A 144,179-nucleotide genomic window follows, 5' to 3' on the forward strand; every position below is an offset into this window, starting at 1 on the left:
AAAGCATACCCCAATGGACTGAAAAGAATGGAAATTACACAATGTCTGCTCTCATACCAGAGTGGAATTAAACTAGACATCAGTAACAGAAAGATAACTGGAAAATCCCAAAATACTTGTAGATTAAACAACACACTTCCAAACTCAACACCACCCCCAAAATGGGTCAAAGAAGAAATATCAAGAGAAATTTTGAAATATTTTGAACTACAGGAAAATGAAAGCACAACTTATCAAACTTTGAAAGATGCAGCAAAAGTTCTCTTTAGAAGGAAATTAAGAGCATTGAAGGCATATATTGAAAAAGTAGAAAACTCTGAGATAAATAATCTAAGCTTCCACTATAGGAAACTAGAAAAAGAAGAGCAAAGTAAGCAAAAGAAAAGAAATAATTCAAAAAGAACAGAAATCAATAAATTGAAAATAAGACATCAATAGAGAAAATCAGCAAAATCAAAAGCTTCGTTCTTAGAAAAGATCAATAACATCTATAAGCCTCTAGCCAAGCTAGTTAAGAAAAAAAGAAAGGACACAATTACCAATACCAGAAGTGAAAGAGGAGGTATCACTATAGATCCCATGCACATTAAAAGGATAATAAAGGAAAACTATAGATAACTCTATGCCCCCAAATTTGATAACCTACCATTATCAAATGGTCCCATTCCTTGAAAGACACAATCTGCCAAAATTCACACAAGAAGAAATAGGTGATCTGAATAGGCCTATAATCTTTTAAAGAAATTGAGTCAATAATCAATAATTTTCTACAAAAAAAGCACCAGGCCCAGAGAGGTTTGCTGGTGAAGTCCACCAAACACTTAAAGAAGAAATTATACCAATTTTCAATTTTCTACAACCTCTTCCAGAAGATAGAAGCAGAGGGCTTCCTAACTCATCTGAGGCCAGCATCATCCTAATACCAAAACATAATACATTATAAGAAAATAGAAAAACGGATGAATATCTCTCATGAAAACAGATATAAAAATCCTCCAAAAACATTAGCAAACTGAATCCAACACGGTATAAAGCTAAGGCAAACCCTGAAGGGACTGCCAACCGAGAGCTCTCAGCTATCTGACATACCCCTTGCAGGTAACCATCAAGTTCTCTCTTGACAGGAAAGCTGAGCAGCACACCTCTGTGTCTACCGCAAAGGATTCAGAAAAGATTGGGTGTAGCTTCATCTCAAAGCCATCTGGGATCCAGTGATCACTGGTGAAAAGCCACCAAATGGTTTGTCAAAGGGACAGGGGTGGGATCCATGTCTGACAGGAGGAACACATCCTCCAAGGGCTGCCTTCAAGGTGCTGGAGACTCGACTGACAGAAGGCAGCTTCTTCCTTCCCTCTCCGTCTTGGCCTCCTGCTTCTGTCACCCACGTCAGCCTTAACACTAAAGCCAGAAGGATCTGCTCATGTTACACGCTTACTTAAAACCTGCCAAAAACTCCCCATTGTCCAAGGGGTAAGACTCAGTCCCCCACTGTCTTAGTCTGTTCTGGCTGCTGTAAGAGAACACCAGAGATGGGAGTGGCTAATAAACAGCAGAAATTCGTTGCTTACCATTCTGGAGGCTAAAAATCTGAGAGCAAGTCATTTGCAGATTCGGTGTTTGATGAAAACCCACTTCCTGATTCGTAGATGGCTGCTTTCTTCTTGTGTCCTCACCTGGTGGAGGCGACAAGCTTAGTCTCTGGAGTCTCTTTAAAGGAAGCTACTCCCATCCATGAGAGCTCTACCCTCACGACCTAATCACCTTCCAAAGGCTCCACGTCCAAACACCATCACATGGGGGATTCAGTCTCAACCCATGAATTCTGGGGGGCATACAAACATTCAATCTATATCCCTGCTGTGGCTTTACACTGTTTTCTCTGCTTTGTTTCTCGTTACTCTCCACGAGATCACTTTTGCCAAAATCAACCACATGACATCAAACAGGCCATGGACCCTCTCACCACCGTGCTTTTCACACATGCTGTTCCTTCGCACTGGGAAGCCCTTCCCTCCATCTCTGTCTGGAGAAGCCCTGCCTGGTCTTCAGGGATCTGAACCAGCCCCTATCTGTCCACCCTCCATGCTCCCTTAGCCTTTTGTCAGCTCATCTGTCAACCAGGTACTTGCTGCATGATGCATGAAATTGGGGGGGTACTTGGAGGCTCGTGCATTGGTGATGAATTGTTTGAACATAGTTACTTTGATTATTTCTCCATGGCACAAAATCGGGGTTTGGTAAATACTTGGTAAGTGTTTCATTGGGACAACAGAGAGGAAAGATGAAGACAGGACCAGCGAAGTAACATAACTCAGCAGTCCAATAACCATTCACTGACATTTGTTGAAACATGTTTCCGGTTCACAAAGACTGGCTCCTGTGCCTTTTGCCCAGCTCTGGACACCAGAGCCTGAACTGCGAGGAGAACCCAAGACGTTCTCAGGGAGGGCCACCCCCAAGAAAGGTCTGGGAAACTGGGATGGGGGGGGCAATACTGGAATGAGAACCCTGGGGATGGTTGAGGACGTAGTTCATGGGGGTCTTCAAGGAAGATGGTGGCCTTATTACCAAGACCAGCAGCCCACACTTATTTATGAGGCTCTAAAGGAGAACACGCGCTTACCCCACAGATCACAACTCGAACACATGACTTGAACTTGACAAGGGAAGAACGACCACCTTCTCTGTGACTGCCGGTGGCAGGCAATGGTCAGGACCCTCTGGCCATGGATAGCTTTATGAAACTGTCTTTCTTCTACCTAATTGCGGCTCCTGCCCCAGACTTCCCCTCCAGGACCCTGTTTGAAGGAGCTTCTATAACCTAAGCTTTGGGTGCCTCTGTATAGCAGCACGCAAACTCAGCGAATGGTGTCTGCCGGTCCTACCTACAGCCGTGCAAACAGAGCAAGAGCAAACAACCAGTCAGCGTCCATCCATAGGTCCGAGGATGGTCTGGAGGCCTCCTGACACCTCTGGGCTCCAGGAGGGCCCCACCCGCCATACCCACTCGGAGCATGAAGATGCACACCAGCATTGGGCTCCAGGAAGAAGGCGGCCGGTTGGATTTGCTCGCCGTTTCATCACCATGCTTACAGGACACCTGCATTTAGGATAAATGATCAATACATTTTTGAAGTGAACATCCATCTGTCATTTCAAGACTGAATTCATAGATCACTGGATTTATTTACATGGCTATTGAGTTACAACATCTTTAAGTCATTTCCCTCTTGTGCTCAACTAACTACAAAAGCACAGGCCCAGGAGTGAGTGGCTCTGCCCCCCGTGGGAAATGTCTGTTTACAGGAAGACAGAAACTGCCACCAGCTGGGAGTGCTTGCGCGGTTTGCCACCAGGAAGCCATCAGGGCTCCCGATCGATCAGAGGAGTGCCCTTCTTTGGCAGGAGCCCACCGCCCTTGGCCTGCACCGAGATTGCTTTGTTTCCATCAGGAGGGACGGCTGACTGCTTCTCTGACACAAGGAATCAGCCATCACCTCACCCCGGCTGTGCGGGGACAGAGGCAGTGGTGCCCTGCTCCAGGGTGGCAGGGACGACCGTGGAGAAGCCTGCGGTAGGAAGACACGCGAGCAGCCACCACAGCGGACGGCCAGGAACAATTGGGCCGCCTGATGAATGAAGTGCAGGTGTTGGGGGTGAGGGCCCCTGGTGGCTCCCACATAGAAAAAGCAGAGTGATGGGGAGGGGGGTTGGGGGATGGGTAGGAGATGTTTATTTAAGACAAAATCACTGCAGGATTACAAAGTACACCCTGAATACTTGGCTGATGTATTTGCATGTGTGTGAACACCAAGGGGATAAGAAAATTAACATTTTATTATACTGTAAACAATTAAATGTGGACAAGATGCCCGAGGCATTTGGAGGCTGTCCCCTCCCCTGCCCATATCTTTCATGATGGCTCCGCCCTCAGGAACTGCAGCGAGCGTGAGCACTGTGAACCCCTTGGCATCCATTTCTTTAGCATCAGACCTCCTTCCCCACCTCCCAGGAGAAACACAGCGAAGAGAACACGTTAACCTGGTTGCAGGAGGAAATGTATTCTGTCAGTCAAAGCTTCACTTGACGTTTTTAAAGCTCAGGAAGACTGTTAAGAGTCCGTTTGAGAAGACAATGGCATCTTTCTGGAAAGATGGCCTCTTAGCTGCTGGCCCCCTGTTTGAAAGCTGTCTCGCGCCGTCAGGAACCATTAATGTATGATTGAAGCCTCGGTTTCTTTCTGTAAACATTGGTTTGACTTGGGGAAGCCTCATAGCTAGCTGGAGACCCCTCCTCACTGGGCTCTGGCCGGCCCCCAGACCTCTGACCCTGTCCGCCAACATGAGGCTGGGCACAAAGCCTCTGTCAGCCCCCAGCTCCTGTCCCAGCTCTGCCACCTCCTGCTGCCTTTGGCAAAGTGCTGATCCTCCCTGTCCCCGTTTCCTCAGCCGTGAGCTGGGGATAATCGTCACAGCCCCCATGCAAGTTTCCTGTGGGGACGGAATGACTGAACATGAATGCAGGGAGCAGGATAGCTCCTGGCACATAGTACCTGCTCCATGAATATCAGCTGTCATCACCCCACACCACCAGTGTCCTCGGCGTTACAAGGATGTGGCTGAAGTACCATGTGTTGTGCTATGGGTTGAACCCAGAGGTCACAGGCTCCTCCTGAAATCACAGCCATCACTGATGCCAGCCTCTAAAAGAAGACATCCCGTTTCCAACACTTGGCCACCTGCCTCTTCTAGAATCTTCCAGAGACCAGGAGCTCATTGCTCTGTGAAACAGCTATCCCATTACTGGACACCCCTGTTAAAAGACCCTCCCTATATGTGACTGCCGTATATTCAAGCAGTTGAGTCAATCCACCCAATGGTCCACAATCATAGCTGTAATAGGTCCAAGGTGACCACAGGGCAGGCAGCCTGAGCCACCAGTACAAAACCCAGCTCATCTGGGGCTTCTGGGAGCTGGCTCGAACAGCTGTCAGCTACCTAGGTAAAGAAGGAGAGCCCAAAGAGAAGGAAAGAAAAGGAAAATCTCCCATTCAAGAGAGCCTGCAAATCAGCATCCGAAACTACATGAACTAAAACAATAATTAGAAAAGTTATACAATCTGCATACTGTCTGGTGAGCCCACCCCAAGTCCTCATCCCATATAATGCCCTGAACCTGGCCTTCCTAACTTATATGCTCCAAGCATTTCTTCTCTGAGGAAACTGACCAACCCAAGAAAAATGACCCATAGGTACAATCCACAGGCAGCATTGCAGTGACAGGACCAGAACCCAATTGGACCACCTCTAGGAATCCCTTGCCACAGACACACACACACACACACACACACACACACACAGAAAGTTTGCGAGTGCATCTTGGTGCTTTTAAAAACATCTCCAGATTCTTTGGTACTCCTCCCTTCCTAAGGTGGAACCTAGTTCCCATTGCCTAAAGTGGGAGCTGTACTCAGTGACTCTCCTAACAAACAGAACATGACAGAAATCACAGTGTGTGATGTTCAAGATTAAAACTCTTCCTCCTATAAACAGGGAATGGGGTACACTGGGACCAGGAAGCTCCTACAGAAAGGGAGGCAAGGGGATACCCAGGAGGATGGTAATAGGACAAATTTGCAGAACAGCTGCCCAGCAAGGAGGATGGACCCAGCCTTGGAAGGAGGCATGTCATAGGAAAACATAAAATGAGACCGATGACTCAGTTACCCGATACAGGTGACTTCACTTGGCTATTTTAATGACACTGAGGAGTTTGCAGGACTATTTGGTGAAAGCTGTGTTGAAACAAAGTAAATGCTAATTTCATGAAGAAAGAGTATACCCCAGATATCATATTAATCCCAGTATACTAAATGCAGTATTTTCAGGGTGTTAACAACATAAATGTGAAATACTGATGGTGCATTAGATGGTGCGTTCAGACATCTCATGCCATTCCATCCCCAGCCCCCTTTCCTATCTCCCAGTTTTAAGGATGAGGTAGCAAACTCTTCCTTTCTCTCAGTAATGTTTAGTAGAGTTTTGTGGAGTCTTGCATATCTTTTATTAGGTACATTTCTAGGTATTTACAGGTGTATTTTCATGATGTGCTCATGGTACCAATTTTTTAAAGTGCAATTTCTAATTGTTTCTAGCACATAGACATATACATAGGAGTATACTATGTGAAATCATGCTGTGTGTTCTTTGTGGACATGTACAAATCCAAAAATATAGTTGTGAGGTGTTAGCACCATCACCAGGATAGCATTTGCTTCTGGAAACAGAAGAAAGGCATGGAATTAGACCAAAACAAAGACATTTTCAGTAATCCTTTATTCTATGTAAGTTTCGAAGAATATACGTTGAAATGTTGGCATTTGTTAAATTCCAGGGGAAAGAAACCATTCATGTCACTATTTTTTTAAAAGGGTGGTGTGCCTGGGGGGCACAGTCAGCTGAGCGTCCAACTCTTGGTTTCAGCTCAGGTCGTGATCTCAGGGTCGTGAGATGGGGCCCCGCATTGGGCTCTGCGCTCAGTGCAGAGTCTGCTTGAGATTCTCTCTCTCCCTCCTGCTTGTGTTCTCTCTCTCAAATTAAAAAATAAATCTTTTTAAAAAAAAAAAGAATCTTTGCCTAACTCAGGGTCTCAAAGGTTTTCTCCTGTTTTCTTCTAGAAGTTTTATGGTTTTAGCTCTTAACAGAAATTGCTGTTGCAAAATGAGCCCCATTCTCCAAGGAGGATGGAAGGTACACATGGTGGTTGACCAGGCTCTGTGGCATCAGTTTCCCCTGGAGCCCCACCGACAAGGAAGATGACCCTTCCTCCTACTGTGCTTTCCCTACCCTTTCCAAGGGGCCTTGTCTGTGGTAGGGACCCTGCCTCCCCGGTCATCCTTATCACCCTAACACTGGTATGGGCAGAGGTTGCAAACTTCTCTGTTCAGCATGCAGTGTTTAAAAAAACAAAAAGAAAGAAAAAAAAAAAAGCATTTACCAGTGCCAACATTTAAAAATCAAGAAAGTCACATCAAAATCTGGCCAACTTTTCTCAAGAAGCCTGTGATCATCACAGGGGATTGAGTTGCAGCACTCCCTTTGGACAAGCTGGCTGTCCAGGTCACTCCACACCTGCCCCTCTGACTGTCCCCCAGACCCTGAGGCCAGGGTCAGCTGCCTGAGTGCCTGCTGTCCTACAGCTGCCCTCTTTGATGCTACCTGCAAGGCCTCACCTCCAGCTTTTCCATCCCCTCCTTTTCAGTAGCTCACCTGGCCTCCTGACAGCCCCACTGATCCAGGATCAGAGTCCACACTCTGCAGAGGAGGAAACTGCCCAAGGGCGTACAGCTGCTAAGTGGCCCTCTGGCTTTGAGGCCCTCCCCCTCTGTTCTCAGAGTCCCTCCACAGGGCTCGATAGCCCTGGGCATTAGTGGGGGCTGTCTTGAAGCACTGGTGATGCAAATTGCTAAGGGCTCAAGTGTGTTACTAGGCTGCCTTGTGCACCTGTCAGAGGTTCTAGGAGCAGGAAGGGAGCTCGGGTCCGTGTCACCTGCGCTGGCATCTGCAGGGAGTAGCCGGAGCTCAGGCCTCTAAGATGAGGGGTTTGCTTGATTAAATGTTTGATGAATGAACTAATAAATGGATGAGCTGTCATCGGAGAAGCCCACATATGTTTAACCATTAATCAAAATAGATTTCAACTGCAGAAATATTTGAGCTGAGGCAAATAAAGAGGAGGAAGGGCGGGCCTACGACGTGCCAGAACCCATGCCAGGCCCTGCCACGAGGTCTCATCTCGTAGCGGAACATTTCACAGAGGACTTCACATGAGCAGTGATATTTGTACAACCCTCTGGGGTAAAAGGAGAGGATTTAAAGGTGTCTATATGGGACAAAATTCATTACATTTTCTCTGCAATATGTAACTACAATGATAAAACAAATGCTAGTATCAGAAGAGACATTGACTTTATATAAAACTTCCAATATGATCTTTTAAAAAAAAAAGTAATGAAAACCTGAGCTTTCTTTTGTGACTTGAACTTTTTATATAAGGATTTATACTTAAAACTGCTACACACAATTCCTGATCAAGGCGTTTTTAATTAACAGTGTCTTTCAATTCTTCACAGTCCACCTTGATAAGAAACTTTGCAAAGTAGTGATAATGTTCTTTACAACATTAATTTGGAAATTATAATCCAGATTGTATTTAAAGACTAATTGTAATTTCTCTTCTTTCATTGACAAATCTATTGTTGACATTTCTAGTAATATTACGGATAGACTTTTAATCCAATCGAACACTTTTAGATCTAGTATTAATGTGAAACACTAATTTGAACAACTTCTGAATCTTGGAGCGGTCAACCTGTAGCTAGCTGGCAGTAAGGGGTGGCAGGGTACATCAGCAGACAGCTATGACTATCTGACCTCAGCCGGACAATAATTTTTGCCTTGTTTGCAGTATTTAAACATTTATGTCTTGAGATTCCAGAAAGATTGAGACTGTTTTTGTGAAGAGAGATTTGGGTCTGCCGTCTAGAGTTGCACCCAGAAGAATATCACCTGGTCACCCCCTACATCAACCACCCCCAACCTGCCCCTTGCCCCACAGTCTCCAGACAGCTACACTTGGGCTGCAAATTCTCCTTGGGTGCACAGAGCACCAGCTCCTCCAGTGGGCCACGGGGCCCTTGTCTGCTGTGGACAGCAGCACCTTCTGCAGCTCTGTTGAAGATGTCTGAGTGGTCCAGCTTCTCCCTGGTCACACACCCATCCCTGGCTTGACCTGGCTGTCCCAAATGCTGAGAGCTTCTAGGACCCCAGGGACCCCAATGACCCAGGTGGGATGCTCTGGCCCGCCAATGCACTAGTTCTCCAAGATGCTCAAAGGTATGCCATGAATAAAAAAATAAAAATAAAAAAAAGTTCCGTTGTGTAAGTTGGTGACACTAGGCACAAATACTATCCCCTTGAGGCACCTGGGTGGCTCAGTCCGTTTAGTGTCTGCCTTAAGGTCAAGATCCAGGGTCCTGGGATCAAGCCCCAGGTAGGGCTCCCTGCTCAGCAGGGAGCCTGCTTCTCCCTCTCCTCCTTGTGCGCTCTCTCTCTCTCTCTCTCTCGCTATCTCTCCCTCTCTCTCAAATAAATAAATAAAATATAAAACAAAATAAAACAAAAAAGAAATACTACCCCCTCTATAATAATGAATGTTCGCAGAGAACCAGACTGACCAGGTATAAATAAACCATAAGAAAGCTCTAAGACTCCAGATTTCTTTTTATTTTTTATTTTAAAAAATTTTTAAAAGATTTTATTCATTTATTTGAGAGACAGAGATCACAAGTAGGTAGAGAGGCAGGCAGAGAGAGAGAGGGAAGCAGGCTTCCTGCTGAGCAGAGAGCCAGATGCAATGGGTCCTGGGGCTCGATCCCAGGACCCCAAGACCTTGACACAAGCCGAAGGCAGAGGCTTAACCCACTGAGCCACCCAGGTGCCCCAAGGTTCTGGATTTCTTAAACTGGAGTTCACAGACCTTCTACAAATGGGGCCAAGGAGAGAATGGAGGGCTCCATGAACTTGGATGGGGAAAACCGACACCCTAATTCCCAACAAGCTCTAACTGAAATTTGGTTTTTATTTCATTAGGAATATAAGCCATAAACCACAGCAACTACCAGTACCTGGGGCTTTATTCAAAAAGAAATCACAGATGTTTTCATATCTCATTACACTTGTATTATATTCATGCACTCCTGCTTTGAAAGCATCATCTGCAACAGACCTGCCACTTGGTCTTGTTATTTAATGTTAATAAAGAAACATATATAATACCATATCACAAGTTTGTTTCCTCTTAGGTTTTGATAACAGAACATTAAAATAACTGGTTTTCCTTTTAGCACTATGTATTTTATGCAAGTAGTCATGATTTTGAGGGGTCCATAGGCTTCCCCACTCTGCACGGAAGTCCCTGGCACACAAAAGGTTAAGAAGGCTAAGTGTCTAAGGCCATCACTCCCAGTGATTTGGAAAACAATATGGGAGGCTGGGGGAGGGTGGAGGAGTGGAGGGATCTTGGCCAGTGAAAGGAGGAGATGCAGTTCTGCCACTTCTGTTCTGGCTCTAGGAGATAAGATATGCAGCATTTCCCATTCTGCTTTGGCATATTTCTAAGGAATACATATTAACACTGAAAAATTTCAGATCTCTGGAAAGTGGTTTTTCAAAAATATGGATTTAGGGAATGACTTCACCTGAGAAGACTGGAATTGCCTGGTGTTGTTTAAAAATGTTTTCATATTGAGGAATCTCCACACTATTCTCCAAAGAGGCTGCACCAACTTGCATTCCTCAAGAAATTAAAAATAGAACTTCCTTATGATCCTGCAATTGCACTCCTGGGTATTTACCCCCAAAGATACAGATGTCATGAAAAGAAGGGCCATCTGTACCCCAATGTTTATAGCAGCAATGGCCACAGTCGCCAAACTGTGGAAAGAACCAAGATGCCCTTCAACGGACAAATGGATAAGGAAGATGTGGTCCATATACACTATGGAGTATTATGCCTCTATCAGAAAGGACGAATACCCAACTTTTGTAGCAACATGGAAGGGACTGGAAGAGATTATGCTAAGTGAAATCAGTCAAGCAGAGAGAGTCAATTATCATATGGTTTCACTTATTTGTAGAGCATAACAAATAGCATGGAGGACATGAGGAGTTAGAGAGGAGAAGGGAGATGGGGGAAATTGGAAGGGGAGGTGAACTATGAGAGATTATGGACTCTGAAAAACAATCTGAGGTGTTTGAAGTGGCAGGGGGTGGGAGGTTGTGGTACCAGGTGGTGGGTATTATAGAGGGCACGGCTTGCATGGAGCACTGGGTGTGGTGAAAAAATAATGAATAATGTTTTTCTGAAAATAAATAAATTGAAAAAAAACCAATACAATTATCATGATGTAAAATAAAAATAAAATTAAAAAAATTGAGAAGTTGGAAAAAAAATGTTTTCATATTGACTTTCTGGAGCAAAATAAAAAGATCAGGTGATGCCTTCTTAGTCTACAAATGAGAGCTCACTCAGGAGGTCACAGGCTGAATGTACAAGCCACCTAGAAACTTTCCATCCTTTGCTCATGGTCCAGGACTTATTAATATGAATAGGTTAGGATTCCATGCTGGGCTGAGGGCCTGTCAGCCAGGAGGGAGATCACTGGGGAAACCACTGGGCTCCTGCACAGCCACAGCTCTGTTGGGTTATAGAGGGAACTGTGCACACAGAGTATACGCTCCTGCTGGGATCAGGCTTATATTTCACCATGGTTGAAGAAACTAACTGGGCTGCGCCTGGGTGGCTCAGCTGGTTAAGCATCGGACTCTTGATTTCCACTCAGGTGATGAACTCAGAGTCATGGTATCAAGCCCTGTGTCAGGTTCTATGCTCAGTGGGGAGAATGTTTGTGTTTCTCTCTCCCTCTCTCTCTCTCTGCCCCTCCCTCTCATTCTCTCTCTCTCGCTCTCAAATATTTTTTAAAAATAAATTCATTAATTAAAAAAAAGAAAAGAAACTAACTGGTAGAAAACACTTCTTATCTTGTTTATGGGATTGAATTTGGAGCTGAGGACCTAAAACATGCATTCTAGTTTCCAGAAAGATTCAGGGACTGATGAGTTGTTTTAGTTCATGCTATCCATCAGGGGCAAGGCAAATCCGAGAGGTGGTCTACCGAGAGGCCCTCATTGCTTCCCGAAGCCAATGTTGTGGGAATTAGAACAGCTCTGGGAACCAGCAACTAGCTCAGCCACACTAGATGCCTCCCAAAGGAGTGGCTGTTCCATGAAAGCATTGGGCGAACTAGTGTCAAATGGTCTTAGCTCATCTGGGTTCCACAGGGGAAGAAATGAGCTGGTTTATGTAATGGATCTGGCTTTTCTTTCTCTGTTTTTCCCAGTCATGGTTGGAGAGATATTGGAGGATTTGCCAAGCAGTGTTAGGGCACAAGTCCCATATTCACACGCTCCCCCATCATTGGTCTGTAACGCTCTCCGAAACGTTCTGTACGCAGCCCTCCTCACCACTGAGGTTAGTGCCAAGCATTCCTGCAGCCCCTCCATACGAGATACTGAGCCAAGAAACTCTGCCTGGCTGGTTATTACGGATTTCGACTTCGCTGCCAGGACCCTCAGGAATGCTGGAAACTGCTCCCCTCGCAGGCAGCACAGGAGCACACTCTGCAGGAGGAAGGGCAGGAGCCTCGCAGTGCACCCAGCTCCCGGCAAAGCCCTTGCCCACATTATCTTGCAGTGAGGAACTGCTCCTCTCACAGGCAATTCCGCTCATGGAGCTTGGTCACCCGTTCTCTACAGAGGGCCACCACGGTTACTCCTGAGTGTGAGCACGGAGTGGAAACAACGAGACTTTGGCATGCATGTGCTGTACGTGCGGTGATGTAGTTTGAATATAAACTTGAATTTTCTAGGCATTGCTACACATCAGGGAGGCTTTTTTGGGTAACAGCTTTAGGAAGATACAATTCAGAAACCATGTAATTCACCCACTTAAAGTGTGTAATTCAATAGATTCGGGTGGTGTTATATTCGGGGTTGGGTAACTGTCATAAACCTATTGTAGAACATTTCAGAATCCCCCCAGAAGAAACCCCTTACCCTTTAGTCTTCAGCACACCCCAAACCCTCCCTCTCCCTGCCCCTAGCAACCACCAGTGTACTCTCTGTCTCTGCAGATTTGCCCATCATAGCCGCTTCATATAAATGGAATCCTACATATGTGGTCTTTCGTGACTGGCTTCTGTCACATAGTAGAAAGTTCTCAAAGTGGTTCGGTGTTGGGGCAGCAGTACTTCACCCCTGTTTATTCCCAAAACATATTCCACTGTCTAGATATGCCACGTTTTGTTTATGGGCTCATGGATTGATGGACATTTACACTGTTTCTACTTGTGACTACCAGGGGTAACGCTATGAACATTCATGTGCTCCTCTTTGAATGGACATGTGTTTTTGGAGCCTGGACATACACCTAGGGTTGGTACGGCTGCGTAATGGTAACTCTAACTTTTGGAGGAAATGTCCAGTTGTTTTCCAGAGTGGCTGCACCATTTTACTTTGCCATCAGCAATGTATAAAGGTTCCCATTTCTCTGAGTAAGGAAAGAGTTGGGAGAGATGGGGGCCCTTGACTAGGCTTTGAAACAGTGAACAAGCGATCAGGGAATAGACTAGACCACCAGGCCTCGGATGTTAGGGAGCATTTTTCTTTGGCGGCGTCAGTGTAATCACAGAAAATGACCAAAACCTAAAGAAGTCAGCCATTAAGGGTGTTATCAATTGTCCTAGCTCAGACCAAGAGGGAGCGAGAACCTCAAGGCCACAAGCTTGCTGGTCTAGTCTTCAATAAAAGACTGGCCTAAAACCCCTCAGCGGCAACCCATTCAGAACCACTCTCGCTCTAGAGAGCTTGCTCGCTCCTTTCTGTTCTCACCTTCACTTCATAAACTTCCACTTCACCCTTTTGGGTCTGCGAGATTCACTCTTCAACTCGGTGAGACGAGAATCCCACAAGCCTGTGACATTTCCACATCCTCATCAACACTTGTTATTGTCCATCGTTTGTATTACAGTGGCTGCAAAGTAGTAGCGCACGTGGTTTTGAGCTGCATTTTCCTGAAGACTAGTGAGGCAAGAGCATCTTGTCATGTGATTTTTGGCCATTTATAGATCTTCTTTAGAGAAATGTCTATTCAGATCCTTAACCAACTTTAAAATTGGGTTATCTGCCTTTTTATTATTGAACAGCTTGAGGTTCTGGTGACTATTCAACTACACTTTAAAACTTAGCCCTAATACGAATTAGCTGGACTCCTACAATTTTGCATCTCCCCCCAGAAAACAGAACACAGTTCTGGGAAAATTCCAGTCCCTAAAGTGGTGGTTCTTCTAAACTGGTAGATACTCTCCGACAAAAAAATGGACATATGCAAATTTATCTCTGTTACATTTAATATCAGGGAGTCCCTGGGCCTTCCACCATTCAAGCACGGCCTTGATAAGGCTCTTTCTTTTTGTAAGAAGAGTATCTACTTACTTCTGATTGTACTGTCCAGTCATTTGAACCTAGCCTTAATGGGCAACATAAAATGCCCAAACTCTCGGTTTCCACAGAAGAAAGAAGAGTGAACAGGTTGTCAGATTATCAAAATCACACTGTGGAGAAATAGCTTTTATAGAAGATTGCTTTGACGGCCCACAGCCCCTCATTTCTCTAAATTTTCTCCTGGGTCAGGCTGGACTGAGAGAGCTTTACACCATCCCATCCGGGACCGCCGTAGAACTGGTCTGATTGCTCTCCAGCCTTTGCCATCAGCCCTTACTGAGGCCTGCTGCAAGGAAGCCATACAGATGCTCTCATTCTTATCAGTTGTAGGAGCTCTCCTAACGCTCAGACAAGCAGCCAAATGCTCTTATACACTGTCAGAGAAGTTGTGCTTCTCCTGAACCCATGGTCTGTTTTCATCTTGTGGGCACCATCAAGCTTTAAGTAATGTCTCCTTTTCTGCTTTTGTCCTTAAGCAGCTCAGAGGTGAATCTGCCGCCTGCCCTAGCAGCTGAACTAGAGGTTAGTTTGTGACTGGACACTTACGGCTCTCGTTTTCCCTCTGCCCTGATTCCACTCTTCATCTCTTTTTAGTACATTTTGTATCCTATCTCAAACGGTTCCTAGAACAAGTCAAATGAATCTCTTCCTAACCTTGCCTTTCTGTACTTGACTGCCATTCATGACAATTGATTGCTGATGTGTGTTCTTAATGACAGAACTTATTTCAGTTATTTTTCTCACATGTTACTTTTAGTTTCCAGACTCAGGGGTGTTTTGCAAACAGATTACCATCACCCATAGTTACTAGGTGTCATGTGTCTGTGTATGAGAGGGAAGGTAGAATTTTTTTAAGTTGAATAGACATAACAGAAACTGTATTTTGGCTCAGTCAACTAAGCGTCTGCCTTCGGCTCAGGTCATGATTCTGGAGTCCTGGGATCAAGCCCCGCACTGGAGTCCTTGCTCAGTGGGACATCCACTTCTCCCTCTCCCTGTGCCAGCCCCAACTCGTGCTTGCTCTCAAAATCTTAAAAGAAACAGTGTATTTCTTTGTCTATTCAACAAAATATTTTCATAGTGCTTACTGGGCCAAATACTGTGCTATGTACTTTACAAATACTCATCTTCACAAAAACCCTAAAAGGGAGGTATGATTTTCATTTCCCTGTTTTACAGGTGAGAAAGTTGAGGTATGGGGAGGTTAATTAACTTGCCCAAGTCACACAGCTAGTAAGCAGTAGAGCTATGATTAGGAATGGGGTCGCCTGCTTGCAGAGTTCACACTCTCTACCTCTACCTAGGCTCAAAGAGAGCCGGGGCTCTCAGGTCCTGGCCAAGCCACTTAAATCCTCACCATTGTTTTGGAACAGTGACACCCACTGCCTCCTAGACTTACTGAGATCAAAGGAGGTTTCATGGAAAGGCAGCATCCCACTCACAGTAAGAACTCAACTTTGTCCTCTTCAGCTAAAACCTGCATAGAAATCCAGACCAAACTTCACAGAGAATGCTGACCAAGAGGAACAAGGCAACGGACCCAACACAACATCATCTGTAAACACCAAAAGTAGATGAGAGCCCCCTTACCGTTCCATCTCATGGGAGTATCCTGATTACAGAGATTCTGTAAAATGCGTATTAAGAAACTAGCTCAAATTTAGTCTGACGCATTTTAGTATTTGGCATATCTTTATGAAAATCGAAGTTGGGAGATTAAATTACAATCAAACATTCTGACAAATCTAGATTGTTACTCTCAACTTTAACAACATGGTAGAAGTTTAAGAAGTACATAGTACCTCAGGATTCCTTAAGTATCTCCAGCGACTCAAGTCTGTCCTTGTTCCTCCTAGTCAGCATGAGCCATGGAAATTTGGGGCTGTACCCTACATATTTTAGGTGGAAGCTTGGGACAGTCTGAAACTCAGAAATCCCTGCATACCGATCCAATCCAATCCCTCAACCTCAGGGCTGTGAGTTTAAGGTAAGTGCTGGGTTCCACGGTGGCCATGGAGCCTACTTAAAACAAAACAAAATGAACAGAAAACCTAAATCAAGTAACAGAATGATTTCAGAGTGGGGAGTACCATAGACGTACCAGATGGGTACAATACTTTTAGGGTCTGCAAAGCCCTTTCAGAAATGTATTTTCAATAAATCCTCTCCACCCTGTGAGGTATCATCCCCATTTTGCAGGTAAGTGCAATGAAGCCAAGAACAGTAGCGACTGTTATCTACTGAGAAGTTGCTCAGTGCCTGCTATGTGCGAGGCAGCACCCTGGATGTGGGCAGGACCTTGCCCCTGCTTTTACGGAGTCTTTGGGAGAGACAGAAATTAGCATGGTGTGGTCAGTGCTTTGAGAGGGGCACAAACAGGCCATACCAAGAAATGAGAAGCTCTCTTAAAGGTCAGGGGCTGTCTCTGGTCAGGAGCTGGGGGAAGGCCTTGCCGACAAGATAGCAGGGCCATGTGAAAGTATGGGAAGAGGAGGCTGACCCCGGGGGCAGCACATACATAGGCACGAAGGGACAGCGTGGTGCATCTGGGGAAGAACATTTGTCCATCAGAGCACTTGCACAGGGCCAGGCTTGTGCTGGGTCATGAGGTCCCCACCACAACCAGACAGGCAACGCCCTTGCCCTCAAGGAGCTTACGGGTAAAAACAGATGATAAAATCATAGATCAAAGGGCCCCTGTATGCTCAGTGAAGCATCTAACTCTTGATCTCAGTTTAGGTCTCAATCTCAGGGCTGTGAGTTTAAGGTGCGTGCTGGGTTCCACGGTGGTCATGGAGCCTACTTAAAACAAAACAAAATGAACAGAAAACCTAAATCAAGTAACAGAATGATTTCAGAGTGGGGAGTACCATAGAGGGAATAACTCAAGGTGGTGAGCTAGAGAAACTGGGAGAAGCTGGTCAGAGGTCTCCTCAAGGTGAGACCTAAGGGTGAACACCTGATGGCAAGAAACCCCAATCATGGGTGAGGTGAGAGAGGGATTCCAGGCACACAGCAAGGACAAGGACCCTAACAGGCTGAAGCTGGCTGCACTGGAAACATAAAGGAGGGAGCATGGCTGGAGCACTGTGGACGAAAGACGATGCACTGCGCGAGGCAGGCAGGCCCCATAACCGAAGGCTCTGTAGGCTCTGGGAGGTAATTCAGAGTCCTTCTGAGTGCAGCAAGAAGCCTCTGAAGAATCTCAAGGGAGGCAGTGGTGACACCGTTCTGCTTATTGGGTTCAGGAGAGGAAGCGAGGCCAGGTAGGAGGCTCCTGCCAGCATCTAAGCGAGAGACTGGGTTAGTCTGGACAGGGTGGAGGCACTGGAGAGAAATGGCTGCATCTGAGAGAGGTTCTGGAAGCAGAACTGAAAGGACCTCCTGATGGCTTGCACCCAGATGCACTGCCTGTGTCCCTCAGATGTTGGTGTCCTTCAGCACCACCGGCCCTGCCTTCTGCTCTTCTCTCCCTACACAGTCTCCCTGGGGACTTCATCAGGTGGACTTCATCAACTCTCCCTGGTTTCAAACACCTTCTGCACACTGAGACCTTCGTCTCCCCTTTAAAGATCTCAGAAAGGCAGAGGCTGAGCATTTCCATCTGATGTTCCACAGGCCCGTCCCCTCCCCCCACCTCTCTCTTATACTTATGTTCGGAGCAAAAGGGAACTTCTTGGCAAAATTCTTTTGCCTCTGTACATGCTAGTAGCCCAGCTGGCTAGTAAGCAGCAAGGTCAGGCCATTGCCCTGAATTTGGATCAGTTTGCCTCTGAAATCCAGGCTTCTACTACATACTTCTTACTTTATCTTCAACTTGTATCATAAAATCTTTATTTTAATTAGTCTATAGCTAGTCACATTTAAGTCATCAAGAGAAAATATCACTTTAAAAGAAATATTAATGTGAGAAAAAAAAAAGGCTAGCAAAATGGTTTATTCTTACAAGTTATTGCTGGAAAAAGTTCTTCCAACAAACCAGTGCAGTGAAAATGCCTCAGAAAAGTGTTGGTTTTTCAGGTTTCTTCACAACAGTGTTAGGATGTCTCATCTTCAGATTTTTTTGTATGTTCGTGCTATGAAGAGCTGCTACTTCCGGGTGACAGTAATTCTTCAGGGTCTATTTTTATTTCCAAGTTTGTGATTTTTTTTAGAGGCTACTTTAGGGTCGTGAATTGTTTCACTGTCTTTTCACTCTCTCTTTTAAGTTCTTCAATATGGGCATCTAGGCGCTCTAGAATATGATGTGACCTCAGCTCCTCCTCTTCCAAAAATCTGGTAGCTATTGAACCAAGAGGCGATACAGGCAAGGGACACTGCAGGAGAAACCAATTTTGACATACATAAGTTGAACAGTATGTTTCTCACATATATTTTCATGCTATTTTCTAACCAGAAATGTTAAGAGGTGACTTTTAGAAAACTACTTTTTCTTCTGAAGAGATATTTGTTTTTATCCTAATGATAAAACTAGTAAAGAGGAAGGAAGGGAGGGAGAGAGAGAGAAGGAGGGAGGGAGGGAGAGAGATGTCCTGGAAAAATTAATATAGACCTCTTCCTTTCTGACCCAAATTGTATAAATGTAAAGTGTTAAATAAATAAATTAGTTGTGGATCTGAAGAATATCTTCTTAGGCTTTATAAAAAGTACACATATAGCCTTTAATAGCCTTTAATACCCCAGAAGAGAGTATACTTACTGTCTGTTACTGCAAATTCACTTTTAAAATCTGAATATGTTACTTTGATTTTAAAGTACAACAAACTACTGATAACATATTAGATACCAAGTGAAATCAGTACTTTCCCACCTCCAAAACTTCAGTCCATAATCCCTCATCTGAAACTTCTGGGCCATGGTGTTTCAGAATCCAGAGCTCATAAAGGGAATATAGGACATGTACTGCACACAGTCCTTCCTCGCACACCGTCATTATTTCTAGAGTCACCTCAAACAATGAGTTACTGAAAAAAGCATCACTGCTCCTTGAGGAAACACACACACACACACACACACACTCATCCTAAAACAATTCATCCTGGTAGAGTCAATTTTCTTTATTTTACAAAAAGAAAACAAGGTTCAGAAGTGTGAAGTGACTTGCCTGAGGCCGTTCCACTAATGGGTGCCAGAGCTGGGAATCCAACCCTGTTCACCAGGCCCCAGAGCCCACGCCCCTGATGCTACACTGTGCTGTCCCCACTTCCTCCCCAGTCTGGTCACCTCTGTGTAACAGCTGGACAGAAGGGCAGAGTGCCACCTCGGCCAATCTCAGCTGGGAATGCACAGGTCTGGGGATTCAGATTTCTCACAGCTCTGCGCACAACCACAAATGACCATAGGATTCCCTCAAGTATTGACAGGGGGTTACAAATAGTTTAGTAAGTAAGCAATTCACAAACACAGAATCCATGATTAACAAGGATCTACTATATTACCTTATCAGAGTCTGAGGTAACGTCCCATAATCAAACATATTGGTATTTCTGAAGTAAAATGCTAAGTAGAAATGCTAGTAGAAATGTTAAGTAGAAAAATAAAGTCTACACATATTACCACATCTGTTCAGGTCAGGTCAGGTTTTAGTGCCAATTAAGTTTTGTGCCAAATGGAGGACATTTTTGGATTTCAGAATACATGTAAGTGAAACGGAGACTTACTTTAAAAAAGGAAAACAGAACCTCTCCATGGACTTGTTGGTACACTGAAAAGTCACAAATACTGAACCTCCACAGGTGTGGGACCACTAACTGGGGAGGGCAATGACTGGCCGGAGGCAAGAGTTTCCAGTCTGCATGGCAGCTGCAGGAACATAAGGTCAGCGCAGTGTCGCCTTGTGTGGTACTGAATCCGTGCTCTGGATGCATCAGACCACTTCCTTCCTCTGCCTCTACCCACCCTTCTCCCTTTCCCACAGCTCCTCCCTTCCTTCTTCACTGTCCAGACCTCACGACTATGCTGGCATCCAGAGACACTCCTTGAACCAATCACTCCAATTATAAAATTGATCTTCTCTTTTTGAAAAAGGCAGGAAAAGAATTTACAATTAGGGTTAAAAACAAAGGCATGGCTATCAACTTTCAGAACTAAGATGTACTTCAAAAAGTAATCACAGCTGAACATGCCTTTGCAAGCAAAATCCTAAGACAGAAATACATGAGAAAAATACAGAGTACTTGAGATAGAGAACTAGTAAGAAAGGAACCAACACACCCCCTCACCCTCCTTTATCCTTCAAATAAAAACTAAAACCAAACTAAACAGACTTAATAAATAATAAGATGAGAAAGTTTCCATACCGAAGACATAAACTCCTCTTGGTCATTTATACTCTCAGAGACAGTGTCAGAATAATTGGCTTCGTTTGTATCTAGCACTGAAGGCAGAGAGTTAGTTTTGTAGAGAAAGTGAGAAGGCAGAGAGACAGAACTGCATGGGGTGATCTGAGAACTCAGGGGGCTGAGGACCCCAGACATGGGCTCTATACTATCCAACGCTTGTCGTCTCGGAGAATGAAGACCTGTTTTGTAGTGCTCAGTCTTCATTCCATCATGTCTGTACGGGCCATGGGTTGGCCTGGATAGCAGATTAGAAAACAGAACAAATATAAATTGTAGTGACTTTTCCCTTTTAGTACAGAAAGTATTAAAAGTATTAACTGTTACAGGAAGTTAAAATAAAGGAACTTAAAAATAAAGGAACAAGCTAACCAGTTTAAGGCTGTAACTTATAAAATGAGCAGTCCACTCAGACCCCCTGTTCTTCCCATCCATTCAGGCCCACATCCAATCCCCGTTGCCAGGCCCCGGCCCTCACACATGGACAACACAGTGAGAAAGACAAGCTGCCGGAGTCATCTAGTGTGTTTGGTGCTAAGGCAGAGGGAAGTACTGTGCACAGGGGACCTGGTGTCAAGCTGGCAGTGGAGGTGAGGCATCTGCACAGGCTTTGGTAGGTTGGTAGGAAAACACTTGAGCCATATAGTAAGAGCTGAAGCCAGGTGGGTTTTCCTGGAATGCTGACTTCTTATGGTAACAGCTTATAATTAATTGACCAAAAATACAAAGGAAGCTTTCTTAATATAAAAAAGCCAATTCTGACTTCTTATGGTACCAGTGGGGGTTCAAGCGGTGGGAGGCAGCATGGAAAGGCTCGGGGTAGGGAGGACACTGTTTATATATATGTCCAGAGTGTGTGAGTCTCAAATCTGAATAAAAGTGCTTTATAACCCTCCTCCGCCACTTTGTGACTTCATAGTAGCTTTACTTGTATACACTGTACTTAAGAGTCAAACATAGAGCTGTTTGAGGAAGATTTAATTTCTGTGAGTCTAAAATTACTCTCAAAGAAATGAGAATTATAATGGTACACATCTTAAGTAAACTGTGAAGAAACTTTACTTGAACTCTGTGTTCTTGAACTCAGGTGCTCTGCCGTGTATCGGTTTAAAGATCCTGTCATGGTTTTTTTTGCACATCTGAGTAGAAATTTCCAGCTTAGACTTAGTATCCATCAAATCTTTCTGTAGTTGTTGATTTTCAGACACTAATTTATTTAATGCCTCAATATAATTCTCCTGGAGGTCTGCTAGTGAAATCTCTTTTGCCTAATGAAAAAGAATACTAGAGTTACTTAATTTGTATAAGAATACTTGTGATCTGTGATACAGCTGGTGGGAAATTACTTTTTTTTTAAATTTTTTTTAGTTGTATCTAGTTCATCTATGGCTTTGCTTTGGTTAAGGTGACTATTTGTGGTTGGGCCCCTCCCTTATGAGAAAACAAGTGTTGTTTCTTACAGTGAGTGGGGGTGGAAAATGAGGAGCATGATGGGCCTCCCTGATGTGCCAAGGAAGATCTAAGGAGCTAGAGGAAGGATGGAACTCAGAGGGTGGAGAGCTACAAGAGAGAATCAGAAACAGAAAAAAGAAAGAAAATAGCAGTATGGGTTCTTCCAGAGCTCTATGGAAGAAAACTGAGAGACCTAGTTCAAAGAAAGACATCTGAACAGAAGGTTCAGAAAAGGAATTCCAACTGGCAGGGACAACTTTTAAATAAGTACTCTCTGGTCTTAAGGACTTTTACTTAACATCAGCACCTGTTGTGGTACGAGAAATCAGTTTGAAGTACACAGCGAGACAGCATTCAGGTGTAAGGTAGGTGATTCTATTCTGATCTGGTCTGGGTTCTGTGATCCTGAATTTTACTTTTCTAGGTGTTTCCTGGTAATACTTCCTGAAAACACAGTAGTCTAGACCATTTGTTTTTTCTCTAATGACAAAATATTTTGTTAGCATTCTGAAAAATTATGATAATTTTCTCTGGAATTTAATATGATATTTAGCTTGATCTTTTCTATAAAGAATTTTCTGATAATAAGTTGGTCGAAGTAGTTTAACAGAATTAAAACATAAACTTTAAAATGTAGCCTTTGACTATCTGTATACCAGTAGTGAGGAGAAGTCACAGAATTTTTTAGTAAGTTGTAAATGCCAGTTAAAAATCTCAAAAAAAAAAAAAAAAGGCAGGACATAAGAGTAAATGAAAAACTACTGTCAATTTTTTAAAGGTGGCAAATAATTTTACCAGAGCTACTGTTTTCATTATTAAAATAATTAGATTATTTCATTAAAATAGTTATTTAATCCAAACATCCATTTGTAAAAGTAATTCTACCTGCCTAGGTGGTAAAATGAAAAAAGAAACTTTCTAAAAATTATTCTTCATATACACAACATGTTCACACTGTGTGTAATTTCAAAACCAGAGGAAGTTTAAACTGCTTGATGGGATTTTGACCAGTTAGAGGCTGATGTTTGATGTCACTGAATATACATTTTTTATAAAAAAAAAACAGTGCTTTGCTTTTGGCAGTCATCTTTTAAAGTTTTCTCTAATTATTTTATTAACAATTTAAAAAAATTAATGTGAGAGGTAATATAAAAATTGTGTGCCAAGCACATGCTGGGCTGTGTGAACAAATTCACTGTTAGATGGGAATTTCAGGAGAAATTAAGCTCAACAGAATCTCTGGTCATAGTCTGGTTTAAGCACCCCTGAGGGTTCCCAACTCTTAAATATGAACAGGTAATCACTGTATAAGATAAGATTCTCTCAATCAGGTATTGCCAGCCAAATCCTGAGCCTTTTGAAGTTTCTGTGGTATAAATCAGGTTGGTCCTTGGCTTTCTCCATACTAGCTTCATATAGATAGGCTTTATAGGGGTAAATAAAATCTCCTTCCTTCCTTCCTTCCTTCCTTCCTTCCTTCCTTCCTCTCTCCCTCCAACGTCCTCCTTACAAAGGGTTTAGCTGCTCTCTCCTCTCCTCTTTTTCCCTTCCCTTGTTGGTTTGCACTTAAAAAAAATCCTTTCATTACAGTGTTAGAGGGATTTGGGAAGGAGCAAGATCAGATGTGTATTTTCATCTGCCACCTTAAATGACATAATATTTCATAGTATAGACAGCCACAAATCAATCATCCTTCTACAGATTAACATTTAGTTTACTTCAAAATTTTGTACATTGCAAATAACACCAAAATGGCTATTTCAGCACATTTGCTCCTGTAGGATGGATTCTATGGGAATGCAAACTGATATGACCTTTCTGGAAAACTACTCTGCAATAATTATCAAAATCAGAAATGCACATGACCCAGAAGTTTATAGGCTATATATATTTACAAGTTTAATGGATATTGCTAAATTGTCCCCTAGAATGGCTATACCAATTCACTTTCCCATTAACAGAGCACAAGAGCCTGTTGCCTTGTATCCTCGCCAATACTGGCTATATTCATTTTTAAAAATCATTGTCAAGCCAGTTGGCAAAAAAGTATTTACCTATTTAGTTTTGATTATTAGGGATGCTGAACAGCTTTTCTTGTTTACTGGATTTTTGCATTACTTTTATGAATTATCCCTGTTCTTTGTCCATTTTTCTATTGGATTCTAATCTTTTTATTATATTTCCAGGAAATCCTTATATTAATATATTAACTTTTGTCTATTTATAGATTGTTTCCCCCAGTCTATTAGTCTTTTTTATGGGGTCTTTTGCCATCCACAAATTTTACATTTTAATGTTGCAAAATTATTTATGTTGTAAAATTCTTTACAGTTTATAATGCTAAGATAATCTTATTGTCCCAAAAGATTATAAAAACAGTCCCCGATATTTTCTTTTACTTGAAATAAAGTGTTCATTTAACGTTTTGCACTTTCTTCCACTGCAGTCTCCATAATCCATGATTGTGAAATTAAAACTACTTAGTAGTGAATAGGGGTGTTGTGTAGCCATACGTCTCTGGGGCACTGAGTCTCTGGAAATGCAGAGAGAAAAAATTTCTACAATCTCTGAGCATTTGACCTACATTAAGAAGAAATGGGTCAGAATAGATGGGTCATTTTGCAAATTATAAGGATTTTATAGCAAAATAGCTGAAAGGACATCCATACCGTTTATGAACCCACTGTAACTAAGCACAATCTCCCCGTTTCACAGGAGCTGGTACACACTACTCATGCTCCCCTACTAGTTCACTCTCAATCTCTTACAGCCAAGAATTCTATCTGACTCATCACTGCGTCCATCTCATTACCTATGAAAATACTTTGAACACAAAATATTTCAGAATATTTGACTAAATGAATTATATCTTATAGAAATATAATAAAAGGCAAATTATATAAAAGATGATATACTTTATAAGAAAAACATATTATGAACATAATCATTGTAACAATAATAACAATAGCACCTAACATTAATTGTGCACTTGCTAAATGCCAGGCACAATGCTAAGCACTTTATGTACATGCTCCCTACTAAGATCACAGACTGTACATGTATTTTGTCATATATAAGATCTGCCAGTTGCTGAAGTGGGGAGTGGTATTTTGCCCACTGCCATCACTGTCTTGACTTCTTTTTATTTGAGCAAGTTTCTGCAGAAGGATCATTCCACAGTTTGATCCTCACTCTCTCTTTAAAATGTCAGTATTTACAAAGTGATTTTTTTTAAAAGGCTTGGATAACAGATAAACTTAAGTTTCTATTATGTACCTCGTGTAAACCCAATTCCAATTTCATCACCATTTCAGAGAGATGACGATTTTCTAACTTGAGTGACTCCATCTGTCCTAAAATCTCCTGAGAAGGGAAAAGCAGAAAAACAAACAAATATATCAAATGCATCTACAAAATGTGTCCATATATCATTTTCCTTAGGCAAAGATGCATTATTCATTCATAGAAATATATTAATATATTAATAAACATATAACATATTTATATATATAAATATCTTTCTAAAAAGATTTTTTAATGGCATCTGAGTGGCTCAGTTGGTTAAGGTCCTGGGATAGAGCCCTGAAACAAGCTCCCTGCCCAGCAGGGAGTCTGCTTCTCCCTCTCTCCCTCCCTGCCACTCATGCATGCATGGTCTCTCTCTCAAAGAAATAAAATCATCAAAAAAATTAAAAAATAAAAAGATTTTTTAAAAAGATATGTCAAGATGTATTAACACACATGTATTTAAAATATAAGATGAATGAGTTTGGGGCACTCGGGTGGCTCAGCCGGTTAAGCGGCTGACTCTTGATTTGGCTAAGGTCACAAACTCAGGGTCCGGAGATCAAGCCCCACATCGGGGCTCTGTGTCCAGTGGGTTGTCTGCTTGAGATTATCTCCCTCTCCCTTTCCTTTGCCCCTCTCCCTGCTCGTGCTCGCTCTTTCAAACCAATCAATCAACCAACAAATCAATCTTTAAAAAAAAAAAAAAAAAGATGACCACATTCCCTGGTCAATCCCTCCCACTCTCCAGTGTTAGCCTCCTCTCATGCAGCTTCCACCTCCGACATCACAGGGACTGCACTCCTTTCACAAGAGACTACAGACAACCTCGGAGATGTTGCAGGGTCAATCCCAGAGCGCCACAATATAGCAAGTATCACAATAAAATGAGTCAAATAAATACTTTGGTTTCCCCGTGCATATAAAAGTTATGTTTACACTATACTGTAGTCTATTAAGTGTCCAATAGCATTATGTCTAAAAAAAAAAATGTATGCACTTTAATTTTAAAATACTTTTTGGCTAAAAAATGCTAACCCCCACCTGAGCTTTCAGCAGGTTATAATTACTGATCATGGACTGCCATACAAATATAGTAATAATGAAAATGTTTGAAATCTGCGAGAATTACCAAAATGTGATAGAGAGACATGAAGTGAGCAAATGCTGTTGGAAAAATGGTGCTGACTGACTTGCTCATCACAGGGTTGACACAAACCTTCAGTCTGTGAAAAATGTAACATCCGCAGTGTGTAATAAAGCAAAGTGCAGTAAGAGCAGGTGTGCCTGTGACTTACTCTCCCTCCTCACTCTCCTCAGCTGGTCTGCTCCACCATTGCCACTTGAAACAGACTCTGGCCTTCTTTGGTTTCCTGCTTCCTTGGTGAAAACTATCCAGTTTTCTTCCTCATTGCTACTTTTTTTTTTTTTTTAAGCTCTATTCTAATGCCTTTTACCCTAAATGAGTAGTTCCCCAAGTGTGGTTCAATCTCTGTCTTTATCTCTATGCTTTCTCACCACATTTTCTAAGTCTCTCAGGGTGTTTCAAATGCCTCACCCTGATTCTAACCTTGAACTCCAGGTCTTCTGTGGAATTGACTATTAGATATTTCCTACAAACATCCAGCCTTAATCTCAAAACAGTGTCTGTTCCACCAGCTTCCCTATTTTGTGTCACTTTCAAACAAACTCAGTATCTTCCTTAACCTGCTCCCTATCTTTTCTCTCCTGCACTAAACGGCATCACTTTCTACTCAATCGCCCACAATGCAATCCTGAGTGACATCTTCCCCTAATTCTGTCTAACTCGCCCTCCCGGTCCAATCAAATGCAAAGCCCAGTCAATTTTACCAGCTACGTATCTCAGAATTCCTGCATTCCCCTCGACTTCCTCTGCTCCCTGCTCGAGCCACCATCTTACTGCTGTAAGAGCATCTGAGTGGTCTCTCTGCCTCCTTGCACACTCTCCATATCACAACCGAGAGAACCTTGATGCCTCCTTACAGCCATTCCCTAATGGCTTCAAGAGAACACTAAGCCCTTCCCATGCCAGCAGGGACCATCGGAAGCCAGTCCCTGCTTCTCAGTTCCCTTCCTTGGGGCACTCACCCATGTGTATTCCAATCTGTTCCTGTGAACACATCACACTCTTGCTATGCACAACAGACACAGCCTCTTACTCTGTACCCACTCTCCCCTCCCCACCAATCCTCACAGAATGCTTGTGAACCAGCACACCTCAGCCCACTGCGGGAGTCTAATAAAAATTTGCTGAATGAAATACTGTGGAAATTATTTTTATACTGAATTCAATCTTCAAAATACTTGAAGAGTTTTTATTCAAGCTTCACCTTGTGTTCTACGGCTTTTGCTTCTGCCTTTTGTATCTCTGCTTTGAGTCGCTTTTCCATGTCAGAGGATGAGCTTTTGGTGGAAGCAATAGTGATGTCTCGCTGGTGTAACTCTCGAGTTAGCTGCGAGATTTCCATCTTCATTCCTTCTAATGCCGAACTGTAACTTTGTTCAGCCTGTAAAATCTGTTCTTTCAACTACAAAGAAACAGAAAGGAAAGCATAAAGAATAAAAAGAAAAACACACAGACAAATATGTCAATAGTTAAAATAATAGGGCAATTTTTACCTTACCCCAAGACATGAATTATTTTCCTTAATTCAGTCTGCAGAAAATTAGCAATTTACCAAGCTGTATGTCTACACTGAAGGTCAGATGGCTACACCCACAATAACTTATTAATCTCAAAACGGGGAGAGATGGTTTATTCAAATGCTGAGAACCTGTGTCTAAGTCCATGCGCGTATTATTTAGAAGACAGCTCCTGTGCACTTCATTATTTTTTTTTCCAGTGGCAAAGCTAAAAATTTTGTTTATATGGCTTCCTTGTCCACAAAAGACAACAGAAAGGCAAGAGGAAGAAGGAAGCTAGAAGTAATCTCAAATAAGTGATAAAAATTACGAGTCAACAAACACAGCAGCCAGGGCCCATGAATGCAGACAGACAGCTCTGCACACCTCAGCAGCCAACGAGGATATTGAGTACACCACGGCACAGAATACGTATCTCAGAATTCCTTAACAACCACCTTCAGTCTATGAAAATATTAAGTGCTCGTTCATATGAAACCGTTTTGAAAGCAAAAGAGTGTAAATCGTTTAGAAAGTTTTTCATCAAAACGTGTTTAAAATAAAGCTTAGAGTTCAGAGAGGAGAGGCTTCAACTACCTCGAAAACGCTTCTATGGCATCCCTGAGGATGACAAAGACTTTCCCTAAGCACGCTGCGGGTGTGTGTCTACTCCTGAATACCAAGTGGCTCCATGAACCACATTTTTCTCTCATTAAATATAACTCCTGTGACCTTCCAACCCACAGCTCAGTCCACTAATATATACATCTTGATGACTGCAGACAGGCAGATTTTTACCTTCTTAATCTCTGCCCTGTACTCATTGTTATGTACTTCCATCTTCTTCAATTCTTCATATTTTTCCATCAGTTCTTGGCTCAGTTGTTTACATGTTGCACTCACAGACTCCAAGCTGTGTATGAGACAAAAATATGATCACATACTTCAAAAACCCTGAATCCCACAGATTCAATTATCTAACTTACCTTTTGTTGTCCAATAATTATTAAATAGCACCTCCCACCCCAATTTAAAACTCATTTCCAATTTCCTCATCAACAGAGGCAACTAAATCCAATTCAAACTTTTGGGGATATTTTTGATTTCTGTGTTTATCTACACCCTTTGTCTCTGCTTAAAATTTAACTGGTTATAAAATTCTGAAGATTACAGCAACTTTACCACTTTTCTCTCTTAAACTGGACAGGAGTTACCATCCTAATTCTAATCTCTACCATACTTGATTACAATTCCAGCCTACACAAAGCTTCCACTTGTCACCCTTACTTAGGAATCAATCCCTCACCAGATATGAGAACCTCAGGGGCACCATAACTCAGATCTCACCACTCACTTTTGCTAATAAAATCCTTTTGCTCCTTTCTCAGGGAATATTTTGTTTAAACTAAACAATACAAATAAACTATTTAATAATGGGTTCCTTTTTCTTTTGATAAAAAAAATTTTTAAGTCATTTTTATTACTGAACACTGGTGTTTATTTCCATTTATCTCAATTTTACCTATTTCTCAATATCCTAGAATGCTCGCTTATTTGGTACTAAGTACATTAGTACAGTGTGTCAAACACTGAGGAAGAGAGAGAAAAAAATCACAAGATACTCTTGTCCTAGCTACTGATGGGAAAACTGAGGCTTAAAGAGGCTAAGGGTGTAAGGTCATGCTGCAAGTCAGAAATAAGAAGTAGGTCCTTAGAGTCTGATGGGAGCACAGTAAAATATACTCACAAGTAAGATAATAAAAAGTCAATCAATGGAAAATCTATGCTAGAAGATATAAATTTCAGTTCCAATATCAAAAAGAATAATAAAGTTTGGGGCAGTTAGGTGGCTCCATCAGTTAATCAAGACTCTTGATTTCGGCTCCAGTCATGATCTCAAGGTTGTGAGATCAAGCCCCATGTCAGGCTCTGCACTGTGTGTGCACCCTGCTTAAGATTCTCTCTCTCCCTCTCCCTCTGCTCCTCCCCGCAGCCACTCACAGACTCTTGCTCTTGATGGCAAAATAAAATAAAGATAAAGAAAATAAATTTAAAAAATAAACAAAATAAAGCAAGGGCTTTATTTTATTTAATCTAAAGTGTACACACCTGGGGCGCCTGGGTGGTTCCATTGGTTAAACATCTACCTTGGCTCAGGTCATGATTTCAGGGTCCTGAGTCTGAGCCTGGCATCAGGCTCCCTGCTCAGTGGGGAATCTGCTTCTCCCTCTCCCTCTGCCTCTCTCCCCAGCTGGTGCCACCTCTAATTCACTCTTTCTCTCTCTCTCAGATAAATAAATAAAATCTTTTTAAAAAAAATAAATAAATAAAGCATACACATCCACCTCAATAATGATAACCAAGAATATCTTAAGTATTTCAAGGTGCAAAACAAATAAAGCAAAAAACGGTGTCTGCATGGTATTTAATATGTAAAGAAAATATCTGGTGGTTTCCAAAAACAGAAATAATTAAGTAAAAAACGTAAAACTTAAAGATAAACTTGAAAGGGTAAAAGAGCAAAATGTTTGTTGTTTGTTTGCCTAAAGGCTAACAGTTCATATATTTTTAAATCTTTTACATACAGAAAAAATTAGTTTACAAATAATAACATTTCATGTTTAAAACAAATTATCAAACTCTTCCAAGTCACAGAGTTTAGAGGTATGACAAACAGAAGTTCACAAGTACGATGATGGAACGGGTGAGCTGGGTATGCTCTAGCATAGCTCGGGATTCAACCAGCACCAAGGAAATGATCAGCAGCACTTCGGGAAAGAGGGAAGAAGCACCATTTGCCTAGTGTGCCCTCGCTGAGAGTGGCTCCAGTGAGATAGCTGGTACAGGGCAGAGCCTAACTGGAAACGTTCTACACAGGCAAAATGCAAAATTAAAATTGGTATAGTCAGTATAGAAAGCTCTTTTGAAGAATCTGATTTTGAAGGAGAGCAGAGAAATGTGGGAAGAACTTGCCAGGGATATAGGATTCAAGGAGGGTTTTAATCTTTTCCCAGTATGGGAAATATTAAAGCCTACTTTATACCAGTGAGAATGATTCAGCAGAAAGGAAGAACTTGATGATGTAAAAAGAAAATTTAAAACTGTGCAAACAGGACAATAGTGAAATCCTAGGGGAACAGACATGTCATCTATCAGCTTGTGTGTTCTAACAGACTACAGGCACAGATGCAGGCAGACTGGTAGATTTGGTGGTAGAAAAATTAGGAAACTCTCCTTTCACTGCTTCTGTTTTTGCAATGAAATAAAAAGTTGGGCTATCTGTGGGTGCTAAAGAAAAGAAACACTTATTTTTTCACTAAGACTACTTATTTAAAGATTTTATTTATTTCTTTGAGACAGGGAGAGCGAGCACAAGCAGGGAGAGGAGCAGAGGGACAGGAAACTGCCACCAAGCATAGAGCCTGGCATGGGACTCCATCTCACAACCCTGCTATCATGACCTGTGCCAAAATCAGGAGTCAGTTGCTTAAGTGACTGAACCATGCAGGTGCCCCTTCACTAAGACTATTACATTAGTTTACTTTATCAATATGATGATCAAGAATCATTTTTAGCTACTTGAACATTTTTGAAATGTGTATGTAATTATCTACCTGCCTTCCAAACGAGTCACCTCTGCCTGCAGAAGTTCTTCACTACTGTGGGTGAAATCCAGATGGGACAGCATGTTGCCTAAGTCCCCCTGCTCTTGCAAGGTGTACCTCCTTTCAGCCTGTGACTCCTCCAGTGACCTAAAGACAGAGGAGGGCTGTTAAAGACCTCTAATCTTCGCAAATAAAATAATGCACAATTAGTTCATGTTTCCCACTTGTTTTTGGTAATGAAACTCTTCGGAACTCTTCAGTTTGTCTCCTGCTTCAGGAAAAGAACACTTGGGAGAATAAAGAGGCGTCAGATGATGCTTCCCAAAAAAGTCAGCAGCAGTTAATTCCTTTTTCAACTGAGATTTGGCCTGTTTTTCAAGGAAAAAGGCAAAATGACAAAACTTTTTGTTTCCACTTGATACCTTGAGCCAAAAAAGCTGAAAAAGTTACAGGAAAGTTCTGGCAAGTACAGAAATGTATACCAGACTTAAATCAAGCAAAAGGAGCATAGTTCCTTCTATTACTCTCCACTACAAGCCTCACGGAAATAATTCCTACATAGAAATACAATGAGGTGAAGGATTTTTTTTTAATGAGCTATCTCGATAGTTGCCTTATTGATGATGTTGATGACAAGCAGCCACTTGTCATGACCTAGTCCACCAAGAAAGGGAGGCATTCCAGGAGAAATGGACCACAATTCCTTCCACATTTGGAGTTTTACCAAGAGTATAGATTGACCAAGTGGTTTCTACTTTCTAACATTACAATCTTTTCATTAGGGACCCAGAATGGAGGCAGAAAAAAGTTAACCACACAAAATTGTATAACGCTATAAAAATCCAACTCAGAAATTAAAGGTGAATAAGAAAACCCATAATGCGATCAAACACAAAATTATGAGTATATAATAATATTAAAACTGGTTCTCAATGCCAAATCTCCAAGTGGATGTAATTAATATTGAAGATTAATTATACCTTACGGTCTCTAGTGTGTGTTGAGTGTCAGTTGGCTTTAACTTTGCCTGTAGCTTCTCCTTTTGCATTCTTTCCTCATGCATGCAATTTTCTTGAGACTGAAGTGTTGCTTTCAATTCTCTCTTTTCTTCCTGAAGAATCTGAAAAATAGAAAAAAGTCAGATGTTATTACAATTTTTCTATTTCATGAGAAAAGAAAGCTAGAGAGTCAGACTATAACAGGTACAATATTAATAAGGCTATCAATGTCTGATCCATTAGCTAGGGAATATGGAAGAATCCATAGATTCTCGAACCAAGTTCAAGGTTAATTTTCTTTAAGTTCTTATTTAAATTCTAATTAGTCAACAAATGATGATGGGAAAATTGGACAGCCAAATGCAGAAGCATGAACTGGACTACTTTCTTACACCATATACAAAAATAAACAAGAAATGAATGAAAGCCCTAAATGTGAGACAGGAATCCACCAAAATCCTAGAGAACACAGGCAGCAACCTCTTTGACCTTGGCTGCAGCAACTTCTTACTAGACACATTGCCAAAAGCAAGGGGGAAAAGGGCAAAAATGAACTACTGGGACTTCATCAAGATAAAAAGCTCTTGCCCAGCAAAGGAAACAGTCAGCAAAACTAAAAGGCAACCCACGGAATGGGAGAAGATATTTGCAAATGCCTAACCAAATAAGGGGCTACTGACCAAAATCCATAAAGAACTCATCAAACTTAATACCCCAAAAATAAAAAATCCGGCCAAGAAATGGGCAGAAGACATGAAGAGACATTTTCTCCAAAGAAGACATACAAATGGCCAACAGACACACATGAAAAAATGTTCAACATCACTCAGCATCAGAGAAATACAAATCAAAACCACAACCAGATACTACCATACACTGGTAAGAATAACTAAAATTAACAACTCAGGAAAGAACAGATGTTGGTGAGGATGCAGAGAAAGGGGAACCCTCCTACACTGCTTGTGGGAATGCAAGCTGGTGCAGCCACTCTGGAAAACGGTATGGATGTTCCTCAAAAAGTTGAAAATAGAGCTATCCTATGACCCAGTAATTAGAGTACTAGGTATTTATCGAAAGGATACAAACACAGTGATTTAAAGGGGCACATGAACCCCAATGTTTATAGCAGCAATGTCCACAATAGCCAAAATATGAAAGCCCAGATGTCCATCAACAGATGAACGGATAAAGAAGATGTGGTGCATGAGCACGCGTGTGCGCACACACACACACACACACACACACCCTGGAATATTACTCAGCCATCAAAAAAAATGAAATCTTGCGATTTGCAATGATGTGGATGGAGTTAGAGGGTATTATGCTAAGCAAAATAAATCAGTCAGAGAAAGACAAATACCATATGATTTCAGCCACATGTGCAATTTAAGAAACAAAACAGATGAACATAGGGGAAAGGAAGGAAAAATAAATAAGATGAAAATTCAGAGGGAGGCAAACCATAAGAGACTATGAACTCTAGGAAGCAAACTCAGGGTTAGCTGGAGGGGAGAAGGGTTGGAGGGGAAGGGATAGTTGGGTGATGGGCATTAAGAAAAGCACGTGATGGGTGGCTCAGTTGGTTAAGCAACTGTCTTCAGCTTAGGTCATGATCCCAGCGTCCTGGGATCGAGTCCCACATCGGGCTCCTTGCTCGGCAGGGAGCCTGCTTCTCCCTCTGCCTCTGCCTGCCTCTCTGTCTGCCTGTGCTCGCTCTCTCTCCCTCTCTCTCTGACAAATAAATAAATAAAATCTTTAAAAAAATAAAAAAATAAAAAAAATAAAAGCACGTGATGTAATGAGCACTGGGTGTTATATGTAACTGATGAATCACTAAATTCTACCTCTGAAACTAATAAAAAGATAAATATAAAAAATTCTAGTTAGTTAACATATAATGTAATATTGGTTTCAGGAGGAGAATTCAGTGATTCACCACTTACACCCAGGGCTCATCACAAGTGCCCATCACCCAATTATCCCTTTCCCCCAACCCACCTCCACTCCAGCAACCCTTAATTGTTCTCTATCTATAAGAGTTTCTTATGGTTTGCCTCTCTCTTTTTTCCCCTTTGCCTATGCTCTTCTGTTTTGTTTCTTAAATTCCACATATGAGTGAAATCATAGTATTTGTCTTTCTCGGACTTATTCCACTTAGCATAATACACTCTAGTTCCATTTGTGTCATTGCAAATGGCAAGATTTCATTCTTTCTGATGGCTGAGTAATATTCCTGTGTGTGTGTGTGTGTGTACACACACTCCACATCTTCTTTATCCATTCAGTTAATGAACTTTTGGATTATTTTCTCTTAAAAACATGCATACAAACATTTCACTAACTATAGTAATTTTAAAACAAACCTCTAATAGTTTTTCAGATTCCCTCAATTTTTCTTCTTTTTGCCGCTGCTCTTGCATAACAGTCATATTGGTTCCAACCAAGTCATTGACTCTCATGGTGAGGCGCTCTATTTCCAACTCATTGGCACAGATAGTATCATTGGCCCGCTCCAGCTTACTGCTCAGGTGTTGAATTTCTGACTGGCTGGACAGCTCCACAGACTCTAATTTCTGTTTCCGATTGACAAGCTGAGCCTAGAAACACAGATTACCAATAGACAGAAGAGAAATAATAAAAGAAGAATTGATGAATAAGGAAGACTAAAATAAAGTGAGTTTTACTGCTCAAAAATGTAAAGCATTAGCTTATTTTAATAACCTACTCATGACCCAAAAAACCCATTCATGATAAAAACTGGGACTAGAAGGGAACTTTCTCAACTTGCTAAAGATGATCTAAAAAAAAAAACTGTACAGCTAACATCATACTTAATAATGAGAAACTCAAAGCTTTCCCACTAAGATCAGGTACAAGTCAAGGATACACTTCTCACTACTCCTTTTTAATATCAACTGGATGACCTTGCTAATGCAATAAGGCAAGAAAAGGAAATAAAAGGTATACAGATTGGAAAGGAAGACACAAAGCTGCCTTTGCTCAAGGATAACATGATAGTCCATGTGGAAAATCTGAATCAACAACAACAAATAACTCTCCTAGAAGAATCCTCAAAAATTAAAAATAGAACCCTATCATCTAGCAATCCCACTATTGGGTATTTACCCAACAAATAAAAAACACTAATTCAAAGAGACATATGCACCCCTATGTTTATAGCAGCATTATTTACAATAGCCATGCTATGGAAGCAGTCCAAGTGTCCATCGACTGATGAATGGATAAAGAAGAGGTAGTATATATACACAATGGAATATTACCTATGAAAAGGAATGAAATCATGTCATTTACAATGACAAGGATGGAACTAAAGAGTGTAATGCTAAGAGAAGTAAGTCAGAGAAAGATTAATACCATATGATTTCACTCATGAGTAGAATTTAAGAAACACAATAAAGAAGCAAAGGGAAAAAGAGAAAGAAACAGACTCTCAATGACAGAGAACAAACTGATAGTTACCAGAGGAGAGGTGGGTAGGGAGATGGATTAAATAGGTGATGGGGATTAAGGAGTACACATATTGTGATGAGCACCAGCTGATATATGGAATTGCTGAATCACTATGTTGTACACCTGAAACTAGTATTACACTGTATATTAACTAACTGGAATTAAAATAAAAACTTAAAATGAAAAAAAAAAAAACCCTCCTGGAATTAATAAGAAATTATAGCAAAGTTGCAGGATATAGGGTTAATATACAAAACTCAATCACTTTTCTATATACCAATAATGAACATGTGGAATTTAAATTAAAAACATGGTATCATCTATATTAACATCTAAGTATGAATATAACTAAATAAGTACAAGATCTATTTAAAGGAAACTATAAAGCTGATGAATTAGATCAAAGAACTAAGAAAATGAGGAGAAATTCCATGTTCATGGATAGGAGAACTCAACACTGTCAAGATGTCAGTTCCTCCCACTGTGATCTATGGATTCAACACAATCCCCATCAAAATCCCAGCAAATTATTTTATGGATATTGGCCAACTGATTGTAAAGTTTACACGGAAAGGCAAAAAACTCAGATTAGCCAACACAATATTGAAGAAGAAGAAAGAAGTGGAGGAGGAGTGCCTGGGTGGCTCAGTGGGTTAAGCCTCTGCCTTCGGCTCTGGTCATGATCCCAGAGTCCTGGAAATGAGCCCCACATCGGACTCTCTGTTCAGCAGGGAGCTTGCTTCCCCCACCCCTCTCTGCCTGCCTCTCTGCCTACTTGGGATTGATCGATCGATCTCTCTCTCTCTCTCTCTCTGTGTCAAATAAATAAATAAAATCTTAAAAAAAAAAAAAGAAGTTGGAAGACTGATGCTACCTGACTTCATGATTTACTATAAAGCAAAGATTATTAAGACATCAAAATACCGGTAAAAGAAAAGAGAAACAGTTTAATAGAACAGAATAGTGAGCCCAGCAATGGACCCCTATAAACAGAGTCAACTGATCTTTGACAAAGGAGCAAAGGCAATACAATGGAACAAAGACAGTCTCTTCAACAAATGGTCCTGGAACAACTGGACAACCTTAAGCAAAAAAATAAATCTAGACAGAGACCTTCTACCCTTCATAAAAATTAACTCAAAATGGATCATAGACCTAAATGTAAAATGCAAAACTATAAACTTCTAGGATATAGCATAGAAGAAAACCTAGATAACTTTGGGTATAGGAATGCTTTTTTAGATATGACACAAAAGACATGAGCCCTGAAATAAATAACTGATAAGCTGAACTTGATTAAAATTAAAAACTTCCACTCCCTGAAAGACAGTATCGAGAACAGCAAGACAAGCCAGGGGCTGGGAGAAAATATTTGCAAAAGACATACCTGATAAAGGACCATTATACAAAATATATCAAGATTAAACCCCAAGAATAAGGAAACAAACAACTCCATTAAAAAATGGGCCAAAGACCTGAAAAGACATCTCACCAAAAAAGATATACAGATGGCAAATAGACATATGAAAAGATGATCTACATCATATGTCACCACGGAAATGCAAATTAACACAATAATTACACATTTATCGGAATGACCAAAATCTGGAACAGTGATGATACCAAATGCTGGTGAGGATGTGGAGCAGCAAGAACTCTCATACATGGCTGGTATGAATACAAAATGTTGTAGGCATTTTGGAAGACAATGTGGTGTTCTCTTACAAAATTTAATATACTCTTACCATATGATCCAGCAATTGTGTTCTTTGCCATTTACCCTAAGGAGTTAAAAATATGTTCTCACAAAAATCTGCACATGTATGTTCACAGAAGTTTTATTCATAATTGCCCAAACTTGGAAGCAACCAAGATGTCCTTCGGTAAGTGAGTGGATAAATAAATTGTGGTACATCCAAACAATGGAATATCATTCAGTGCTAAAAACATGAGCTATCAAGACATGAAAAGACACGGAGGAACTTGAAATGCACATTAATAAGGGAAAGAAGCCCATCTGTAAAGACTATATAGTGTATGATTCCAACTATAAGACATTCTAGAAGAGGCAAAACTAGAGAGACAATAAAAGTATCAGTGATTATGGGGATGCAGGGCAGGAGAAAGATGAACAGGGAAAGCAAAGAGGAATTTTATGGCCGTGAAAATACTCGGTATGCTATTACAATGATGGGTATTGTCATTACACATTTGTACAAACTCATACAGAGCAAAAAATACCAAGAGGAAGCCCTAAAGTAAACTATCATGTGTCAGTATAGGGTCATCCCTAGTAACAAAGGTAGCATTCTGGTGAGTGATGTTGAGAATGGAGGAGGCCATGCATGTATGGGAGCACATAGGAAATCTCTGTACCTCCCTCTCCATGTTGTTACAAACAGAAAACTGCTCTCAAATAATGAAATCTTAAGAAATCATATAATAACTACCTTGAGAAGTGGTAAGAAAGAACTGAGAAAGTAAATGGATTCCTCAGGAGAAGAGATGCTGCCCACCTACTACTGCATTATTCTCCCACTAGTGCAGAAGTCTAACTGCATCTGAGTCATCACATAGGAAAACTGGATTCCTCTCCTCTTTATATCACAGGAAATACAGGAAGTATAATGTATTATTTTATTTCTTATGGAAGCTCATAAATTGGGGTTTTTTTCTTAAACACTAAACTTCTTAACTTTCCAGGTCAAATTTTCCTTTCCCAGAACATGTTACATGTAGTTAATTATTCTGTATTTTCAGATACATTACAAACATGCATATTCAGACGATTCAAAATGACCACAAAATGTTTAAATTTGAGGTGGAGGGAACTGAGGAATTTTGCTCCTTGAGAAAAAAGGTGCATGGAGGAGAGGAAAGATTGGTTCTATCATCAATATTTAGACAATTCCTGAGCTAAAAGACTTAACCAAATACGGTGTATCTCAAATTAGCTTCCTTAAAAAAAATTAGAATTAAAAAAATTAGTTTCTTTCAATGATTTATCTACTGAGGTACATTGATTAAAACTGGTTAGTGATTGTCTCACAGACCTATAGTATAAAGTTCCAGCAGACTTCGATAATTCCTAGGTTGTGTATCCCAGCTCTCCTAGTTTTTAGTTTCCAACTTTCTAGCGTTCATAAGTTTTAATCCTGCATCCAGATAGGTACTTCATCTAAATACTGAAGACAGACATGAACCGTCTGTGTAAGTAAAACTGTCTTATTGTAAATGTTTTTAAAAGGTAAAGGTATCCAGTTTTATTTTTAGCAATTTAAATGGAATGTCTCTAGGAAATCAATCTGCCAAGGATTAAAGATTTTACTGTATACTGTACAGGACCCAAATCTTATACTATGATCACATAAAGTAGATGCTCAATAGTGCCCATAAGGCAGAGGAATACTGGAAGGAGAAAGGTGAAGAAACAGACAAATAATGTTTATAGAAATTACAGATCAAGATTCCGGTGTAAAGAACCAAAAACTTCTTACCAGATTCCTATAACAGTCTGAAAAAAAGAAATCAAATAGGTTTAGGTCCACAAGAATAACTGCCAAGCATGCAAATGTGTCCAAACTTTTAAAATGCAATATATACATTTTCTGCCCCAAGGGAAACTCTTATAAAGAACCCTGTACAGAAAAAATAACTGAAGAGATTGGGTGAGGGTGCGGAGGAGAGGCTGGAGTCCAACTTGCTGAACCTTCCCGACCCCACCTTAAACTGCACAGCCGCCCTGGGCCTTGTCAGAACAAAGCTAGAAAGCCTCTGCCCAAATGGGCACTTGAGATGAAAGACAACACGTAATTACAAAACACTAGCATTATGTGTTTTAACACCGCAGTAGCAGGCGCCTGAGTGGCTCAGTCGGTTAGGCATCAGCCTTCAGCTCAAGTCATGGTCCTAGGATTCTGGGTTTGAGCCCCACTGGGAAATGTGCTTTCCTCTCTTCCTCTGCACCTAACTCTGCTCTTGCTATCTCTCTCTTTCTCTCTCAAATAAACAAAATCTTTACCTCTTTCTTTTTTACTTTTTAAATGTGACTTCTAGAAAGTTTTAAGTTACATATTACTCTCATTTTATTTCTATTGAACAGAACCACACTAGAATATCTCCAAAATACCTCTTCTAAGACTAACAGAAACAACCATATGAACTACTTACAAAGTAACAATTATTTCTCTTAAATATCTGGCATTCGAGGAATCTTAAGGCTAATATATTTTTGAGCTTTTTTGGCAATAACCACTGCCAATAATTTTTTGAACTCAAAACCAGAACAACTTCTTATTTTCTCTTGGGCTTTAAAAAATGTATTTTTTAAAAGTTAACGCATGCATAAGAGGAAACTGAAAAACACAAGAAGCAAAGAACAAAGTCATCCATAATCACAAGCAGTTTACAATTTGACTTCTGGGTCCCATGTGTGTATCTACGCAAGTAAGTATTTTAATGTAATTGAGATCATACAGTTATGTATCATGCTTTTTTACACACTGTGAATATTTATCATTTAAAAATCCTCAAACTATGAGTATTTGGATAACCAAGAATATACACCAACTCCACCTGAAAGAAAAAAAATGTAATCCTCCCTTTCTTGGACAAAAAAATTTCATAAAAGACAAAAATGGCAACAGGCCTCTAGATAAAGATATTGCCAAAGTTACAATTATAATACTGCATTCCTTTAATGTTCAATTAAAACAGACATAAAGTAACAGAGTACACAATGTATAATGCTTCTAAAAGAATTCATTATCCAATTTATACTATTCAAATATTAGCAGGGAGGTATGCTTCCATTGAAACGCTTAAAGTATTCCTATAGTACAGCCAAAGAGATGCACACACAGTAACAGTTATCATTAAAATGTAAATATGAACCCATCCCCATACATCTCTCCCTCTATACTTTCTTCCGCCCCTCTGCAGAACTTCCTCTTATTAATCTAACATGTCGCATTCTAACTACTCTGTTGGAAGGGTGGAATTATCTCAACAATACAACTCACAGAAGAGGTATTAAAAGTAAAGAAATAATTAAAGAGGCAATTTATGTCAAGGAGATGGGAATAAAATCCAAGGTGGGCAATGGAAGTGTGAGAGTAGGGAAAGGCGGGGGGGTGGCTGCAACTGCGGTCAAATCCTTCTCTGGCTTTACTGTAATCCTGATGCTTCAATGGAATGGCTTTCCCAGATAGTGAGATTCCTGAGAACAATGTGATATGAAAAAACAAGGGCTTTTTATTTTCCAAAGGATCCCAGAATGAAGCTATGACCGTGGCTGGATCCATCTTTTTTTTTTTTTTTTTTTCCCACCATCTATGCGTTTTTGGTTTTTTTTTTTTTTTCCAATTTATTTATTTTCAGAAAAGCATTATTCATTATTTTTTCACCACACCCAGTGCTCCATGCAAGCCGTGCCCTCTATAATACCCACCACCTGGTACCCCAACCTCCCACCCCCTGCCACTTCAAACACCTCAGATTGTTTTTCAGAGTCCATAGTCTCTCATGGTTCACCTCCCCTTCCAATTTACCCAAATTCCCTACTCCTCTCTAATGCCCCTTGTCCCCCATGCTATTTGTTATGCTCCACAAATAAGTGAAACCATATGATAATTGACTCTCTCTGCTTGACTTATTTCACTCAGCATAATCTCTTCCAGTCCCATCCATGTTGCTACAAAAGTTGGGTATTCATCCTTTCTGATGGAGGCATAATACTCCATAGTGTATATGGACCACATCTTCCTTATCCATTCATCCGTTGAAGGGCATCTTGGTTCTTTCCATAGTTTGGCGACTGTGGCCATTGCTGCTATAAACATTGGGGTACAGATGGCCCTTCTTTTCACGACATCTGTGTCTTTGGGGTAAATACCCAGGAGTGCAATTGCAGGGTCATAGGGAAGCTCTATTTTTAATTTCTTGAGGAATCTCCACACTGTTCAAAGAGGCTGCACCAACTTGCATTCCCACCAACAGTGTAAGAGGGTTCCCCTTTCTCCACATCCTCTCCAACACATGTTGTTTCCTGTTTTGTTAATTTTGGCCATTCTAACTGGTGTAAGGTGATATCTCAATGTGGTTTTAATTTGAATCTCCCTGAGGGCTAATGATGATGAGCATTTTTTCATGTGTCTGATAGCCATTTGTATGTCTTGATTGGAGAAGTGTCTGTTCATATCTTCTGCCCATTTTTTGATGTGTTTGCCTATTTCGTGTGGGTTGAGTTTGAGGAGTTCATTATAGATCCTGGATATCAACCTTTTGTCTGTACTGTCATTTGCAAATATCTTCTCCCATTCCGTGGGTTGCCTCTTTGTTTTGTTGACTGTTTCCTTTGCTGTGCAGAAGCTTTTGATTTTGATGAAGTCCCAGAAGTTTATTTTCGCTTTTGTTTCCTTTGCCTTTGGAGACGTATCTTGAAAGAAGTTGCTGTGGCTGATATCAAAGAGATTACTGCCTATGTTCTCCTCTAAGATTCTGATGGATTCCTGTCTCACGTTGAGGTCTTTTATCCATTTTGAGTTGATCTTTGTGTACAGTGTAAGAGAATGGTCGAGTTTCATTCTTCTACATGTAGCTGTCCAGTTTTCCCAGCACCATTTGTTGAAGAGACTGTCTTTTTTCCACTGTATATTTTTTCCTGTTTTGTCAAAGATTAATTGACCATAGAGTTGAGGGTCCATATCTGGGCTCTCTACTCTGTTCCACTGGTCTATGTGTCTGTTTTTATGCCAGTACCATGCCGTCTTGGTGATCACAGCTTTGTAATAAAGCTTGAAATCAGGTAACGTGATGCCGCCAGCTTTATTTTTGTTTTTCAACATTTCCTTAGCGATTCAGGGTCTCTTCTGATTCCATACAAATTTTAGGATTATTTGCTCCAGCTCTTTGAAGAATGCCGGTGGAATTTTGATTGGAATGGCATTAAAAGTATAGATTGCTCTAGGCAGTATAGACATTTTAACAATGTTTATTCTTCCGATCCAAGAGCATGGAATGGTCTTCCATCTATTTGTGTCTTCTTCAATTTCTTTCATGAGTGTTCTGTAGTTCCTCAAGTACAGATCCTTTACCTCTTTAGTTAGGTTTATTCCCAGGTATCTTATGGTTCTTGGTGCTATAGTAAATGGAATCAATTCTCTTGGATCCATCTTTATCAACCTCCCCATCAGTGTCGACTCCAAACGTGTCAGTGCAGGCTACAGCCTTGCAGCATTTCCAACAGGTAGCAGCTTGAAGAGCCCATTAAGAGACTGGCTCCCAGTAACACCCTCTTATCACTGTTGTGTCTATGTCACCATAAACTTTCAACAGTAGGTCTGACCCAATTCAATTAACTCTGATACTTCTACCAAGACAACAGATTAACATTTGAGTTAGGATCATCTTTTCTTCATAGGTTGTAACATGAAAAGGATGCTTTAAAAATAATATACATATATATATATACATACATATGTATATATATACATATAAAATTGAGAAGTGGATTTAAAACTAACTTGAATGATATACAGCTCATCTAAATATTTCAAAAGGAAAACATGTATATTTAATGCAACCTCTATTTTTCTCACATAACATTTATCAGCTAAATATTTTATACTCTCAGCTGGCTTAATACTTTAATTTTTTAAATGTTTTAATGTTCTCAAAGATTTCCCTTAATATGTCCTTTCAACATTTCTATATGGACAAGAGGGAAAGTAGCACGTGATTTCTTGCCTTCTAAACAGAAATAACCGTATGTTTTAGTGACTAAATGGATCCTTTTCTATGCATATATAACCATCATTCTATCATTGCAACTAATAATGTCACGTTGTTTAAGAACTGTTCTTTTTAATATAATACATTTTAATATTTGATAGAACATCACCCTCGCTCTTTCAGAAAATGCTGCTTAGTACCATTCATTTATTCTTCCATAAAAATTTTAGAATCACTCTGTCAAGTTCTCAAAATCTAACAGTCAATAAAATATGTGGATAACCATTTAGAAAAAAATAAATTTAGCTTATCAAATACCATATAATAATAATGATCAGATCAAATACATAAAAAAGAAATTATAAAGCAGAAGAAATCTTGGCTTAGATAAAGCTTTACACTATGACATCCAGATAGAAACCCTACAGAAAAAATTAGAAGATAATTAAGCAATTCTAAATAATTGTTTATAAAACAACCATATTTCCATTGAAACTATCAGGCAAAAATTAAGGTAAACTAGGAAACACCCAGAACTGTAACAAAACAACAAAGTGTTAATAATATAGTTAATGTAGGGAAGAGCTATTTCAAAATAGTAAAATATAAATCTCCTAAAAGAAAAATGAGCAAAGGACACAAACAATTTACAAAAAATGGAGATGTCTGCAAGTAGATGAAAAAATGCACAACCTTATTCATAATTAAAGAAATGCACATTAAAAGAAATAATCATGTATCATATTCTTCACCTATCAGACTGGCAAGGACAAGCTTAAAAGTAGGTGAAATTTAAAAAAATATTAGTGCCCAATATTGGGAAAGTGTGAGAAAATGTACAATCCCAAATACTGCTGGTGAAAGTCTGGATCAATGTAATTTTGGAGTGTACTTTGCCAATATATATTAAAATCTTTAAGAATGTACAAGTACACTGATACAGCAATTTCACTTCTAGGGCCATTTCCTAAGAATATAAATGGACATATACTTCCAGATGTTTAGACAAAGACATTCACCCAAGCACTATTTACAAGAGTAAAAAAGTAAAAAACTAAATGTTCTACCACAATAAGGGATTCAATATGTTAATTATGGTATATTTAATGGTAGACTGGACTTCTATGCAATCATTATGACTACACATTTGTTGATCTGTCATATTTAAAAAGGAAAAATGTAAGCATGATAATCGAATAAAATACTGTATTATAAAGTGTTTAGTGTACCTAAATAATAATTTAAAAAAACCTAAGTGGGATAAAACGAGAAATTGACAGTAATATATTAAAGAGTAGGGGGGGCGCCTGGGTGGCTCAGTGGGTTAAAGCCTCTGCCTTCGGCTCGGGTCATGATCCCAAGGTCCTGGGATCGAGCCCCACATTGGGCTCTGCTCAGCGGAGAGCCTGCTTCCCCCCCTCTCTCTGCCTGCCTTTCTGCCTACTTGTGATCTCTTCTGTCAAATAAATAAATAAATATTTAAAAAAAAAAAAAAAAAGAGTAGGGGACTTTAACACGCTATTTACATCAATGATAGATCATCCAGACAGAAAATCAATAAGGAAACACTGGCCTTAAATGACACATTAGACCAGATGGATTTAACAGATAGAAACAAAACATGTCATCCAAAAACTGCAAAACACACACTCTTCTCAAGTGTAAATGGAATTCTCCAGGACAGATCACATGTTAGGCCACAAAACCAACCACAATAAATTCAGTAACACTGAAATCATATCAAGCATCTTTTGTGACCACAACAATATGAAATTGATTATCAGTAGAAAACTGGAAAAAACACAAACATATGGAGACTACACAACATGCTATAAACAACTAAGTGGTCAACAAAAAAATCGAAAAGAAAAAATACCTTTAGATAAATGAAAATGGAAACACTATGCAGCAAAAGTAGTTCTAAGAGGGAAGTTCATAAAGATAGAGGCCTACATCAAGAAACAAGAAAAACCTCAAATGAACAGTCTAACTTTACACATAAAGGAAACAGGAAAAGAAAAACAAAGCCTGAAGTTAGTAGAAGGAAGAAATAATAAAGATTAGAGGAAATAAATGAAATAAAGGCTTAAAGAATAAAAAAGATCAATGAAACTAAAAACTGGTCCTTGGAAAAGATAAACAAAACTGATAAATCTCTAGCCAGATAGATAAGAACAAAAGAGAGAAGAAACAAATAAATAAAAAAAGAGAAGTTAAAACTGACACCACAGAAATACAAAGGACCATAAAAGGCTACCACAAACAATTACATGCCAACAAACTGGAAAACCTTCAGAATAGAAAAATTCTTAGAAACACAACCTTCCAAGATTAAATCACACAGAAATAGAAAATTTGAATCAACCAATTACAAGTAATGAACTGAAACAGTAATTTTCAAACTCCCAAAATACAAAAGTCCAGAACCAGACAGCTTTACAGGTGAATTCTACAAAACATTTAAAGAAGAGTTAGTACGAGAGCACCTAGGTAATTGTTAGTTAAGCTTCTGCCTTCAGCTCAGGTCATGATCCCAGGGTCCTGGGATCGAGCCCCATGTCAGGCTCCCTGTTCAGCAGAGAGCCTGCTTCTCCCTCTCCCTCTGCCTGCTGCTCTGCCTACCTGTGCTCTCCATCTTTCTGTCAAATAAATAAATAAAATCTTTTTTTAAAAAAAAGTTAGTACCTATCCTTCTCAAATTATTCTAAAATACTGAAGAGTAAGGAAAGCTTCCAAACTTATGAGGCCAGCATTATCCAAGTATCAAAACCAAAGACACCACAAAAAGAGAAAATTATAAGCTAATATCCCTGAACACAGGTGTAAAAAAACCTCAACAGAATATGAGCAAACTGAATTCAACAATACATTAAAAGGGTGATTATCAAGTAGGATTTATTCCAGTAGTATAAGGATGGTTCAAAATCTGCAAATCAATGTGATACACCACAAAATGGAAGATAAAAATCATATGATCACCTCCACACTAACAGAAAAAGCATCTGACAATTCATCATCCATTATGATTAAAAACTCTTAACAAAGTGGATATAGAGGGATAGCTCAACACAATTGAGGCCATAAATGACAAATCCACAGCTAACTTCATACTCAACAAGCTGAAAGCTTTTCCTCAAGATCAGAAATAAAAGGATGCCCACGCTCACCACTTTTATTCAACATAGTAGTGGAAGTCCTGGCCACAACAATTAGGCTAGGAAAAGAAATAAAATGGCATCAATATTGGCAAAGAAAAAATAAAACTATCAAAATTTGCAGATGGCATAACACTATATATAGAAAGCCTTAAAGACTACAGAAAAAGCTGTTAGAATAAATGAATTCTGTAAAGCTGTACAATACAAAATTAACATACTAACATATTAGTGTATTTTTCTACACTAATAATGAGCTATCAGAAAATTGCAATTACAAAATAATTGCCATTATATTTCAATCAAAAAGAATAAAACACCTAGGAATAAATTTAATCAAGGAGGTGAAATATCTGTACACGAAAAACGTTAAGACACCGACAAAAGAAACTGAAGACAACACAAATAAATAGAAAGATATTCCATGCTCATGAACTGGAAGAATTAATAGTTAAAATGCCTATGCTACCCAAAGCAATCTACAAATTCAGTGCAATCCCCATCAAAATATCAATGGCATTTTCCACAGAACTGTAACAAAGAATCCTAATGTTTGTGCAGAACTACAAAAGATCCTAAGTAGCCAAAGCAATACTGAGAAAGAACAAAGCTGGAGGTATCATGCCCCCTAATTTCAAACTATCCCACAAAGCTATAGTAATTAACACAGTATGGTACTGGTATGAAAACAGATATATATATTAATAGACTAGAATAAAGACCAGAAATAAGCCCACACTTATATCATCAATTAGTCCATAACAAAGGAGGAAAGAAAAAACAACGGGGAGAGTCTCTTCAATAAATGATGGGAAAACTAGACAGCTACATGCAAAAGAATGATAGGAGGTCACTATCTTATACTACATACAAAATTCAAAATGGATTAAAGAATTGAACATAAGAACTGAAATCCTGGGGCGCCTGGGTGGCTCAGTGGGTGGGGCCTCTGCCTTCAGGCTCTGGTCGTGATCCTGGGGTCCTGGGATTGATCCCCGCGGGCTCTCTGCTTGGTGGGGAGCCTGCTTCCCCCTGCCTCTCTGCCTGCTTGTAATCTCTCTCAGTCAAATAAATTAAAAAAAAAAAAAAAGAAGAACTGAAACCCTAAGACTCCTAAAAGAAAACACAGGCAGTAAGCTCTCTGACAACGGTCACCGCAATATTTTTTTGGACCAGTATCCTATGGCAAGGGCAACAAAAGCTAAAATAAACAAATGGAATTATATCAAACTAAAAAGGTTTTGCATGATAAAAGAAACTGTAAACAAAACAAAAAGGCAATCTATGGAATGGGAAAAGATACTTTCAAGTCATACATCTGATAAGGGGTTAAAATCCAAGACATATAAAAAACTTACACAACTTAATATCAAAAAACCAAACCTGATTTAAAATTGGGAAGAAGACATAAAGAGACATTTTTCCAGAGACATCCTGATGACCAAGAGACACATGAAAAGATGCTCAGCATCACTCATCATCAGGAAAATGAAAATCAGAACCACAATGACATATCACCTCACACCTGTCAAAATGGCCAGTTATCAAAAAGACAAAATAGCCAGTATTGGTGAGGATGTGGAGAAAAGGGAGATCTTATACAGTGCTGGTGGGATTGTGAATTGGTGCAGCCACTATAGAAAACAGTCTGGCACCCCCTCAAAAAAATCAGAATTAGAAATACCATATGATGCAGTAACCCCACTTCTGGGTATTTATCTGAAGAACACCAAATACCAACTCAAAGAGATAACCACATCGCTATGTTCACTACCTCACTGCTTAAACTAGCCAAGATATGGAAACGACCCAAGTGTCCATTAAGAGACAAATGGCTAAAGAAGATGTGGGGAATGGGCGTTAGTGTGTATTTGAATTCTATTAGAATGGAATATTATGGCATTAAGAAAGAATGAAATCTTGTCACTTGTGACACCACCAATGGACCAGAAGGCATTACACTCAGTGAAACAGGTCAGACAGAGAAAGACAAACACTGTATGATTTCATCTATCACGGAATCTAAAAACCAAACATACATATTGCCCCACTAACACACAACTGTGTTTTTCTAGTAAATGTACATGACTGGAATGTGCACTGCATAGAAACATAAAAAAAGTTGGGACAAAATTTACACCAAAATGTTCATCATGAGAGATCTCTAAATTATGGAATTATGGGTGATTTTATTTAATTCTTGTCCCACTGACATTTTCTCATATTTTCCAAAATGAATATGTATTTAATAACTTTAATAGCTGATGAAAAGAACTTGAGCAAACATAGGACTCAAAGATTGAGAAGTTATTGGGAACTCCACTTCCAGATGTTAAAAAATATGTAAGAAGAAAGTTTATATCAAATTTTTAAAAACTGGGGGAAGTGTGGATACTGATCTCCACTTATCCATCCTCCCAGATTTTCTCGCTTGACTGTTCAACGGTGACTCACATATCACTAAAATGTAACATGTCAACCTTGACTGGATTCCAATTTGAATATCAAACTGTACAAAGATATAATTTCAGACAACTGGGGAAGTCTGAACAGACTGAATATTAAATTATGTTAATAAAGTACTCTGTTAATGTAATACAGGTATATTATAATTTTTAAGGTCCTTATCTGTTGGGAAACATGACAATTTCTGTGATTTGCTTTGTAATATCCAAAGGTAAAAGGTGGGGAAGGATGAGACAAGACTGGCAAAATGAGCTGTTGTCAATCAGTACAGTCTTACTTACTTTTATAAGTAAAACAAGTCCTGGAGCTCTGTTACACAACAACATGCACGGAGTTAACATTGCTATACTAAATGGTTAAGATAGGGGTGCCTGGGTGGCTCAGTGGGTTAAGCCTCTGCCTTCAGCTCAGGTCATGATCTCAGGATCCCAGGATCGAGCCCCACATAGGGCTCTCTGCTAAGCAGAGAACCTGTTTGCCCCCCTCTCTCTGACTGCCTCTCTGCCTACTTGTGATCTCTGTCAAATAAATAAATTAAATCATTAAAAAAAATTGTTTTTAATAAAATGGTTAAGATGGTAAATTTTTTTTAAAAAGATTTTATTTATTTATTTGACAGACAGAGATCACAAGTAGGCAGAGAAGCAGGCAGAGAGAGGAGGAAGCAGGCTCCCTGCTTCCCCCCAGTGTGGGGCTCGATCCCAAGACTCTGGGATCATGACCTGAGCCGAAGGCAGAGGCTATAACCCACTGAGCCACCCAGGCACCCCAAGATGGTAAATTTTAATGTTTTCTACCACAATTGAAAAAAAAAAAAAGACTAGCAGGGCATCGGGCTCTCTGCTCGGCGGGGAACCTGCTTCCTCCTCTCTCTCTCTGCCTGCCTCTCTGCCTACATGTAATCTCTCTCTGTCAAATAAAGAAATAAAATTTAAAAAAAAAAAAAAGACTAGCAAAATGATAGTAACTATTAATGCTGGGTAACAACTATCCAGATATTTAAAAGTTCTGGTTTTTTTAAAATCATTTTTAAATGATGGTCATACAGCATTGCCACATACTGAATCACAGAAAGATTTAATTTTGTTTAGTTTGCTGAGGGGGAAGAGAAATGTATTATAGTAATATTTTTCCAGTTAAGCAGGGAAAGTAGTTTTAAACAAACTACCAGGAGAATGATTCAAATACCCTTAGCAGGGAAAACAAATGTTGGCTTTTTAAAGGCTTCTTATTCTGGCCTCCCTGAATTATGGTAAATAAAAATCTCACTTTTACTAACAATGAAGTTTAATTATGCAGAGTAATCACAATAGTAATTTGAAAAAAGGAGTTGCAATCAATAATAAGCATACTCCATAGATGAGTAATTGAGAACTAAAAAGCAGGACTTGATTTTCTTTTTTTTCCAAACTGAAAGCTACTATTAGAATATAACAGTGCCTTATAGCTATTTATGTTTGCATAGTGCTTTAGCATTCAGGTCAAAAAAAAACTGTGGTCTAGACAGCCAGGATTTTATTGGCCCACTCTGACTGCTTAGCTTGCAGCAGCCTAGTGAATAATTTTCTTCCTTGAGGTTGCTGTGGGCCCCTCCTCCCATCCTGAGTGGAGTCACAGAGCCATTCACGGGAATTAATTGGCCAGCTGATATTTCAGGGGAATGATTACAAGCCAAAACATTACTGAGAGTTAAAGCAGCAAATAATGCAGATTGTTTTAAAAAAAATTTTTTTAAGCTCCTCTTCAGTTCTTTTAACTTATCCAGTAATTCCCTCATTCTATAAAACTGAGATAACCTTAACAGATTATCATGATATTAAACAGACAACACAGAACCACATATTCTAGGTAACTGCAATCTAAAAGAGGCATTAAGACTGTGTCTAGCACACAACAGATGGTCACAAATATTTATTCCCCTCTATATTCATTTCCTTTTGTGTTCTTGGTTTTTAATTGAAAAAAAACAGTGTATGTTCTAAGAAGAAATATCCCTAAATTAGATAGCTATTCTTTGGTTCTGCTTAAGTCACTAGTTCTTTATTTAAAAAAAGATTCTTACTAGAGTTCTAGAACATGTTTCCATTGTCACAAAGATACTGCTTTTGGTTAGTATGCAGATCAATGCCGTGTCAGTCTCTTGGTACCTGTAGGCCCAAGCAACCAGGCTGAAGCTCCTCAACTGAGGCATTTCGGCCAAGGCCCCCCAGTTAGCAGAGATGGAGCACAACGTGGAAATGGAGCCAAGGCAAAAGCCAGAAACACCCAGACTAGTAAGCCAGAGACCCAAAGAAGTAGAAAGAGAGAGAAAGAACCGAGGTAGAAAGAGAGAGATGGGGAGGGACAGAAAGGGAGAAAAAGGGAAGACCAAGATCAGGACAAAATGACATGAGTGTGAGCATGGAGTGAGCAGGAAAATGCAAGACAGAGAGGGCAAGAGGGAGCATGAGGGAGGAGCGAGAAAACAAAAGAGTGTGTGGCATGAAGACATGCATGGACACAAGTGTGGACACGAGTGAGCAAACACGGACCACATTAAGCTAGTGCCAATGCCATCAAGACTTCTCAGCCTCTCATTATTTTAAAATGGCTTAAACCTACCTGAATTATCTCTGATTGTTCAGCCAAAGCCTTCCTCTGTGCCTCCAGAGAAGACACCTGTTGCTGATAAATTAAGCGTTGCTTCTCCCAGTCCAGTGATTTCTGACGAAATTCCTGAAGAGGCAATTAAGGTACTTAACTTGTAAGTGCTTCCCCTTGCTGTCCTTGCTTCCCTGATTCACTTTTACTTTAATTTTCCCCTTCCTCTCTGGGCACACATGTACCTTTCTCCCCAGCAGGAGCCCCATTACTCACTTAACTGATAGAACTGTGGAGCAATACTGAATTCTGACATTCTGTGCCTCTAGATTATCTGTCTTTCTAAATTTAACACCCTAATGGTGAAGAGTATGAAACACAGATGCTAAATCCTAGGTTGTGATGATTTTCATAGATTTGCTGCCACCTAAAGGTTGTTATCATTTTTAGTGATTTTACAGAAAACTGATCTTAGGAGAACTAAAATCTCAAAATATGATTATGGGGAGATCCCACTACCCAAATTCTTGATATCCAAACCCAGAAACTGAACAGATCAAATAAATCTTCACATGGGTAGTCCAATTCTTACTTCTAGTATCTGAAATTCAGGAACAAAATAGACTCAGATAATGTAATACCCTTTGATTCCAAATTTTTACTAACTCAACAGAAGAACTGCAAAAACTTCAATAACAAGGGGATAGCTGTACTGAATTCTAAGAGATATACAGATATTTGTAACCCAAAGCCAAACAGTCAAAATTAATCATGGATCACTTCCTGTTGATAAAAAAATGAGCCCAATATTTATGAAAATGGGACAAATCAAAGGGATTTCTATATCACTGTCCTCCAGGATTCTCAACTCCAGTAGTCAGGAGTTTGGGATAAGCACTGTTAACCAGCTTTCTGAGAGTCACTCACTCATCCATTCTCCTATATATGCCAGGAACTATTCTAAATGGTAGGGCTACAATAGTTAACAAAACACTCAAAAAGTCAAGCCCAACTCAACTGACAATAGGCAACAAATTCAGTGTATAAGACATTAGATGATCATACCTGTTTTGCAGAAAATGGAGCAGAGTGCTCAGAGTTGGAGGTTGCAGTTTTAAAAAGGGATGGCATTTAAGTAAACTTCCAGGGAGATGGGGATGAGATTACACTATTCTGGGAAGGGAAAGTCAAGTACAAAGTGAAGTGGAAGCATCCTGGTATGTTTAAGGGTAAGCAAGGAGGCTGGTGTGGTTCAAATGGAGTAAGGGAAAAGCAGGTAAAGAAAGGTCAGTTATCAAGGAGTGAGACTATATAGGTCATCAGGATAAATTTGGCTTTTAAGAGATAGTACTGGAAGGTTTTTGTAAAGGAGAGGACATGCTTTGACTTACAACAGAATCATGGTGGCTGCTGTGTGGAGAAAAGAGAAGTCAAGGGTCACTCTAAGGCTTTCGGCTTGAGAAATTGAGGAATGGAGTTGCCCTTAAACAGGAATGGTGTTGGGGGATGGGGAAGAGGAAACCAGGAAGTTGATTTTGGATGTGTCAAGTCTGACACAGCTTTAGACATCAAGGTGGAGCTGTGAAACAGCTGAACCAGGCAGTTGGAAATTACTCTGTAGCAAAAAGGACAAGTCAAGACTGGATACATAAATGTGGGGATTATCAACATACATACAGTGCTAAAAATACGAGAGTGTGTCATTACGGGAGTGAGCACAGATACAAAAAAGAAAAGGTCCAATGATATAACCCCTGGGGTATTCCAATGTTAAAAGGGTGGGTAGCAAAAGAGATTGAGAAGAAGTAGCTAGAGGTAGGAGAAAGCCCAGGAAAGCGTGATTGTTCTCTAAGTCAAATCAAGAAAGTGTTTTAAGGTGGAACTCATTGGTGACCTCCACATAAATAGCTTCCAGAGAGTGACAGGCAAAACCCTTACTGAGTGGATGCAAAAAAATGGGCAAAAACGAACTGGAGACAGGTATACGTGCATAAAGTAGTCTAGTTATAAAACAAAAGGGAAAAATGGGCAGCATCCAGAGGAAGAGAGAGGTAAAGAGAGGATATTTAACAGGGGAGAAAGCTGGATGGTGGCGGAAAACATTCAGTAGAAAGGAAGGGAGGAGGCACAAAAGAAAAGAATGTCTGGAGCCATGTCTCGGGTAGGGGCTGAGGAAGAGTGTGGACAGTTCCACTAGCAGGAAGGCAGAGCATATGGACACAGATGCAAACAGGGGGGCAGATAGTGTTGGAAGTTTGTGAAAATTCTCTTCTTATTACTTCCATTTTCTCAAGTAAATGGAAAGCAAGATCATCACCCAATGGTGAGAATGTGGGAACAAGTACTAAAAGTTTGAGAAAAGAGAAAGTATAAAATAGTCATTATGGAAAGTAGCAGAGTGAGGGGAAATGTAATATGATTCTGGGAAGCATTAGGAACTCTTTGAGGTAGATGAACATGAATTTAAAATGAGGCCAGTCGGGGCGCCTGGGTGGCTCAGTGGGTTAAAGCCTCTGCCTTCGGCTCGGGTTATGGTCCCAGGGTTCTGGGATTGAGCCCCGCATCGGGCTCTCTGTTCGGCGGGGAGCCTGCTTCCTCCTTTCTCTCTCTCTGCCTACCTCTCTGCCTGCTTGTGATCTCTGTCTGTCAAATAAATAAATAAAATATTTAAAAATAAATAAATTAAATAAAATAAAATGAGGCCAGTCAGCATGATTATGTTTTTCTCCAGCCATGTTCTGCCAAACACAGCAAGTAGAGAGCAGGCACAAAGCTGGACTTAAGTAGATTAATGGTTTTGCCAAGCAAATATCATGAAGGAAGAAATGGACACAAGAGCTGAAGGGGAATGTAAGGAATGTAACCACGGAATTTAAGCTGTGTGAGGACTGACACGTGAGGACATGGGGTAGCTATCGAGCAGTGAAAAGGCAGCAAAATTCAATCACTTGGGGATGGGGTCAAGTGATTATTGACAGCCAAGAGATTATTGAGAATAGAGGGCATGAACTGCAACGAGAAGGACGGCATTTAAAGAATGAGATTATTAAAAATGTGATTCCAGGAAGTTTGTAAGTTTGATAATGACTGACACCCATGGAATGGCAGTGGGAATGGATGGATGAGACAAGAAGGAGATCAAGATGTGGATGGAGGAAAGAACACCAAGAAATTCAAAGAGCCAAGTATTATAAGCATCATCCCTATACATACTGAAATCCTCAAGAATTATGACAAGTGTAACACTGAAGAGAGTGACAATGCCCTGGGCACTGAAACCTCTGGGCCAGGAAGTAACTCAGGGATCAGAAGATGCCTACTTTGGTTGTACGTATACTGGTTGGGGGTACCGGCCTGTGACATGAAAATCAAAGATGCGGTTTTGAGGTAGAAATAAAGGAGAATGGTAATGAGCGGCAAGAGGAAGATAAGGTGTTTGGGAGAAAAAAAACCCAGGTGTCACTAAAGATGGCTGGAGAGGAAGCAGTATCTGCACAGCCCTCTGAGTCTAAGCTCTTTAAATGTATAAAAACATTAAGATGAAGGGACACTTGGGTGGCTCAGTGGGTTAAGCCTCTGCCTTCAGCTCAGGTCATGATCCCAAAATCCTGGGATAGAGCCTGCATCAGGCTCTCTGCTCAGCAGGGAGCCTGCTTCCCCCTCTCTCTCTGCCTGCCTCTCTGCCTACTCGTGATCTCTGTCAAATAAATAAATAAAATCTTTTTAAAAAGATTTTAAAAAATTAAGATGTAAAAGAATATTAAACAAAGAAATTACAATTCTAAGTAGTAATAATTGCATTTTTGTGGGTGAAAGGTCACTCTGACAAATTGTAAGCAATCACAGAGAGATGCTGAGCAATGGTTCTCAAATTACAATCAGCCAGGGGAGGTGGATAAAATGCAGATTCCTAGGTCTCACATAGTAACACTGGAGCAGAATCTCTGACAGCCTAAAGAGGACCTCGGGGATTCTTAAGGACACTGGAGAACCAACGGCACAGACAGAGGAGGGGAGTGGCAGATGAAAGGGTAAAGTGTGACAGTCCTGCGCTGTTGCTTCATCTACCTTTGGCAGTGTTAACTCGCCACCTCCCTTACGTTGTTAATAAAAAAGTCAGCAAAAAGGGGGTAAAGGGCGTACTACATCTAAATGGGAACTGAGGATAAACAATCTGATATGCACAGTACTCTGTACAAAAAGCCATGTACTTTCAACATTTACTCAGCCCCAATTCTGTTGGGCGATAAATAAGACAAGGACACTGCCCACGGAAGACTGCTAGGAAATGGTGGTCAATACTTCTCAATATTGGTATTCTGGGTACGATAACTCTTCCTGTATGGAATGGTCCTCGGCATTCCCTAGTTTAGTGCCCCTAGTTCCTGTTCCCTCAACACCAGTTTCACTCCCAGTCATCTGAACAACCAAAGCAATGTCTCCATACATTTCCAAATGCTCTCAAAGGGTGGTACTGCCCTAGTGAGAACTACTGATAGATACCAAGTAACCCCATCAGCCCCAGGGGACCAGATGATGACAGGATGTACCTCTGATAGCTCCACGGCAGTCCTGGAGATGGTAGAAAATCGGTTTCAGAACTAGGACTATTAGAAACAGCACCTTCCTACAGGAAGGCTGACAACCACTACGAAGAAATTATTACTATGAACATACCTCTATTTTTCCAGTTAACCTCTCAATTTCAGAACGATCTTCCCTGTGATTTTTGGCATTTCCTCTGAAGTCCCTTATATGCTTTTTCTGTAGTTTTTCATAGCTTCTCTTCAGTCTGCCTAACTGTAGACACAGTTATTTCTAGACTTAAAATTTAAGAATTTGTAAACAGTGGTGGTGGAACAAATTGGTATCATGAAAGCAAGAGCAGTGCTAAACAGTACTATTGAAAATAGACTGAGCGTGTTAGATTTGCAAATTAAATACAAAACAATTCAAACCTGCATATAAAAAATAAACACTAGAAGAGAAAGATACTGCATCAAAGAAAAAAACCAAGGGAAAAATACTCTTTAAACAAAACTTTAGCTTTTATTACAATAGCCTTGCACTTAAGGACCCCATAAACCACACCCAGGATAAAGACAGCAAATAAAAATTCCTCCCCTGTGGTTCTTGAGCCATTCTCCTGTGGAACACTGATATTCAATAAGCAGGACAGGAGTATTGTGGAATTAAATAAAAATAAAAGCAGTGTTTTTTTCCCAATCTGAGGAATAATATTAAATTGCTAGGATTTTCTTACTTTCCTTATTTATCCCAAAATGCTTCTGAATATATTGGATTCTCCACTACTTAAAATCTAGTAACTGATTTAACTTAAAAATTAAAATATCGGGGCACCTGGGTGGCTCAGTGGGTTAAAGCCTCTGCCTCCAGCGCAGGTCATGGTCCCAGGGTCCTGGGATCAAGCCCCGCATCGGGCTCTCTACTCGGAAGGGAGCTTGCTTTCACTGCCCGCCCCCCAACCCCCGCCTGCATCTCTGCCTACTTGTGATCTCTGTCAAGTAAATTAAAAAAATCTTTAAAAAAACCTAAAATATCATTATTTCAATATTGATATCAATATTGGTAACAGTATTTCATAGTATTATATAAAAACAGCTTTATTTCTTTCAGGTGCTCAACTGAGAAACACATTTTAGAATCCCTGTTTAGACAGTACCAAACATATAATTTGACAAGACTCTTTTGCCTGGATTCACAGAACAGAGAAATAGATTTCTACCCCTGTGTCTCCCATGGATTATATACTTCCGACTTTATCAAGTAGAAACGGGCACATTAACCACATATAGTGGTTAAAGAGAAAGAATTATACAACACATAATAGAATTAAAATCTCACTTCTTCATGTAATTTCTTTAACTCCTGCTTATAGTCCATGGCCATCTCTTGTTTGACTTTTTCATGTTCTTCTAACTGTTGACGCAACATTCCAACCTAGAAGCAAAAAGGTAGTAGTATTTTTCATTACTGGCATTGAAACAATACCCCTGAAACATAAAAAATGGAAATAACCTTTGTACTTATCCATAAAAACAAGTTCTCAATGGTATATGGTAATACCCCACTCCTTAGGAAGTCAAACATCTAATTATTTAATAAACTTTCTAAAATCTCTAGGTTTAAATGGAAACTTGCTATTTGATTTATTCTCCCTAATAATTTTTATTTTTAAAAAAACTCATTAAAAATTAGATACACAAAGTTATAACAACATTGGAAACTAAGAATACTGAACAAAAATCAGTGAGGCTTCAAGAAAAAAAATAAATAAATTAAAGAACAGAATAGTAATGTCAGGTAGAAAGATACCAGGAGCCTAGAAACTTTATCATTTACCTCACTTCAGAGAAATCAGTTCCACCAACCAAAGTAAGGACGCTATCCTAAACCATTCTTCAATAGTTTAATACCAGCCACAGCTGGTTCATGACCAGCCCTCACCTCCATCAATACCCATCAGTCTCTCTCTAAGTCTCTCCATAACTGGTTAGAATTTCATCTATTAGTAAGTGAGGAGGGAGAGGGAAAATGGGGAATACTAGGTAATAATCACAATATAGAATGGCAATTTCAAAAACAAAACAAACAAGAAACAGATCTTAAAACTTCTCATCATTCATCTATATGTGGAATCTAAAAAACAAAACAAGCAAACAAAACAGAACAGAAACAGATAATCAGCTCACTTTGGGGTACCAGCTGAAAAGACGCCTCTTCCTAGTACCCCGCCAGTACCAGGTGGTGGGTATTATAGAGGGCACGGCTTGCATGGAGCACTGGGTGTGGTGAAAAAATAATGAATACTGTTTTTCTGAAAATAAATAAATTGGAAAATAAAAAAAAAAAAAAACCAGAAACAGATTCATAAATACAGAGAGCTGATAGTTGCCAGAAATAAGGAAGGCAGTGGGATGGGTAAAACAGATGAAGGGAATTAAGAGCTACTAACTTTCAATTATAAAATAAATAACTCTCAAGGATAAAAAGTACTACATAGAGAATACAGTTAATAATACTATAATAACTTTAAATAATATTATATTTTATATATATTATAATTATATAATACTATAATAATTTTGGTGACAGATGATAACTATAGTTTTGGTGAGATTTCATCAAGTATATAAATATCAAATCACTATGTTGTACACCTGAAACTAATATAATATTGTATGTATTAATTTAAAATAAAAATATCAATCACCAAATGCCTTAGCACTCATATTCTAATAAGCAATATCAATAAAGGAGAAAATAGAGACATCTAAATCTTTGGAGCAATAAAAGTTCTCACCACACCCACAAAAATTTTGTAAGTACATAGGGTGACAGAGGGTAACTAGACTTACTGTGGTGATCACTTCACAATATATACAAATGCTGAATCATTACATTGTACACCTGAAACTAGTATGTTTTATCTCAGTTTTAAAAACCAGAAACAAAATTCTTACAAGAACAATTTTGCTGTATCTTTATAAACACCAAATAGTTGACTTTATTTTTACCCAGTTGGACAATTTTCATCTTTAATTAGGCCACTGTATGCAATTACATTTAAAGGACCTACAAGGTTTCGCCCATTATCTGAAAATAGAGTGTTCCTGTGAAACCTTCTGCAAGTCAAAATGGCTACAGCAAAGAACAGTGATCATTTCATGAAAGTAGAAATTCTCTTCAGGTTTCTGTCAGCTAGCAAAAACAGGTAATGATACAAGTCTTTCATAAGAGCAAAGTGGTATCAGGCGCACTTTCAGAGCACAGGGAACCTCCCATCTGGATTTAAATCTCTCATCTTATTAGGTGCAATGTGTACCTACTGAGTTCTATGATTGTCTTCTCACCTTTCTGGCCTCTTTGGAAATTTTAACTTATCATTTCATTTTTCTCCTTTTATTAGATTATAAAATATGTATTCTACTAATGTATCAATATATATACTCTAAACAGTTCTCTTGAGATTAAAACATGGGTTTGCAAGTTAATAAATCTAACATTAGTTGTTTTTACCAATTCCCAAGCAACCCAAGGACTAAAGAAATACTTCTATTCCATTTATACCCCAACTAGACTTAAATGCCATTATAATTCTAAATATGTTAAACTGAAAATGCTACTATTGTTATATCCAGTCAATATTCACTCAGATTCACCCAAATATTTACTGTTGCCTTTCATTTCTTCCTTTATCTCTTGAGCATCGATCTGAGATCACTTTCCTCCTGCCTGAACAATATTTAGTATTTCCTTGGTGTGGGTCTCTCAATGACAGATTCTCAATTTTTATTAATCCGAAAATGTCATTGTTTTATCTTTACTCTGGGTATAGATTTTTGGTTTGGCAGGGGGGGGGGGAAGTCATTTCTTTGTAAGGATCATTCTATTGTCTTCTGGCTTTCACTGTTTTAGCAGACAAGTCAGCTGTTTGGAGCTGTTTGTAGATAATCTTTTTTTCTTCTTAAATAATGTTGTTTTTTCCTTGACTGTTTTTCAGATTTCCTCTTTGTTTTTTTAGTTTTCAACCTAGGTAAATATTTCTTTTTACTTATCTTGCTTGAGATTCTCAGACTTCTTAAATATATGATCTTCTTCACTTTCGGCAAAATCTTAGTTAATTTATCTTCAAATATTGCTTCCATCCAGGTGTAATTTTTTTTCTCCTTCAGGGATTCCAAAAATACTCATATTATACCTTCTCACTGAATTTTCTTTCTCTTATCTTTCCTCTATATTTTCCATCATTTGTCCATGCTTTATACTAAACATTTTCTTCTGACCTATCTTCAAGTTCATTAATTATCTTTTAATCTTTAAAGGCCTTAATTTCAGTTACTTTATTTTTCAATATTATAATTTCCATTCATTTCACTTTTTTTAAAATTTTCCACTCTTTAAGTGCTCAATCTTATCTTTTATCTCCTAGACCACAGTGAACATAGCTATTGCAAAGTCGGAGCATGGTAATGCCAGTATCTAGATTTGCCATGGGCCTGTTTCTATCTTCTGTTGCTTCTGCCTTTTTGCATTTTCGTAGCTTGTCTTTCTGTGTCAGGGGTTACTTTGAGAGGGTACCAAGTGTTGTATTTGCAAAATTATTTGAGGAAACAATTTAAGCCCCAGAATGGTGTTTTCCCCCCTTTGGAGAAAATTTAAGCTTACTTTTTCCAGGTTCCTGGAAGCCTTAGCACTTAGGAGATGCTTAAAGGCAGTGGCACTCTGAGATCACCTTAAACTAATTTCAGAAATTTAAATGCCTGTGGCTGAGTGGTGATTTCAAGAGGGCTTGTTCTATATCTAGCCCATCCTCCCTCCTAGGGTGCTGCCTTTTGGGGTCCCAATCCAAAGTGAGGAGGGGTCAGAGTTGCCTTGGACACCAAATCATTTATTCTCTTAGCACCTTGAAGTTATCAAAAACCTCATTTAGTCTCTATCCCCTGAGCTACCTTCTCTAGTTTCAACTGTCCCAAGCCCTAGGCTCCTCCCTCAACCTCTAGCCAGCAGAGATCTTGGCCTGGTTCTTCACTAGCTTGTTTAGCACTCTACTTCAAGCAAACTTTTTTTTTTCTTTAATTTAGTTTATGTAGTTGGCCTCAGCGGATGGGCTGGCCCAAAATAACTAGCCTGTCCTTACCAGATATTAAAGTCTGAAAGATTCATATTTAACTGAAAACATCCTGAATAATTTACTTTGAAAGCAGAATTCTATATCCAATCAAACTTTCAATCAAATGTAAAAAGAGAATAATGATATTTTATACATGTAAGATCTCAAAAGTATGCTCTACCAAAAATGGAGAAATAGACAAAGACGACAGAATCCAAAGAGACAAAAAGGAGAAAAGCAGGAAAAACTTCAGAATAATGGTGAAAGGAGTTGCCAAAATAACAGCTATCCAGCTAACCTAGAGAATAGTTTATCCTTATTTGAGAATGACAAGCTCCAAAAAAGAGAAAGAAGAAGAAGAAGAAGAAGAAGAAGAAATCATAGATAGGTTACCTGATATATTTGAAGATACATAGAAGACTAACACTTGTGTCAGAGAGTTTGGGAAGAATCAGTGGTAGGTACATTTTTAAAAAGCAAATGAAAATTCCCAGGAAGACAAAAAATTGTTTAAGAAATAAGTTTATCATTACAGTCTCTGACTCAGATGTGAATAATATTTACCATCTTAATGATATAAATACTAAATGCTAATTTAACCAAAAATTAAGATCTATAATCCTGGCAGGATAAGGGGATGTGAATTTTATATAAAAGAGCAAAACTCGGGGCGCCTGGGTGGCTCAGTGGGTTAAGCCGCTGCCTTCGGCTCAGGTCATGATCCCAGGGTCCTGGGATCGAGTCCCGCATCGGGCTCTCCGCTCAGCAGGAAGCCTGCTTCCTCCTCTCTCTCTCTGTCTGCCTCTCTGTCTACTTGTGATCTCTCTCTGTCAAATAAATAAATAAAATCTTTAAAAAAAAAAAAAAGAGCAAAACTCATCTCTTATAGCAGCAAGTCATTAGATAAATAGCTAAAACTGAAAATTCAGAAAAATCAGTATTGAATGCCACTTAGAAACATGGGGAAAATACCAAAAGAAAGAATTAAAGGCACTGAAATGACTGCTTTGGAGAAGCCAGAATCCCACTTTCTGAGGGGCGGGCAGGTGATTACTGGTTTTTCTTACCAGTCTTCCAGAACCATTTCTCTTTTTATTTACTACAAGTGGCAAGCATAAATATTAAATGAGAAGATAAGATTGCTTAATTTTATTTCTGTACCAAGATCCAGTTAATAATGGGCACTCACCTGGGCAGAAAAATAGGAGCTAAGGTTTGAAACTGCCAGTATGGATGATAGAAGAAAGAGCTGAAATAACAGATCGTTTGAGATACAACTGAGTTTTCAGAGAGCTTTCTTAAATAGTAACTCACTCTTCACAACCACCCTGGGACATAAACATTATATCCCAATTTTACACATGATGAAACAGGCTCAGAGATGTTTGACTATTTGTCCAAGGCCAATCAGCAGAAAAGAGACAGAGTTAGGACTCCAAGTTCCTCACTCATTTCAGCAGGTCAGCCTGCTCTGCATGGCATTAGGAGTTATCTGTCACCAGCAGAAACAGTCAAGCCCAACAATGTAATCAGAAAACAGCTAAAGCATTCACTTACAAAATGAACTGTTTATGCTAGTGCTCCCGCAAGCATGATCTGCACATAGGCTGGAGCTGATCACTACAGCAATCCAGCGCAAGATAAGGAGCTTGAGGCAGAATGTGAAGCAATGACATCACCAAACACACTGTTTAGTGCAGCTGGCATTTTTTTACGCAGCAAAACTTTCTATGAAGTGAAGGATGCAATATACTGATTCACAATCTGGTGAAAGCTTTCCATCTCAGTGTCGTTTGAGTAGCACTGGTTCATACCATAGCACAGCTTCTACGCCTAGAACTTTCAAACAAATAAGAATGACAAAAACTTAAAGCTCTATTTTCTAACTCCTATATCAAAGTAGATTATGAGCGTGTTAAAAACCAACACAATTTCACAGAAGAACTCTATGGGATAGAGTCCCATTACTAGCATTTGGTAAAAGCACTTTACTTCTAGAAACTTAATCAACTTTCAGCAACCCAATCAATGAAGCAGTAAATTGACCAGACAGCTACAATTCTAAATTTCTTTTATGTCCCCAGGCCAAAACTGTAATCTTCACATCCTTACCATGGAACCTATCCATTCAATCCCTTTAATTTCTTTTTAAGGTATTAAGTAATGGTAGTAATGCCCCTGAGATTAAAACCAAGCTACAGAAAAAAGTTTAAACAGTCTCAGAGTGACTAAATATTCTCATAATCACACACGAGGGAATTTCTTTAATGGGTTTCTAACAAAATAAATAACTTATATATATATGTATATATATATATACACATATAGTTTTTCTTAGCTAGGAAACCGAATCACTTTGACTTACTAAACAAAACTATTTTTGTTTCACCCCAGGAAAAATAAAGAAGTGGTAGCTAAAGTAGCTTACCAGACAAGGAGCATTGACCCTACCTAAATTACAATGTTTAAAAAATCAAGTATGATTATCATTCCATATATTTTTTTGCCACCTTCTACATCTCTACATGAGGTATAATTTTAAAATACATTCTTTAAGGTCTACTCAAGTTTTAAAATAAATTCCAGTTTAGCAAATGGCATTCACAGAAAACTGAATTTGATGTGGCCAATTATATTCTGTATTGCTTTGATCTAAAGTGCAAATGGCCAGCCACTGAGAGATTCCCCTGACAAGCATAAAGCACTTTTTATGATGACTAATCTTCTCCTTGTTACATGAAACGTTTTTAAAATGACACTCTTGCTATGTGTCATCAAAAGAATCATAATGTCAGTGTGTAGACTCACAGAAGTGTCCCCGAGTAAGCTGAGTCAACAGTACTCATGTGTGGTGATTCTACTGGTAGGAAAGTCCAGCAGAGTGGGGCGTGGCACCGGGGCCTCCCTACAACTTTTCCAACCCTCACATGGACATTGATCCCAGGCATTTAGAAGCAATTCTTGGGCTTAGAAGTGCTTTCTGCTTTCCTTCCAATATTCCATGTTCTTCTTTTTACTGTATCAGCTAAACTGTGAGAAATCGATCAGCATATTAGTAAATTTTTCCCCCAAATCACCAATAACTAGTGGTGGTGGGATTGCAAGTAAGTTTTATTTTTCTCTTTTCTTTCTTTTCTCCCAATTTTCAACAAGGGAAAATAAAAAATTTTTAAAGGGCTTTCTGAATTTCGTTTTAAATCAAACCCAAACAGGCAAGTTACTAAATTTTGGGCTTAACTTTTTTACCATAGCCATAAAATGAAGCCAAAAGCAATGTTCACTAAACTCAAGTCAATGTTAATAAAGGCATGTAATAGGATAACGGCTATACACCCTCTACATTTTCTTAAAGAAGTTAGGTATTATATGTGAGCAAGGTAATATGAAATAAATATTGATATACAAATATAACTTGAAATAAATATTAATATTCTTATGTGTTTTCACAACAAATTCTTCTCCTAAAAGAAACCATGAAAATTAAAATATAATATAGAAACTAACTCGACATACAAATGCTTTTTTCAGCAAATATTTAAGAAACATACTTAGGAATGCAAACTGGTATAGCCACTCTGGAAAACAGTATGGTAGTTCCTCAGAAAGTTCAAAATAGAGCTACCCTATGACCCAGCAATTGCACTACTAGGTATTTATCCAAAGGATACAAAGAGTGATTCATAGGGGCACATGCACCCCATTTAGAGCATCAATGTCCACAACAGCCAAACTATGGAGAGAGCCCAGATGTCCATTGACAGATGAATGGATAAAGAAGAGGCGGGGTGTGTGTGTGTGTGTGTGTGTGTGTGTGTAGACACACATATACAATGGAACATTATGCAGCCATCGAAAAGAACAAAATCCTGCCATTTGCAACAATGTGGATGGAGCTAGAGGGTATTATGCTGAGCAAAATAAGTCAGTCAGAGAAAGACAAATACCGTATGATTTCACTCCTATGTGGAGTTTAAGAAACAAAACAGATAAACATAGGGGTAAGGAAGGGAAAAAAATATGATGAAAATTGAGAGGGAGGCAAACCATAAGCAACTCTTAACTCTAGGAAACAAACTGAGGGATGCTGGAGGGAGGGGGGTGAGGGATAACATAACTGGGTGGATGGGCTTGAAGGCAGGCACGTGATGTAACGAGCACTGGGTGTTACATGCAACTGATGAATCACTAAATTCTATTCCTGAAATTAGTAATACAGTACACGTTAACTAAGTTGAACTTAAACAAAGAATTTTTAAAAAAAGAAACATATTTAATATAAAAGCCAAGGTCAAATACCAAGAAGAGGAGTGAATCAACAGCTTTACCTCTTTGTGTTTCATATCCAACTGACCCCTAAGGGCCTTAAGTTCTCGTTCACGGATGTCCAGGCAAGTTTCGAGAGCGTGTGTCTGCCCTTCCCACTCAGATTTTTTATGAGCCACCATTATGTCAATCTGTTTCATGAGCTCTTGTAGTTCTGCTTCACAGGATGTCAAAAATCCCCTGTAAATAAGAACACATGCCCATGATTTTTTCCTCTTTCCTGTATAAAAATATAGCAGATGTAAAAACCCTGCTGAGGTAGAATGATGTCAATAAAGAACTTATTAGAGACAAAGAAAAGGATTTCTGAGCTTTTCCCTTCCATGTTCATATTAAGGTGATTTCTTATTCCCCTACGTACCTTGCTTTCTTCTAATACCCAACTCTGAAGCCTAAGTCATTCCGTCAAACACAAGACTGATGTCTAAGTCAGGCTTGTGAGCAATGCTTCCACAACCAACAACTAGCCCTTTTGTAATGTTTTAGAAACACTGTCAGGAAGAATCCAGGCAAGCTTGTCACATTTTTAGCTAACCAAAATAAAAAGCTGTTAAAGTGAAGAAGCTATTGGGAAAATGACAATACAATTTTAAGAACTGTTTCAAGAAACGTATCCTTGAGCCAGAAGTATTTCAACTATTTCTTCCCACCTTATTACTAGAAACTTACTGCAACCGACCTTATTGTAAACTGACCTTTGTCCTTCACAGTTACAGGAGATGCCAGATATCTCAGAGGCAGAAAAAGAAGTAGACAAAGAAGTACTGGATTCAAACAGGTTTCCAGAAATAGCCACAGAAAGCTGTAGCTTAGAAGGCTTAAATACTTTTTTATAAAAGCATTTGTTCTTAATGTACAAAACTTCTGAACTTCTACTTTTGCTTTTGAAGAGAAAATTGAGAGTGGGTTGAAAGCAAGCAGCTAGCTCCACATTGCTGAGATAAGGCAAACACCCCACAGAGAGATGCTGTCCACATACAGGACATGGATCAGCTGAGCTTCCACTCAGCATTTTTGCTTCTATACCCAAAGCACAAAATGATCAGAGGCATAACTTGGAAATGCTTTTTAAACTTAGCGAGAGGGGCGCCTGGGTGGCTCAGTTGTTTAAGTGACTGCCATTTGCAACAATGTGGATGGAGCTCAGGTCATCATCCTGGAATCCTGGGATCCAGCCCAGCATCGGGGCTCCCTGCTCAGTGGGAAGTCTGCTTCTCCCTCTGATCCTCCCCTGTCTCATGCTGTCTCTCTCATTCTCTCTCTTTCAAATAAATAAATAAAATATTTAATAAATAAATAAAATCTTTAATAAATAAATAAACAAACTAACTAAATAATTTAGTGAGAAGCTTAAGGTCAATAACAAACTTACCCTTCACGTCCCCGATTCTGTATTCCTTCCAACAAAGCCTCCATCGCCAAATCCTCTTTGGTTTGGCAACTGGGAAAGAAAAAAAAAAAACAATTATTCAGGAGAAAAATACCTTTTTTAAGTTCTAACAGTCCTACTTAAAAACGTAAGAATGTGAAAGCACACAATAACAAATAACTTTGAGAAAACATAGCACTTCTTAGGATGACTGTAGAAGCAGTCAAGGAACACCACTTCAAGAAATATTCAAACCAAATACACTTCAGGCTGAAAGAAAGTAACTTAAAATGATCTGAATTGTGCTGATACTCTCCCCACATGATAGTAATTGTACCTCATTCTTGTACCCTTGTGAACCAGGGGGGCTAGAAGCAGAGGGCAGTGATACAAAGCCTCTCACAAAATGAGTGGAATTAGGCATTACACACATCAGAGGAAAAGTAGATTTTTTTATTTTAAGAGACATTATAAAAAGATTAAATGCCCTGAGCTTGAACTCCTTGGTCCATCATGGGAGATCTTACCCACACCCTTCAGATGACAGGCCAGTGAAGCTTCCTAGAACATTCTCCCTACCTTCAAAGGCAACTCTATAGGCCGTCCCTCCTCTCTACTTCCCCACTGCTAGTCCTTAACAGGTGCCTTCACAGGAGTTACATCGATCCGGAATGAGGTTTTTGCACACACGTTTTCCTTACTATTCAGCCCTCAAGGGCAGAAATTTAACTGTATTCCAGCTCGAGAGCCTAGTGTTTCAGTATGGCACACACATGTTCGATGTTTTTGGCTGAACTTCTCACAATTCCCCTCCCTCTTCCCAACCCCCTTGTACAAGCTGGTCATAGAGAAGGGCATAGTACAGAAAGAAAGGAAGGAGACAGAACAGGCTGCCATAGAAAGGGAAAGTCACACCATGAAGAAAGGAAGGTGAGGAAGAGAGGTGAAAGATCACCCTTCAATTCGGAAATGACAATAGAAGTACCCTTTGCTTAAAAAAAAAAAAAAAAGAGAAGAAGTACCCTTTGCTGGTTTCTCACTTCTACAAAACATCAACCAACGTCAAACTACTTCTCACTCCCAAGACACTGCTTTTTTCCTTAAGCCTTCAAAGGTTCAGCCCTGAATTAGTCTTTAGGTAATTCTCAAAAGCTGTGGTGGAAGGTTCTACCCCTTCGTCCTAATGCCTCATCCAAAAATTGCAATGCTCTGGAAGGGGATTTCTTCATTTAACAGAGAATTCAGTGTCATACTAACCACCAGATACACAAGGATGAAAGACATGCTCCTTTTCAAGGAATTAATAGTCGAGTATGTGAAAGAAAAAATTAACCCAGAATGTTCCCTCAGTATGATAAATGTAGTCACAAAGGTGAGGACAGAGTGTCCTGGAGACAGAGAAGAGAATGGAAGATTGGAAAAATACAACTACTGCATGCTATTTGCATCCACTTCTAAAGTTATAACGGAAGTACTTAACTATTTGTGCACAAATATGGCAGAGACGCTTTTTCTCCAGCTGGCTTATCCTTCACCCTACACCAATGTTAAATCAAATAAACACCTAAAGATAGAGGTTTTCATGTTCTAATCCACCTTCTTTCAAATCCCGATTCCATGTCTTATTCTACTCTGGGGAGCTGCGAGGCAGTGCCCAGTCTACACAGTACATGTGGATAAAAAACCCAGGAGAGAGTCCTATTCTGCAACTAAGTAGCTTTGTGTCCTTGGACTGCAGTTTTTGCATCTGTAAAATGAGCAGTATGAACTATAGTCCCCAAGGTATCATGGCATTCTAGTAGCCAATGTCCACTCTAAGTAGCATGCTCTTGCCTACTGTACATGGATATTTATTAAATCCATAAAAAAGTGCAATTCCTAAGGACAGCACTACTACAGACATTAAAAACTATCATCAGTAAAATTATACTTCTTTAGGTCATTTCATTCTTAAACATTAATATATTTAGCAATATAAATTAGTAACACACACTTAGCAATATATAGTAATAATTTTCTAAATGATATTATTAATAATTAGCAATGTTTACGACAGAAGGTAATAGTCACTGAGTGCACAACTGTTCTGCCTCCTACACACTGTTTAATTCATTCTTCACAACACTCATAAAAGACAGACACAATTGCTTTGAGGAAACTGAGGCTTAGAGGGTTAAATAGGTTGACTACAGAAAACTATACATTAGAGTCATAGGATCAAACTTAAGCAGTAACTTCTAAGTCCCAACCAATGTGCAATCTTCATAAATTTTACAGGATTCCAGATCTTAAAATACCTTAATCTTTCCTTTTGGCTTAATAGTGTCTCCTTGGCAATAAATGAAACCAAACGAAAAAGTCTGGGTACAGGAAAAAATGCAAACTCACCACCATGGACACCAGATGGCAGTAACACAATAGTGAAAATAACCCACACCTTGGGAAATTGCCATTTCAGAAGTAAAACTAATGGTCCAAGACTAAAACAGAGATCTCTGTTTTTAAAAATTGGGGGTGGAGGACCAGCAACATTCTCTCTAGAAAATGATCTAAGGTGTAATGTGTTTCTTTACCAATACCTTCACCATCTATTTGAACAGCTGCCAAACACCATCAGTTCTCATTGTTTAGGGTCAGGTAAATAGCAAGGGCTCAGATTTTCTGTGGACTCTTCTCATCTGAGTTTCTCACAACTAGATCACCGCCTCCTTCCTAACCACACCGAGCCTCATTCACCTCTATATACTATGTCACTCTGCTTTCTTCTTTTGCCTGTGCCATGTAATAGCGATGTAAAGTTAGATACTCTTTGTTCATAATAATAAATGCAAATTTACTCACCATTTGATAATCTACTACTCCTTGCCACTAACGTAAAATGCTAACTGGTTACATAAAAACTGTGTAGCTCTACAACTGTCACTTCTGCAGTTACACCAAGACCTCAACAAATGTAACTTATTAATTATAACTCTTTTAAGTTATTTATTGTAACTCTCCTTTGGAATGAAGGCTATTTTAAATCAGTGAAATCTAGAATAGAAGAATTAAAGGGAACACAGGGTAGGAAGCATGGAAAACACACTTTAAATCTTAGGGGAAAAAGAATCCAGATAGGCTATCTAATAAAAGGCAAAGCTTTGAAATTCATTAGCATACTGGAATTTAAGAGCTAGAAAGGATTTGAAGGACTCCTCTTTAAACTCTTCATTTACAGATCAGGAAAAATATTCCAAGTATAAACCCATGATCAAATTACTCACAAAATGGGACACAGGAAGAAAATAAAATCTCTGGATAGAATTATGAATTAATGTGTACTAACAGAAGGGATATGCTACTTAACAAGTCTCATTTAAAGGAGGCTAACAATGCTCCGTCCCTTACTGTCTTGGCATTACCATGATTACAAAGATCTATGGCTCTGTCAGAATTACTATGGTTGATAAACTGGCTGCTCCAATAAATAATAATTTACCATTGCCCAGAAAAGTTCCTACTTAAACTTAAGGTGGAAAAAAAAAAATCACAGATACAGTAACAAAGAAATTTTCCAAATAAAAGTGGAATTTTTCAAACACTAATCAAACTATGGCTCAAAATCCAGAAAGAATAAGGAGGAAGCTAAGAAATCAGAGTAGGTAAAAATACACTTTTACGTAGGAAAATTGCATAAGCGAAGTCTAAAGACCACAATATTTGAAAGTTTCATCAGAGAGGATTATTTATCCAAATATATAAAAAGCGTCTAAAAATTGAGGAGAAGGGATGCCTGGGTAGCACAGTCAGTTAAGCATCCAGCTCTGGTTTTGGCTTAAGTCATGATCTCATGGGTATTGAGGTCAAGGCCCTGTCTGGCTCTGTGCTCAATGTGGAATTTGCTTGAGTTTTTCTCTCCCTTTCCCTCTGCTCCTCCCCCAAGCTCGCTCACTCTCTCTCTCTAAAATAAATAAATCTTGAAAAATAATAATAAAATAAAAATAAAAATTGAGGGGGGAAAAAGGAATCTATAAAAAAAGCACACAAGTTACGAACAAGTAGTTCACAAAAAAAGAAATGCAAATGACCTTAAACATATAAGATCAGCATTACTTACAATAGTAAAGATATGGAAGCAGCCCAAGTGTCCATAAATTGACAAATGGATAAAGAGGTGAGACAAATATACAGATAAATATACATAGACATAATGGATTGATATACATATCTCCATGGATATATACATATGACAGAATATAAGTCAGCCATAAAAAATGAAATCTTTCTATTTGCAATGACATGGATGAAGATAGAGAGTATAATGAGTATAATGCTAAGTAAAATAAGTCAGAAAAAGATAAATACCATATGATTTTACTCATATATTTAAAAAACAAAACAAATGAGCAAAGGGAAGAAAGAGACAGAGAGAGAGACACAAACCAAGAAACATACTCTTAACTATAGAGAATAAACTGATGGTTGCCAGAGGGGAGGTAGGTGGAGAGATGGGTGAAATAGGTTTGGGGATTAGGGAGTGTACTTGTCCTGATGAGCACTGGGTGATGTATGGAATTGTTGAATCACTATTTTGTACACCTGAAATTAATAAAACACTGTATGTTAATTAATGGAAATTAAAATAAACACTTAAAATTAATTAACTAAAACACATGAAAAGATGCTCTATCTTGTTCACAAGAAGAGAAATACAAATTTAAAATACACCAACTTACCTTTTCTTCTGTATTTAGATTAGCCAAAACTCAAAAAATGGACAATATGCTCTTATGACAAATTATATTTATGGGGAAAAGGGTCCTCACGTACATTATAGACAGGAGTGGAAAATGATACAATTTCTATTGAGATTTTGGCAATACTTAGCACCTAAAAAATATGCCTTTATCCTTTGATCCAACAACGCCACTTCTAAGAAGCTTTCCCAAAGCCACAATGGCAAAAATACAAAATCACATATGTACAAGGACACACAGTACAGCACTATATGCAACAGTTGCACACAACACAAATCCTATCAACAGGGACTAATTGAATATTCATCTACCAGTGGAATATTATGAAGCTGTAAAAACAATAACATACTTCTTAGGAGGATCTACAAGGCATATATTACTAGGGGGGAAAAGCAAGCAGATAATGCATTTGTTTTTATGGAGGGATAAACACAAGCTACTAAATATGATACCTATAAGAAAGGGAACTAGGGAGTGCCTAAGTGGCTCAGTCAATTAAGCATCTGCCTTCTGCTCAGGTCATGATCCCAGAGTCCTGGGATCAAGTCCTACACTGGGCTCCTTGATCAGAGCCCAGATCAGTTGGGAGTTGACTTCTCCCTCTGCTCCGCTCCTCTGCTTGTCCTTTCTCTCTCTCTCAAAATAAATATTTTCTTTTAAAAAAGCAAAAGAAAGAAAGAAAGGAAGGAAGAAAGGAAGAAAGAAAAAGAAAGAGAACTAGGGTAGAGAAAAGAGGAATGAACACTAAACTTTTCTGGATATCTGTGTTTTATAGTACTAGTTTTATATTAATGTTTTACATATAATAAATCAAATCCAAATGGGGGGAAAAAAAGCAGTTTGGAAAAATTGGAAACAAAATTAAACAAATCAACTATCAATTAGATATCAAGGTGGAAAACTAACCATATAATAAAATGTTTCACATACCTTTAAAATGCAATAATTCTATTGTACTTATAATCCCAAGTGGAATATAACTAAAAATAAAAAATAACTGCAAAGAAATCCTAAAAACTATTCAGGAATCATATTGTTAATAATAAAATTGGTATAATCTGAAATCAATATATGTAATATAGGATAGGAAAAAAAGTAATTATATTAACAATATTAGGTTCCAAGATTTTCAGCAAGACAAAAAGACCCAAGCATAAAAACAAATATAAAAAATAAAATTAAAATATAAGTATCAGTATGAATTCTGTATATTTAAATATATATGTATTTCCTAACTCTGGCCACTGTAAATCCTAGAACCACCGACCAACCTGGCACCATGAGCACCTCTAGCACCCAGACTAGGGTCTCTAAATACCATCTCCCACCCAAAGGAACCAGGGCTTTTTGGTAGCCATTAATGTATAAATGATGAAAGAACATGTTTTACCAGAAAATAGGGAAATGAATTATCAAAGACTACTGACCATATGAAGATGGACAGGAGCCAACATAAAGAGGTGCCACTGACCAAAGGCAGAACAATTTGAGTATTTAAAAAAAAAAAAAAAAAAAAAAGACTGCAACAAAATGAAACAGTTTAAATATAGTCAAGTCCATGAAGATTTAAAAAAAAAAAAAAAAAGGGCAAAACCCCTCGTGGTTACCTTTGGAGATTGGTAGGCCACCACCTCATTACTGTAGTCTGAAAACAGGGAAAGAATTAAGCATTCTTCTTGCCTTTCCTGTACAAGCTATATTTCATATAGCTGATGGCAGTCAAATAGCTGGTGGGGTAGAGTTCTTCTTCATAGAAGATTTTTAGCTAACACTGAAGGAATGATAGGATTAGAAAATCACCATTCTGCAATCCCTAATGCAATAATGGATACAGGCTATCTAAATCCATAAAGAGATTTCATCAAGTGAAAAGCTCATGGGGAATTTCAGGATGGATGGATTGGGCTAACAATACCTGAACACATTACACTCCTCAATCTTAACACAAGAGAGCTCAGACACTTCATGCCTCTCTGATAATTAATGCAATAGATTATCTACTGCATCACCTAGGAATCGTCTTCACCCCCCACAAAAAAATAAATAAATTTGAGGATAAGTCTGATCTTCCAGAGCAGAGCTATTCAACAGAACTTTCTGCAATTATTGGAATATTTTATGTCTGCACCATTTAGAGGGTAGCCATGAGGCACCTTTGACTATTGGGCACTTGAAATATGGCTAACAAAACTAGGAAACTGAATTTTTAATTTTATTTCATTTTAGTTAATTTAAATAGCCAGAGCTGGCTGGTGGTTACCATAGTGGACAGTGCAATTCTAGATCTAACTACTGGTTTAAAGGGAAAGATGTACTTGTTAAAAGGATGCCATGCAGATGCATTAAGCTAAATCTAGAATACTGCCGGTGGGGAGGGACACAAGCTAACTGCCCTGTTAAAAAAGATTTAAACAATGTATCAACCAAATACAACATATGGACCTCTATGGGATTTTGATCTAAAGGAGCTAACTGTAAAAGGTCATTTCAAAGGGACAGATGGGGAAATCTGAACCCAGACTGAATACTAACATGGAATTCTTACAAATTTTCATAGGTGTGATGACAGTAATCCACTTTTATAAAATCAAAAAAGCAAATTTAGCTTTCAGAGGAAAAAAAAGAAACAACCTAAAAATAAATTCAATCCCTGCAACCTCTGTTCATGTTAGCTTCAGATGAATTTCAAATCAAGCTGACTTTTTTTTAAAGTAGGTAACTCTGGAGGCACCTGGGTGGCTGAAAAGGTTAAGGAGGCAACTCTGACATATCAGAGTGGATTACAGATGCTGTCCCAGCAGGCTACCACTACTACATAAATGAGAAAGGGAAGGACAAAGCAAAGGTCTTCTACCTTCTAATGGGAGGAAAATGGCACAGTACAACTAACATGCAATTATTAGAAATAGTTTTTAAAAACCTGAATCTACATACATTTTTAAGGGCAGTGTGAATGTCTAATAGATGTTTATGAATCTCTAACCCATTTTAATTTCATTTTTACTATACTGATCACGGATAGTGACAGTCAAAGGGCAAGAAGCTGCACAAATCTAAAGGCGGCACTGCATTTCAAGTAAGAAAATACATGTATTTTGTTATACCATTAAGCTACAGCTATGATTAAGTATATGTAAATAAGTGAAAGTAATATGTAGTATGATCCTTATTATGACTTCCTCTTCACATCTATAAAATGGAACGCAAGCACAAGGAGAACTCTGTAACAGCAGTGTACCTATCCTACAATACTGTTTTATTAAAGGAATGAAATTGAAGGAATTGCATGTAAGGCTCAATGTAAACTATTTCGTGCACATAAGGGTACCCTAAATGTAAATGGAGACCAGTCATTGACAGCAGACTCATTTTTACTCTGATGTTGTAAGGAATGTAAGAAAAACACTGAGCCTAGATTTACTGTCCCCAAATATCTTCACGATTCAAGTGCCCCTAAGGAACTGTCCCTTTTAAACTCTCAGCATGTCGTTTATCTCCCACCCCTGATTTGTATGGACCAATCTGCAAACTCAGGGCCTCTCAACTTCTTCAGTCCTTCAAGACTTCTGCCACTTTTCCGTACCTCTTGTACTAACATCAACTCACTTTTTAAGACTTGCTAAAATTCCCCCCTAAGTGAACCGGCACCACGTGCGGTCAATGGCCTAAGTCACAACAATGCTGGGAAGCTAACCAGATAAGGCAGCCTAGACGGGAGGGCTGTGCCGGGGGTCCCTCCTCTGCAAAGGAAGAGCGGCCCGCAGCTGGCTCCGCCGCGGTAGACGTGGACTCGGCGGCAGCTGCTCGCACCCCCCGCCGCCCTCCCGCCGGCCCGGGCTCTGGGGAGGGGCTGACCACCTGGCTGGCCGGGACGGCGCGCCGGGCAAGGCCATATCCGCCTTCGCGGGTCCGCAGGGCGTACGCGGGGAGGCCGACGGGCCTGGCGCCGCAGCGGACCCGGGCCGGCGAGCGCGGGCCTGGTGGCCAGCGGGCTGCTGCGGAGGCCGGCCCCGGGCCATACGGCCGCGCAGCCCACGGCGCCACCGCAGCCAGAGCTGCCTCCGGACCAGGACACGCCCGCCCCTCGCCAGTCCACCGGGCGCCCATGCGGTTACTGGGACCGCGCGAACGCGCGCCCGAGACTTCCCGCCGTTACCTCCGGCCGGGGGCGCGCACGCGCGTCACCGCCGACCCGACGTCCAGCCTCCGGCGTCGCCACGTTCGTTCCGCCCACCGCCCCCTCAATTTGAATTGAAGAAGTGTCCTCCCAGGCCTCCCCTCCGTGCAAGTATATGGGCTCACCCACATCCGGGGATCGGTGAGAGAGGCGCGCGGGTCACGTGAGGCTGAGGGGGAGGGGCTGTGTGGAAGCGGGTGCGGCGCTGGGTCCGGCGCGGGTAAGATTTTCCCGCGCCCCGAGTCTTGGTTTTGGAGGGACGGGGTCGCGTAGGTTCCTTAGCGTCGCCCTTTCCAACATTCCGTCAGTTGAGGCCGATGTCTCACTTCATCTTCACAATTACATTCCTTTCCGCACGCCATGGAGGGTGGAAGGGCACTGGCGGGGCAGTTCTGGACCTCCCCCGCTTCCACATTTGGTAGATCCAACCGGAAGCCGGGACGGGGGCGGGACCACACTTGTCTACGGATGGTGGTGGCCTGCGAGGGTCAATTCTAGCTAGGTAGAAGATCGTCTCGTTTAATTTATGTGACTCTACGTTTGTAGAATTGCAGAGCACAGGAGTGGGGTCACACGTGCCGCGGGTTTGGGAAGACCTTGTAATGGATAGTGTGACAAGCTCCCAGTTGGGACCATTCGCTGCGCCCAGGGAGCTAAGGGACTCCAGGAAGGACGGGTACCATGCTCCCCTTGGGTCTAGGAACAGACCACCTGCAGGAGACGACCTGGGAGCCAAATTTTTTAGACTGGAGTTTAGCTGGAAACAAAGGAATTGTAACGAGCGTTCTAGGCATCGGAACTGTTACATGTGTAAGGAAAGTTTGCTCAGGAAGGTGGTAGTGTTTCATTCTGTCGAGTGTGACAGGTGCTTTGGACAGTGGCAGTGTCCTGGACATTGGCTGTCTTGATGCTTTCCATGCTGCCAGCCCCTGAAGAGTGAAGGCACCCTAGGGCCTGACTCTGGAAATGAGATGTTGACCAGATGAGCTGACACCAGTGTTGAGTTTGAAAGGAAAATAAGCGTTACTGAGGAGGAAAAGGGCTTTTAAGTGCAAAGGCTGGAAAATATGACAGGGTTAGTGGTGTTTGGAAAAGGGACGGTGAGAAAAGATTGAGGCCAAATGAGTCTGCAATATTTACATAATACAATTAATCTACATTGTACATAATACAATGTAATCTACAATTACATAATAATTGTAGGCACTGATACCTGAGAAATCTTACAAAGACTACCAGACTTGTTAGGTGGATCATAAAGACAAGAAGGAGACATTCAAGGGCCAAATGTTCACTGAGGCTTGAAAAAACTTGACAGAAAGGTGGAATCTGTGTATGACTTGGAGAATTAGCTAGTTCTGATAAACTGGAAAAATGAGGGTATCGCAGGGGGCAGGGCAACAGGGACACAGGACTGGCAGCGGGAAAAAGGGCTCTTATGGGACAGGAATTCCAAAAATATAACTGGAACTGTGTGTACATTTTCTAAAGACAATATCCTTATACTTGTTTTGCGTTATCCATGGGGTAGTGCTGGATTAATTCTTGAGGGAAACATCAAGGCTTCAGCTCTTTCACTGGTAGCCAAAATTGCTGGGCACCTTCTGCTTCAGTTTTGTCTGACTCTTTACCATGGGGTTAAAAACTCTTATCCAACCCCAACCTGTAATAATTATTACCCAGGCATTAGGGCTATTATGCAATCATGCTACTGGGGCCAAGCATAGGTCTGTTTGAAGGAGTTGGAGTCCACCCCTAAAGATTGTTCCTTTTGTGAATGTTCCTAGCCTCAGAAACTAGGAGTGACTGGGAGTGCCTTTGGTGCCACTGGCTTCCAGGCCATCAGGATGACTGCTTTGTGGCAGGGAACACAGTAAATTGAACCTATGATGGAGCAGCAGAGCCCACACTAGGAAACAGGGAATCCAGAGGTAGGCTGCAGATGTTTAGGAGAAAAAATAGTCAGTCATGGCCAAGGAGCTAAGTAACATCTTGACCATTTGGTCCAGGCATTGAAGGGAGTACAGCATTAAAAGAGGAAAGAACCCCAAAGGGAAGCAGAAATGAGCAGCAGGGGATCCTGCTGCTATTGTTCACCTGGCAGGTGCTCCTTTCAGAACTTGGATTGGGCACTATTTTAAGAAAGACAGTTTCCTTTAAAAGTTGAGCTGAGGATTTCTGTCAGCTCTGTAGTTGGTCACTTCACATAGCCCAGTTCAGTATCTCAATACGTTCATTTACCTCCTGTGCCTAGGAATGCTAATATTAAAGCTGAGGCAGGTAGAGACTTTTTTGTAAAACATAGTGCAGAAAAAGGCTAACGGGGACAGAGAGGAGACTTGGTTATTAATTAGAGATTCATTGAAGGCATTCTGAACAGGGAAAGGTGAATACGCAAATTAGGAGAGAAAACCTATGTTCTAGATATACTGTGGCCTTGTACACAAGGCTTCTGTCACACTGTGACACTGGTCTGTCAACTAGGCTATGTCTGCTGTCTGTCCTGTATGTGCTATAAAGCGTCCATGGGTTGGGGGAAGGGAGTGGGCAGTAGGGAGAGACTGGGATCTTAAAACTAGATTGTCACCTGACCCAGATGAGAAGATGAGTCTTTCCCATTTCCCAGGGTGATGTTATACCAAAAGATTCACGCAGGCTAAAAAGCCTGGGGAAGCCTAATGCTCAATTACATCACCTCCTCAGTCTTCATGCTTAAGAAATAATCTCTTTGACTTACAGATCTGACAATATCAAAGCTGCAGAAGAATGGACAGTGAGGTACAGAGAGATGGAAGGATCTTGGATTTGATTGACGATGCTTGGCGAGAAGACAAGCTGCCATATGAGGATGTTGCAATACCACTGGTAGGCTATAGTTTGTGCCAAGGATGGTGGGTTAAAGGTATGATCTGGTGAGCCCTACTAGAAGTAGGGTGTCAATGGACAAACTAGTAGGGCAAAGAAATCCACAAAGATGTGGATTCCTTTAACTCTAGAAGACACTGGATAGTTTGACTTTTTATTTGAAGAGAACTGTAGTTCAGAGAGTTGATGTGAGGAGCTCAGTTAGGGGTCATGCCAGGACTGGACTCAAGACTTCTGAGCCATGTTCTGTCTGCCACACCAAAGTTAGTAAACCAGAAGATGAGAGTTCAGTGTACAAAAGATAAGAACAAGAAGCAACGGCATTTACACTATATTTATTTGTCTACCTGTGATTGATCATTTGCTATTTTTAGAAACATTCTCGAAACGCACACCTATCCTAGTTTCCCTGGAAAATGTTTGGAAGACAGCTGGGTTTTCTCTTGGATTTAGACCAAACAAGTCTTGGGACACACACTTCTTTCCCAATCTCTAGAGAACGCTTCTGCAGGGAGTTTCTTTACGCTCCCATAATATATCATCTAAAAGTTGTGCATTAATTTTTATTTTCAATCCTATTTATGTCGTAGAGGCCTAACAAAAAACACAGAGAACAGACTCCAGGATTGTTTATCTTCAGATCATGCCAAGTGCCCTGAGAAGAGCTATTAATAAAATGCACCTTCCAAGTAGACTGCTGCTGCCTACTGAGAAGTAAAATTCCACTCACCCACATTTTCATTTAAGACTAAGAGATGATACTATGCTCAGTGAATAATACACATATCAGATAATAGGTCACAGCTTAGTTCAAGTTCAGAAAAACAGTGAAAAGGGAGTGCACAATGAGAATTCTAGCTGCCACTTACTCAATACCAGTTTTATGCCATGGACTAAGGTTGAAATTTGACATACGTTATTTCTAACTGTTTAAATACTCTTACAGGGGCACCTGGGTGGCTCAGTGGGTTAAAGCCTCTGCCTTCAGCTCAGGTCATGATCCCAAGGTCCTAGGTTCAAGCCCCACCTAGGGCTCTCTGCTCAGCGGGGAGCCTGCTTCCTCCTTTCTCTCTCTCTCTCTCTCTGCCTGCCTCTCTGCCTACTTGTGATCTCTATCTGTCAAATAAATAAATAAAATCTTAAAATTAAAATAAATAAATAAAATAAATAAATACTCTTACAAATACTCTTACAAAGGGAGTGGTGTTATCTCCATTTTACAGCAAGGGAGTAGAATCAGAGAGGGAACTTGTGCAAAGCTGGGTAGCTGATAAGTTAGACTTCACACTTAGGTCTGTGTGAAGGCTCCAGATCCTGTCTTGCAAACTTTTGTTTTTTCACTTGGCAGGCACAATTCCTGCCCTTGGGATCTAGAGAGACAACACACAGAAATAACTAATTACAGTAATAAATGTTATAAGCCAGGTTGTGAATAGTGACGTAGGATAGGAAGTGACTGATGCCTGTTGAGCATCAGGAAAGGCTTCAGAGAGAATGTAATATTTAAGCTGGCCATAAGGGAGGGCCAGAAATATAGTGGGGGTAGACAAGGGCACTCTCAACAGAGGGGACAGATGTGCACAGGCTCAGAGTTTTGAAAGGCTTTGGGAGATGATGAGACATTCATTGTGGACAGAGACTATATTTATCATCTAAGGTAGGCAGAAAAGACGGGCTTGGGCCAGATTTTGAAACGAGTATATGACGCCATGTTTAGACTTCATTCTGAGGATAACCAGGAATGAGTGGTTTTCAAAATAGAAATCTGCCACACTCAAATTTGAGTTTTAGAATGTTAGTTCAGAAGGGAATTGTTAGGGAATGTGTGCCATGGAGAAAGGGGCAAGTGATAGGGCAGAGGGACCAGTGAGGAAGCGATCGCAGTAGTATGAGGAGGAGAACCTGACCAAAGGCACGTAGGTGGAGGGGAACTGCTGAATTTTGCAGGCATATGGCAGGATTTGGGGACCACTTCTGTGGAAGGGGTTGAGAGAGAAGGAAGTTTCCAGGATGTAGCCTGGCGTTCTTGTTATTCTGTGTCTTTTCCTGTCTCGTGACTCTCAGGGAATGTGCACTGGTTAGCTTTTGTTGCTGCCTAACAGATCTCCCCCTAAACAGAGTGACTTCAAACAGTAGCTGTTTATCTCATGATTTGTGCCTCAGCTGAGAGGGTCTTCCAGTCTCCAGCTCGGCTGATCCCTGCTAGACTTGCTGGTGTTCTGCAGTCAGTCGGCAGGCCGGCTGGAGGCTGGGGGATGAGGAGACTTTTCACACATCTGGTAGGTAGCAGGTCAGCTGGGATGATGAGGTCAAAGCCTCATTATCCAGCAGACTAGCCTAGACTGCACCTGGCCATCTCAGGGTTCCAAGAATAGCAAGAGAAGGACTGTGAGGCTTCATGGAGCTTAGCCAAGAATGGGCCCAAGGACACTGTGGCTGCTCTCTGCTAGCCAAGGCAAGTCACTCAGTCAGTCCCAATCTGAAATTGGGGAAATAAGACTCTGCCTTTTCATGGGAGTATCTGCAAAGAATTGAGGCCAGTTTGCAATAAGCCATAAATGATAGTTGTGTTTATAATAGTTTATGATACTTTGTGTTGGTTTCAAAGCACGTACACGGTTTTTCATCTTGGCATTCAGTGTAAGAGACAGTAGTGTCCAAATGAAAGATACTGTTTTAGAAGTTATACCACAGAGGAGCGCCTGGGTGGCTCAATTGGTTGAGTATCTAACCCTTGGTTTTAGCTTAGGTCATTATCTTTTGGTCCTGGGATCGAGTCCAGCATTGGGCTCTGGGCTTAGTGCACTCAGAGTCTGCTTGGGCGCGCACACACATACACATATGCGCTCTCTCTCTTTCTCTCTTTCTCTCTCTCTCTCTAACCTTAACCCTAGCCTTAACTCTCTCTCAAAATAAAATCTTAAAATATATATATATACACCACAGATGAGATGAAATTAAGTTACTTGTCTGTCAGTTAAATAATTCACTAACCAAGGACTTGTTTGTGCTTTGTGAGCTATAAATAATTATTAGAACCAAACTTACTCTTTAGGTTTGAATGTATGATTACTCTACAGTAAATGATAGTTCTTTGTAATTCATACAACTATGTTTGAGTCTCAATATTATGTTTATAAAGCAACATGTGTGCTCAGAACAACATGTGTTCAGATACATTTGTACATATTGTAAGTCAATTTATATATATTGAGCGTATTTTTGAAAGAAAAACATTCACGTGCTGCAAATTGGAATCAGTGGGAAATTGAAAGTCTCAATATTGAATAACCGTTTTTGCCCCCCAAAAAAGTATAAATTGAAATAATTGAAAAGAAATATATTGGTGTCAGTAAACTCCAGTCCTAAGCAGATTCCTGGTAATAAGAAATTTAAATTTAAAATATTAGGAAACTACCAAAAGTTCTTAACCACACACATAAAAACAGTTAACTTTTTTTTTTTTTAAAGATTTTATTTATTTATTTGACAGAGAGAGATCACAAGTAGGCAGAGAGGCAGGCAGAGAGAGAGAGAGAGAGGAGGAAGCAGGCTCCCTGCTGTAAAAACAGTTAACTTTATGAGGTGACGGGTGTGTTAGCTAGCCCTATTGTGATAGTCACTTCATAGTATGTATGTGTCAGATCATCTTGTGGTACACCTTAAACTCACACAGTGTTCTATGTAAATTAAAGCTCAAGCTGAAAAAATATGTCACATTCCGTAGTAAGTTTGGGCCATGGCTTACCATTCTGAGACAGATGCTAGCAGGGGAGGAACCGGTCATTTGCCGAGGTTTGTGTTGCTGTGCTCCAGCTCTAGGGTGACACCTCACCTAGTATGTTACATTTTCAGCCCTCACCACCCACCTCCGTAAGAACATTGGCAGGATGGGCACGGGATAGTTTGTTAAAATACATTTCTTATACTTAAGGAATATTCCAGCAAATGTGGTATTCAATGAAAGCAGCCTCCCAAAAAAGGACTGAGTATTGGGTTCCTGTCGATGAGCCCAGCCTCTAGTAATAAGAGCAGCTGTTACTTGAGCATCAGATGGCTGCCCGCAGGGGTGAGCACTCCATCTCAGTTACCCCATTTAGTTTCACAGCTGTCCTCTGAGGTGATGGCTCCTCTTTCCTCTGATTGCCCAAGAGGAGATAAAAGGTCCGTCTTTTCATCCTAGTTCTTCTTTAGAATAGATTTCTGTCAGTTATGCTGCCTGTTTCTAAGAACTCAGAGGTTTGATTTCTAAGTGCTCTTGAGTTTTAAGGGGTTTCTTAATGCAGAATGTACCAGCATTCTGAATGTCTGTTGTACCTTTGCAGAATGAGCTTCCTGAACCCGAACAGGACAACGGTGGCACCACGGAATCTGTTAAGGAACAAGAAATGAAGTGGACCGACTTGGCCTTACAGTATCTCCATGAGAATGTTCCCCCTGTAGGAAACTAACACCTGGCTCCTTTCTCATGGACAGATTTTTGAAAAATACATAGATAAAAAATGTTTTCTTTCTGTCTCCTCATTCAGATCTTGACATGATAAATCTACACTAAAAAATATACACCCAGCTAGTTTTTGTGACGACAAAATGCAGTGTGAAAACACCAGAATGAGAAACTGGTTGAGATTTCTCAGGAATGCAGAATATTTGGCCCTTTGAACCAAAAGTTCTTCATTCACTAGCTTGTGTTTGAACATGACTGGTTCAACATTTGCCTTTCACTCTGATTTAGCTTTACTGTCAGAGTTGTGTCCCGTGACATGGGTGACTGAAGAGATGGGAGGGCCGGGCAAAGACAGAGGAGCCAGGTGTGAGGGGACTGTTAACTTCTCACATGCCTCCCTCTGAACAGCGGTGTAGAGCCCCTGACTGCAGGATGGTTATCTGGGATTGTTGCGATTCCTCAGATCCCCTGTGGCATTTTCAAAATTTGGATAAATTCATAGACTAAAGGTTATCTGACAGGTACTTCTGCTCTGTACAAGTTAATTAGGTGCCATTGGAAAGGACCTTTGGCTACCTGGACCACTAGTTTTATTCAGTAACAAGATTTTGTGTTTTCACAGCCCTTTCAGATACGACGGAAACACCATGAAGCCCATGTTCAGTTATACATTTATATAAAAACTTGTATTTTGAGGGGCACCTGGGTGGCTCAGTCGGTTCAGCATCCGACTCTTGATTTCAGCTCAGGTTATGATCTCAGGGTCCTGGGATGGAGCTCCAGGTTGGGCTCCATGCTCAGCAGGGAACCTGCTTGAGATTTCTCTTGCCCTCTGCCCTTCCCCCTACTTGCTCGCTCTCCCTCTCTCTCTCAAAAATAAATCTTTTAAAAAAAAAAAAAAAAAAACTCCTATTTTGAAAACATGGACATTTATCTCCTGGAATCATTTGCCTCTGTTAAGTGGCGTCTCAACGTTTTCTTGCCTAGGTTGTGAACTGTGGGAAGAGGCCCTGACTTATATTTCTGTATCCCTCATTCAAAAACTAGAAAGACTGAATCACTGAAGTGTCTCTTCTGCATTTTGTTTTGTTTTGTTTTTTAGGATTTTATTTGAGAGAGCATGTGCACATGAAGGGGGTTGGGCAGAGAAAGGGAGAAGTGGGTTCCCTGCTGAGCAGGAAGTCTAACACAGATCTCCATCCTAGGACCCTGGCATCATGACAGGAGTAGAAGGCAGATGCCCAACTGACTGAACCCAGGCACCCCTCTTCTTTTTTAGGAGTCTTTTTATTTACCTAGCTTTTAGGAAGAAGTATATCACAAATGGGCTGATTTTAGGTTTTCAGTCGAAAATGGGGTTGTAGCAACTCCTGTAATCCAGACACATGCAGGCTGATCTCCCTGTGCATCATGTCTTGGCTACAAGTCAGTCATCTCAGAATAAAGACCCCAACTCACCAGTTCCTCAATAACAAAAGACAGACATCCCAGTAGAAAAGAGGGGTCTAATGTTCAGGAAAAATGTATATTAAGAGAAAAGTTTTTCAAAAACTGAAAGTACCTAGAATGCCATGGTTCCTACGCATTCTAATTAAATAAGGGTTTTACTATAACTAGTCTATAACTATTTAACAGCTAAGACGCTGACATCAAGGAATCTAGGGCATGTTCATATGAATCCAGCCTTTCCCAGGGATATAGGTAGACCAGTAAAATGTGAAAGCTGTCTTGATTTTCACTGAATCACAGTATGATGCCTGTAAAGATAGAGAACTGTTGATGTATCTGCTTGGCTTACACCCTCATCAAAGAATGGTCCCCCCACGCCAAGTTTGACCTGTGATGTGGTGCCCAAACCACAGTTCACTGTGTCAGGAATGAAGTGACCAAAACTGGACCACACTGTCCACTGCAGCTTGGGAATCTAGGACTGGCTTGAGGATGATGTCCCCAAGAGATGCTAGGTGGCTTTTCAAGCAAATGTCGCACAGCACCCAAGAGGGAAGTCTGCAGAGCGAGGTTTGAGAGGCTGTGTTCGTGCAGTGTCCAGTTCAATGCATCACCCTTCGTAAAAGCCATCTCCCTTGGTGTTGGGAGTACAGCAGTGAACAGAAGTACATCTGCCTTTGTTTAGTGGGGGAAACAAACATCAAGCCAACAGTTGTTCACATCTGTGATTTTAAATTGTGACATGTGTGGGGAAGGGAAATAATAGGCTGTCACTTAGGTTGGGTACCTGAAAGCAAAGCCTGAGGCAGTCTCGTGTGTAAGGAATTTATTGAGGTGCTCTCAGGAGGAGCCTGTGAAGGAAACAGGCTAGAGCAGAGGAGGAGGCTGAGCAAAGAGCGCCAAGCTGAAGTCAAGAGCCAGGTTCCGTGGGTGCTAGGAATGTGAGGTCACCCCATTTCCCCAGCTGGAGGCAAGTGGCTAGGCCTTTGTATCCAGTGTGCAATGCCCAGCCGTTGGTTCTGCCCCTCCTGCTGTTCCCTGGGAAGACATACTGCAGGCATTGCCAGGGTTCAAGTCTACCTGGAGGACAGTGTGACCATACTCTTGGTAGCCAACACAGAGCCAGGAGTCAGAGGATGGGTGTATGGTCAGACCACACTGAGCCCCAGCAGTGCGGCCCTATAGCACAGGGTATAGAGAGTGGGTCTGGGAGACCTGACTTAGACTGGATGATCATGGTGAGATGTTATAACAAGACTTCTAGCACATAACTTTAAATAGTAATTTTGTTTATGAAATTTTTCCTCCTCCAAGTAAGTGGTTAGGTCCTTTGAGCTTCTTGTTCCCAACAGGGAACAGATGAATTAAAACACAACCCTAGCCCTTGCTTGGGAAGCAGGGGAGAAAAGGAGAGAGGAGCTTCAAAGGTAGTGGAAAACTGTGCCTCAGTTGCTGGTGGTACCCAGTGAGATGAGCTTCAGAGGCTCGTGTTTTGGGGGTGTTTTCCAACCTAGGCAAGGACTCCCAAGCATTGGAGCTCCCTCCTTCCAGAGCCCCTCAGAGTTGGCCTTGAGGATAGCAGCTGTGACCCAGATGAGCTGAAGAATAGAAGTCCTCACCCACTTTTGAGGTCACTCATGAACAACCCAAACAACTGTGAGACCCTAAAAGGAAGAAACACCCTAGTGGCCACCACAGATTTAATTGCTGCAGCACAACAGAATGAGGCCAAAAAAATTCAATTTGCTTTGAAGAAAATAAGAAAGTGTGCTGTTTCTCGTACCCACCTTGATGTCTGAGCCAAAACCTGGAGGATGGGGAGGAATCTGGGGGCTGAGGATCGATGGCAGGGAGAGCAAATCGCATAAAGCCCAGGGGTGAGACTGGCATTACAAGCAAGGCAGGCAGGTAAGCTGGGGGATCTAGGGGAGTGGCCCCAACTGGATCTCATTTTATCAAACAGAAGTTACTCTGGGTTTGAGCAGCTAAGAGCAGAGGTGGAACGACAGAAGAGCTTTTGCCCTGGCTCAAGAGAGAGATGAAGTTGGCTTGAGCTGACAAGACAGATGAGGAATTAGAGGGACTGGAGGGATCTCTTACAGGGAGAATTGTCCAGATGGGCCCAGTGAGAGGTGTGTATCACAAAGCCAGCACCCAGAGTGTGGTTGTGGGGTTCAAAAGAAAGTGGAGTGCCCAGTGTGAGCACTGCCCTTGTGACCCAGGGGCAAATTCTCTGAGCCAGATGGAGCCCCTGCCCCCTGGGAAGGTAGGCTCTGTGTCTGGAAGCGGCAGATCCTTTGAAGCCCAATTAGACCCACTTCATAATAATAGAGTAACAGTAACAATGACCCACAGTTAACTGAGCGCTTCTGAGCGCTTCAGGCACAGGATCTCTAGCCCTCACAACCACTTTTGAAGGTGGATATTATTGTCCTTGTGATCACAAGATGGTAACTCAAAATCGAACAATTTATTCCAAGCTGAAACAACTCTAGCAACCTAGTCTGGCTGATCTCCAAACCCATGTCCTCTCCTTGGACCATGCAGCCTCCTCCCCTGTGAGATCTTCTGAGACCACTCTTGTCTGAAATGAGTGGGAAATCCTACTGGAACACTGAGTACTTCAAAATATTTTCCTCGTTTCCATAATTGAGATAAAGATCTAAAAAAAAAAATTGTTAGGAACTCAGGAGTCATGAAACATGTAAAAAATCAACTTATCACCAAATCCATATATAATTCCTATAACTGACAACTTTATCACTATGAGTCATACTGTTGATTCTGGGTCTTATACGATGTTAATTCACTAACGGTGTATTTTCAGATTTTGGTGCATTGGTAATGGACAGCTTAACGGCGATGCCATTTACCCAGCAGGGGGCGCTCTATTCCTTTGAGAAAGTCTGAATCACATGCAGCCCTTTTGATAAACTGAGGATGTTGAATAAATGTGGTGTTTGGTTTGGAAGTGATTCTGCAGATCTGCGTTGCCCAATGTGCTGGGTAGAGGTTCGTGTGAATCCCTGGGATTCTGGCTGGCTGCCTTTTGTGGGCTCACTTAGTGGGCTCCTTGCTTGTGCTTTGTGAGGGGCCCAAATGAGGGAACATGGAAGGTGAGGGCAGTTCAGAACTTTGATTACAGAGAAAGATAGCCAGAAACAGCAATTGTGACAGACTCTAGCCCCAACCAATATTCATGATCACGCCTAGGGACTTTCTCATAAAGCTATTTCCTAGCTGTCTGTGTTAAGTTATTTGGAGAATTTAGGCATTATCCTGGAACGATCTATTAGGCTCTACAAAGACTGTTTCTCCTGTCCTGATCTGCCCTGTTTTACCCACAGTTATATTTGTTCCCCACTTCCTTGCCATGCTGCAGCCCGTCTGTGAGCTCGTATGGAAAGTACTGGACAAGGGGAAGCGGCTGCCATAGAAAGGTATCTGAATGGTCTCTCTCTCTCTTTTTTTAAAGATTTTATTTATTTATTTATTTGATAGAGATTACAAGTAGGCAGAGAGGCAGGCTGGGGGGGGTGTGGCAGACTCCCTACTGAACAGAGAGCCTGATGCGGGGCTCAGTCTCAGGACCCTGAGATCATGACCTGAGCCGAAGGCAGAAGCTTTAACCCACTGAGCCACCCAGGCCCACCTGGATAGTCTCTTGAGTAGACTTCACATCTTGTGACCTTCCGGGCCCTGATAGCGGCCTTGGCCTCTGTCCTTGAGCCAACTGGGACCCATTCCATGGACATGCAGCCTGTGTAGCCACACAGGACTCCGACTCAGAAGAACCTGTTGAGGCTGTCTTGAAATTCTTAACAATCTTTGAACAAGGGACCCCATACATTATATAGCTGGTCCTTAAAACTATGGCAACCATCTGTAGGAGTTCCATGTCAGACGGTGACCACATGGATCCAGCAAACGCCTTCAACTGGGAATGAGAATTCAAGCCACCAAGTGTCTAGCTTTGGGATATCCAAAAAGCAGGTACATCCAGGAGAAGGGGCAGGAAAAAAGCTGGGCAGACCAGCAGGCATCCTGAAAGCTCTCCCTGTTCCTCATGAAATCCTACAGACCCATTGCTGAAATTGTTTCCTGAGCCTGACCCAGTCCTCTGTCATCGTCACCACCTGAAAGCTAGCCCATCCTACCCACAGAGTGAGAGGGGAGATAGAGAAACACTAGAAGTGCAGCAAGACAGGGTTTGTGGACAGTTGAGAGAACTGAAACAAGGTTATCACCCAATCCCAGGGCAGGTCTGCGCCTAAATTTCATCCGTCTTTTAGGCAAGTGCTATATGAACTCACACTCTCTTGCGCTAACTCTACAGCAACATGACTGTCTCAGAATAGAGCCGCTGATTGAAATAAGATACGAGAGCACAATTACAGAGCTGAGAACCATGGTCAACACATTAGCTCATGAAGAGTTTCAGCCTGGATTTTTATTTCCATTTACTCAATGTGCTGAACCATATGAAAAGCTGTTTTTATAGGTCAAAAATGGCACAATTTCCTGTTTTTAGCTAATTTTCTTCTTACCTAGAGCCAGCTGCTCATGTCCACGCATACACACACTCAACACACACACTAGATGTGATGAGGGGAGGCGGGGGCCGGCAAAGGGTGGAGAATTTGAAAACAACAAAGTGACTCCAAAGGAAGTGAGGGAGGTTGATGTATAAACCCATCCTAGTTACTGCCTGCCTTCCCTGGTGACTCAGATCCCGTTTATCGTGGGGCCACCACCCAAGGGCAGAGGGGGTTTTCCTCCACCCACGCCATGATCATGCCTCCACTCTCCTGGCATCATTGCCCATGCTTCCTCCCATGTGTCGTCTGCATCTCAGTGTCCCTGCACCCACCGGCCTGGGCAGAGACCAGTGCTCACTCTGGCACATGGTCTAACTGCGGCACTTCTTCAGGAAGAGAAAACACTTGTGCCAAGGGCAATAATCTAAGAAGAAAGTGCTCAGGGTGCCTGGTGCACTGTAAGTGCTCACTAAGTACTTACTGGATAGATGGACAAATGGATGGATGGACAGGTGGATGGACGGCTAAACAGATGGAGAGAGAAATAATGCCATGGAAGAGGGGAATCAGAAGAGGAATCATCTGGGCGCCTGGCTGGCTCAGTTGGTAGAACCTGTGACTCTTGATCTCAGGGTCATGAGTTTAAGCCCCACATTGGGAGCAGACATTACATCAAAAAAAGTAAACAATAAATAAATAAATAAGAAGAAGAGGAATAATCTACAGCCAAGGGGATTTAGGAAAGCTTTATGGAAAAAGACAACCTTTGAAAGGCTAGATTTATACATCTAGAGATGAGAAGCAGCATTGGCAAAGGGACTTTTGGTGATGATACCCTGTCATTTCCCATTTAATCCTAATGTTTCCCTCCCTCTCTCCCTTCCTTCCAACTAAGAGTAGAACTGGTATATTTGGAAACAGGTGGGAATTTTTTTTGGTGGTCACAATGACTAGGCTGATGGAAAAGAGGGCATCAGAGAACACTGTAGCTATTAGTGGTCTGTTGGCCAGGCTCTTAACTATATTGCAAAAAAGAATTGTTCTGTCCAAATTACCCATAGTGACCACATTGAGAAATACCAGTAGGTGAGAGAAGTATAGTGAATAGATTATTACAATGTTACAAAGAAAGTGCTGACAAAGATATTTACACATCTTTTCTGCTTTTGTCCCCCAATTTAAATCATGTGATCTCCTTTCTAGGGAAGAAGCAGGGAAGTCATATTAGAACGGCCCATGGGGGTTGCTGAACAGAGAACTACTCAACAGAGGTTAGATCTTGGTCTCAAGGAAAAGGGAACACAGTCAGGGGCTTTGACTAGAGGAATAATCTCGTCATATCTGTGCTTTAGGAAACGCCAAATCCCTATTTTAAAAAGAACCAAAATGTGAAGTGATAATTTAATTTTGTTTAAAGCTTTACCCTTGTCCTGCACCACAGAAAGCTGTCATTCTATATTTTTAAAAGCGTCCAAATGTAAGGGATTCAAAAAAATAAATTCATTCAACAAATTATGCAGAGACAATTGGCTTTCTTTCTGGATAAACAAACAAACAAAAATTACATTCGATCCATCTACCTACCTCAAACCGCATAGTCAAGATGGTTTAAAGAATTAAACCTAAAAAAATTTTAAAGATGTTAGGAGGAAAACATAGTTGAATACTTTAGAAACCTTAAGGTAGGGAAGGCCTTCCTAAGTAAGCTGTAAAACTGAAGAACCATGAAGTACAAAAATAGATAAGATTTTTTATATAACAAAATAAGTTAAAAGAATAGAAGCTGGGGGCACTTGGGTGGCTCAGTGGGTTAAGAGTCTGCCTTCAGCTCAGATAGCAATCCCAGGGTCCTGGGATCAAGTCTGTGGAGCAGGAGCCTGCTCTTCCCCTTTTCTTTCTGCCTGCTGTTCCCCTGTTGTGCATGCTCTCTCTTCCTCTCTCTGTCAAATAAGTCAATTAAAAAAAAAATAGATGCTGGTTGTAACATATATAAGAGACAAAAGATTGTTTTCCAGATAAACTACAAAGCTTCTATAAATTAATAAGAAAAAAGAGCCAACCCAAATGAAAAATGGGCAATAGTTCTAATCAGGCAATTCATAGAAAAAAAAGATATAAAACATGAAAATAGGATTATGGCAGATATTTCAGATTGATTCACTCAACTCCATGCCTACGACATTGTAGCTTGTCTTGTGGCATGTTGGAGCCTAAAAAGCTAATGCCTAACAATTTCCAGCCTTCCTTAAAGCTGAGCTTTGGCTTGTATCTTGGCTTCCCCTGGGCAGATGTACCCTCAAGAGATCTACTGACTCTGGTAGCAGAAGGTTGGGGGGTGGAGGTAGGGGAATCCTTATTTTTTTGTTGTTTTTTTCCCTGCATCAACGTTAACAGCAATCTCACTGTCTAGATGCAGTCTCTCCAGCTTTGCAGGTGCTGTAGACAAGATGTAGGATGTCTAGAATGCAGTTGAGGTGGTGTGCTAGGTGGATGCTAGGTGTGTCGGAGGTTTCCTGGTTCCCCAATTCCTAAGTCAGCAGTTGGGCACAGGCTCCCAAATCTCCAGTTTCATTGTCATGGAAGGAGTTGCAGTTCCTTTGGCAGGCTGGTTCTGAGCTGGAGTTCTGGGAGGCAGTCCTACTTTTTTCACCTGACCTAACAAAATTTTCAGCACCCAATTCCCTATTTTAAACAAGCCGTTCCCCACTCTCTTTCTACCTATCTTTCTATGCAAACTAAGCAGAGTGGCTTCTGTCATCTGTAGCTGAACTCTGACACAATGGTCAGCCTTATTAAAAAATTTTTAAAAGGCAAATTAAACCAATAAGAAAATGATTTCTTTCATCAGAATGTGAACACAAAAAGATGGCTCAAATTCAGTGTTGCTGAGGGTAAGGGAAAATGGGCCCCCTTTTGGAGGGTGTATAAGTCAATGCAATCATTTTGAAGAACATTTTGACAGAATCTACCCAAATATAAAATGTGCATCATATCAAACCCAACATTCTGCCTCCAAGCATCAGTCAAAGAGAAATACTGCTCCGGGTCCTGAAAAAAACATTTTCCACAGATACTAACTGCATCATTGTGAGTAATGGAAAAATAACAATACATAGCTGAATTGTCCATCAAGAGGGAATAGTTAAGAAAATTATGGTACAACCATTCTTTGGAATACTCAGCAGTCGTTAAGGAATGAGGCAGAGCTCCCAGCACTAATATGGAAAGACCTCAGACGAATTTCTAAGTGAAAAATAAATGACAAAACAGCATGTATAGTGTGATCTCATTTGTGCTTTAAAACATGCGTAACAAAACACATTTCTATTGACATGCTCATGTATCTGGGTAAACAAAGACAAAGGTCAGGAGGGACATAAGCCAAACTACCCTTTGTGGAGTGGGGGGGGGGCGGTGGGCAGAGGAGTACCTTGGGCAGGACTGTTGCTTTTACCCTCTCATCTGTATTATCTGAAGGTTTGAACATTTTACAATAAGAATGTATTATATTAGGGGCACCTGGGTGGCTCAGTGGGTTAAAGCCTCTGCCTTCGGCTCAGATCATGATCCCGGGATCCTGGGATCGAGCCCCGCATGGGGCTTTCTGCTCGGCGGGGAGCCTGCTTCCCCCCCTCTCTCTGCCTGCCTTTCTGCCTGCTTGTGATCTCTTCTGTCAAATTTAAAAAAAAAAAAAATGTATTATATTAGAATGTTGTATATTATGTAATTATATTAATGCATAAATTCAAAGTTATAAAATACTGTAGGGGCAAGATTCTAATTTTCAAATGCCTCAAAGATATATAGAGACTGATTGATCTGTCATCTATCTGTCTATCTATTTGTCTAGAAAGGGGGAAAGCAAATATGACAACATGAACGCATGTTGAATCTAGGTGGAAAGATATATAGGAGTATTCATTGCACTGTGCTTTCAACTTTTACATATATTAAAACTCTTTTCATAATAAAAAGTTGGGAATAAAAACACACCAAATACACATCCTCGGAGACACACGCTTTCCCTGTGCATGCAGATTTTTTCAGAGGTGGGGGCAAAACCTGTGGCTTGCAAAGCTGCTAAAAAAGCAAAACAGCATCGGCAGTCCTTCCCACTGACTTCTTAGGGCAAGTGCGCCCGTCTCTGGAAGCCAGGGTCCTGAGGAATTTTGGAGGCCTCTGTGCACTAACTGGGATTGACGGCACACTCCTGCCCCATCCCTCTGCAGGCACGGTCAGGGCCAGGGACCCAGCTGGCCCTCTGCCCCTCTTCCTATAGAGAGTTCATGGCCAAGGGCACCTTGACTATCAAATATGCCCCTTCACAAGTGCATATCTCTGAAACCCCAGGAACGTGAGGTGGCCATTGGTAAGAAGGAGTCCTAGGGGCTCCTTCACAGGGACGCCAGGGGGCTCTGCAAGGATTCCATTCACTTGAGCTGCTATCCCCAAGACCCTTCATTCAGTCCTCATCCTGATGTTTATTTTTGACATAACAGTGTGAGGAGAATGGAGAAAAAAAAGAATTGCAAAAAAAGGAACTGGAATTTTAATGAGAACCATCTGGAGTGTTTGTCAAGGGTATTATGTTTGGTACAAGAAAGTAATTCCTCAGCTTAAATGAGGTAAAGAGAAATGGAGGAAATCATTATGTTGTGCTTGCCCCCTCAAACTGACGCTGAGCAGAACCACCTAGAACATGCCCATTGCACAGGAATGGGGCTGGGACCGGCCGTGGAGAGATGGAGTGCGCCTTTCTCAGCTCCGGAGTTCGCAGTGTGGAGGAATGTTTCTACTCTGCCAAGGAGACTTGGAGAGATGGGTTGTGGTGGGCCCTGGGCCAGGGCCTGGAATCTGGGTAACCATGACAACAGGCCCGCGGGTGACAACAAACACGGGATGGAATTTCAGCATTCGCAGCCAGGCCACGGAGGAATGGGAAAGTTCGGGGAAGTTTTTTTGTTTTTAACCCAAGGATGGGGAAGGCACAGGAGGGAGTCACAGTGTTCCGAATAAATACTCCCTGCAGGACCCCAGTGGAGTCAAAGAGAGCCAGCCTCTCTCTGGGGCTCTATTTCCACTTTCTTCTTTTCATTTATTAGCCCCCCCCTCCACTGAAGATTCCGTGGGGTAACAGCCTCTCTGAGGGGTCTCAGTGCCCAGCCAGATCCCTGTCCTCATACCAGCGTGATCACGTACCTTGAGGACAGCTACCCTCTGCGGGCATTTCAGTGCATCCTCTCAACACAGCCTCTAAAACAGCCCTGCAGCCAGGGTGGCCAGACCCCTACCTTCCAGATGGGGAAACGAAATTCAGAGAGCCAAGATCACCCAGAAACAGAAGGGTTTTCTGCCCCAGCCCAAGCCCATCGTCCTTGCACCATGCCATTGTACCTGTAATCTTCATTCTGGAAACAAATGAATAACTGTGGTAGTCAGCGTTTAAGAAGAAGAGAAGGAACGAGTCCTAGACCTCTTTGTGGGCAGATAAGAGCCACTCATCCGTGTAGCTGCAGAGGTGGGCCTTGACTGAGTGGGAAAAGATTTATACGATGGGAGGAAGTTTTTACAGTTACTGGGCTGAAGAATTAAAGAACCACAACCTCTAGAATTTTCTTCTCTGAGGTCTTTAGAAATAGAGGGGCTGGCATCATGCCTGGACAGATCAGGGCCTGAGAGTAAGGGAACTATAAAACATCCAATGCAGACTTCTTGCTTTGCAGATGGGGAAACCAAGGCAGATTTGGGGACTGAGCCCCATGTCCAGTATAAGGTTCTCTTCCTGACAGCACATCCCAGGAGCTCCCAGACAAGCCAGCAGCAGTTAGGTGAAACATTGGGGAGATTAGGTGAAACAGTGTCAATCAGGAGGATTGAAACAGGAGGTAATAACAATTGGTACAGGACAGAGGATTGTTACTTCTGGGATCAGACTGGGGTGGGTGGGGAGGAGGAATATACATAATGGATTGGCATTCTGCAAAACTGAGAGCCACACGGTGTACAGCCCACTTTAGCGTTGCTGTTAAGACCGTCATTAGGTAAGAAGGAGCCTCTGCTCTGAAAGGAGAAAGAGACCCAACAGTTAAGAACTTAGCAAAGACAGTTTTAAATCAGCAAAGTTACATAACTTTTTAACGATTTCAAGAAACCATCCTGAAACTTCATGAGCAAAAAAATGCCTCTGAATAAGCCAACAGGAAATAAACAGTGCAAGGAATTTCTGGAAATAGGAGAGTGTTTTTTTGTTTGTTTTTAAAGTGAAAAAAAAAGTTTTAAGGAAAAAGGAAGCCCTGACCCACATAAAGATAGGGTTTCAGTAAAAGGAATTTGAGAGCAAGAGGGAAAGTGTAAGCCCCAGCACTGGATCTGGGCTGCTGAGCACAACGGCAGTCCCCGAAAAATAAGCTCAGGAAACAGAGCCAGTTTCACACTTTTTAAAAAAAGAATTGTCATTCCCTGGAAAATAACAAATCCGCTCCAGGCTGTCCACAGCCCTGTTGAAGTTTACCTAGTAATTTACAAACGGTTTCAGCACTTAATCCAGGAATATCTGCTGTGAGTCCTGAAGTCACCGATTCTCCCTAAAGCTCTGCTTTGTAACTTTTTATTGGGAAAAGCCTCTATTTCTCTTATTCGGTCATTTAAAATGGGGGAGAAGCTGTCCTTTTTTCTCAGCAAATGTTTTTGACAACTGGTCTATGCCAGCCCCTGAGCGCAGCGCTGCCATCATATCGAATTCTTCCTGCCTCTTGCTTGGACTTCCTGCCATTTCTGAGTTTTTACTATTCAAATGCAAGGTCCATGTGAATCTATGAGCCTAGAAAATGTTGAGCGTTGTCCACCTTTGAATGCTATAAGCACTAGGCAAACTTCAAGAGGCCACTGCTCATTCCTAATGAGAATCTTCTGTTTATGATTCATGGATTAAACCCTTATAAATGGCTTTATGTACATGCCCAAAGTATGCGGATCCACAGGACGTCTGAGCGTACTCATGCTAAGTATGTATCTGCTCGTGAGAAAGTGTGTGTGGGAGGGAAGGAAGGAGTAGAAATTGTTTTCATTTTAAAAAGCTAGAGGGACAAGCAACAACTATTCATATGCATCATTAAAGAAATGAGTGTAGTTCTTTCCTCCAGCCATCCACCATGCAGAAAGGCAAGAAGGCAAAGGGGAAGAAGGTGGCCCTGGGTCCCCTGTCATGAAGAAGCGGGAAGCCAAGAAGGCAATCAATTCCCCCATTTGAGAAAAGTCCAAGAATTTGGGCAGCAGACAGGACATCCAACCAAAAGGGACCTCACCTGTCTTGTCAAATGGCCCCGTTACATGGGGCTGTGGCAGCAAAGGGCTATTCTCTATAAACGTTTCAAAATGTCTCCTTCCATTAACCAGTTCACCCAGGCCTTGGGCCACCAGCCACTCGGCTGCTTACATGGCCCACAAATACAGACCAGAGACACAGCAAGAGAAGAAGCAGAGATTGTTGCAACAGGCAGAGAAGAAAGCTGCTGGCAAAGGGGATGTGCCCACTAAGGCCTCCTGTCCTTCAAGCAGGAATAACACTGTCACCACCTTGGCCGAAAACAAGAAGCCTCAGCTGGTGGTGACTGCACACAACGTGGATCCCACTGAGCTGGTTGTCCTCCCGACTGCTCTGCATCGTAAGATGGGGGTTCCCTATTGCATCATCGGGGGGAAGGCCAGGCTGGAGCATCTGGTCCCTGGGAAGACCTGCACCACTGTCGCCTTCACACAGGTTAACTCGGAAAACAAAGGAGTTCTGGTTAAGCAGGAACTGTCAATACTTCCTGGAAGGAAGTTTTCTTCCTGGACTACAGGAAGATGTCCAATGACAGTGACAGATAGGAGATCGCCATCACGGGGGGAGGCAATATCTGGGTCTAAAGTGGGTGGTTCACTTCACCAAGCTGAAAAAGGCAGACTAAAGAACTGGCCACAAAACCGGGCTAAGTGTACACTGTTGAGTTTTCTATACATAAAAGTGATTGAAAGTTGTTTTTCAAAAAAGAACAAGAAGGAGAAGGAGAAGAAAAAGAAGAGGAAGAAGAAGGGAGTGTGTATAGGGCATAATGATGGGAGAAGCCAATGCATTTCCAAATTGCCATTCCTTTAGCTCTTTAAAACATTACTCTTTAATGGGAAACGATGGGCTGCTGTTTGTTCTCTCAGTAATTACATCTTTTTTTTTTTTAATTTCAGTGACTTCGAAAAACTATTTTAAACCTTTTTAAAAATCACTTTTATCCTTTTATTAAAAAAAAACCCTTTATACTTTAATAAGAATCTTTATTTAAAAACATTTTTTATTGAAGTGTTCATTCCTTCAGGAATTTGTACACTGAGAGAAAGGACCCTTTGCGGTTGGCATGGGAGTCTCCGCACCACTACATCACACACTGCTAGCCTGAGTTGAAAGGCCTTTGGGGAGATCATCTCAGCCCGGGTGCCCAAATGTTTGTCATGAGAAAGTGTTCTCCAGGCAAAGGGTCCCTTTCTGACCAATAGCAGACTATGCCCTCTGGATGAGTAGAAGCCCATGTACTACCTTTGTTAAGTGAGGAGCACCCTGGACCCTTCCTGCCCCCTCCCTGGCCTGTCCCATGGCTGGCTTCTTGCCTTCATGGGAAGAAGTTAAACCAGAAACATGGGAGCTATTACTCGAATACTTTACAGTGTGTAAAATTGACAAGGATCACTTCTGTTTTTGCCAAAATGCCTCAGTGAAGCTGGATTTTCCAACAGTAATTCTAATGAAAACTATCAGCCAAAAAGCACTGAAGTCCAGTTTGTATTGTGCTGTCAAATAGCAAAGCCCAACAAGCAAACTTATATCCAGGTAATATCCTATATCTAACAAGGAAATCTGCAATTTCATTGTATCATTTAGCATGCTTTGGGTGGCAAGAAAAGTGGAACTCAACTAGCGGAACCTTAAGCAACCAGGAAATTGATTGCCCCATACAACCAACCCAAATCCAGGGCTGATTAATTCCACAAGTAAATGATATCATCCAGAACCCAGGTTCTTATCCATCTTTAAGGCTCTCATGTCCTCCTCAGCTGTCAGCTTGCTCCCTTCACGGTGACAAGATGGTGGCCACAATTCTGGGCAACACGTCCTCACATCAGAAGCAGAAAGAGATTATCTTTTCCCACCGGTTCTGGGATGGGCAGATGGTAGAATCAGAGATGGTAGAATCAGCTTCAGAGAGCTTAGTTGTGAACGTGGAGGAGAGGTGACTATCACAGACACAGACACACACGCACACTGGGTGAAAATAACCATGTGGGCCGCTGCTGAAACCCATCTTGTAACTAAGTCTGTGGTGAGTGCATATCTGAGAACGACCTGAATATTCAGAGGAGAGAAGAACCAAGCCAAGAGACAGGTGGGATTGGATACAAAATGGCATTCTGAAGCTACAAATGCCCTTGGCCTTTTTAGTTATATGAGCCAATAAATTTCCTGTTTGACAGGACAATTCAGGGTGAGTTTTCTGTCATTCACAACACACAGACCCCATTCATACACCTTACTTGTGTAATTTTTCTAATCCTAATCTTCTAATCTTGTTCTACTTTTTAAAAACATTGCTAGTTGAGACAGTCTACAATATCCGTGGCCAGTATTGTTTAAAGGAGAGAAGGTCATCAGGGCACCTGGGTGGCTCAGTGAGTTAAAGCCTCTGGCTTCGGCTCAGGTCATGATCCCAGAATCCTGGGATCAAGCCCCGAATCGGGCTCTCTGCTCAGCAGGGAGCCTGCTTCCCCCCTCTCTCTCTGCCTACTTGTGATCTCTATCTGTCAAATAAATAAATAAAATCTTAAAAAAAATAAAAAGAAATTAAAGTGACAAGGTCATGATCAGCAAAGACTGAGAAATGGTCACAAACTGAGGAGTCTAAGGAGACATGAAAACTAAATGCAATGTCGTGTCCTGGATTGGATATCTGGAAAAGAAAGAAGAGATCAGTGGAAAAACTAGGGAATCCAAAGGAAGTCTGTAGCTTAGTGCATGGTATTACACTAATGTCCATTTCCTGGTTTGGACAATGTGCTGTGGTTATGTAAGGGGTTAACATCGGAGCCGGGTAAAAGGTATATGGCAACTCTCTGTACTCTCTTTGCAACTTCTGCGTGGATCTAAAATCACTCCAAAATAAAAACTTTAAATAAATATAGAAGTGGTCACTAACATTCCAAGGCCTAGTAAACACTGAACTTGGTTGACTTTTTCAAGTCACCAATGAGAAGGTTAAGTAACAAAGAGATTGGAACTTGCCCTTGGCACCTGGAGATTCATGTCAGGGCTGAGCCTGGGATTCCAGTTGCATCATCTGGACACACAACCACCCTGCAGCCTGGGGACCCTGGATGTCACTCAAAGGAATTAGTTTCCATGGAAACAGCTCTTCCCTAAGCACACTAAATTCCCTTGCAGCTCTCCGTATTAGCTCTGGACTATTACATTTCAAAGTCCACTTTTTCACATTAATAAATTACACAATTATAGCAGTCCAGGAATGAGCTATAACACCATACAAAAGGAATTTGTACCAGAAATTTAAACTACCATATGGTCAATGGAGTAACATTAACCATAAATAGAAACCATCACATCCTGTGGGACCTGCTAATCGCATTTGTATGAATTGAGTATTTTCTGAAAAGCAATACATGAAAAATGTTAACCCATGCCACAACATTTCCAAAGACAGATTTTGAAGGGGCTGTATCTCAAATAACTTAGGTTAGAATGAACATGGCATTCTGGAAGAATCCATATTACATGAGCCAAAAGCAATTCTTGGGAAGGCCGGCCCTGATATCAAAGATGCATTTGTAAAGAATGGATAGAATCGGTCTCATAAAACGAAAAGGAAAAAGTCGAGTAAGCCCCAGCCCTCCAAGAGTGACCTCCTCTACCACGGTGAATTCCTCCATGTAGAGTTTAATGACATATCCTCAGGATAAGATACTGAGTAAAAAGGGAAATACCCTAGTCCACCTGCTTTCGTCCAAAACTGTAGCATCTCATCCTCCAGGCTCCCCCTCCCATAATGTTTCTGTCATCCACACCCCAGGACTCAGAGCTGGGTCCAGCATTGGTCATCAATGTTAGTTCTCTTCTCTCCTTGCTTTCCCCACCCAATAATTATCCCTATTCCATCCTGTGAGCACTGGCGCTTGGGCAGAGCCCAGGCATCTGCTGGAATGCTGATCCCAGAATGTCAGAACCCAAGGGATCCCTGAGAAATATGGACCAGGGTATGCTAATTAGCACCCTTCCCTATAATTGCTGGTGACTATTGGAATTATCTGATAAAAGCTATGACATTATTTCCCCTTTATGGGCACCAAGATGACTTAGGAGGCCCATCATGATAGAGGAAAGCCACAATTTCTGATGTTGGCTACAGGGTCCCCCATTAGCTAATGGTTATATGACAGAAGATAAAAAATGATCTCGACAGGCAGGAATAATGGGCCCCAAATTACAAAATGTAATTTAGAAAGAATGTAGGCAGTGCCCTACAGTTAGTTTCCAAAAAATGCCTTACAGAAGCCCAGGAGGCAGTGTGACGCCAGCAAGAGTGGAGGTCAGGGTCTGGGAGTGCCCTGTCCCAGCCGAGGCTTTGACCAGCTGGCCACGCTCGAACAAATCCTAGCTTCAGGGAATGTGGCTTTCTCAGCTGGAAAACGAGAAACTCAAACTAAACGATCTTTCGTGGACTTCCCAAATTTGAAGCAAGATGACTCAGTGAATTGTGGTGCGTCCCCATGATAGAGTGTCATGCAGCTGTTAGAGGTCCATGGTTCCCGAGAATATTTGAGAACATGAGAAAGTGCTTGTGACAGGAGGAAAAACAAATAAATGTGGGTTGTGGTTCTTATTTTGTAAAAAGAGATAGAGGTGACTTGGGGTGGGGAGACTCAAAGGGAGTAGAAAAAATATTAAAAGTGCTAGTCATGTGTGATTGAGTTTTTGTTACTCAGAGCTCTTAAAACTGTATATTTCACCACAAAGGTCCTAGATGCTTGATAACAAAATACTCCAACAATATACAAGTGTATACAGGAAAAATTAAAGTTTCTGCTCTTTTTTTCCCCTCCTGCTACCACTCCCTAGTGCAACCTATATTAACATTGTGAAATAAATCAGACTTCACTGTGTTTAAGCTAAATTTGCTAGAAGCATCCTTTGTTTCAAGCAGTCTACAAAGAGAAAGCTAGGAACATTGGTGGCTTTTATGTTCTTAGGAAGAGAGCTTCCATGAAATATTAGAATAAAAGTAAGAATGAGGATAAGAATAGAAATAATAAATAAATCCAGATACTAGCACTTTATAAATGGTTTTAATAAAAGTCTAATAACCAGTTGTAAAATGACTACATTCCATTTTTATTTCTTCAAGTATTGGAAGCATTTAAGAAAGTGTGGTATATGGATTTGTTTTAGAATATGACAAATGTTTAGAAACTTAAGTCATCAAGGGCAAAATAACTGGAGAAATTTAATTTGTGAGTCAATTAGTTTTGATGTATAATTGTGTAAGTGTTGTGTGGCTATGCAGAGAAATACAGAACATTTAAAGTTGATGGAATGTTAGTCATTTCAGAAATTTGGAACTTTGATAAATGAACCATTAAATGAAACATAGGAGTACTGATTCTTCTCCATCTTCAAAAGTCCTCAAACATTAAAAATTGTTTATGTACATGCTTGGAACCCAGGCCATACTTTGTTGAGGACACTGTTGGCTGAGCCTATGGCCCAGAGCACGGGAAGGGAGTGGCGTAGGAAGTCGGCCTCCTTCCCAACCTGAGAGCACCCTGCCCTTTGCCGGAGCAACACTTGAATGGGAGACTCAGTCCCAGCGGTCCCAGATTCCACCTGTGACCAGTAGGGTGACACCCTGTGCAGTAAGGGAGATAGCAGCAGCAGAGCAGAAGTCTCTAGGATCCTCAGAGGCATCAGCTGTGATGTCTGATTTCTGATGGTCTGAGTTCCACTCCCACCATGAGGCAGGATAACAAGTAAACACAAATTAATAACTGGGACCCTTCTCTGTTTATCCTGGAAGGGAAGACCTCGGTAGGAGGGAAAAGATGAGTTGAGACTGGAGGCTTAAGGTCTTTAGCTTGAAAACTGCAAAAAGAGATGTGTCCTTAATTGAACCCCAAGCGGATAAAGTGGGACATATTGGTTACTTTCAAATCCATGGTTCAGGGGGAGGAGACAAGATGGCAGAGAAGTAGGAGGTGCTGTTTCAACCAGTCCCCTAAAGTGAGCTGATTACCTACCAAAGAACTCTGATCACCCATGAAATCAGCCTGAGATTAGAATTATACACTTCTGGATCTCTATGGGGCAGAAGACGCCAGTGTCCAAATCCATGGTTCAATGGGAATACTATTGTTCTGCCCCCAGGCATCTATTCTCTTTTTTTCTCTAGGGAGTTACACTGTACTTCCCTTCTGGGGGAACACCTCTCCTCATTCTCAGCACATTTGTTCTGTGCCTCTGACTCACATCCCCTGCCTTACCAATGGGAATGCAACCAGAAACAGCCAACCAGGGCACCACTTGTGAACTGCTGTGAACCTGGAGTTCCAAGGGCTACTCCATGGAGTGCTAGAATGACCCCAGCACAAAGGAAAGCTAAGCCTGTGGTCTAGACAGGGGTAAAACAGATGCTTGACCAAGACAGTCCTGGAGCTTTTCTTGGATTTTTCAGTTACATGAGCCAACGAATTATCTTTTCGGCTTAAATCAATCTGATGTGAATTTGCAGCCATTTGTTACGAAAGACGCCCTAATGATATGAGTAGATTTGAGGGCTTAGAACAATCTAGAGACTTCATCAGAGAGAAAGATGAGGAATTGGTTATGTAATTCTGAGACAAGAAGACTCTAAGACTTCAAGGTAACTTTTCCAATATCCCCTACATAAATGTTACCAGAAGGTAAATTTCCACTCAATAGGTAGAGGGACTTTCAAATAACTAAAGTTGCCCAACAAAGGAACCAACTGCTAGAGATGGAGGTGAACCCTCTGTTAGAGGAACAATTCAGTCAAGGAAGGATGACTGCCCAACAAGAATGTTGGTGTTGAGATTCCTTCACTGGGAGGAAAGTGTGAATCTCAAGGACTCTTGTGACTCTAAAGTCAACAAAAATTAGGAGTCAGAACAATCACTAGGGAACATGAAAGGAGGTGCTGTAAAACTCTGCAGAGCCCTGGCTGGATCAGTGAGAAGCTCTGGTGCTAATACTCTGAATTGGATTTGGTCTGTAGCCCAATGCTGCAAAGCAACAGAATTAATGCAGAAGTCAGAGAAAGCAATAGAAAGCACTGAGAACTGAACACTTCCCTCTCATAAAACACAAATTGTTTAAATAGGAATTCTGCCGTTGGTTGGGAATGCTGAGTTTGCAAAGCCACTTCTGTTGATTTGGCTAAGATAAGAGCAAAACATGGAAGAGGTCATCTAGAAGTTTGGTGAGAATGAGGGACTCTGGATACACCTGGGTGTATGTGTGATGGTGGAAGTGAATGAAGTCAGCTCAGGGCCCACATCCTATGACCAGTCCATGATCCCTATACCAACACATACCTAGTGTCAGGTGCCCAGAGACTGAAATGGGCACAGACTGCTAAAGTTTGCATTAGTAGGGCAGGTTGGTTATTTTCACCACATAGCCTACCTCTCTGACCTCTACCTCTTTCTCCAGTATATTACACTTCAGCCACATGGACTTTCTTTTGATTCCTCCAACACACCTAGTTCATCCCATCTTAGAACCTTGGCTCTTGTTCTTCCATCTACCCAGAAAGCTCTACCTTTAGGGCTAATTTCACAGGGTTGGTCAAGTATTAGCAAAAATGGCAAATCTTTGGAGAGTTCTTTCATGACCACTAATCCAAATGAGCAAACCTATCCCCAGCACATAGCCCTACCCAAAGAGAACCCATCCTCTATATCTCATCATCCCTTTCATTGTCCTCCTGGAACTCAATACTATTGGAAATTGTCTTTCTTATTGATTTGCTTGTTTCTAGTCTTTCCTCTCCATTAAAGCATAAGTTCTATGAGAACAGGGACCTTCTCGGTTTTGTTCATTGACACATCCTCAGCTCTTAAAACAATTGCGAACACATAGTTCATATGTCATGAAAGTTTGATGAATGAATAAATGGTTGAGTAAACCTACTCTTTGCCAACTTGATCTTGGAGAGATTTCCTTCTATATAATATGTTTTCTGGAAGACAGAGCAAGTGAGTGACTGCGGTAGAAGGAGACTCTTGTTGAAAGGACTTGTCTCTGGTATGGCAACTTGCTCTTTAATTGGCTTAGTGTCCTGAGGTGACCAAGGAGGAAGGGAACACAGGACTTTATCCAGAGCACCGCCTCCTCAGTGAGCACATCTAATATACTCTATAAGAGTTAGCTGACCTTATTTTTTAAAGGAGCCACTGTTCAGCTGCAACCAGCCATTGAGACTTACTGTCTTTTCAACCCACTGTCTCTCTTTTGGTCCTTGGTGAAGATGAGCATAGACAGAGCCCTCCCTGCTCTACTCTGTGAAAGCCAGTAAATCTTGAGTCAAACTCAACTCTTGAGTGTGGCTATTGTTTTTCCCCTTGGTAGAGACAAATAATTACTTGCTAGGGTGTCCAGTGCCTGAGATACTTGATAGAGGATGGCTCTTAAAGTCTGAGTGCACCTTAGCTGAGCCAGGCTTGGATTACCTTCCAAAGGACTTTGCCCCATGGGGAGCTTCTTTCAGGAGGAAGAGACCTGTAATTATTTAAATGAAAGAAGATGGGAGGAGTACCCTTTGGAATGTCATCTCACAGGCTTTCCTGAGTTGGGAGCAATTGCAGGGCACCCTAAACGTACTGGCCAACACAGATAGAGGCTTTAGCATACTGGGCAACTCTGGGTACAGGGGGTGGGGAAATAGGCTTCCCAAAAGGAATTTTTTTTAAAGCATCTGGAATATAGAAGTGTCATCTCCAGCACTGGGGCCACTATCTGGGAGAGAGGGATTGCTCAGTGATGGGGTGAGGGAGTGAGTAGGTACATCCCAGGGACTGTATCCATTAGAATGGTGGCCATGGGCGGTCTAATTTTTAGCTAGAATACTAAATGTTGAGCAACCTTTTATTTCTTGCTTTGTTCTTTTAGCTGCTGGAAGCACAACAATATGGTCTACCTTCTACTCTTCACTCATGTATTCATCAACCAGTATTATTGAATAGTTATTATGTTTCAGATCCTATTTTTGGTTTTAGGAAATCAATACTGAAAATGACAGGGTCCCTTTGCTCGTAAGACTTACATTCTAGAGAGAAAGACAGGCATTTAAGAGATATTTGCACAAGTAATTAAGAACAGATATAAATTTATATGTAAGGAAGTTGGCCAAAAGAGAAGAGGGCCTCAGTAACAGTTTCTTTCCTGTTCCAGCGTACCTGTTGACAGCCCCTGCATGTGGTGGGGAGGATGGCAAAGGAAGGAGGTGAGTACCAGACCTGGATTCCAAACTTCCTATACTCTGCACAGAAAAGAGGCTAGATCTAAGAAAGCACAGAAACCAAGAGGTCCATACCTTTCTTCCCTTTCATTTTTGGCTCAAACCACGCTCTTTTAGGCAAGTGGCTCTAGAAGGCCACCGTTGGCTCACCCTAACCCAAACCATTTTTTACCCTCTCTGCCAACAGCTGAAAAGCCACACATAATTTTTATTAACACAGACTTTCTTTTTTTAAAAATATTTTATTTATTTATTTGACAGAGAGAGAGAGAGAGATTATAAGCAGGCAGAGAGGCAGGCAGAGAGAGAGGGGAGGAAGCAGTCTCCCCGCTGAGCAGAGAGCCTGACGCAGGGCTCGATCCCAAGACCCTGGGATCATGACCTGAGCCAAAGGCAGAGGCTTAACACACATAACCACCCAGGTGCCCCAACACAGACTTTCTTACAGGTAACATCAGTTCAGGTCCTCCAGGAAGCAGACAAGATAGAGTTAGCAGTGCAAGAGATTACATGGGGAGATGATTACAAAGGAGGACAGGGAGGAATGAGTGGGAGTTGGTAGGGATACCCTTCAGACCATGGTGCACTTCTGAAAGAAAGGTAGAAGGAAAATTAAACAGGAAGATCCTCGGAGCTGTTCAACACCAAGAAAATCTTGGCCAACCCAACTGGGAGCTCTAGAACAAAGATTGGCTATTAAAGGAGTCCTGCATTGGGCAGAAATTGTCAGACCCTATAGCCCCTATTGAACACAGTCATTGGTTGTTGCTGCCTGGGAGAGTGTGGGCAGGGTTCGAACACAGACACTGATTCTGAAGGCACTGCTCCTGGAAGCTCCTATCAACTGGCTTCCTCCTGAAGGGAGGGTGAGCGGCACACCCCATAGCTGCCACCCCAGTCCAGTTTGTGGAAGTGCTCTCGCTCACAGGGACATTCTCCACTACTGCAATTAACAGCCACAGGAGTTTCTGCAAAAAGAGCCTTGGCATCTAGGAAAGACAGTAGGAGTGAGACTGGGGAGGTGGGCACACAGGGCACAGGCAGGGTCCTGGGGAAATTGAGGGGACATCAGAGGCCTTGTCAAGGCTCAAATGTTGTCAGCTACAATGGCCGAATGGACAGCTGGGGGCAGGAAATACAGATCTTGGAAGGCATGCGCTTGCTGGCCAGGGAGACAAGAAGAGGCTGACTGCCAGGAGAGCCACAGTGGATAAGCTAGTGATGGGGAAGCAGGACGGGACGCACCACATGCTCCTCACATAGAGGCAGCCCAACCCACGGGTCCAGCACCTTTTCCTTGGTTCCCTATATTCTTACCTGGGGACCTAGACACCTGCCTCTATACAAACACTTATCTACATTCAACGGCATTGAGTCTTTTGATCCTCAATCACATCCTATCTGATATTAAAGAAAAAAACCCTAAAACTTGTTTTGATTAAAAAAAAAACCCAAGAGTTAAATTGAATCTATCTTAAACTAATTTAAAGTTGGATTTCTCTAAATAGATGCAAACCATCATATAGTCTACTTTGATAGTTCTCTGAAAAACTAACCCTGAAGTTCACATTCAGTGTTAAGAGGCCCTTGGATACACCAAAGTTTAGGCTGTATTGTGAAATGGGGAGTTTACTGAACTAAAATCTCTGTATCAAAAGTCCAAAATCAAATTAAACTAAATAATGCTGACCCAACAAAGGGACCCCATGCTTTCAAGCACCCCACACATTATAAACACAAAACCTAAATATCCACCTTCTTGATGATCACCCTTAAAACCAGAGCCCAATAAAACCAATTCCAAACCTTTTGTTTGGTAGCCTGAAACAAAGGTGATTGCTGATGGCGATGAATGTGAGACACAGTAGGCAGTGTGCTTAGATCAAGACTACGGATTTACCCAATCCTTCCTTTCAGAGAGCACGAATACAATAGATTCTTGCATAACAGACTATAATTCCCCGGTAGTGCTGAGTAGCCACTTTCTTGCTTCTCTTTGTGTTCCAGTATGTTCTTCCAGGTGCTGTCACTAATTAGCATTGCATTCACAGTAGTTGTAGATATATGGTGGCTAAGGAGCATTTTGCAATACTAAACAATTCACATGGTTATGACATTTGGTTTTTAGCTGAATTTATAATGGTTAAGTAGGTAGGCCTCCTTTTGCACTCTTGGCCTGGGTCCCATAAACATAAAGGAACAGGCCTGGGCAATGGTACCCTAGTTACCAAGCAGAAGTCAGCAAAAGGATCCATGTAAGCTGGGCCACAGTTCTTGAAAACATTCCTGTGACCGATCAGTAGCAATGATGATAATCACAGCAGCAGTTCTGTGAATACACCAGAGGCACTGGTCCTGTACGTAATCAGCTCTTTGTCCTATTCTGTGAATTATCTCTGTGTGCCCAGAGCACAAGCTGTGAGGAGCAGCCCTCTAGTTGCAAAGGAAGGGCCACTTCTCATTCTCCCCCAGCCCTTGCCCTCTCAATGCAGAGAATCTGTTCTCTCTGAAGGTCTGCTCCCTAGAAACATCCAGGTGCCATCTTTCGTGGGCTCTGGAACCAGGCCTGAGACAAGCTTCCAGACAGGCTCCTCACTCATCTTCGGCCACAGCAGTGCTGCCCCTTCTGCCCAGTGTCCTTGTGAGGACATCTCTGCTAGTGGCTGGGCTGAGCCCTGCCAAAGCCCTGCTGCAGAGCCCCCCGCCTGAAGACCTGGCTCTCCCACTGACCTCTTACTCCATGAGCAGAAGGTCTCCTCCACTCCTGCTCCATGCTTCTCCTTGGAGATCTCCCAGGTTCAGCCTTCCTAAAGAGTCCATAGTGATACCGGCTTCTCCAGGTTCCCAGGTATCCTCCAAGGACAGGGTCCTCTTGTGGCATCCTCCATCTGGCTGTCGACCCTCACCTGACCCAATTCCCAGGATTCTCCATGGCACACAACACCCTCAGCCTAGAGAGAGCAGGCCTTTCTCTTCCCACAACACCAGTGGGAGTGCCAAGTGGTCTCTTTCAAAACAGACATTTAGGCTGCCCCTAATATAACTCTTTCAAAATAGCCATTTTTTCTCAGTTTAAAAGGAAAAAAAAGAAAAGACCATGCTAATGTCTAATTCCACTGCATACTTTGTTACATCTAACAAGCTACCTGACATCTTTTCAGCACCCAAGTTCTCCATTTCCAACTCTGTCCCTCAAAGTTGGGCACACTCAGTAGGGGAGGTCAGAAGCAACACGTACCAGACATCACCTATCTCTGAGGGAAAGCCTTAGAGCCTGGTTCTAGAACCTTCTCAAAGGAATGCAAGGCTGCCTTCACTTGTCCAGACTGTCAGAAATAGAGGACTGTTCAGCTTGGTCCCCTAGTTTTACAGGTGAAGAAATTGGGTGCATACAAGAGAAGTAACTGACCCAGGTCACTTTGAGAGTTGGTGGCAAGGCAAGAACTCTGGCCCATGGCACTCTTCATCACAGATAGTCTGTGGACTCTATTCCCAGGAGACAAGCCCATGCTTCCTCCATAAAGAGGAAGGGACTTCCACAATCTTTTTCATCACCTAGAAGGAGGATTGTGGACAGGAAGTTTAAGCAGAAGACCTTGAATAGTCACCAGCTGAGATTCTGAGCAGAACAAGGATAAGGTGAGAAGATGCTCTGGAAAATAAAAGAAGGCTTTGATAAGCAGGTGAGATACACATCTGATACAGTGATAGAGTGAAAACACTTGATACAGCTCCCCAAGGAGAAAGATCTTCAGGCCCAGGCTGGCTGTGTGGCACATTGGAGCAGTGGTTTTCAACCTTGGCAACACACTGGAATTACCTAAGGAGCTTTAAAAAATAAAGATGCCTGTCCCACTCCAGAGACTGACTGATTTTTTCAGTACAGCCTAAGCATCAGGATTTGTAAAATCTCTCTTGATATTCTAATATCTAACCAAGACCGAGATCCAGTTCTTAGAAGAAAAGGTCCTGGTCCAATTCATATTGGGTTCCATGCTTTGAAAAGAAGCAAACAATGTTTAAATAGAAAATACTCAAATTCTTTTCCCATCCTATTCCTAGCCCATATAGCAGAAATTCTTTTCCCATCCTATTCTCAGCTTATATAGAGAAAGGCAAATGAATCTGAAGATATAAGAATTTAAATTCTCTAAATTGACACATACTGTTCTAGCCTGAACAGTCAGATTTTCTGCTGAGATCTCTTTCCTGGTGTCCTGTTTTCACTTCTACAACCACTGCCAGATCGCCACACCTCAGATTCTACAAAGTCCTTTCCAGTTCCCAAAGTCCATCAGATTGTGGCTGTATGAAAAATATTTAGAGTCACTACTGTTGAGAATGTAATCTTTAAAGGAAGGAAACTCTTTCTCTTCTAGTCATGATAGAGTAACCAGCACCAGACTTATCTTCCCACTATAAAAAAAAATGAGAAAATTGGACAAAATATATGAAACAGCTGTTTCCAAATACTGGACAACAACCAAGTCAGGACTATGATCAAAACTTACAGTTGTCCTGGCTTTCTGCCAGGAGCCACTTTTCCAGACAGTGGCGTGGAAGAAAAAAAACACAAGCGTAGCATGAAAATTTTGCCAAGTGAAGCCAAGATCAGAGTTCAGAGAGGCAGATGCAGCTGGAATCTGTGGGACGAAATATTGGATAGGAAAGAACGATGCAGAGAGCTCCAGAAATCCACATAGAGGTCTCCTTGAATCTATTGCTGTCAACTTCTGTGGATGCTCAGGGTAAAACTCCAAGAGGCTGTGCAAAGAACCACTGGGAATCTGTGCAGAACAACCTCCAAAGCCTACACATGGATGTGAGATAGCAGATCCAGTGATCCAGCCAGAGAGGAGGGGTTTCATCGGGCAACAGAGGCACTTAGTAATCTGAAAGGTTTACATCTTAGTAGTAGGGCTAAAATATACAGGAGGGCTGCCTTAACAAGATGTGCCTTAACAAAATTTAAAAACAAACCTTCCAAAAAACTGAGTTGATCCTAAGTTCCTTAAGTGATCCTAAGTTCCAAAACAAAGTACAATATTCTTTAAAGAGAAAAACAAAAATCATCCACTCAAAAAGGTAACTGTGACAATGCCTAGAACCCAATTTAAAAATCACTAGACATACAAAGACGGAGGAAAACATGATCTATAACTAGGTGGGGGTGGGGAATCAAACATACCCAAGAATGACAGGGATTTTGAAATAAGCAAATAAGTGTCTTAAAACAGTATTATAAATATGCTAATAGAAATAGAAATACAGAGAAAAGAAATAGAAGACAAAAAAGAAAACAGAAACTACGGATAAAAAACACAATATTTGAAAGGAAACGTTTAGTGGATGGAATTACCAGTAGCATAAACATGGGAGAAAGGCAAATGAATCTGAAGGTATAAAAATATAAATTCTCCAAGTTGACACATAGAGGAAAAAAAACTGAAAAAAAAATTAATAGAACCTGGAATCATGGAAACCAGGAATGAACCATGGAAACATGTCAAATAGCTGAGCATATGCATAAGGGCATGGGGAGCAAAAAAATACTTGAAGAAACAATGTCTGAAATGTTTCCAAATTTGGTAAAATTTTCAAACCACATATCTAATAAACTCAACTAATCCCAAGAAGGCTATACATAAATAAAACTACATGAGGGCACATTGCTGAAAACAAAGGATAAGGAGAAAAACTTAAAGGCAAATAGAAAAAAAGAGACACACAACATAAAGGAAAGAAAATTAGAATTACCATAGATCAATCATCAAGAAAAATGCAAGCAAGAACACAGTGCAGTGGCATCTTTCAAATGCTGAAAGAAGGTATTCCTGGGTGGCTCAGCTGGTTAAGCCTCTGACTCTTGATTTTGGCTTAAGTCATGATCTCAGGGTCATGAGACAACTCCATGTAGGGCTCCACACTCAGCAGGGAGTCTGCTTCTCTCTTTCTTTCTCTCCACACTCAGCAGGGAGTCTCTCCCTCTTTCAAATAAAAAAAAAATCTTTAAAAACAAAATAAAATGCTGAGAGGAAATACATATCAATCTAGAATTCTACAAGAAGGGAATATGCTTCAAAACTGGAAATGAAGTAAAGATATTTTCAGACAACAAAAACTGAAAGAATTCATTATAAACAGACATATTCTACAAAATAATATCTCTTACAAAAACAAATGGAAAATTTTTATAAATATAAATAGAAGTTTTTCAGGCTGAAGAAAAAAGACTCTGATGAAATCTTGCACTTACATAAGGGAATTTACTATATAAGTGGATAAAAATGTAAGATATTTTTCCTTTAAAAACGTATTTAAAAGGGCCCCTGGGTGGCTCAGTGGGTTAAGCCTCTGCCCTCAGCTCAGGTCTTGATCCCAGGGTCCTGGGATGGAGCCCTGCATAGGGCTCTTGGCTCAGCAGGGAGTCTGCTTTCTCCTCTCCCTCTACCTGCCTCTCTGCCTACTTATGATCTTGTCTGTCAAATAAATAAATAAAATCTTCAAAAAAATGTATTTAAAAGATAACGGTTGAAAGAAAAAATAACAATATATTAGGGGATTTATAACAGAAGTAAAATGTATGATAATAATAGAATGAAGGATTTTTTGTTGTTGTAAAGTTCTATATTATATTTGAAGTGATATTATTTAAATGCTTACATACATTTTAAACCTATTGTTACTTTACTAAAAGAAATAAAACAAAAGCATATAGCTAAAAACTAAAAGTAGATATAAATCAGAGTACAGCTCAATTAAAACAACAAACGACCCAACTATATGCTGTTTTAAAGGACCCCACTTTAATCATAAAGACACAGAAAATTAGGGGCACCTGAGTGGCTCAGTCAGTTAAGAATCTGCCTTCTGCTCAAATCATAATCTCAGGGTTCTGGTATCAAGCCTCACATCAGGTTCTCTGCTCTGTGAGAAGCCCATTTCTCCCTCTCCCTTTGCCTGCCCCTCCCCCTGCTCATACTTGCTCTCTCTCTCTCCCTCTTTCTCTCTCTCTCTGTGTCAAATAAATAAATAAAATCTTTTTAAAAAAAAAGATACAGAAAAGTTAAAAGTAAAAATATCTTTTATAGAAAATTATATACTACATGAACACTAATTATAAGAAGGTTAACACAGTTATACTATTATTAGATGAAGTAGACTTTCATTAAAAGAGTATTAGTAAATATCAAGAGGAATATTTCATAGTGATAAAAGAATCAATTCATCAATTGTTATGACAATCCTAGACATTTATATAGCTAACAACAAAACTTCAAAATGCATGAAACATAAAACAACGAAAGTAGAAAGAGAAATAGACCTTATCCACAATTATAGTTGGATATATCAACACTCCTCTCATTAATTTATAGTAGACAGAAAACCAGCTAGTATATAGATTTGAACAATAATCAACCAACATGATCTTATGAACATTTATAGAACATTCCACCAAAAACAGCAGAACACATATTCTTTTCAAATTCATATGGAACAGTGATCAAGATAGACCATATTCTGAGCCATAAAACAAGTATCAGTATATAAAAATATTGAATTATATATTCTCTGCCCACTCAAAATTAAATTAGAAGGCAACAACAAAAAGATAGCTAGGAAAAAAATCCCCAAATATTTGAAAATTCAAGAAAAAAATTTTAATAATCTATGGATCAAAGAAGAAATCGTGACAATATTTTGAAGTGGATGAAAATGAATTCAGAACATATCAAAATTTGTACAATGCACCTAGAGCAGTACTTAATACCTTAACATGTTTATATTAAAGATTTTATTTGTTTATTTGACAGACAGAGATCACAAGTAGGCAGAGAGGCAGGCAGAGAGAGAGAAGGAAGCAGGCTCCCTGCTGAGTAGAGATCCCGATGCGGGGTTAGATCCCAGGCCCCTGAGATCATGACCTGAGCCGAAGGCAGAGGTTTTAACCCACTGAGCCACCCAGGCGCCCCACATGTTTATATTAGAAATAAAAAAGGTCTAGAGGCATCTGGGTGGCCCAGTCAGCTAAGTCCGTTAAGTGTCTGAATCGTGATTTCAGCTCAGGTCTTGATCTCAGGGTCATGAGTTCAAGCCCCACATTGGTCTCCATGGCATGGAGCCTACTTTAAAAAAGAAAGAAAGAAAGAAAGAAAGAAAGAAAGAAAGAAAGAAAGAAAGAAAGAAAGAAAGAAAGAAAGAAAGGAGGGAAGGAAGGAGGAAGGAAGGAAGGAAGGAAGGAAGGAAGAAAAGAAAGGAAGAAAGACCTAAAATCAATTATCCAAGCTTCTCCTTTAAAAAACTAAAAATGAAGATCAAATTAAACCCAAAGTAAAAAGAGTAAAGATCAGTAAAAATGGACAACAATAAGAATATAAATTTAAAAAAAAACCTCTAGGTTTTTAAGAGATCAATAAAATTGATGAACTGTTAGCTAAACTGATCAGCTTGAATGATCAAGAAGAAAAGAAAGAAGACACAAATTGCCAGTATTGGGAGTAGAAGAGGGCACATCATTACAGACACTATAGATAATCAAAGGATAAAAGGGAATACCATGAACAACTCTATACCAATACATTTGAGAACTTAAATGAAATGGACAAATTATTTGAAAAATGCAGTTTACCAAAACCAAAAAAGAAGAAATAAAACATCTGAATAACCATATGCTTACTAAAGAGATTGAATTTGTAAATAAACTTCTCCCATAAGGAAAAATCCAGTCGTCAATGGCATCACTGATGAATTCTTTTAAACATCTTAGAGATAATACTAGTACTACATATATTCTTTCATAAAAGAGGCAAAAGAACATTTCCCAACTTGCCTTATGAGGACAGTGTAACCTTGTTACCAAAACCCGGCAAAGGTACAAGATTAGAAGAAAAGAAAACTACGGACCAATATCTGTCATAAAGAGAGACACAAAACATCTCCAACAAAATGGTAGCAAAGAGTTCAGCAATATTTTTTTTTAAAGATTTTATTTATTTATTTGACAGACAGAAATCACAAGTAGACAGAGAGGCAGATAGAGAGAGGGGGGGAAGCAGGCTCCCTACTGAGCAGAGAGCCCGATGCGGGCCTCGATCCCAGGACCCTGAGATCATGACCCGAGCCGAAGGCAGAGGCTTTAAACCACTGAGCCACCCAGGCGCCCGAGTTCAGCAATATTTAAAAGGGATAATGAACTATGAGTAAGTAGTGTTTCTCCCAAGAACGGAAAGTTGGTGTTTGAAAATCAACCAGGGACCTTGGGTGGCTCAGTCGGTTAGGCGCCTGCCTTTGGCTCAGGGCATGATCCTGGGGTCCTGGGCCCACACCCGGGAGCAGGGAGCCCGCTTCTTCCTCTCCCTCTGCCTGCCTCTCCCCCTGCTTGTGCTCTCTCTCTGTCAGGTAAATAAATAAAATATTTTTAAAAAATTTTTTAAATAGGGCATCTGGGTGGCTCAGTGGGTTGAGCCTCTGCCTTCAGCTCAGGTTGTGATCTCAGGGTCCTGGGATTGAGACCCATGTCTGGCTCTCTGCTCTGTGGGGAGCCTGCTTCCTCTCTCTCTCTCTCTGCCTGCCTCTCTGCCTATTTGTGATCTGTCTGTCAAATAAATGAATTTAAAAAAAAATTTTTTAATAAAAAGAAAAAAGAAAGAAAAGAAAATCAACAGGGGCACCTGGGTGGCACCATTAGTTGAACATCTGACTAGGTTTCAGCTCAGGTCATGGTCGTAGGGTCCTGAGACTGAGCCCCTTGTTGGGCTCTATGCTCACCAGGGAGTCTGCTTGAGATTCTTTCTCCCTACCCCTGCTCCCTCTTCCTCCCCTCCTCCCCGCAAAACCAACCAATACAAGTAGCCATTCCAACAGCATAAAAGAGAAAAACTATATGATCATCTCAGGAAATGAGAAAATGGACAAAAAAGCAAACAAAAACATATGACAAAATTCCACATATATTTGTGGTAGAAACACTCAATGAACTAGGAACAGAGAGGAACCCCACCCCCCATGTAAATGACATTGATGAAAAACCTACAGCTAACTCCATATCTAGTGGTAAAAGATGGACTGCTTTCTACCTTAGAATAGGGACAAGGCAAAAATGTCAGCTCTTACCATTTCTGTCCGGCATTGTACAGGAGGACCTAGCCAGTGACAACACAAATAAAAGGCAGACAGATTGAAAAGTAAGTAAAGCTATGTTGTTTAATGCATATATAGTTTCGGTTGAGTTAGATGGAAAAGTTCTGGAGATGGATGGTGGTTACATTGCACAACAATGTGAGTGCACTTAATGCCACAGAAATGCACACTTAAAAATAAATAAAATGGTAAATTTTATGTTATATGTTATATATATTTTACCACAATACAAAATTCATAAAAAAATTTTTTTAAGTAAAACTGAATTTATTCTCTGATGAAACGATTGTGAGTCTACAAAATGCTCCTAGAAGTAATAAGTTCTACATCATACAATTCAAAGCCAATATACAGAAATCAAATGTATTTCTGTATAGCAGCAATAAACAATTAGAAAAAAATGTATCATACCATTTACAACAGCCTCAAAAAAGCATTATCTATTTAAAGATAAATTTAGTCCCCAAAATGTACAAGACTTGTGCACTGAGAACTACATAACATTACTGACAAAAATTAAAGAAGATAAATCAATGGAAAGGGAGCACATGAGTTGGAAGACCTGAGTCTTCTTAAGAAATCAGTTCTCCCCAGATTGATCTATAGAGTCAATGTGATTCTATAATTTATATGGGACTGCAAAGGACCTGAAATAGTTGAGATAATTTTTATAAACAATAAATTTTGCTACCTGATTTCCAAAACTTACTAAATACTATAATTTATCAAGGCAAGGTAACAGTAGCATAAGGAGAGAACAAATAATCTGTGGGACAAAGCAGAATCCAGAAATGAATGCATGCACATGTGGCCATTGTTTTTTGACAGAAGTGAAAAGGTATTCAATGGTGGAAGAGAAATTTTTTGGGAAAATGGTGCTGGAACAACTGGATTTGATAAGGAAAGAGAGAGAGTGGAAGGAAGAAAGGAAGGGAGGGAGGGAAGGAGTGTGGGAGGGCGGGCAAAAGAATCTTTATTCTTATCTCATATGATACACAAAAACTAATGCATCACTGAGCTAAAGATAAAGAATAACTACAAAACTTCTAAGAGAAAACTTAAGGAGTAAATTTTTGTAAACTTGGGGCAGGTGAAATTTCTGAGACGGGATACCGAAAGCACAAACTATAAAAGATAAAGATATTAAATTAGACTTCATCAAAGTTAAAAATACTTCTATTTTTTAAAGATACTATAAAGAAAATGGCAAGCCAATCCACAGAATGGGAGAAAATGGGTCTGATTAATGTACACATCTGACCAAGGACCTATATCCAGAATCTATTTTAACACTCAATAATAAGGAAACAAACAAATAGGGGCAAACGTTTGGACAGAAACCACAAAAGAAGGTATACAAATGGTTAAAAACCATGAAATGAGGCTCAGCATCATTATGCCCAGGAAATGCAGAGTAAAACCATAATAAGTCTACTCTATAGCCTACCCCTTTGAATGGGTCAAATTATGAAGATGGACAATACAAGGCACTAACAAAATTGTGGCGCGTCTGGGATCATACATTGCTGGTAGGCATGTTTAGTAGCGCAAGCAGTCTAGGAAACAATTTGAGAGTTTCTGAAAGTTAGTCATGCACTTATCCGACAACCCAGCTGTCCCATCCCCAGGTATTCCCCCAAGAGAAATGAAAATCTATATCCACACAACGAACTTGCACACACAAGTTTATAACTCCTTTGTTCACAGTAGACAAATAGTGTAAACAACCTGTCCATCAACAAATGAATAGATAAATTTGTGTGGTATAGCCACACAAATTGAATACTACTCAATAATAAAAAAGGGACAAACTACTACTAAACACACACACACACACAATCTCAAGAGCATCATTCTAAAAGAAATCACACTTGAAGGGCTACATACTTTACAAGTCCATTTTGTAGGAAACTCTGAGAAAGACGAATCTGACCTACATCAACAAAACAGATCAGTGGTAGCCTGGGGCTGGGATGGTCAAAGAGTGTACTGGCAGAACAGGCTACAGGATTTTCAGGGCCCAGGGCAAAATGGAAACAGGGAGCCCCTTGTTCAAAAAGTTAAGAATTTCAAGGCAGTGGCCCCAGAGCCATTAAGCAAGTGCAGGGCCCCACTGAGCACGAGCCCCCATGTGAGCACACTGCTTGCACACCCATGAAACCAACCCCAGGTACAGGGGGGCTTTCTGTGGTGATGAAAATCTTCTTTATCTTGAATTTAGTGGTGGTTCCACATTTGTACACATTTGTCAAAAGGCATCGAACTGGGGTTAAAATGGCAGGAATTCACAAGGCCACTGAGGAGAACAAAACTGCAGACGAACCAGCCAACCATCCCCTGTGATTTTCTGTCTTCATCAAGCTACTAAAAAGAATCCTTTCACGTTCAGATTTCAGCCACACCCTCTCTAGAAACTTCCCCGAACTTCCGCCGCACCTTCCCCCGTTGCTTATTCATGGAATCTCTGCTTGTGGGCATTACACAAGGAGATTTTGAAACAAAGATTTTTTTAAAATACAGTTAGAGCTCTCAAAGAATAGTCTAGTACTATGCTGGACAATATAGTGGACTTTAGCTACATGTGGCTACATAACATCAGCAAAAATTAAATAAAATAAAGAATTCATTTCCTTATTCACACTGGTCACACGGCAAGTGCTTAAAGCCCCCCTGTGGCTCATGGCTATTGTACAGGACCACAGAGAACATTTCCATCATGGCAGAAAGTTCTGCTGGGTTGTGTTGGGCCTGGCCACAGGTGGGCAGAGATAGACATAAATGAGATAGTTCCACATTTCTCCTCGTTTTGAATACTTGCTGACACCACGGTCTTTTGTATTCTATCACCTACATATCAGAAGTAACCCCATAACCAGGTAAGGTGGTCTCAGGAGGTTTGGGGGTCCACCTTGGAAAGTCCCCTTTTTGTGAACGTGAGCTCAGGTTGAAACCCTCGAAGAAAGCTCTGGCTCAATATTTCTCTAGTCCATGACAGTTACCCCAGGATTTGTTGCTCCCAGTACCCCAGGTGGCAGCATCAACCTGGAGGTTGAGGGGAGGCAAAGCTGGAGGCACAGACTTGCCCACTGGCTTCAGCTACCCTGGGTCTGAGATTTGGATGAGGGACAGGGCACAATTTTCTGCCCCCTCCACCCTCTGATTTGGAATCTCCCCCCTCCTTTCCTGAGGAGAATCACTTGTCTGTTTTGCATTCCCCCATCTGCTGCATGAGCCCCTTTTCAGCATGCCTGTCAAGGCATGGCCAGCCTCAGCTGAAGCCTCTCCAGGGATGAGAGAAACCACCCCCTCCACCGCCTCTTCCCCCATGGCCCATTCTAGCATTGGGTGGCATTATTTCTTCAATGGAGTCAGACAAAAGGTGACTATGGGGACTCCATCCATTGCTCCCAGTTCTGATTCCTTCTCCTTTTGGAAGTTCTTTGCATCAGTGAAGAGGACTCCCAGTCCCCCACCTGGTCTTAGCCTCGCCTCCCTAACAGGAGCTGCCCGATGTGGTGTGGCCAGCTCCTGCATTTTTTGTTAGAGGGAGTGCTTGTAAATGAATGTTCACGGTGGCCCCCACAGAATTCCCGATCAGAGCCTCACTGAAAGTCTTCTATTGTCCGTAACATCAACAAAAATCACTAAAAATCCACCTCTGTATCCATGGCAAAACCATTATTAAAGACGCAAGTCACCTAGGGTTCTCTGCATTTCTTTTTAAATGAAGCAGTTTTTTAAAATTGCCCTAGAAATGTTTGCTCCTTTATTACTCGGTGGGCGTGTGTCTGTGTATTGGCTCACTTAGCCTAGCCAATCAGCTGCTCTGAGGCTCTGAGCCAGCAGGGCTCCTGGCTTGGCCCCTCCTTGGCAACCAGCCCTTCTCTTACCTGATACTGCGTCCAACACTTCCAGGTGCCACAGCTGCAGCCTGTCTAGGGAAGCTCCCAGTGCCTCAGGGATAATGGGCACCGAAGAACCTCATTCCTCCTTCCTCTGTCCTCCAACCTCCCGACCCCGTTTCCTCCCATCTCAGCCCTCCTCTTCGTTGGTCCCCTTCAAGAGACCCTGCAGGAGCTACAGGACAGGGACCTGCCTGATGGGGACCAGAAAAGTGAGTCAACTGACAGCAAAATCACACCCCAGGTTTCTGAAATGTGTTTTGAAAAGAGGGGGTGTGGCTTTGCAGGTGGGCCTAATTGAATGGGTCCTTTACAAAGCTTGCCATCAAAAATGTTTTCATTATTGGCTCTATTTTAAAGTATCATTTCATCCAGGAGAATGGTTTTCCTAAGGTTTCTCTTCCTCTTCATTCAGTTCACATTCATACCAGTGCAACCAACCTGGACATACACTCCCCGCGCTCCCTCCCCAGGCATAGCCCAGCTTCTTCCTCCCCAGGTGTACCCCAGTCTCCTCCTGCCCAGCATACCCTTCCCCCACGAGGCTTACCCCAGTTTCCCCCCTTCCCAGGCATACCCCTTAGTTCCCCCCCTCCCCAGACTACCCCGGTTCCCTCCACCCCAGTTGTATCCATAAAAAGAGCTGGAGCTTTCCCTTGGAGCCTCTCAGGCTCTCTCACTTACAACCATGCAGCCCAGGCAGACACACCCCCCGGGCAGCCTTTCGAACAGAACATTCATTCTCAGTTGTCCCTGGAGGTGGGCAGGACCCATCTATAAACCCTGGTGACCCAGTGGGTTCCAGAATCCAAAACTTTTTGGATTTTAGATCATCTAAATTTAGGTAATCTAGTGCACATTATCCACATTGTGTAAAACCCAGTGGAGTCTGGAGGTAATACTCAAGAGTCAATTACCTCAATATTTCTCCATCAAAAATTTCCACTCCATGGAATAAAGATGACAAAGAGCTTCAGGTCAACTCAAGCCAGGTTGTGCTGCCACGTGAGTTTTTTTAAAAAACTTAAAGCTTCCAGGGCTGACTGGTTGGATCAATTGGTAGAACATACAACTATCAATCTCAGGGTTTTAAGTTCAAGCCCCACACTTGGTGTAGAGATTACTTAAAAAATAAGATCATAAAAAAAATTAGAAAAAAATAATTAGAATTATCAGAGCTCTTTTACTTTTTGGAATTGCAGGTAAGGGATGCCAGATCTGCCTGGCCTCTCTTTTCTCTTCTTTTTGTTGCTTGAGATATATTCCAAGCTAATCTGCCACAAAGAGATTCCAACTGTGTTTGTGGGCAAAGTTTGAAAGTCAGTTAATAAATAGTGATGAAATCCTTCTGCTTGGGTCAAATTTAAATAGAACAAAAAATCTGTTTCACCTGGGCAAAACCCTTTCACAATGACTCAGCATCTGCCCATCTGTCATCATGTGGGTTCCCTAATTTGTCTTCAGAGGACCAAACCATCTGCCACCTTGCAGCCTGGCTTCCTTGCACCTGCACACATCCAGATGGCCACCTTTTCTTCAAAAGCAATCGATCTCCTCCTTAAATTCACTGCCATCCAGAGTCCTTGTGTGTCAATCACGGAGTGAAGGGGTAGCTTCCTCCTTGAAAGAAAGATGATAGGGACTAATACTGAGGGCTGCTCAGAGACTCCTCTTAAATATAATCAGTGTGCAGAGGCGCCTTGGTGGTGCAGTGGGTTAAGCCTCTGCCTTTGGCCCGGGGTCTCAATCTCAAGGTTCTGGGATCAAGCCCTGCATCTGGCTCTCTGCTCAGCGGGGAGCCTGCTTCTCCCCTCCCCCATTCTCTCTGCCTACTTGTGATCTCTCTCTCTCTCTCTCTGTCAAGTAAATAAATAAAATTTTAAAAATAGATAATCAGTGTGCAGTCATAGGAAAAGTCTTGGTGAATTGCAGAGAAAGTTCCTAGAGGACTTCCCTCAAGATATATCCCATAGTGCCTTCAAGCTGACCACAACACAGCTTTTCCTCTGCCCTGCACCCACTTTTCACCCAGCCTTCCCTCACTAAACCCACACAATTCCCACACCCCTCCCTCCAGCCTCCCTTAGCAGGTGGGGACATTGTTTTAAAGAGAGCTGGACATAAGTGCTCAGATTTCTGCAGCTCATCTTCCAGAAGTTGACCACCTGGACGGTCCTACACCCCCAGTCATCCTAAAGGTGCCAACACCCATCTTTATTTTTTTTTTCTTTTTAAAGATTTTATCTATCTGACAGAGAGAGAGAAATCACAAGCAGGCAGAGAGGCAGGCAGAGAGAGATAGAGGGGAGGAAGCAGGCTCCCTGTGGAGCAGAGAGCCCGACATGGGGCTCAATCCCAGGATCCTGGGATCATGACCTGAGCCGAAGGCAGAGGCTTTAACCCACTGAGCCACCCAGGTGCCCCCCAACACCCATCTTTTGATGGTATCTTCCAGTGGCCTGGGGTCTCTTCCCTCTCTTCTGGTCTGCTGGCTCTAATTCCTGCTCCCACTGAATTCCACCTCTCTTCTCTCTTGCCTCTGAGTGTGGCCAGTGGCACTTTAACTCAGATATGGTACACAGCCCCCTTTCTTTGATCATCTCCAAATACCTGTCATGCCTGGTGTTTTGCTGTTGGCAAAACACCTTATACTGAAGAGTCAGAGATGCGTGGGGTCTACACTGCAGGAGCAGCCATCAGACAGCTTAAAAGACACTATCTGCCCTCTTTAGAAGAGGCTTTGACCTCTTAGGCCCAGCTTCCTGCCTCTCTGCACACCCTCCCACCATGCTCCATCTCAAAACCCTGCTCATTTGAATCTACAGAGCAATTTCCTTCCCTTGGGTGCAGTGAAGCTGAAATTGATCAGGCCTAACGCAGTGGAGGCCAAACCCTGTGAGCCCTACCACATGGGCCACTGGTGGGCTCCCCTTGGTTAGGCCCCGACATGTTCTGTCTGTGGACAGACGTGGCATCTGATCCTGCAAGGTCTGAGCCTACTTGTGATCCCATTCTGTCTGTGTCCCATGAGGATTTCCAGCTGTAATCATAGCTAACAAAAGCTAAGTGCTCACTCTGGTCCAGGCAGTGTTTCACATTCCTTACGTGTAATTGTGACAATCTGACAACATTACCCTTTTATCATCATCCTTGTTTTCAGATAAGAGACCCAATGGAAAAGTTAAATGACAGTATCATGTGCTCAAATATCGAAGTGTCTCTGGGTTTGAGGTCACTGTATGGATCTGTGCCTGTGTGTTACATAATTATGCCGTGTGTGTGTGTGTGTGTGTGTGTGTGTGTGTGTGTGTGTGTAGCCCAAGAAACCCGGTTGGTCCCTCCTTCCCTGGTCCTGAGAAGGGTTCATGCCTGGTCTGATAGGCCTTGGTGTGTAGCCCAAGAATGGTGCTGGGAAAAGGGACACCTGTGCCTGTGTGGGACATGATTTAGCCCAGGCAGCTGACCTGCTGTTTCAGCAGGACCAGTGTTGTGCGCCCCCTGTGAGCTCCTCGTGGGAACAAGGGGAGAGGGCCTATAAGTGGTGAGGAGTCTGGTACTTCTCTCTCTGCCCTGATACTGCCAGGCTCAGCTTCAGGCAGACCATGGGAGACAGGGTCCAGCTGCCATGCAGAAAAACAAAAGGCAGGATGTCCTAGCAGTGACAGTTTGGCTCACAAAGGACTGGTAAGAGTATTGATGGCAGAGGAGGCTTCTCCTTATTCAGAATACAAGTGAAAAGCCACCTGTCTAAGAAGGTTTAAACTCTTCCTACCCCGGCCAGATACTGAAGGGCAACTTGGACTGTGCTGAACATTGTACAACTACCATAGTAATCCTCATACAACAGGATGAAGGTAGCTTGTTGCAATTGTCTCCTAGTTACAGATGAGCACATGAGGCTCAGAGAGGCTAAATGATTTGTCCAAGGCCACACAGCTAGTGGCAGATCCAGAATGTACATCCAAGTCTTTCTGTCCCCAAAGCCTGACTCCTTCCACTATATCAAGGTATCTGTGAACTTCTTCATTCTTCATTGGGATTTTCCATTCCTAGCGTAAGGAATGGAAATGTCACAATGTTCATGTCACAATGAACAGGCTGCTATGTTACTGTGATCCCAGGGTTTTCTGGCTTGTAAGGGGGCAGTCAGCAGCCTCCCTCTCGGCCTGGACTATCCATTTAAAAGAGGAAAAGGCTCCCCAGCAGCCACTACTACTGTTTATCCTACTGTTAGAAATAGCAGGGGGAACTGAAAGCACCTGCCCCATGGTGCTTTCGAAAGCACAATCCCCCATGGTGGGTCTGGGTGGGATGATCCCTAGAAACCAGCCTCCTAGAGTAGAATACATGATCCTTATGTGGTGTGACTGGTGGTGGGGGTTCAGACACTCCATGAGCAGACTCTCACAGGTCCCCTGCAAGGCCCATGGGGACCAGTCCTCCATCCATCTCTGCCTAAAGAGGGCCCCAGATCCTTAACACAGCCTCCCACATTCTTGCTGAGCTGAATCCTGGCTCAGATCTTCAATCCCTTCCCTGTCCCACTCAGGCCACACTTAATACCCTGTTCCTCAAAGTCATTGAGCTCTCCACTTCCTCCATTCCCTCTGCTTAGATTCTCTTCCCTGGTGGACCTCCCATCCTCCCAGTCTCATCCTAACTGCAGTGTCTCAAGGAAGGCCTCCCTGGCCCTCCAGGTCCAGCCAAGACCCCTGTTAGGTGCATTCAGATTCCCTGGACTAGGCTCAAATTGCAGGGAATCATTTGTGATTGTTTGGTGTCCTTCTGCCACCCGAGACTACACCATGTATGACAGCACAGACGATCTGTGTCTCATTCACCACTGTGTCCCCAGTCCCCACTACTTGGCACATAGTAGTTGTCTAGTAAATATTTGTGAGATGAATATAGACCTTCTGGGAGGAAGGCAGGAGGGGAACAGGGAAGGAAGGGAGGGAGGAAAAAAGGATAGACAGGAAGAAGGATGGACAGGAGGGAGGGAGGGAGAGAGGGAGGAGGAAGGAAGGGGACACAGAAAGGGAAGGAGGGAAAAAGAGAAGGGCTGTCAGCCTCTGAAACCCCACGGTTTCCACCCTTCGGAGCTCTGAGACACACTAACTCATTTTGCCACAGAAACGTCAATTGCAAAGCTATCATTCCTTTGAGGTCGCTCGGGGGAGAAAACCTATCAGAACTAGGCAGTAAAAGGAAGCCGCCCCCAGGAATGCAGAGACCTCTATTCTGCGGCTCCCTGATTCACCTTCCAGACACGTCTGTGACGTTGTCTTTCCTCAAGGTGCTCATCACTCACAGGCGTGACTACCCGGGACTCTGCCGTGCTGAGATGACTCAGTCTACACCCCAGCCAGACTTCCCGCCGTCTCCTGCGGGCCGTGCCAGATGGGCTCCCAGGCCCCCCGACATTGCACATGCTCAGGCTGAGGTCACGGTCCCTCCCTAACTGACCTTCACCACCACTGTCTCAGTCTCAGGGAGCTTGGTGCGCTGTCCTTACTTCACCAAGGCTGATTCATTTGTCACCTCTTTCTGGAAGGAGAAAACCGTAGATTCGAGGGGAACCAGAAGGAGAAGGAAGGGAACCAAAGATGAATTCTAACTGTTCCGACAGTCCTGCCCCTCTTCCAGTTCTGGAAGCCAGGAGATGTCCTTGCCAGTGACCCTGACAGGGGGCCCCACGGGGAGAGGCAGACCCGCCCCTCCATAGTAGTGTCTGAGCTTCATCGTGAGTCTCACTTACCCCCAGGGAGTTCTGGAAAAACTGGGAAAGGGTGTGAGAAAGGCCAGGATGAGGCACCCTGTGTGAGACAGCAGGCAACGGAACGCCCACTTGCTCACGGCCACGGCCGGACTGGCAGTGGCTCTACACTCAGACGTGTCTGCCCACTTAACCACCAGCCCACAGAGAAGTCAGCTAGAGCCTCTCAGTGGGGGCAGGATGCGACCACAGGCTGTAGGTCAGAGAGGGTGCTCAGACCCTCACAGCCATGGGATGGGGCTCATAGCCAGGCCTCTCTGATGTGACAGACCTCTAGAAGACCACAGCTGGCTCTTCCCAGAAAGCTGCCTGAGGGAACCCAGCAGTGAAGGGCCCCGTGTCCCAGCCAAGGCAGGTGGCCCAGGCCAGAAGTGATGCAGGGCCACTCACCTGCTCCCCCACCTGCCCCCCCGCAGGCCTTCCCAGATTGCTCCTAGAGGCATCAGCAGCTGGCAAGCTTACTCTGCTTACCATTGCTCCCAGAGCATCTCCTGGGACTGCTGTATGTGGATAACATTTGGGGGAAATGCTGATCTGTGCCAGCCCCCTCCATTTACAAATGCAGAAACTGAGGTCTGGGGCATAGTAGTGGGAAAAGGCTGAGCTGGACCTGACAATAGAGCTTCTGGCTGCAAGATCTCCCTCAGAACTCCCTGTCTCCCAACTCTATGTAACCTCCAGGGCCAGCTCCCAGACTGGCTCAGAGATGGATCTGAGGTGCCCACCCCAAAGAGGGGTCTTGAGATCCGAGTTCTAGAAGGAAAAAAAAAAAGGAAACTTTGCCACAGAAGAGAGGCTGGTTTAGACTCTCCTCCTCCAGAAAAGGTAAGCTGTCTGTCCCTCTGAAACCCAAAGCAGAACTCATCAAAGACATTCCCAACCTTGAACTCTAAACAGACTAGAAAAGCAACTCACACCTGGAGCTATTCATAATTAAGTGACAGAGTACAATGAAACAGAGTACATATTTACAAGTGAAAAAAAAAAACATTATTTTCTCTCCTTGTAATTTTAAAAAATATTTTATTTATTTATTTGATAGAGAGAGAGCACAAGCATGGGGAGCGGCAGAGAGGGAAAGGGAGAAGTAGCCTCCCAGAAGAGCAGGGACCCTGATGCAGGGCTCGATCCCAGGACCCTGGGATCATGACCTGAGTTGAAGGCAGACACTCAACCAACTGAGCCACCCAAGTGTCCCTCATTGTTATTTATTTTCTCATTGTTATTTTTTAATAAAATACTCTTTTCCTTGCCTTTGCTCTATGTTTTGGAACTGCTTTTTATACTCTTTGGTGGGTAAGAGAAATTAAATTTGTTAAGTTTCATTATTCAAATAAATTTGGGAAAGAGACTTGATCCTTGATAATCAGTGTGATACTTTCAGAAAATCTTTTCTATTCTAAATAGAAAACTCTGTCTAGGGGGAGCTCCTCATCCAGCAAAGCCAAGGCTCCAGCAAGGAAGCAAGTGCCCCGATGCCCAGGGGAGCGCCTCATGGCTGTATCGCATGCATCTCTTTCCTTGCCTTCTCTCTGCCAGGCTTATTACTGCTCTCAATCCCCTATTACTGTTGAGTGACACAGGGTCTGCAAGAGGCGAGATATGAAAACAACACAGCATGGCTGGGCAGATGGCTGAAGGACACGGCAAGGAACCCCCAAAGAGGGCTTATGGGCAACCTGAGAAGAACAGGGAGCATGGAATCACCTGAGAAGGTGGAAGTGAGAAATGTAGACAAGAAGAGAAGGCAGTCAGCATTTGATGAGCAACATCTAAGCAGTTTTTTGGTGATGTGTAATTTAACAAATGCTTTCCTTCAGTCAGTCTCTCCCCCACCCTTATCTTTTATTGCCCTATCCATTCTGAATATTAGTTTGTATAGGTACCTACTGATTTGCATATTAACTGTCTCCCCCAGTAGAACATAAGTCCCACGACGACAGAATCTGGATTTCTTATTTATTCATTGCCTGTTTTCCTAGCATCTAGAACAGAGCTTGGCATATAGAAATTCATAACTTAATAAGTGCTTGTTCAATGAATCAATGAGTAGAATTATCAGGGTAACAACTATTTCTGATGGGGATTACTACCCCCATTTTTATGGCTCAGTATGCTGAGGTCATGGAAGCTAACAGCTTTGCCCAAGGTCAGACATCCACGGGTGCTATGACTGCCCCAGACAGGGCCCCATGCTAGCAGCCTGGCCAGCCCAGATGGGGCTGGAGAAGTTCTGCAGTGTTGGGCAAGCACACGCTGCTGGAACGTAAAGATCTGGGGGAGGCCCGAAGCCCTGAGCCTCAACCTTCTTGTCTGTAAAATGAAGACCCCTGGGTGGCTCAGTTGGTTAAGCATCCAACTCTTGGTTTCAGCTCAGGTCATGATCTCAGGGTCATGAGATCGAGCCCCGAGTCAGGCTCTGTGCTCAGCAAGGAGTCTGTCTGAGATCCTCTCTCTCTCTCTCTCTCTCTCTCTCTCCCTCTGCCCCTTCCCCTACTCACACTCTAAATAAATAAATAAATAATTTTTTTTTTTTAAAAAAGGAAGTTTTCAAGTAGGTGATGGCTTGAATTTCTTCTAGTTCCATGCTAAAACAGTGTCTCCTTCACAACAGTTGGACCTTACCCAGAAGATATGGGCACCAAATTCTATCTTCCTCGATTGTCCACATGCAGTGGCAGGGATATTCTGGTCCAAGGTCCAGCTCATCAGGACCTTTGTCACATGGGGCATTGTGGGCTAAATAAGGGGTTGAGATTCATAATAGCTAAGCGATGGAAACAACCTAAGTAACACCTAACTGATGAGTGGATAAAGAAAATGCGGCATATATATACAATGGAATATTACTTGGCCTTAAAAGGAAAAAAAAGGAAGGAAATCCTGCCATTTGGGACAACATGTATGGATGTGATGGTTACTTTTATGTGTCCACATGACTGGGTTAAGGGATGCCCAGATGGCTGGTAAAATATTATTTCTGGATGTGCCCGAGAGAGTCCTTCCGGAAGAGATTAGCGTTTGCTTCAGTAGGCTGGGTAAAGAGGTCAGCCCTCACCCATGCAGGCAGGCATCATTCAATCCATCGAGCACCCAGTCGGAACAAAAAAGGTGAAAGAAGGGCCAATATGCTCTCTTCTCGAGCTGCGACATCCCCCTTCTCCTGCCCTCAGACATGGGAGCTCCTGGTTCTCCGAACTTACACCAGTATACCCCTGGTTCCCAGCCCTTTGGACTTGAACTGAATTATGCCACCAGCTTTCCCAGTTTCTGCCTTGCAGATGGCAGACTCTGGGACTTCTCAGCCTTCCTAACAATATGAGTCAGTTCCTATAATAAATGTCCTCTTATCTCTCATACACACACACACACACACACACACACATATATGTATATCATGTTAGGATATATATATATATATGGATATAGTGGGGAGATATGTATATATATCATATTGGTTCTGCTTCTCTGAAGAACCTTGACTAATACAATGAATTTAGAGGTTATTATAACTGAGATAAGCCAAACACAGGCGGACAAATCCTGCATGATCTCACTTCTATGTAGAATCTAAAATAGTTAAACTCATGGAAGCAGAAACTAAAATGGTGGTTGCCAGGGACTGGGGGGTGGGCCAGAGGAAATGGAGAGGAGATGGTCAAAGGGTACAAAGGGTCAGGTGTGCAAGATAAGTAAGTTTTGGAGATGTACTGTACAGCAAAGTACCTATAGCTAACATTATTGTATTGCTTAAAATTTTTAAGAGACAGATCTTATTACATTAAGTGTTCTGACCACACGCATAATAGTAATAACAACAACAGTAGTAGTAATAATAAAGGGGCAAGAGGAAACTTTAGAAGGTGATGGACATGTCTATGGTCTTGGTGGTGATGGTTTCACAGGTGTAAACTTACCCCCAGACTCACTGAGTTGTATATGTTAAATATGTCTAGTTTATATGTCAGTTACACCTCACTGAAGAGTTTCAAAGAAAACCCGGGACTGAGGGCTGGGGCCACATTGGGGGCAAGGGTGAGCGCCGAGGCAAGAGCACCTAGGGGGTATCAAGTGTGTGTGTGTGAGTGTGTGTGTGTGTGTGTCTAAGTATATCTTAGACTGCGTTGCGATATAAAATGCCTTTTTTTTTAAGATTTTATTTATTTATTTGACAGAGAGAGAGATCACAAGTAGGCAGAGCAGCAGGTGGTGGGGTGGGAGGGAAGCAGGCTCCCCGCTGAGCAGAGAGCCTGATGCGGGGCTTGATCCCAGGACCCTGAGATCATGACCTGAGGTGAAGGCAGAGGCTTAATCCACTCAGCCACACATGTACCCCTAAAATGCCTTTTTTCATTATAGATTGCGGTCAACGAGTTTGAAGAAACCAAACCGCTGGTCTAGAGATCTTTTCTTTGTTCATTATCTTTGCTTTTCAGCAATGTGGGAAAGTCCCAGATGAAAGTAAGCACATTTTCTTCTATTAGTCAAGTGAGCGCACACCGAGCAGCTGTTACTGTTGGAGACTCAGAAGAAGGGGTGCCTGCCCCAAGGAGGTCATGCTGGGCCAAGCACCAACATAGAAGGTAATGTGACAAGAGGGCTGCCACACTGGGGGGCAAGAGTGGGGCTAGATGAGAAGCTGGCTATTTTAAGGTGGTCGCTCTGACACCAAATTCTTGACACTTTATAAAATCATCAATTGGCAAAACAGAATCTTATCACACCTACTCCATTCCCCATCCTCACCGCAGCCAAGGAGGCTCAGAAATAGGATAGGAATGTCTGGGGACTTGGCCATTTTTTTTTTAAGCCTAAAGTTTAATGGCTGGATTTTAGACTGAGTCAAAATGTCCCTTCATCAAGACAACTGTGTGCAACAGCTGCTGTTGTTGCAGTCAAGATGCTGCAGGAAAATTCCACGGACCTTCCCTGTGGGCCCCCCTCACAAAAACTCTCATTTCTCCTCTCTGCCAATTTGAGGTCAGTATGCCTTAAAAAAGGGTGGCATTTATGACAGCCAGTCCTGGCCTCCCAGGCGAGAGCTAAAGTAAACAGGAGTCCTGGGGAAGACCATTTCTTCACGAGGGCCCATGGTGGATTTTTCCAGGGGAATGAAAGGTTGCCTTTGTACAGAGGAGAGGGGAAACAGAATCTGCCCGTTTCACGGCTGCCCGTTCTCCATGACCTCATCGGTGTTGACTTTCTTGCCATTTCATCTCTCTTGGAGCCGCAGAGGAGGCAGGGAAGAGCCTAGCGAACAGTGCCACCTTCACTGTAGAGAGTGGTCGAAGAGGCAGACAAGGCACTGACTACTGCCCCTCACGCCAGGTGACACGGGCCAAAGGAAGGAGGGGGCAGCCAGGAGTCCCTGAAACAAAATCGCCTTGCCTTGGACAAGGTGGGTACAGTTTCCAAATGCCTACCAGCCAGACATCGATTTTGGGGCTTGCGTTACTTTTCTCAGGAGGAAGCAATAGGGAAATGACACCTGTCCTGTAATTTAGGCACTTCCTGGAAAACCATAATGACCCATCACATTATAATTACCAGCCACCGCTCTCTTCCATTTGAAAACCTTGCTTCCGTGAGTTCTATTCTTAAATACGTTCCCTGCCCTGAGAAACAAGGCAAAGCATTTGAAATGGTTTCTTGGCTGAGGATTTTTCTCCTCCTAGGACCTTTATATATTCCATGCTACCCCTTGAATGTCTATTTTGATTTTCATGTACATGAAATTATTTTTCTAAATAACTGAAAGGAAAAGAGCAAGGGGTTATTTTCTACGACCAGCAAAGAATAGAACTGAACGTCATCTCCTGATTTTGTTTTTTCTTCAAGGCGTCTAGAGAGAATCCTGCTTCTTCGGGTAAAGCCAGCCCAGTATGACAGTAAAGACACACTACCACCCGGCCGTATGACCTTGCATGAGGCACCCATTTTTCCAGGGGTTGGCTTTCCAATGGGAGAAACAAGGTTTAGATGAAATCCGCATTTCTCAAGGGCTGGAGTTCCAAAGCCAGGGATTTTAGGTGACACAAGAGCGGAACATCAGAGGAGATGGAAGCAGGCACTTCCTGAGAAGTGCTTTCCTTTGCAGTGACCTTTTGGTTCATTAATCCTGTGGAAGAGAAGGTCTCCATTTGGTGCCAGGGGATGTTTAATGCTTCTCTAATGACTTTGATCTTCCTTTACCACAGACTGAGTGAGCAGGTCTTAGGTCCAAGCCCTCTGCTGGCGATAGAAGCTGGAATTTAAGAACTTCATTTTGATTTTATTATATATATTTTTTGCTATCTTCTACTTATTTTAACTATATCTATTTTTTTATTTATGGTGAATATAGCTTCCTTTCAGTTTTTATTTTCTTGTGGCTTCCCATTTTAACATGGGCGGGGGGAGTAGCGCTTGAGGTAGGGAGGTGCTTTGAGTAAACCTGTCAGCATTAACCTCTCCAAATATTAGAAAAGACCAAGGAAAAATATTCAAAGAGGTTTTTTGTTTTTTTTTAAAAGATTTTCTTTACTTTAGAGAGAGAGAGACAAGAGAGCGTGAGTGTGGGGAAAGGTAGAGGGAGAGAATCTCAAGCAGACTCCCCAGTGAGCGTGGAGCCCACGCAGGGCTCAATCCCATGACCCATGAGATCAGAACCTGAGCTGAAACCAAGAGTCAGACACTCAACTGATTAAGCCACACAGGCACTCCAGAAAGAGTTTTTATATACCCCTTGTGTCCCTACACACACACAGCCTCCCCCATTATCAACATCCGGCATGAGGGTGCCATATTTGCTACCAGAGATGTGTGTAAATTGACACATCGTCACCCAAGGTCCATAGTTCACAATGGGGTTCAGTCGTGGTGCTGTACATTCTGTGGGTTTGGACAAACACGTAATAACATGTATCCACCATTACAGGATCATACAGCGTAGTTCCACTGCCCTGAAAATGCTCTGTGCTCCACCTATTCACCCCTCCCTCCCAACTCCCAACCCTTAGAATCTACTGCTCTTTTACTATTTCCATAGTTTGCCTTTTCCAGAATGTCATATAGTTGGAATCATACAGTATGTGGCCTTTTCCCATTGACTTCTTTCACTTAATAATATACTTTAAGGTTCCTCCATATCTTCTCATGGCTTGATGATTCCTTTTAGCACGGATTAGTATTTATTGTCTTCATGTACTTCAGTTTATTTTATCCGTTCACCTACTAAGGGACATTGTGGGTGCTTCCAAGTTTTGGTAATTACAAATAAAACTACTATAAATATCCATGTGCAGCTTTTATGTAGACACAAATTTTCAGCTTGTTTGGATAAATACTGAGGAGTTCAATTAGAATCATATGGTAAGAGTGTGTTTAGTTTGTAAGAAACTGCCAAACCGTCTTCTAAAATGGTTGTACACCTTGTATGCCCTATACATATGGCATTTAGCGGTATTGATTTTAAGGTTACAAAAAAAAATTTTAGGAAGTAGGTGCATTTGCAAATATAAAGTCCTAGAATAATGAGAAAATTATTTTCTTCTCTCCTTTGTCTTTTCTTATTTTTGCTGGTTTCCATTTTTCCCTTTGTTAATTTGGAAGTTCTACTTTTCCATTCCATTCTTTCCTGGGTGATTTACGTTTGGGAAACATCCTCTCTAGAATATTTTCAGCAGGTGGGGTTAGCCTTAAATATATTTCTTTGTCCTCACCAGATGAATCACTTCAACAGAACAGTCCTATGGAGTCTATTTCATCAGCTTGTAGCTTCTAGTACTAGATGGGAAGCGTAATGCCAACCCTGTTCTTTTTTCTTTTCAGATAAGTTGAGGTAATTATCTGAACCTTATAAAATTTTCCTCTTTTATCCTTATGGTTCAGAAAGAGGCAGGTACTTTCTTGTCTGTTCAGCCTGAAATTCAGAAAATCCTTTCAGTCTTGCAGATTCAAATCTTCCTTCTGCTCAGGGCAATCTTTTTCTATGACATTAATTATTTCTTTCATTCCACCTATTCCTTTTTCTCCTTCTGGAAGTCCTGTTATTCATATGTTAGGTCATCAGATCTGCCCTCCTAGACCAATTTTTCCCAATTTCCACCTCTATAATTGTGCTCTGTACTTGAAGCTACTTGCTGACCTTGATTTTCCAGGCTGCTTATCTGAATCTCAGTGGTGATCATTTTCTCCTTCAACTCATCAATTGAACTGTTTCGTTGGGAAATTACATTTTTAGCTCCACAGACTTTTTTTACTGTATTTATATATCTGTAGGGCTTTTTTTTTTTTTTTTAATTCGTGTTACCATCTGTCTCTTTCAGCAGTTCTAGCTCATTGGATGTACGCTCTGTTTGTCCTTCATCTCTCTGCCAGCTCACTGAGGCTCAGGTCCAAGTGCTGGAGCACTCTAAGGGTTGGGCATTCTGCCGGTGGAAAAAGGAGGAAAGGACACTATTCTCAATGAGGCAGCTTAGATGTGGACATGCTACCCATCTCCTGCAGAAGCATCTAGAAAATCCTTCCCTGAACTGCGTTCCAAGGAGTCTCCAACCTCAGGAACAAGGGAACTTAACCCCTACTGGGTTAATAACTTCTTAGTTGCTGAGACAAGGCACGGGGGACCAGGTGTCTCTCTCTGGCCCAGTGTGAACCTTTCTAAGGGGCCACGGATCAGGGGCCAAGTTCCTCAGGCTCCATTTCTTCTTGAACTGTGTTTCATGTACGAACTGATGGAGTTGAACAACTATCTCTCATTCTTTCCATTGGTCCCTACAACTGTTTATTAAAGGGAAAGAGAGGAGAGAAAAAGAGAAATAAATTAACTATGAAGTGGATGAAAAGGAGACCACAGTCATGTTACCACGCCCTCAGAATCACCTCTAAAATATCCCTTAAAAATAAAAAGTTTTAACAGATTTATTTTACAGGTGGGGGTTGGGGAGACGGGGGGTGGGGAGGGAGACGGAGAGAGAGAATCCTCCAGCAGACTCCTTGCTGAGCAGAGGCCTACACTGCTCTATGTCAAGATTCTGAGATCATGACCTGAGCTGGAACCAAGAGTCTACAACCCAACCTGACTGCACTACCCAGGTGCCCCTCCCTTAAAAATAAATTTAAGGTAAAAAAAACAAGAGGATTTACAAAAACATATTAAGTAAATATAGGTAGTACATGATATGCCACAAAGTCACAAAGGTGGTGTGTGAATGACAAAGCCTGAGAAACATCGCACCAGAAAAATGTTGAATTTCCCTTCCAACTCTGGTGTGTTACTACTCTGTATAGCAGAATTATCGAGAGCTCTACCAACAGCGTTATGTACCCGTTTAAAGGAAAAAAGGGTATTTCACAATCAAGATTGACTAGTGAAATGACTTCTCCGTGGTCAGGTGGGCCATATCTACAAATACACACCACACACACACATATACACATACATATTTTTAGAAGTACAACATTAATGTATGATACGTATGTATCATACATATAACATACATAGACAGATCTCAGAATGAAGATTGCTAATTAAAGAAAGCAAGCAGGCAGGGATTATAATGTTTTATATACAACCCAGTTGAGAGCAGCAAGCACGCAGAACCTGGGCCCTATTAGGGAAAGGCAGGATCAGAGCTGTGGCCATCCTAAGGGACACTCTCTCACAGGGCATCGGCTCCATTTACCGCAGGGAAGAATTTCTTTCAAACTCAGAGCCTACTGTGTTGCCTTGGTTGTACAGTGTTCACTGTTACTCCTCCAGGCAGTGTGGGGAAGTGGGGGAGGGAGGGCCACTGCAGCACCTCTTAGAAGCCCTGAGGGCACACATACCCACCTCGAAGCCACACACACACACACACACACACACACACACACACACACACATGCCTTAAACATTCAGTCATCCAGGTCCCCCCGCCCCGCCCCCGCCCGCTGCCTTTAGCTCCTCAACAACAAAAGGGGGCCCGCCACATGGTGTGCTGGGTCCTGCCTCCATTTGCTTTGGACTCGCCCAATTTGTTCGACTGCCCTAAGGGCTGAACAATCCCCTAAGCTCACCAGAGTGCCTCCCTGACTTCAGGAAAACTTGAGGCCGGAGGGGATGGGCAGAAAGGGCTGCGGTCCTGTCGCCTGCCTTGCCCGATTCCGGTTCGCTTTGTTTAAGGGGCACGAAGCCGAGGGAGGGGACCTGGCCTGCAATAGCGGTTGCGAAAGCCTGCGGGCTTCCGGGGCGAAATGAGCTTTCTGGAAAAGGCGCTCTGCGGCGGGCGCACCGACTTGGCCCCAGCAAGTGGCAGAGCCAGGGCCAGGCTGCAGCCCTCCCAGCTCTGACCCAGGGCTTTCTGTGTCGCTGCCCTGGCTGAGACCCCCTTAGCCCCTTGGCTTGTGATAATGGGGCCTGTCGCTCCACAGCAAACACCTCTGTGCCAGCAGAGAAAGCCCCTGCGCCTTTGGCGCGGGGCTCGCCACACCTGTGACCGTTTCAAGGCCTCCCTGGCCCCGAGCCCCGCGTGAGCGGAAGCACGTGAGTGTGCGTGCGTGTGTGCGTGCCCGAGCGCACTCGCGGCTCCGGCTGGGCACCCTGGCCCAGCCCGGAGGCTCCGGCGCACGGGCATGGGCGAGCCCCGCCCGCGCCGCACAAGGGTCCGCCCGCCCGCCCGGCTGGCGCGTGGCCCAGCCCCGCGGGGGGTGTGAGGGGTTCGGAGAATTCGGTCATTGTTCGCAGGGCCCGGCGGCCGCCACTGCAGCCGGCGGGCCGCAAGCCATTGAGCCGACAGACGGCGTCTCGCGCTGCGGCGGCGCGTCTCCCCCGCGCACCTGCCCGCGCCCCTCCCCTCCCCGCCCGCCATCTGTCGTCTGAGCGCCATTGTAAGCAGCAGTGCCGGCGTCCTGGACTACACCCAAGAGGACCCGGGGCTTAGGCCGGGCGAGAGGCAAACAAGGAGAGTTTATTCTCATTCGCGTTTGGGGGTGACTTTGAGCAAAATAACCAAGCCGGGTTGGGGGTGGGGGGCGGTGGGCAACAGCTTTTGACGCAGGGTTTCTTTGGGGGCCCCTCCTGGACCCGACACCCAGGAGCCGTGATCAGAGCGGGAGCCTCCTGCTTGAGCTTTCTGGGATGTTCTCTGGACTGGCGGAACCTGTCAGCTGGCTGATCCCGTTTCTAGCTTCCCAGAAGAGCCCCTGGGAGCCCGTTTCAAATGCAGATGCTGGTTTTGTCTGCACGTCTGATCCTCCAAGTCTACCCTGATTGTCCAGGCCTCTTGGGACACTGGATTGAAAGGAGAGTTTCTCATTTCTGCAACTGCAAATGCAACCTTTTCAAGTCCCACCAGCCAGCCTGCTGTCCTGGCAGTCCTTTCTTCACCCACATTTGTTTTATATCTCGCATCTATCTTCCTTTAATGTCACTGGAAGTTTCAAATGCTTTGATGTATCCCGACCAAAAAGAAAACAAACATACCAAAACAAAACAGAGCTATACTCACTGTGGTCATTGTGAGCTTCTCTTTTCAGAGTAGGACTTTTGTCCCCCAAAGTTTCTAATCCTCCCTCCCTCCTAGATACCTCTCCAGCCCCAGCCTGAGGAGCACACCCCAATCCCACCCCACCGCCGTTGCCCCACCCCCCCCATCACATCTTTTCATAGATGGGAATCCAAAGGCAGACAGACAGAGAGGCTGTGGATTGATGTGGATTTTACCTCCCTGAATTTACAACAAAAAGCAACCATATGCAATTGGGACTACTATTTCTAGCAGGCGCTTCCATGCAAAGAGGGGTGTCAGAGCTCTAAGGTGTTAGAGGTAGGGCTTCTCCAGGCTGACATGTAAATAGCTGTGTCTCCAGCCTACTGCCAGGAAAAGGAAGCACTGGCACCCCAGAGGTTTTTGAACCCCAGGAAGCATGCTTACCACACAAGGCAGGGCAGGATCCCATGCAGAGGCTCTCCTCCTCTAGAAATTTCAGGGCTTCTGACTCATAATTCCCCACCCAACGAGGGCCTGATAGGGAGAAATCAGAATTAGGCATGGAGAAGTCTTGCTTGGATAATGTACTTCAGGCCTCCTCCCTTGGACAGATCTAGAAACAGAAAAAATCTACTTCTGGGAATCCCTTTTCCAATCCCCTTCAACTCAAAGATGGATTCTTTAAATAATATTACACATGATTCCTGGGCTGTGTGTGTGTGTGTGTGTGTAGGTAATAAATGCACGTGGTACAGAATTCAAAAGGAACAAATGGTTATTCTGTGAAAAACAAGTTTCCCTTCCACCCTGTACCCATAAGGCCAGTGTTTGGTTTTCTGTTTCTGCTTGTCCCCAAGAAAACTAGACTTCCCTCTGGGCCTCTGGGCTCCTGACTTTCCTCTAGCTGTGGGGTCTGGTACAACAAGAGTCTCCTTCTCCCTGACCCTCCACTGCCTCCCCAGTACAACAAGGACCAATGAGAACATGTAAAATGTGTTCTAGGACTACTGAAGCATTGTGAGTTACCACTACTAAAAACAAAGCACTTTTCTCATACCCCTCCCCTGGTCTAGCAAGATCCGAGGAAATAGGATTTGAAAGTCTTGGATAAGAAGAGGAAAGCTTTGGGGACACCTGGGTGGCTCAATCAGTTAAGCATCTGCCTTTGGCTCAGGTCAGGATCCCAGGGTCCTGAGATTGAGTCCCACATCAGGCTCCTTGCTCAGTGGGGATCCTGCTTCTCCCTCTGCCTGGTGCTCCTCCTACTTGTGCATGATCTATCTCTGTCAAATAAAAAAAATTTTTTTTTTAAAGAAGAGGAAATCTTTGGCAACTGGGAGACTCTAAACTGTTACAATGCAGAGGACAGGTGGAGTTAAGAAAAAATGGGAACCAGAGGCTGAAAGGAGGTATGTGTGTCAGTCAGGTTATGCCACATAACAAACAACCACAAACTGTACATGACAATAAGGATTTTATTCTTCTTTAGTATTTGTGGGTCAGCTGCAACTCTGCTTGAGGTGGTGAATTTGTGGGGTAGTAGGAGTGGTTCCATTCCACGTGTCTTACTCAGGGGCTAGACTGAGTGGGCCCTACTCACTAGGGGGTATTCTTCCAGCAATGACAGAAGTATGAGGCATGAAGCCAAACTATACATGCATAATATCTACTAACATCTTATTGGGCAAACTAAGTCACATGGCTAATCCAAAGTCAAGGGAATAAGGTTCACTCTACCCAGTTTGAAACAGTGGCAAAGGTATGTATTGCCACAGAGCCAAGAATTAGGAGCAGTCTTTCAATTCCTTCTCTCTACATTCCCTGCCTAGATAATACCCATCCCTATGGCCTTAATACCATGCATTTGCTAAGGATTCTCTAACTTACATTCCAGTCCCACAGCTGTCCCCTAAGTTCCAAACAACCTTCCCACCCCCATCTCTACTTGCAGATATCATGCACTTCTCTAAGTGAAACTCCTGGTTCCCTGTCCCTACCCCAAATCTGACTCCAGCAGTGGTCCCTCCTTCTATCCTCCTGCTCAAATAAGACACAAAGGATCACCTTTCACCCATTTTCTCCCTTACCCCCAGCACCAAACTTGATTCGTCAACCTGAGGCTGTCTCCACAGTGTGCCTCACCCTGGTCCAAAGCACCTGAATGACTATCGTATCTCCATAACCACTCTCCCTGCTCTGCCTTTGCTCCTTCAGTCTTTCCTTAACACAGTGACCAGAGTGATACTCAGAAGCTCTAGACCTTCTGCTCCTTACCCCAATGGTTCCCATCTCAGAGAAAAGTAAAGTCCTTATAATGTTCTACAAAGCCCCATATAATCTGCCCTCTCTCCTCTACCTCTCTCGTACTCTGGTCTTCACATTTTCTTCTCCAGCCACACTGCCCTCCTTACTGCTCTGCAAATACCATTGGGCATACACTGGCCTCAGAACCTTTGCATCTGCTGTTCACACTACCTGGAAAACTCCTCCCCCAAACTTCAACACTGTTAGTCTCCTTGATTCACCTCCCCATGAAAACTTCCACTAGCCATCTTATCCAAAACTTCACCCTTCACCCAAACTTTCAGATCCCCTTCCTTACCATTATTGAACTAGTTAAACAATTTACTTGTTTGTTTTGCTTATTTTCTAACTCTAGTGGGGGCCAATGTATGCTCCATGGATGGTGACCATCCCAGTTTGGCCAGTGTGGTCCCTATTCTAGCACTGAAATTACTCTGTCCCAGGAAATCCTTGGAAAACTGGGCTGTAGGTTACCTACAGGGCAGGATTTTTTCTCTATTTTGTTCATGACTTCCTTTTCTGGTGCCTTTCACATTGCCTGGCACTCAATAAATAGTGGTTGAATGAATGAATGAACAGCCACAGGAATCATCTGAGAACTTTGGTCAGATCACATCTCTCCCAAGCTAAAAATTTTTCAACAGCTCCACGTTGCACTTAAAACAAAATCTCAACTGCTTACCATGGTTACAAAACCTGCTTGTGCTGACGCTAGCTCACAGCATCTCACACCTTCTCTTCCAACACTCTCCCTGAGCTCAGGACAGTCTAACCCCCTTCCTAAGTACACCAGCCCTTTCACGCCTCTAGATCTTTGCTTGTTTTCTTGGCCTAGAATACTCTTCCCTTGGAGACTCCTGGTCATTCTTCAGTTCAGATGGGGTCCTCAGAGGAGCCTTCCTAGGGTGCCCTACCTAAGAGCACCCTCCCAACCCTCCAGCTCTCCACCCTGTTTATTTCCTGCACACCACTCATCACTAATTGTAATCACTCCTGTTTATTTATTTGTCTGTTTATGACCTGCTGCCCATGAGGACAGGAGCTGGGTTTGCCTCATCCTCTGCAACAACACCACTGTCTAGAATGTACTGAATGCCCCTGAATGTTTGCTGCAGCCATGCTCTGTGGTCAGGAAAGGAATTGGCAAGACATCATGTCCAGAGAAAGGAGTGAATTTCACTGGGGACCAAGTGGGCTTTTTGAGCAATGAAGGCCATCTTTGGACTCTGTCAAGGAAGATACTAACTATAATAAAAATAATATATACCATTTATTCAGCTCTTAACATGGGCCAGGCACAGCGGTAAGCACCTTCTATGTACCACCTCATTTAACCCCACAATGACTTCATTATTATCTCCATTCTCAGGTAAGAGAACCAAGTGTAAAAGACACCATCCATTGCCTGCGTAATACCCATTCTCTACGTCTTCTTTGCTCCTTTGTGTGGGGTAAGAATGTGTCTAAGCCTGGGTGACAGCTCACAGAAATTCTATTCCCAGACTCTCTTGCAGCTAGGGCTGGCCATGCAAGCCTCTTCTAGACAACGTGAAATAAGCAGAAGTCTAGTGGGGAAAGAAGTATTCTGAGAAAGCTTCTATTCCACATCCTTCTTTCTGCCTTAAAGTGATATGTTGTCTGGAGCCATGACAGCTATCTTGTGGCTATGAGAAAACGAGCCCAAGAGTGAAAGCTAATAAGACGAAGCATGGCAGATCAGAAAAGGAAGGCCTTTGGTATTCTGGTAAATAACCTGAGCCAACACAAGCAACTGCCTACCTCCACTGCTTGTGTTATGTGGGCTAAATAAACCCCTATTTCTTCAAGGTACCATTAGCCAAATTCACCGTGACTTGCAACTGAATGCATTTTTAACCAATAAACTGGAGGTCAGACAACTTCAAAGAGAATCAAACCTAGAGAGGACGAGTCAAGACAGTAGATTGACTGTGGAAATCCAGCAGGTAATGACTGGAACCTGAGTTGAGATTTTGTTGTGGTGATTGAGAGTAAGCAGACCTTGAAGACATTGATTTTGAGGCCACTTAAAAGACAGAAGGCCAGGACACCTGTGTGGCACAGTCAGTTGGGCATCCAACTCTTGGTTTTGGCTCAGGTTGCGATCATGAGATAGAGCCCTGTGATGGGCTCTGTGCTTAGTGCTAAGTGTGCTTAAGACTCTCCTCTCTCGGGCCCTGCTCCCCACACTCTCTGTCTCTGTAATAAATAAATAAGTTTAAAAAAAAAAAAAAAAGGTCAAAAAAGGGAGGCAGGGGGTATCACATATATTCCTGACCAGGATATAATGGTGAAATTTCCAAAAATAACAGAGGGAGATCTACAGGCAATGTGAGGGATAAAAGATGCAAGGTTTTGTCATAGAACAAGGTATTAAAAAAACTAACAAATTTCAGTATCTATTATGCCCCAGGCACTGTCAGAAATTTTATAGTATGAGCCCATATGGACCTCCCAATTGCCTTGCAATGCAGGAATCATCTCCACATTAAAGAAGAGGAGATTGAAGCCCAGGGAAGAAGTAAAGTACAATATACAAGAGTTATAAATTCAAAGCAATCCCAATCAAAATCTTGACAAACATTTTTAAATATATAAATTGTATAAATATATAAATATATAAATTACATATATAAATATATAAAATATATGCATTTTAAATATATAAATATATAAATTATAAATTAGCAAGCTCTCCTAAAAATTCATATGGGAATACAAATGACTTAGGATACTTAAAACAACTCTGAGGAAAAAGGTAAAAGTGGAGAGCTAACATGTGATTTTAGTAGTTATTATTAAGCTATAGTAATAAAAACAATTTAGTGTTAAATAAAAAGCATCTGCACAGTTAAGGGAACAATCAACAAAACAAAATCAATGTATTGAATGGGAGAAGGTATTTGCAAATGACATATCTGATAAAGGGCTAGTATCCAAAATATATAAAGAATTTATATAACTCACGACCCAAAAAACAAATAATCCAATGAAAACATGGGCAGAAGACATGAACAGACAGACATTTCTCCAGAGAAGATGCCCAGATAGCCAATAGAAACATGAAAAGATGCTCAACATCACTCATCATCAGGGAAATGTAAATTAAAACGACAATGAGATATCACACCTGTCCGAATGGCTAAAACCAACAGCCCCAGAAACAAGTGTTGGCGAGGATGTGGAGAAAAAGGAGCTTTGCATAAGCAAAAGTGGTGCAACCACTTTGGAGAACAGTGTGAAGTTTCCTCAAAAAGTTAAAAATAGAACTAACCTATGATCCAGTTATTGTACCACTGAGTATTTACCCCAAAAAAATATAAAAACACTAATTCAAAGGGATACGTGCACATCTCTGTTTATAGGAGCATTATTTACAATAACCAAATTAGGGAAACAGGTCAAGTGTTCATTGACTAATGAATAAAGAATATCCTATATATACATATATATCTGATATATATGTGTATAGATATCTATATACATAGGATATATATATCCTGTGTGTGTGTGTATATCTCACATATATATGGAATATTATTCAACCATCAAAAAGAATGTAATCTTGCCATTTGCAACAACATGGATGGAGCTAGAAAGCATAATACAAAGTGAAATAAATCAGTCAGAGAAAGATACTATATGATTTCCCACATATGTGAAATTTGTTTTAAAGATTTTATTTATTTATTTGAGAGAAAGAAGGGTGGGAGTGGGGGGAGGGGCAGAGAAAGAAGGAGAGGGAATCTCAAACAGACTCCATGCCGAGCATGACACAGAACTTGATCCCATGATCCTGAGATAATGACCTGAGCCAAAATCAAGAGCTGGACACTCAACTGACTGAGCTACCCAGGTCCCCCTCATGCACAGAATTTAAGAGATAAAACAAACCAGCAAAGGGAAAAAGGGAGAGAGAGACAAATGAAGACACTGACTCTTAATTATAGGGAACAAACTGATGGTTACCAGAGGAGACATGGGTAGGGAGATGGGTTAAATAGGTGATGGGGATTAAGGAGGGCACTTGTGATGAGCACAGTTTGATGTATGGAATTGTTGAATCACTATATTGTACGCCTGAAACTAAAATAACACTATATGTTAACTAACTGGAATTAAAATAAAAACTTCAAAAAAATAAAGTCTATCTTGTCATAAGATAGGAAGGAAGGAAAGAGAGAAGGAAGGAAGGGGCAAAAATAAGCAAAGAAATCAAAAGACTAGAATAGAGAATCCAGAAAGAAACCCACGCATATAAAAACAACTGGTCTCTGACAAAGGCACAAAAGTAATGTGTTGGAGAAAGGACAAAATTTGCAACAAATAGTGCTGGAGTAATTGGATATGTACATGCAAAATGAAGACAATGAAGAAAGAGGAGAAGGGCTGGGGAGGAAGGAACTTGGAGTCACTTCATACACCACTAATAAAAATTAACTCAAAATGGATCTCAATCCTTAATGTAAGAGCTGATACTATACAAGTCTTAGAAAACAAATGCGTAAATCTTCATGACTTCGTGTTATTCATTATTCATAGCAGCTTTGTGTAGAATAGCCAAAAACTGGGCAGAAAAAGCAAATGTCCTTCAAAAGATGAATTGATCCACAAATTACGGTACAACCATCCAGTGGAA

General features: G+C 41.7%; 2 protein-coding genes and 1 pseudogene across 12 annotated transcripts; 2 read left to right on the forward strand and 1 right to left on the reverse strand.

The window, feature by feature from the left end:
• Positions 1–18,039: 18,039 nt before the first annotated feature.
• On the reverse strand, positions 18,040–76,495 carry CEP63 (centrosomal protein 63). Of its 8 annotated transcripts, none has more exons than XM_044252317.1 (15): positions 76,209–76,495; positions 67,174–67,242; positions 65,804–65,981; positions 57,710–57,805; positions 56,522–56,644; positions 51,866–51,979; positions 34,805–35,038; positions 32,424–32,563; positions 31,453–31,590; positions 28,637–28,751; positions 27,547–27,744; positions 25,187–25,273; positions 21,521–21,726; positions 20,420–20,696; positions 18,040–18,436 (listed from the first exon to the last, which is right to left on the reverse strand). In XM_044252317.1, exons 2-15 carry the CDS (start codon positions 67,215–67,217, stop codon positions 18,278–18,280), a joined length of 2,109 nt encoding a protein of 702 aa, XP_044108252.1. In that variant the 5' UTR covers positions 67,218–67,242; positions 76,209–76,495; the 3' UTR covers positions 18,040–18,277. The 8 variants fall into 8 exon arrangements, with proteins under 8 accessions (XP_044108252.1, XP_044108257.1, XP_044108250.1 ...); XM_044252322.1 differs by lacking the exon at positions 76,209–76,495 and adding an exon at positions 76,063–76,135; XM_044252315.1 differs by lacking the exon at positions 76,209–76,495 and adding an exon at positions 75,765–75,782.
• ANAPC13 (anaphase promoting complex subunit 13) lies at positions 76,153–83,453 on the forward strand. Of its 4 annotated transcripts, none has more exons than XM_044252323.1 (3): positions 76,153–76,224; positions 78,823–78,948; positions 83,274–83,453. In XM_044252323.1, exons 2-3 carry the CDS (start codon positions 78,850–78,852, stop codon positions 83,397–83,399), a joined length of 225 nt encoding a protein of 74 aa, XP_044108258.1. In that variant the 5' UTR covers positions 76,153–76,224; positions 78,823–78,849; the 3' UTR covers positions 83,400–83,453. The 4 variants fall into 4 exon arrangements, with proteins under 4 accessions (XP_044108258.1, XP_044108259.1, XP_044108260.1 ...); XM_044252324.1 differs by lacking the exon at positions 76,153–76,224 and adding an exon at positions 76,225–76,303; XM_044252325.1 differs by lacking the exon at positions 76,153–76,224 and adding an exon at positions 76,508–76,585.
• Positions 83,454–96,533: 13,080 nt separating this feature from the next.
• On the forward strand, positions 96,534–98,646 carry LOC122910131 (annotated as a pseudogene).
• The last annotated feature ends 45,533 nt before the right edge of the window (positions 98,647–144,179 follow it).

The sequence above is a fragment of the Neovison vison genome, chromosome 6 (genome assembly GCF_020171115.1).
Source record: "Neovison vison isolate M4711 chromosome 6, ASM_NN_V1, whole genome shotgun sequence".
Classification (NCBI taxonomy): domain Eukaryota; kingdom Metazoa; phylum Chordata; class Mammalia; order Carnivora; family Mustelidae; genus Neogale; species Neogale vison.

Bases quoted from the DNA above. Each gene is read 5' to 3' on its own strand.
- ANAPC13 (XM_044252323.1), top strand. From the start codon at position 78,850: ATGGACAGTGAGGTACAGAGAGATGGAAGGATCTTGGATTTGATTGAC. The intron at 78,949-83,273 runs GTAGGCTATAGT...GTACCTTTGCAG, and splicing joins AGGATGTTGCAATACCACTG to AATGAGCTTCCTGAACCCGA.
- CEP63 (XM_044252317.1), bottom strand. From the start codon at position 67,217: ATGGAGGCTTTGTTGGAAGGAATACAGAATCGGGGACGTGAAGG. The intron at 57,806-65,803 runs GTAAAGCTGTTG...TTTTGCTTCTAG, and splicing joins TGGATATGAAACACAAAGAG to GTTGGAATGTTGCGTCAACA. The intron at 28,752-31,452 runs GTAGATAATTAC...TCTCATACACAG, and splicing joins GTGACTCGTTTGGAAGGCAG to CTTGGAGTCTGTGAGTGCAA.